The sequence below is a fragment of the Neoarius graeffei genome, chromosome 3 (genome assembly GCF_027579695.1).
Source record: "Neoarius graeffei isolate fNeoGra1 chromosome 3, fNeoGra1.pri, whole genome shotgun sequence".
NCBI lineage: Eukaryota > Metazoa > Chordata > Actinopteri > Siluriformes > Ariidae > Neoarius > Neoarius graeffei.
This window is the reverse complement of record NC_083571.1, coordinates 84780538-84919090: the sequence shown is the minus strand read 5'-3', so window position 1 is coordinate 84919090 and position 138553 is coordinate 84780538. Positions and strand designations below refer to the sequence as shown.

Below are 138553 nucleotides of genomic sequence, written 5' to 3'. Positions count from 1 at the left end.
TTTTTTGGTGGTTGGCAAACCAACTTAAAGGTGCATTACTGCCACCGAGTGGGCTGGAGTGTGGAATAGGCGCTGTAGGGACAAAAAATTATATTCTTTTTAGCTATTTCTGTTTCTTTTAAATACTTGATAATTTTTTTTGGAATTTTGTTTTCGAGTAGTTTTTATTTTGTCCTCAGTTGGTTCAGCAACACGTTCTGCCATTTTGTTTTTCTCTACTTATGGTATATGAGCTGATATCCTAGTCAGAGTGCGCGATTGCTCATATTCAATGAATGTGGATAGAATAACTGTTAAATATAAGCAGTCTTGGAACACTACTCAGTCAAATCAGATAAGTAGACTGGAACTAAATGTTGTTTATTCATTCATTTTCTATACCACTTATCCATCGTGGGCAACCGGTCCACGCTAACATGATGCGAGAGGTGGGCTACACCCTGAACAGGTCACCAATCTATTGCACGATTAACACAGAGAGACAGCGAGCCATTCACATTCACACCTATGGGCAATGGAGAGTAGCCAGTTGACTTAATCTGCATGTCTTTGGACTGTTGGAGGAAACCCACACAGGTACGAGGAGAACATGCAAACTCCACACAAAAAGGCCCCAGTCTACAGGCAGGTTTGAACCCAGAGCCTGTTTGCTGTGAGACGAAAGTGTTAACCACTGCACCACCCACAATGTTGTTTAATAGGAAAAAAAATCAACAATCTCAAACATAAGTGATCGCAATCAAGTTTTGCAGTTAGTTCTGGGGAAAAAAGAGCAAGAGCTTCCCTTCTAACCATTTTCCAGTGATGTTCAATGTCATACTATTGGGAAATCCAAATTTCCAGAATGCAATGCAGCGAAACAATATTAGCAAGAAAGTTTAAGCTTTAGAACCTTATATGATTGCCCCGAATATACAGATGAATGTACAGGTAAGAAGAGAGCTGGATATACTAAAGGCCGAAAGCTCTGCTGCATCAGTCTCTTTAGGTAGAAATGAAGTGAGAACAAATCCCCTCTGGTTGCACTATCAGCAGGTAGTCAAATGGCATTGTGGGTAATGTAGGAAAGCATTAGCTAAAGTGAAAATAGATCAACAAGCTGAGGAAAGAACTTTCAACTTAAAAAATCCAACTCGTAATTTCATTACCAAACGCATTGAATATCACATCTTAGTTATAAGATTAGCATGCAAGTCGTTGAGTGAGAACTTTTCCTTTAAAGATTCTCTAAACCCAGAATATTAGAATTAATGATAAACATTTCATGTCATACGATGTATAAAATCACGCGGATACAAATCAAGAGCTTTAGTTAATGTTCACTTCAGACATCAGAATGGGAAAAATTGTGATCTCAAAGTGTGACTTTCACTGTGGTATGGGTGTTGGTGCCAAATTAGAGTATTTCAAGTCAAGTTTATTTGTATAGCGCTTTTAACAATAAACATTGCTGCAAAGCAGCTTTACAGAATTTGAACGACTTGAAATATGAGCTAATTTTATCCCTAATCTATCCCCAGTGAGCAAGCCTGTGGCGACGGTGGCAAGGAAAAACTCCCTCAGACGACATGAGGAAGAAACCTCGAGAGGAACCAGACTCAAAAGGGAACCCATCCTCATTTGGGCAACAACAGACAACATGACTATAACATTAACAGTCCTAACATAAAGTCAGCTTCATTGATGCTATAAACCCCCCACCGACAGAAACCCGAGCGCAAAACCATCCAGGACAACCGCAGTCCCAAAGTCAGCAAGTCAACTTCAGCCCTAAAGTCATCAGGTCAACTGCAGTCCCCAGCCACAAAAGCACCACTGAGTCCAGAGCGTCCTCCAGGCACGACCCCCAACTGTCCACATGGGGCCGCCCTCCACAGGAGCGATGCGATGAGACTCCAACCAGACACAGGGCACCAGGATGGCTCAGGCAGGTCTGAGGAGCAGAAGAGGTCAGCATCTCGATCCCAGGACCGACATGTAACTCAGAGGGACAGATTTTTTTTTTGGGGGGGGGGAAGAGAGAGAAAACACAGGTTGTTAGGTATGCTCAATGTCACCTCAATAAGTAGGAACAGTATACATATTGCACTGAGTACAAGCAGGGACTCCGGCAACTATATGACAGCATAACTAAAAGGAGAGAGCCAGAAGGTAACACAGGCATGAGGGAGCCCCGGGACATAAAGCAGCAGCCACTACACCGTCAACAAACTCGAGTGAGCAAGCGAGTGGGGACTGACAGCATCCATACATCCCAGTTTACCAAAACACTCTATGTCTGAGGACCCTCCAGATCTACTCCTTTACCTCATAAACACCATTAACACCAGGCTTGACAAAACAGATATGTTTTCAGCCTAGACTTAAACACTGAGACTGCATCTGATTCCCAAACACTACTTGGAAGGCTGTTCCATAACTGTGGGGCTTTGTAAGAAAAGGCTCTGCCCCCTGATGTAGCCTTCACTATACGAGGTACCAGCAGATAGCCTGCACCTTTTGATCTAAGTAGGCGTGGTGGGTCATAGAGGAGCGGAAGTTCGCTCAGGTACTGTGGCACGAGACCATTCAGTGCTTTAAAGGTCAATAGTAGTATTTTATAATCAATACGAAATTTGATTGGGAGCCAATGCAGTGTGGATAAGACAGGGGTGATGTGGTCATATTTTCTAGTTCTAGTAAGGACTAGATCTCCTGCTGATCTCCTGGGGTTTTCACACACAACAGTCTCTAGAGTTTACACAGACAGAATGGTGCAAAAAACATTGAGTGAGCAACAGTGCTGTAGGTGGAAACAAACGCCTTGTTGATAATAGAGGTCAGAAGAAAATGGCCAGATTGGTTCGAGCTGCCAGGAAGGATATAGCAACTCTTTACATCAGTGGTGAGCAGAAAAGCATCTCAGCGTGCAACAGCAGAAGACCACATTGGGTTCCACTCCTGCCAGCCAAGAACAGGAATCTTAGAACCAAGAACAAGTTCCTATTAAAGTGGCCAGTGAGTGTATATTCCTTATAGTACAGTAAATTTAACACAATAATGATGACTAGTAATGACTTTTGAAATAAACATACGATTCACTGCTTTGTATTTTTGCGTTACAAGGATTGAAGACATTAAAATATTACTGTTGCTTCCTCTGTGTCCCTTTCCAAAAATAATCAGGAGCCACCACTGTTTAGAGAATCGGAAAAGTTCAGTAATCTCCAATGTGTTACTGTGGCAGCTGCTGTTTGCTCAGGCGACTCCAGCCGTGCTTGTTATTGCTCTCAGAGCTTTCGCTGCTTGTGCTACTCATTATGGCCACCATTTGGAAACTGTTTTATCACTTCTGTCTCTGACATGCATGCTTTTTCTCCTCTCCATTGCCATCCCTTTCAGGAAACCTCGAGACTTACTGGAGTTAGAAAATTGCACCTACTTTAGAAAGCATGATGGCTCTGTTTCTGTAGAAGTGTATCAAAGATCACAGAATTATTTGCAACGGCTACGTTCACATTACAAGCTTCTTTGCACCATTCCGATTTTGGGCTCAAGTGAGATCCGTCCATCTTGATAGTTTATAGTCGTAATTGCCAGTGGCCCATATCTGTCTTTAACATGACTGCACATGTCCTATAAAAGCTAGCTCCAGTGTTTCACTGTGTACTGAACATTTATATACTCATTCCCATCCTTAGCGCAAAAGCAAAGTACATTCGGTGGTAAATGCACTCACTGGCCACTTTAATCGAAACACCCACACCCGTAGTCATTCATGTAGTTGTTTAATCAGTCAATCATGCGGTAGCAGCGCAATGCAGAATGCCAGTCATGTTGATAAAGGTCAAGGTCTTTCGTTAATGTTCACATCAAAAATCAGAATGGGGGGAAAAGTGATGGTGACTTTAATTGTAGTATGGTTGTTGGTGCCAGATGGACTGGTTTGAGTATTTCAGAAACTGCTGATCTCCTACGGTTTTCACACACAGCATTCTCTAGAGGTTACACGGATTGGTGCGAAAAACAAAAAACATCCAGCGAGCAGCAGGTTTACAGGTGGAAACTCCGTGCTGATGTGAGAGATCAGAGTAGAATGAGCAGCACTGCAAAAAAATGGCCTTTCAAAAATAAGAAATAAAAGATTAAAACAAAGCATATTTGCTTGAATCAGGTGAAAAAAATCTGCCAATGGAATTTGACTTGGTAAGATTTCTTAAAGTAAGATCTCATCTCATTATCTGTAGCCGCTTTATCCTGTTCTACAGGGTCGCAGGCGAGCTGGAGCCTATCCCAGCTGACTACGGGTGAAAGGCGGGGTACACCCTGGACAAGTCGCCAGGTCATCACAGGGCTTAAAGTAAGATCTCATCTCATCTCATTATCTCTAGCCGCTTTATCCTGTTCTACAGGGTTGCAGGCGAGCTGGAGCCTATCCCAGCTGACTACGGGCGAAAGGCGGGGTACACCCTGGACAAGTCGCCAGGTCATCACAGGGCTTAAAGTAAGATGAAAAATCTAACCTGTTTTTAGATGAAATAATTCTAAAATAAGATTGGGGAACTTATTATGCGAGATCTGATTAACTCAAAATAATCAAAATAGTTCTTATAACAAGATCGTACTTCTTACATTTAGCCATTCAAGTCATTTTTTTAAAAGATTTTTTTTGGGGGCCTTTTCCACCTTTATTGGATAGGACAGTGTAGAGACACGAAATGAGCGGGAGAGAGATGGGGAGAGATTGGGAAATGACCTCAGGTCGGAATCAAACCGGGGTCCCCGGATTTATGGTATGGCACCTGAGCCACGACAATGCATTTTGGGGGCACTAGATTCAAAGATTTCAGTAAAGTTCATTTATTCCCAAAACAAGCATACGGTACTTTGTTTTTTTTTTTTTTGTTGAAACAAGATGAACTGCGGTGGCACGGTGGTGTAGTGATTAGCGCTGTTGCCTCACAGCAAGAAGGTCCTGGGTTCGAGCCCCGGGGCTGGCGAGGGCCTTTCTGTGCGGAGTTTGCATGTTCTCCCCGTGTCCGCGTGGGTTTCCTCCGGGTGCTCCGGTTTCCCCCACAGTCCAAAGATATGCAGGTTAGGTTAACTGGTGACTCTAAATTGAGCGTAGGTGTGAATGGGAGTGTGAATGGTTGTCTGTGTCTATGTGTCAGCCCTGTGATGACCTGGCGACTTGTCCAGGGTACCCCGCCTTTCGCCCGTAGTCAGCTGGGATAGGCTCCAGCTTGCCTGCGACCCTGTAGAAGGATAAAGCGGCTAGAGATAATGAGATGAGAAGATGAACCGCATTTGACAAATGTCCAAAATGTACTTACTTGTTTTAAAAAAAACCTTGTTTTATTTTCAAAGGTGCTCCAAATAAGACTTTTTCAAGACTATACAAGATTTTCAAGATGGACTGTCTAAAAACTAGCCTTTCTAGCTAAATGAGGTTTTGCTTGTTGGGCAATTATGTCTTATAATAAGGGTAGCTAGATGTTTTGACTTGAAAATAGACAAATAAACTTCCTAAGATTTTTATTTTTTGCAGTGAGACTGGTTGAAGCTGACAGGAAGGCTCCAGTAACTCAAATAATCACTCTTTACAAATGTGGTGAGCAGAAAAGCATCTCAAAACACACAATACGTCAAACCTTCAGGACAGTTTTAGTGAGCCTGTATTCAGTGTAGCCTCAGATCACAGTGTTGTGCTGTTCTGAGATACTTTTCTGCTCACCACGGTTTTACAGAGTGCATTACTGATATTTAATGTGAAGATTAAATCGAGCTCTTAACCTGTATCTGCAGTTATTTTTTGCATTGCACTGCTGCCATGTGATTGGATGATTTGATAATGATTGCGTACAAATGTGTAGGTGTATGAGTGTTCCTAATAAAGTGGTCAGCGAGCATATAATAAATATTGTAAAGTTTTCCACAAAGATTTATGAACTTAAACACAGAACTATGATGAATCTGTACGCAAAATCATACACGAAACTTCTGTGAAACGCTGAGCTTTAATGATCAGGGTTAAGAGTCTCTGCTCGGCATATCCTGTCCTCATGTTAAAGTGATTCGTAAGTCTGCGCTTCTTGGCTACGGTTTCAGAAACCATATATACAGAAACACCGCTGTGACGCTGCTACAACATTTTATGCAGCCATAAAGGAGATTATACATCTGTGTGCACTAATGTCCTGTTTCATCAGTATTGGACTTTATATTACTGGGCTTCTCATCTCATCTCATCTCATTATCTCTAGCCGCTTTATCCTTTTACAGGGTCGCAGGCAAGCTGGAGCCTATCCCAGCTGACTACGGGCGAAAGGCGGGGTACACCCTGGACAAGTCGCCAGGTCATCACAGGGCTGACACATAGACACAGACAACCATTCACACTCACATTCACACCTACGGTCAATTTAGAGTCACCAGTTAACCTAACCTGCATGTCTTTGGACTGTGGGGGAAACCGGAGCACCTGGAGGAAACCCACACGGACACGGGGAGAACATGCAAACTCCGCACAGAAAGGCCCTCGCCGGCCACGGGGCTCGAACCCGGACCTTCTTGCTGTGAGGCGACAGCGCTAACCACTACACCACCGTGCCGCCCCCTACTGGGCTTCTGAGTGTGTAATTTTGAACAATTAGAAAGTAATATATGTTGAGTAATAAATTGTACGATTTTGCAAGAAATGTAGAAATGACTTAGAAACAGCGTTGCTTTTACGAATAAACTGAAAATTCTCCCTTGTCCTGGTTTTCTCCCTTCACCTGACCTAGATTTTACGCTGTCATACTACATACGGCAGAATACTTTTCTCTGAGTCAGAACAAGAGATAGCTGCTAAGTAAAACTGAGAAGGTGTTGATGTATTACACTCACCGGCCACTATATTAGGCACACCCCATCCACCTGCTATTTTATGCAGTTCTCTAATCAGCCAGTCCCTTGACAGCAGCACAAAGCATAAAATCATGCAAATACAAATCAAGAGCTTCAGTTAATGTTCACTTCAAACATCAGAATGGGAAAAATTGTGATCTCGAAGCGTGACTTTCACCATGGCATGAGTGTTGGCACCAGATGGACTGGTTTGAATATTTCAGAAACTGCTGATCTCCTGGGGTTTTCACACACAACAGTCTCTAGAGTTTATAGACAGAATGGTGCAAAAAACATTGAATGAGCGACAGTTCTATGGGTGGAAACAGACACCTTGTTGAAAAGAGAGGTCAGAGGAAAATGGCCAGATTGGTTCAAGCTGCCAGGAAGGATATAGTAACTCATAGCAACTCTTTACAACCGTGGTGAGCAGAAAAGCATCTCAACATGCAACAGCAGAAGACCACATTGGGTTCCACTCCTGCCAGCCATGAACAGGAATCTTAGAATCGAGAACAAGTTCCTATTAAAGTGGCCAGTGAGTGTATAATATTAATATTAATAACTGAATGCTAAATCTTCCATCAGCTGAAGTTTTTGTTTAGGGTTTCTGGCTCTGTGCAGACAGTCCAGCTAATCCTCTTCCATTTAATTTGTCATAATTAAGTGATTCGTTTTAATTGTCTTATTTAATATAAAATGACTGGTTTTTGCAAACTTTTCTCAAAGGTGGCATGGTGGTGTAGTGGTTAGCATTATCACCTCACAGCAAGAAGGTTTTGGGTTCAAGCCCAGTGGCCAGCAAGGGCCTTTCTGTGTGGAGTTTGTATGTTCTCCCCGTGTCTGCGTGGGTTTCCTCCGGGTGCTCCAGTTTCCCCCACAGTCCAAAGACATGCAGTTAGGTTAACATGGGGCAGCCATGGCTTGAGGTTGGGCTGAAGTGCCCTTGAGCACGGGCACTTAACCCAGAACTGCTCCCCGGGCGCTGTAGCATAGCTGCCCACTGCTCTGGGTATGTGCGTGTGCTCACTGCTCACTTGTGTATGCATGTGTGTGTTCGCTGCATCATATGGGTTAAATGCAGAGATTAAATTTGACTATTTCACAAATAAAGGCTTCTTGGCTTCACTGGTGTTCTTAGTCCCTATCCTGGTGAACTATCATGAGGATGTGTTTTTGAAAGAGATGCCAAAGCTCTTCTATAAGCTGCTCTGGATAAGTGCACCTTCTAAATGTTGTAAACACCATAAAAATAATGATTGTAAACTCACTAGAGTCTAGATTTAATAGTACAGTAATCCGCGCATATTATATGATCTGAAATCGATTAAGTTGAGATTTACATTCGCTAGTCTTTTTATGTGTTTAAAAAAAAAAAAAAAACACCACCACTCAGGAGCCCGAGTAGGATATGAAAGATTTTCTTGTATAAACACTTGTTGGAACAATTTATGAATAAATCCATTCGTATCCAGCTTGATAAACGAGGCCCAGGGTTATTTGAGATTTCTCTGTCTGGAAAGGAATGTGAAAATAACTTCCTCAGGTTTGCATGATGTTTTCTTGGCATGAAATCTGTGGGAATGGCACGCTAACAACAATAATAATCATTAGACAAAGCACAGGAATAAATGCCCAGATAATGCATTCCTGGCATTTAAAAGCTCCAGTAGACTGACCTTATCAGAGCCACATCAAAACATAAGTTGTGTCTCTGTCCCGTTTCCTGCTGGGGTTATGAGCGTGAGCTTATAAAGACTGTTCTTTCCCTTAAGATTCCTCAATTAAATGCAACAACCTTCCTCGCCCTGAAGGGAACACACATAATGTTGCATGTCTGCAGGTTGGCTGTCCAAAACAAAATAATGTTTCCAGACAGCCTTAAAGCATGTACTGTATGTGGATACACAGCATGATGTAGCACTCGCCCGGGTCCTATTTACTGGCTACCTGGCAGTTTTTAACTCTTGTGTAAGGAGCAGAATGCAGTTACATAGTCTGCTATGATTATAATATTTAATCTACCAGTATAATCTAATTTTTTTACAATTACTGGCATTGATTTATTGACATCTTTTTTCATTTCATGTATTTTATCATCTACATAAAGCATGTCATATTCTGACAGACATCTTCACCAGCGGTGGCACAGATAATAAGCTAGTGAATTTAAATTTGAATAACTCAGGTTATAAGTAGGGCAGCACGGTGGTGTAGTGGTTAGCACTGTCGCCTCACAACAAGAAGGTTCTGGGTTCGAGCCTGGTGGTCGACAGGGGCCTTTCTGTGTGGAGTGTGCATGTTCTCCCCGTGTCTGCGTGGGTTTCCTCCGGGTGCTCCAGTTTCCCCCACAGTCCAAAGACATGCAGGTTAGGCTAATTGGTGGCTCTAAATTGACCGTGTGTGTGAATGGTTGTTTGTCTCTATGTGTCAGCCCTGCGATGGCTTGGTGACTTGTCCAGGGTGTACCCCGCCTCTCGCCCATAGTCAGCTGGAATAGGCTCCAGCTTGCCCGCAACCCTGCGCAGGATAAGCAGTAACGGATAATGGATGGATGTTACAAGTGAAAATAGTGACAGTTTGTTCTCACACAGCAAGACAGCTAATACAGACCCAGATCCATCTTTAAAAAGTATAACACTGTTACAGCGTATTTGGAGACATTTCAAGCTTCGCTGGTTCAGTCTATTAATTGCAATATTGACTAGAAAAGAGGGTGGCATGGTGGTGTAGTGGTTAGCGCTGTCGCCTCACAGCAAGAAGGTTCGGGTTCGAGCCCCGTGGCCGACGAGGGCCTTTCTGTGCGGAATTTGCATGTTCTCCCCGTGTCCGCGTGGGTTTCCTCCGGGTGCTCCAGTTTCCCCCACAGTCCAAAGACATGCAGGTTAGGCTAACTGGTGGCTCTAAATTGACCGTAGGTGTGAATGTGAGTGTGAATGGTTGTCTGTGTCTATGTGTCAGCCCTGTGATGACCTGGCGACTTGTCCAGGGTGTACCCCGCCTTTTGCCCGTAGTCAGCTGGGATAGGCTCCAGCTTGCCTGTGACCCTGTAGAACAGGATAAAGCGGCGAGAGATAATGAGATGAGATGAGATCCAACCATTTCCTGTGCCCATGATCTATTATTCGTTATCGTGTCGATTTGCTTTGAAGGCATTCCTCTTTGGTAAGACAGTGTGGGAAATGGTGCATCCTCTTAAACAGCTGGACAACATCTGTCTGGCTGGTTTCCCCCCTCTGTTTCTTATCTCCATAATATGGCTGCTCCTGGTAAAAAAAAAAAAAAATTTCCTGTCCTTTTTATGATGCAAATTGTACGCCAATATCAGTAAATGCAAAGTGACGAACACTCCAGACAATTTGTTGTTGTTCTGGCTCTTTTTTTTTAAGCTTTAACGCAGCCTTTGACCTCCTCCGCTTATCTTGAGGCAGCATAGACAAGTAGTTTTGACCTTTGATCAGTATTGGAAAGAGTACAAAACACAGTGAGGAGTAACTGTTACTGTCGTAATAGTTCAATGGCGTAACAGTAGAAATAGTAATCAAGACAAATATTAAAGTGGCGGCACGGTGGTGTAGTGGTTAGCGCTGTCGCCTCACAGCAAGAAGGTCCTGGGTTCGAGCCCCGGGGCCGGCGAGGGCCCTTCTGTGCGGAGTTTGCATGTTCTCCCCGTGTCCGCGTGGGTTTCCTCCGGGTGCTCCGGTTTCCCCCACAGTCCAAAGACATGCAGGTTAGGTTAACTGGTGACTCTAAATTGACCGTAGGTGTGAATGTGAGTGTGAATGGTTGTCTGTGTCTATGTGTCAGCCCTGTGATGACCTGGCGACTTGTCCAGGGTGTACCCCGCCTTTCGCCCGTAGTCAGCTGGGATAGGCTCCAGCTTGCCTGCGACCCTGTAGAAGGATAAAGCGGCTAGAGATAATGAGATGAGATGAGTAAATAAGTCATGTAATAATTTAAATAATCTGAATAATCATCATCAAATAATCTGTAATCAAATAATCTGAAAAAAAATCTTAATTTTCTTTTTAAATCTGAGGAACACATTTTAGAACAATTATTATATTATTCAGTGAACTAACTATGTGAGCTATGCTGAAGTGAACACCACCTTGATTATCAGCAGTATATTAAGAAAGGTAACAATAGCTGAGGTTTCAGTAGCTTGTTTGGATCATTAGCCAGTTAGCTAGCTCATCTTAATTCATACATGTGTCTAGCTACATACACTCACTGGCCACTTTATTAGGCACACCTGTCCACCTGCTGTTTTATGCAGTTCTCTAATCAGACGATCCCTTGGCAGCAGCACAATGCATCAAATCATGCAGATACAATCAAGAGCTTCAGTTAATGTTCATTTCAAACATCAGAATGAGAAAAATTGTGATCTCAAAGTGTGACTTTCACTGTGGCATGGGTGTTGGTACCAGATGGACTGGTTTGAGTATTTCAGGAACTGCTGATCTCCTGGGGTTTTCACACACAACAATCTCTGGAGTTTACACAGAATGGTGCTGGAAACAAAAAACATTGAATGAACGACCGTTCTATGGGTGAAAATGCCTTGTTGATAAGAGAGGTCAGAGGAAAATGGCCAGATTGGTTCGAGCTACCAGGAAGGATATAGCAACACATAGCAACTCTTTACAACCGTGGTGAGCAGAAAAGCATCTCAACATGCAACAAGCAGAAGACCACATTGGGTTCCACTCCTGCCAGCCAAGAACAGGAATCTTAGAATCAAGAACAAGTTCCTATTAAAGTGGCCGGTGAGTGTAGTTAGCTATCTAACAGACATGCCGTTTATGCACTATCCAGAGAATTACCTATAGCACTTAGTTATATTTATTACAGTATATTTAACACAACAGGTATTCAGAATCAGAATCAGAATCCATTTTTTACCAAGTACGTTCTCAGATACAAGGAATTTGCTTTGGTGACTGATGCTTGAACAGGTAAGATAGAAGAATTTAGCAAAGACAAAAAGTAGCTATATACATAGAATAAGAAACAGAAGAATCTGAAATATACTGTACAAATTTGAAAAGTGGACATATTTAAGGGGTATGTGTATGAGTTGTTGGAGTCCAAGCTGTACAGTATGTCCGGCAGTGTTGCCAGATTGGCGGTTTCCCGCCTAATTGGGAGGTTTTAAGTGCATTTTGGCGGGATTTAAACATATTTTGGGCTGGAAAACGTCAGCAGTATCTGGCAACACTGATGTCCGGAATGTGCAAAAATAGGTCAAATAATGATGATTCGCTACCACATGATTCGCTACCAGAAATCATACTATCATCTTTAATAGTTTAAAACGGGACCTTTATCCTGTAAAACATCAACGGCTCTGGCTAGCTGGTGTAGCTCACCGAGCTAGCTAATGACTTTCATGTACGTTTCCACGTACATGAAATCACTGATAAATTAGGTGACGGATGCCCATGTGTCTCCAGTGCCTCAGACATTGCTGCATGTGTAGACTTTGGGCAGGAAATAGAATAATAGATATAATAGAATTATTGCAAATGTGTACATACTGTCTTTTAATAGCTTTCGATCTTCTTACTTTGTAACAGTGATCAGAATAAATGAAGCAAAGGTGAATATAAGAAACTCACATTTCTATGACTTAATTATACTAAAAAAAAAGTACTCTTAGAACTCAGTTCATGACTTTCCACTCCTGCCTTTGATGAACTCAGGTCACAAGGAACGACCTGTTTACTGAACAAGAACAGCTTCACTATCTTTTTCTGATACGATATCCCTTTTTCCTCTCATCTGTTCACTTTTCTCAACACAGACTCAACATATTTTCAAATACATCATCAACAACAGAACACTGTAACATGACACGTGGAACCTGTACGACGATGAATAAACAACATAAAATAATCAGAGAAGAAATGTCACTATTGCTTGCAACAAAGTAAAACAGCACTTGACAAGTTTTGTTAGTCCAGCTTGATTAGCATAGCGTGACTCAGTTTTTCCATAGCAATCACGAACGATTTTTCACTCAGCATTCCAGGGAAAATGGAATGTCCTCGCTGACTGATTACATTAAATATCAGGTTCAGTTGACAGGTGATTCAATGGCTGAATCTTAACTGGAAAAGGGTGCAAGAAGAGATTAAATCTGACCACAGGTATTCTTTAATATTTTATTAATAGAAAACATCTGTGCTAAAAATACTGTTCGAGAGATTTGAATTCTCACTGTTATAAAAAAAAATGTGTGGATTCATGTGTGGACTACTATTTTGTGTCAGTTACTATTTGGCCAATACTTTTTCCACTAGTTTACCTACATTCAAAATATTGATTTAAAGATGGGGCAGCACGGTGGTGTAGTGGTTAGCACTGTCGCCTTACAGCAAGCAGGTTCTGAGTCCAAGCCCAGTGACTGATGGGGGCCTTTCTGTGTGGAGTTTGCATGTTCTCCCTGTGTCCGCGTGGGTTTCCTCCGGGTGCTCTGGTTTCCCCCTCAGTCCAAAGACATGCAGGTTAGGTTAACTGGTGACTCTAAATTGACTGTAGGTGTGAATGTGAGTGTAAATTGTTGTTTATCTCTGTGTGTCAGCCCTGTGCTGATCTGGCAACTTGTCCAGGGTGTACCCCGCCTCTTGCCCATAGTCAGCTGGGATAGGCTCCAGCTTGCCCATGACCCTGCACAGGATAAGCGGCTACAGATAATGGATGGATTTAAAGTGCTTGTTTTTTTCCAGGCTAATTGCAGTTTTTTACTAATTGAAACACTTTTGTTATTAGTGTGCTTGCCAAAGGCAAGCACACTATTGTTCTTCTTAAGTTTACTTATTCTGCCTTATTCCGACACTTTTTTTGGATCCACTCCTCTTCCTAGGGCATTCGAGATAGAGACACCGTTCCAACTCTGAGACGTTTGGCCCGAAGTGGTGTAGTGTGCTTGTATACAGCTTTTGGATCAACGCGCCCATTCTCTTGTTCTTGTCGTTTTTCTTTTGTTTTTTCCCATAGAGAATGAATAGGGCTCATGAATCGAATCATCCTACTCGGACACGCTTCATCACAGATGCACCAAACCTCATGTGATACTTCAGGCCAACTCCCCCGACACATACATGCAATCGGTTCTGACCCGCACTCATATTTTTCCTTTCTTTTTGCTCATCCCTTTTTCCTCCATAGGCTTGCATTGATTTTTGGCCCCACTGAAAATGAATGGTGTTTCAGGAGAAAAACTTTCCATCAATTTTTTTAACCAAGTGACCAAACTTCAAGAAACTTCACTTGATGCCTTAGGCCAAGTCCCCGCACAGATCCATCCCCTCATCTGAGACTTGCACTCGTCTTTTCCTTGGTTTTCACGTATCTCTTTTTACCTCCATAGGCTTCCATTGATTTTTAGCCCCATTCAAATGAATGGAGTTTTGCTCAGTAACACTTCACCACACATCCACCAAAGTTCATATGGCACCTCAGGCCAAATCACCCATCACACACGATATCGGTTCTGACCCGCACTCGTCTTTGTCTTGCCTTTCATCCGTCCATTTTTTCTCCATTTTGCCGCTAATCAATGGAAGCTTGACTGAGTCATTCCTCCCTTCCCCCATAGGTGATGATGCATTTGGCAAGGATCTGCTCATTTGAGACTTTGACAACAAATCAACTTCAACTCAATGGCCACTTTATTAGGAATACTTACACGCACACACGATAGCAATTAGCATATAAGCATTCACGTGTTACCATGCTAGCCATTAGCATGTTACCCATTACGATATCATGCCTGCTGTTAGCTTGCAAGTTGTTAGCATGTTCACCATTAGCATGTTATCATGAGAGCTGTTATCATGTTAGGATTAGCATGTTAGCATGCAGAGTTCACCTGAGCATGTTAGCATGCTAACTGTTACATTGTTAGCTGTTAGCATGTCACCCTCAGCGTGTTAGCATGCTAAAAGTTAACATACTTAGCATTAGCATGTTAGCTGTTAGCATGATAGCTGTCAGCATATTAGCTTTAAAGTGTCAGAATTGTAACAAATAGCATGTTAATCATTAGCATGTTAGAATGCTAGCTGTTAGCATGTTATCTATTAGCATGTTATCTATTAGCATGTTAGCATTAACATGTTAATGCTTTTAGCATGTTAGTATGCTGTTAGCATGTTAGTATGCTAACTGTTAGCATGCTAGTTGTTAGCATGTTGGCATTAGCATGTTGGCATGCTAGCTTTTAGCATGCTAGCATGATAGCTGTTCTGCTATAGCTCAGCAAGCACACTTTGCATTTTCTCTGCGGAAATGCAGTCTAGTTTCTCATCTCATCTCATTATCTCTAGCCGCTTTATCCTTCTACAGGGTCGCAGGCAAGCTGGAGCCTATCCCAGCTGACTATGGGCGAAAGGCGGGGTACACCCTGGACAAGTCGCCAGGTCATCACAGGGCTGACACATAGACACAGACAACCATTCACACTCACATTCACACCTACGGTCAATTTAGAGTCACCAGTTAACCTAACCTGCATGTCTTTGGACTGTGGGGGAAACCGGAGCACCCGGAGGAAACCCACGCGGACACGGGGAGAACATGCAAACTCCACACAGAAAGGCCCTCGCCGGCCCCGGGGCTCGAACCCAGGACCTTCTTGCTGTGAGGCGACAGCGCTAACCACTACACCACCGTGCCGCCCAGTCTAGTTTCTATTAGTCATATAATAGAAATGGTAATCCTCAGTGGTTCAGCATTCACTGAGGTTTGTGACCCTTATACACTGTTAGACAGGATAAAAATCTCATCTCATCTCATTATCTGTAGCCGCTTTATCCTGTTCTACAGGGTCGCAGGCAAGCTGGGGCCTATCCCAGCTGACTATGGGCGAAAGGCGGGGTACACCCTGGAAAAGTCGCCAGGTCATCACAGGGCTGACACACAGACAACCATTCACATTCACATTCACACCTACGGTCAATTTAGAGTCACCAGTTAACTTAACCTGCATGTCTTTGGACTGTGGGGGAAACCAGAGCACCCAGAGGAAACCCACGCGGACACGGGGAGAACATGCAAACTCCACACAGAAAGGCCCTCGCCGGCCACGGGGCTCGAACCCAGACCTTCTTGCTGTGAGGCGACTAATTGAAATTTAGTTCCCTCTGAAAGTTGGTCATTGTAACTGTCAGTGCACGGTCAAGATAAACCTGTAGATTGAAGTAATGCAACACTGTGGATGCCAGCTGCCATAAAACCCAAAAGAAGAAGATATGTTTATTTCTGTAATATCGAAAAAAAAAACCACAATAAAACCCCAGGTCATTCTGTGGCTGGGAAGTTATTTAATTTGAGGGGATTCCCTTGCAAATAATATGCATGAAATCACTTGCTTTGCACAGTCAAGCAGACAGAGGGAGTCCGTCTGTGCATGCGCAGGTTTACCTTCTTCTTTCGGGTTTTACAGCAGCTGGCATCCACAGTGTTGCATTACTTCCATCTACAGGTTTATCTTGACTGTGCACTGACAATTACATCATTCTGTCACTAAACATACAGTTGATCACCCCGAGGTGCTCGCTGACCGCCGATATTTATTAGTTTGGTCCTGCGTTTCCTTTCCTTCATAACATGTCTTTTCTTCTCGCTTTCTGTTACTGCAGTCAGTCTTTCACGTTTCATTCGCACACTCACGTCCTCCATTTTTCTTTCCTGTTTCAAATTTGTATCCCACAATGCCTTGCGCGAACGGGGAAAGCCCACCATGTGATCCATGGCGTAGTATCTTGAATTGGGTCATGGTGAAGAAGGAAAAAATAGTGGAGAATTTAGGGCCATGTGGCCCTAAATTCATTAATTGTTCTATTTCAAAAAACTAATAAAATTGGAAGTCCGGGATTCGAATTCAGTAGCTTTCGGTCCACTAAACAAAAATAACTGGGTGTCAGGGAAAATTCTTTTTATGACCTACAGTTGAAAAATCTAAAAGGCAGTCTACCTTTAATATACCTTCTGTTGACCTAGTAACATTTACAGAAATATTTTGTTACGGCTCCAGTGGAAATCAGAGCCATCAGATTTACGTGTTGAAATGTGATGCAGTAATGATGATGTAGTGATATTGCAACAGTAGTACTCATACTGCCTCAATGCAATGCAACCAGTGGCCAACTAAAAACAACAAGCAAACATTGGCAGATACAGTGGGAGCGCTGTATCCGTGGGGAATACATTCCATGATCTAACATGGATAGCCAAAACCACGGATAGGAGCAAACCATATATAAAGTTTGTTTCTCGTGTTCATACATACCTATGATGGCGTCATGGTGGTGTAGTGGTTAGCGCTGTCGCCTCACAGCAAGAAGGTCCGGGTTCGAGCCCCGTGGCCGGCGAGGGCCTTTCTGTGCAGAGTTTACATGTTGTCCGCGTGGGTTTCCTCTGGGTGCTCCGGTTTCCCCCAAAGGCATGCAGGTTAGGTTAATTGGTGACTCTAAATTGACCGTAGGTATGAATGTGAGTGTGAATGGTTGTCTGTGTCTATGTGTCAGCCCTGTGATGACCTGGCGACTTGTCCAGGGTGTACCCTGCCTTTCGCCCGTAGTCAGCTGGGATAGGCTCCAGCTTGCCTGCGACCCTGTAGAACAGGATAAAGCGGCTAGAGATAATGAGATGAGATGAGAACTGTAACTAATAATATAATAAAATAGTTATAACAATATACTGTAAGAAAAGTTATGTGAATGTGCTCTCTCTCTGGATTCTGACATTTCCAAATAATATCTTTATCATGGTTGAGGTACAGAGACAAATGCAAGTACCAAAAACTTTTATTTACACAGGACAGTCACAGCAACAAAAAACACCAGGCATGAAAACATGAGAGTAGAAGTGAGGAACACAGTGAGCATCAACATCCATCCTACAGGGTCGCAGGCAAGCTGGAGCCTATCCCAGCTGACTGTGGGTGAGAGCATAGTACACCCTGGACAAGTCGCCAGGTCATCGCAGGGCTAACACATAGACACCAGACAACCATTCACGCTCACATTCACACCTACGGTCAATTTAGAGCCACCAATTAGCCTAACCTGCATGTCTTTGGACTGTGGGAGAAACCGGAGCACCCGGAGGAAACCCACGCAGACACAGGGAGAACATGCAAACTCCACACAGAAAGGCCCTCATCGGCTGCTGGGCTCTAACCCAGGACCTTCTTGCTGTGAGGTGACAGCGCTAACCACTACACCACCGTGCCGCCCTTGAGCATCAACATGGAAAATAAAAGCAAATGCAAGATAAACTAACAGAACCTGGGATTTAAATAAGGCAAGTAATAAGTCAAAAAAAGCTTAAGCAGGTGTGCGTGGTCCAAATCCTTATAGGCTGCTGTCAGTAAAGAACGGGCAACTACATCATGGAGCATTGCATTCTGGGTGTGTAATTCAAGGGGTAAAGCTTGTATTCTTGAGTCAGTCATCGGACAGTTAGGGATATGGCGGTCCCACTGTAGAAGCAAAAATTTTATAAATAGCCTTTGCTTGAACAAAACAAATGTTCAGAAACAGGAAAAGAACATTCAACAGACATGATGCAGCTCGACTCGTGCCATGTTGCTAACTAGATGTCTCAGCTTGGGATTTTCATCACAACAATGGACTTGCTGTCTTGTGAATCATATTTCATGTCCGGTTTCAAGTAATTGGCGCTCTGTAGCTTTCCGTTAAATATAGTCAGGTGGGAATACACGATATCTGTTACTTTTCCATTATGGATGACTGAGTGGGAATCATAATTTGTTATCTATTCCATGGTGTTTTTACCTCATACAATATTGGATTCGTATGTGAAAATCAGAGAAAGAGTCTGTGCCGTTAGGAGATGGGGCATTGTATTTGCCTAATGTCTGATGATCTGCTCATATTTATTATGGATGAATGAATACAATAACCAGATTTAATAATAATTTATCACCTCAAGTGCGAATAATAACCGAAAAACACATCTGTCTGAGTTTACATTTGTTAGCTAAATATCTGATATGAACTCATCATAACATTGGCAAGTCATGTTAGTTAGTCTTAAGTAATGCTAACCAAAGCAAGGTTAATGAATGAGGGGTTAGCTAGCTAATATAATGTCCCTGTATATCACACAATGTAACTGTAGACACAGTATTTATACGGTACATACTATAATTTACATGATTTTTATAATACTACACCTAAGTTGCGTTAATATCCACTTTCATGCTACTTCTCAAGTGGAGTTTGTATTTTCATGTTATATATGTGTGTATGAAGATGTTTCGATTGCTAAACACCTTAATCCTGAAGCAGTAAGGCCAAGTTTACATTAGACCGTATCTGTCTCGTTTTCTTCACGGATGCACTGTCCGTTTACATTAAAACGCCTGGAAACGCCGGGAAACGGGAATCCGCCAGGGTCCACGTATTCAATCTAGATCGTGTCTGGTCCGGTGCTGTGTAAACATTGAGAATACGCGGATATGCGGATACGCTGTGCTGAGCTCTAGCTGGCGTCGTCATTGGACAACGTCACTGTGACATCCACCTTCCTGATTCGCTGGCGCTGGTCATGTGACGCGACTGCTGAAAAATGGCGCGGACTTCCGCCTTGTATCACCTTTCATTAAAGAGTATAAAAGTATGAAAATACTGCAAATACTGATGCAAATACTGCCCATTGTGTAGTTATGATTGTCTTTAGGCTTGCCATCCTTCCACTTGCAAGTGGTAAGTGATATGCGCTGGGATCACACACACAGCGGCTCAGTCCCGAATCACTGCTTGTGCACTTCACTCGCGCGCTCTGTGAGCTGAGCAGGGCCGGAGTGCGCACCCTCCAGAGGGCACTCGCTGTTCAGGGCGGAGTGATTTGGAGCGCAGGATGCCTGCGGAGCCGAGCGTATCCGTGTATTGGTGTTGCTGTGTGCACGCGAATTGTGTATTGGTGTTGCTGTGTGCACACTAATCGTTTTAAAAACGTTAATCTGATGATCCGCTGATACGGTCTAATGTAAACCCCACCTAAATTAGCATTGCTGTTCCACCCAGTGTAGTGGTTAGGTAGCATAGTGGTTAGGTAGCGTATTAGGTGGCTGATGGGGGCCTTTCTGTGTGGAGTTCGCATGTTCTCCCCATGTCTGCATGGGTTTCCTCCGGGTGCTCTGGTTTCCCCCACCATCCAAAGACATGCGGTTAGGTTAACTGGCTACTCTCAATTGCCCATAGGTGTGAATGTGTGTGTGAATGGATGAGAGGAGAAAACCTCTATAATAATCTGGTAGAAAGCAACAGGAAACCATTACTGTAATTCTTCCCTAGAGACTTTGATGGCTGGAGCTGTCAAAGCGGGACCTGCCATCAGGCAGAACACTAAAGAAGAAGAAGAAGAAGAGGATTCCACTCGACTTATCTCATGCAACATTAGGCATGAGATACATGTATACATGCACCATGCATGTATACTGACATGAACATTACATTTACAGTACTGAGGAATCACTAAATCAGCATAAAAACAAAACAAAAAAAACATCCAAACTTTCAAATAATGGAGAAATGTATTATGCACTTCTAGCTATCAATCACGTCATCATCTGTGTATTGATCAATATCATCTAATAACTTCTATATAACATTTATTGTAATGAAAAATCCTAGGAGAGATACTAACTTGTAGGGAACTCTCAGAACTGACAAAGCACAACTGTTGGGAAAAACAACAACCCTGGATATGCCACTCGCACAGGAGTGTGTGGGATTGCACAATGTACAACAGCCAGCCACTAGATCATTTTATTTTCACTGTCGCCTCACAGCAAGAAGGTCCTGGGTTCGAGCCCAGCGGCCGATGAGGGCCTTTCTGTGTGGAGTTTGCATGTTCTCCCCGTGTCTGCGTGGGTTTCCTCCGGGTGCTCCGGTTTCCCCCACAGTCCAAAGACATGCAGGTTAGGCTAATTGGTGGCTCTAAATTGACCGTCGGTGTGAATGTGATTGTGAATGGTTGTTTGTCTCTATATCAGCCCTGCGATAACCTGGCGACTTGTCCAGGGTGTACCCCGCCTCTCGCCCATAATCAGCTGGAATAGGCTCCAGCTTGCCTGCGACCCTGTAGGACAGGATAAGCGGCTACAGATAATGGATGGATAGAATGACCACATCTAGTTGTCAGTCGTGATTTGTACTATCCTCATATCATTCAGTAGTGAATATTATCCATCCATCCATTATGTGTAACCGCTTATGAATGAATGAATGAATTGAATGAATGAATTTATTTTATTTATTTTTGAATGAATGAATTTATTTTTATTTCGAACATGTATAAAAAATGTATGTAACTATTTGTACATACAAAAGAAAGAAAACGAGAAATTAAAAAAATATAAATAAAATAACATAAAGAGCTAAGACATTACAAAACACCGCACATTGTTCGAAAAAGGAGTGGGAAGAAGTACAATACTTTTTTAATTTCCCACCCCTTTTTAACTACCCCGAAATCCAAACTACATTAATACACCTACAAAAAATATATACCATATATACACTTCATGAATATTTATATAAATATATAATTACAAAAATAAATATATACTACATACCATATATACACTTCATAAATATCTATATAAATATATAACTTCAAAAATATATATATACTATATACCATATATACACTTCATAAATATCTATATAAATATATAATTACAAAAATAAATATCTACTACATACCTATCCCTGTAAATATAAATAAATATATAAACTATCTCCATAAATAAATATATACCATATATACCATATACTAAGTTAGTTCTAATATAACAATCAACCCTATTCTATTTATCCCTCATCATCCTCCGTTAACATACTTCCTCTTCTACCGTATATACTTGTTTAAAAATATTTTTGTACCTTTTTTTAAACAGATTTATATTTGTACTTTGTTTTATTTCTGTCTCCAGTCTGTTCCATAAAGTCACACCACAGCTCGATATGCACATGTTTTTCATATTTGTTCGAACCTTTGGTTTTTTAAAATTTAGGTCTCCCCTTAGATTATATCCCCCCTCTCTCTCACTAAACATTCCTTGTATATTTTTTGGCAATAGATTATTTCTCGCTTTGTACATTATTTGTGCTGTTCTGAATTTGACCAGATCCATAAATTTCAACATGTGTGATTTTATGAATAGTGAGTTTGTGTGATCTCTATATCCTCATCTCATCTTATTATCTCAAGCCGCTTTATCCTTCTACAGGGTCGCAGGCAAGCTGGAGCCTATCCCAGCTGACTACGGGCGAAAGGCGGGGTACACCCTGGACAAGTCGCCAGGTCATCACAGGGCTGACACATAGACACAGACAACCATTCACACTCACATTCACACCTACGGTCAATTTAGAGTCACCAGTTAACCTAACCTGCATGTCTTTGGACTGTGGGGGAAACCGGAGCACCCGGAGGAAACCCACGCGGACACGGGGAGAACATGCAAACTCCACACAGAAAGGCCCTCGCCGGCCCCGGGGCTCGAACCCAGGACCTTCTTGCTGTGAGGCGACAGTGCTAACCACTACACCACCGTGCCGCCCATCTCTATATCCTGTTTTGTTTATTGTCCTTATTGCTCTTTTCTGTATTGTACATATCGGCTGCAGAGTGGTTTTGTAGGTGTTTCCCCAGACTTCGACACAGTAAGTCAGATATGGCAAAAATAACGAGTAATATAGAGTACGCAAAGATTTGCAATCAAGAATATGTCTTGTTTTCCACAGAATTGTCGAGCACTTTGCCAGTTTTACTCATATGTCTCCTACATGAGGTTTCCAGCAGACTTTATGATCCAAAATCACACCAAGAAATTTAATTTCCTGTACCATTTCTATCTTAGTATTGTCTATTATCAATTCTACATTACAATCTATTTTGTGTCTCCCAAACAGCATGATCTTTGTTTTGCTTAGATTTAATGATAATTTATTTTTGTCAAACCATAGTTTTAGTTTATTTATTTCAGTTGTGATTGTCTCCAAAGTCTGCTGCAAATTCTCACCGGAACAAAAAATATTGGTGTCGTCTGCAAACAAAACAAATTTCAGTACTCGCGAAACTCTACATATGTCATTGATATATAATATGAATAATTTCGGACCTAATATTGACCCCTGTGGTACCCCGCATGTAATGTTCATGAAATCAGATTTATGGTCACCTATCTGCACAAACTGTTGCCTGTTTCTTAGATAGCTCGACAGCCAGCTCCACCCAACTCCCCTAACACCACACTTTTCTAGTTTACTTAATAATATACTATGATCAATGGTATCGAATGCTTTTTTTAGGTCCACAAATACTCCAATTGCTATTTTTTTATTGTCTATACATTTTGTGATTTCCTCTATTAGTTCCATTAGTGCCATCGATGTTGATCTGTCCGTTCTGAATCCATATTGACTGTCCGTAAGGAGGTTGTGTTTTTCAATGAATTTGTCCAGTCTATCTGAAAAAAGTTTTTCGAGTATTTTGGAGAATTGGGGGAGTAAAGAAACAGGCCTGTAGTTTGTGAAATGGTGTCTATCTCCGGTTTTAAACAATGGTATCACTTTTGCAATTTTCATTTTGTCTGGAAATGTACCTGATTGAAAAGATAAATTGCAGATGTGGGTGAGTGGTTTCACAATTCCCTCAATAACTGTCTTTACTGTTAACATGTCTATATCATTCCAGTCTGCAGAGGTTTTGTTTTTACGTTTTCTTACAATTTGCATAATTTCTTCATCATCAGTTGCAGTTAGAAAAATTGTACTTGGATTTCTGTCCCCCATATCTTCTATGTCCCCACATTGTGTTGTCTCGGGTTCCTTTATCCTGTTCTACGGGCAAGCTGGAGCCTATCCCAGCTGACTATGGGCGAGAGGCGGGGTACAGTACATCCTGGACAAGTTGCCAGGTCATCGCAGGGCTGACACCAGTGACGGCTGGTAGTCTTTCAAACAGGGGAGGCTGGTCGGTTACAATATTTCCAGATTTTAAAAGAAAAAAGAAAAAACATCAATTTTGCCCATACTCTTGCCTCTGATCTGACTGATTGTTGGCAGGGTCACAAACTGTGAAATAACAGGTTCTTTTGGCCCATTAGTCTACTGTCCAATATACATGATGGTGGTGTTGGGGGGTATATTTTAACATTTTATATTTTAAAATTGTGGCATGTTGTTTAAAAATTTATCATTATTGAAAGCAGCTCTTTGTCAGGAACCTCAGCAGTAACAGCAGAGTGTTCTGGAATAGGCACAAGCACTGACCTTAGGGAGCCAAACATAGAGCTGGGTGCCACACATTTCATTCAATGACACTTTCCCTATATTTTACTTATTTTGACTGAGAAATGTTTGATTGACAATTTTGATAACGCTTCACTTTTAATCCAGGTCTGTAGTGTGAAATGTTCTCGGCTGTGTTTTTGTTTAAAAATGTTTTCCAAATTGTAGCTGTGTTTAATTCATATCCAGAAAAATATATATTCCAATATAATATACTCAGCATAAACATTTTAAATAAATTCTATATTTTTGGTCCATCCATGACATATTACTAAAGTAGCCTATTTACTGTTGTTGATGTGGGTCACTTACTGTTAGCCAATTCACTTTCTCATACCAGGAGAGCTGAAAGGAACGAGTATTATTCCCTACCTTTTTCACCAAGTCAATTTGAGGCGTTGGTCTACCCTGCGCTTTAATTTTAATTTTTTCCTCGAAAGGAAGACTAGCAAATGGCTTCGCCAAAATTAAATCAGCAATGCTTGGCATCCGTGCGCAGCTTTCTTGCTAGCTGACTAGCCCCCTCAAGTTCAAGTTCAGTCACTCAAACGAAATTTCTGGAATTAAGATAGCAAACTTGACAACACTATATTTACACTTTATTTACAATGAAAATATATACAAACTACAAAAGCTGGTAGAAACCGTATGTAATGAATGAAATCGAAATGTAAGCTGATCTCTTACAATACACCACAGCACTTGCGAATCCGCATGGGACTGAACTGAGATTCACCACTGCCTGTCTATATTTGAAACGAGCTGTCAATCAAAGAAAATATCCGGCCGCTTTCACCAATCACCAGTCTCCTCGCGGAAAGCTTTGCCATGTCCCTCCCACTGTGAGGCTGGGAGTCCGTAGGTGGGCATTTTCGCAGTATTTGTCCAATAATCATCTTGCATTTTGAGATTGAAAAGCGCATAGCTCCCAAATGCCATTGAAGTCGAGGCTGGGCTGCATCGCGCTGTCACGAGGGGGAAAAACTAACGCGCACATTAGGCGAACTGGGGAAAGTTATAACGGAATGATTTCGCACTGTAGTTGGGTTGAGCACATATATTTCTATGATTCTGGATCTGAAATAGCAATGTTATAAGGTCGGCTATAACATAAGCCTAGTGCAATTCATCCTACACGATGTTCGTTATTTTTAGAGGAGGCTGAGCCTCCCTCGTTGTCTTAGGCCCTGTTTACATTATTTCGAATCAGCGGATCATCAGATTAACGTTTTTAAAAAGATTCGCGTACACACACAAAATTTCTGTGCCCGCAACAAAACCATTCCCCGTGCACACAGCAACGCCAATACACGGATACGCTAATCACATGACTAATTAGACGTCACGTCACATGATCCCAGTGCATATCAGGCATGCGCAAGTCACTCACCACTTGCAAGTGGAAGGATGGCAAGCCTAAAGACCATTTTTTCATGGACGGACGATGAGGTCCAATTGTTACTAAATGTAACATTGGATTATAAAACAACGGTGTCGGCTCAGGGTGTGGACTGGGAAAGTGTCCAAACGAAATATGGGGACATACTGGGCCATTTTTTGGACGCGTCACATGACCAACGTGGCATGACCAACGCCAGCGAATCAGGAAGGTGGATGTCACAGTGACGTTATCCAATGACGACGTCAGCTAGAGCTCAGCACTGCGTATCCTCGTTCCTCAGTGTTTACACAGCACCGGATCAGATACGTACTGGGTTGAATACGTGGGCCCTGGCGGATTCAAACTGTTCCGCCTGTGGAGTCGTTTCCCGGCGTTTTAATGTGCACGGACAGTGCATCCGCAACGAAAACGATACGGATATGGTCTAATGTAAACACCACCCTAGAGCAATCGCCCGTGGCTGACACATAGAGAAAACAACCATTCACACCTACGGTCAATTTAGAGCCACCAATTAGCCTAACCTGCATGTCTTTGGGGGAAACCGGAGCACCCGGAGGAAACCCACGCAGACACGGGGAGAACATGCAAACTCCACACAGAAAGGCTGCTGGGCTCGAACCCAGAACCTTCTTGCTGTGAAGCAACAGCGCTAACCACTACACCACCGTGCCAGAGAGAGAGAGAGAGAGAGAGAGAGAGAGAGAGAGACCACATCTAGTGATTAGTAGTGATCTGTACTATCCTCATATCATTCAGTAGTGAATATTATTCTCCTAATAATACAGCTAAGGAGCCAATTTGGAGAAGCTTGTCTCTAATCTTCTGTGATAAAATGTAAAACAGTGTTCACTCTGTAAAGATATGAGGACCTGCTTCATGCTTTGAGGTCATAGTGTGTTTTTTCATTTCCTGGTCATATGACAGGCGACTGAGTGCACTGCTGCTCCTTCCTGCTTACACCTCGGCAGAAAATCAGCTCTTTCACCGTAGTGTTTCTTTGTAATCGTGCTGTAAACTGAATATTCAACCCAGAAGGACAACAAACTACAGGTAGATACTGATATCACGGCTCTGATGCTGTTTATTCACAGAGGCCTGTGTGTTACTGAGACACACAGACAGATCTGTATTACTATTAGCGGCTTGGCTTTTCATTCACGTGTTTTTTTTTTTTTTTCCATCTGTTTCGGTTTTCTCATATTTTTTCCCTCTGCTTTATTTGTTATGACATGACATTGTTTCTTTGTGGCTGTGAAAGACTGTAACAATAGCCAACCATGTCATTGTAGTGTCAGGCTGTAATACAGAGCAGCATACTCACGCACTAGCGTGCTAAATAGTACAGTATGCTACATTTGGTTCAGTGCTATTTTCATACACTATGTAGTACTCTAGTATGCTGCTTCAGGTACAGCCTGTGTTTTGACATGTAGCTAGCTAGCTAAGTAGCTAACGGCGTCATTTAGCTCGACCAGGATTTGACACAAATCAAAAATTAGTTTGTATGTAGCTCATGTTTCTTCTGAAACCTTTTTTTTTTTGTAAACCATAAACGGTGGTATTATAAAAATATAGCCAGGGTAAGATGGTTAACTCGGCTAACCCACACCGGCTACATTGTTTGTTTGTTTTAGTTCAGGGATAGCTGGTGACTAACTAGCTTTACTGTCCTGATTCACTATTATATCAAGAAGAGGTTGTGTTTTAAAAAGAAGTGATACAACTGGTGAAAGCTCTGGCAGATTTGTACACTTTTTTTTAAAAGTCCTATTAAGTTTAAAAAACAAAACGCACACACACTTCTGTGTCAAAAAGAACATGCTCGTTTGACACATTTTATACCCAAAACCATGTTTATGACTACACCTCTACAGGTGTAGTCAAGACCAGTTGAGAGCGAGTCCAAAGAGATTCAAGACCAGGACTAGTTGAGACCGAGTCCAGAAAGATTCAAGACCAGGACTAGTTGAGACCGAGTCCAGAAAGATTCAAGACCAGGACTAGTTGAGACAGAGTCCAAAGAGATTCAAGACCAGGACTAGTTGAGAGCGAGTCCAAAGAGATTCAAGACCAGGACTAGTTGAGAGCGAGTCCAAAGAGATTCAAGACCAGGACTAGTTGAGACCGAGTCCAGAAAGATTCAAGACCAGGACTAGTTGAGACCGAGTCCAGAAAGATTCAAGACCAGGACTAGTTGAGACAGAGTCCAAAGAGATTCAAGACCAGGACTAGTTGAGAGCGAGTCCAAAGAGATTCAAGACCAGGACTAGTTGAGAGCGAGTCCAAAGAGATTCAAGACCAGGACTAATTGAGAGCGAGTCCAAAGAGATTCAAGACCAGGACTAGTTGAGACCGAGTCCAGAAAGATTCAAGACCAGGACTAGTTGAGACCGAGTCCAGAAAGATTCAAGACCAGGACTAGTTGAGACAGAGTCCAAAGAGATTCAAGACCAGGACTAGTTGAGAGCGAGTCCAAAGAGATTCAAGACCAGGACTAGTTGAGAGCGAGTCCAAAGAGATTCAAGACCAGGACTAGTTGAGAGCGAGTCCAAAGAGATTCAAGACCAGGACTAGTTGAGAGCGAGTCCAAAGAGATTCAAGACCAGGACTAGTTGAGACCGAGTCCAGAAAGATTCAAGACCAGGACTAGTTGAGACAGAGTCCAGAAAGATTCAAGACCAGGACTAGTTGAGAGCGAGTCCAAAGAGATTCAAGACCAGGACTAGTTGAGACAGAGTCCAAAGAGATTCAAGACCAGGACTAGCTGAGACCGAGTCCAAAGAGATTCAAGACCAGGACTAGCTGAGACCGAGTCCAAAGAGATTCAAGACCAGGACTAGCTGAGACCGAGTCCAAAGAGATTCAAGACCAGGACTAGTTGAGACTGAGTCCAGAAAGATTCAAGACCAGGACTAGTTGAGACCAAGTCCAGAAAGATTCAAGACCAGGACTAGTTGAGAGCGAGTCCAAAGAGATTCAAGACCAGGACTAGTTGAGAGCGAGTCCAAAGAGATTCAAGACCAGGACTAGTTGAGACAGAGTCCAAAGAGATTCAAGACCAGGACTAGCTGAGAGCGAGTCCAAAGAGATTCAAGACCAGGACTAGCTGAGAGCGAGTCCAAAGAGATTCAAGACCAGGACTAGTTGAGAGCGAGTCCAAAGAGATTCAAGACCAGGACTAGTTGAGAGCGAGTCCAAAGAGATTCAAGACCAGGACTAGTTGAGAGCGAGTCCAAAGAGATTCAAGACCAGGACTAGTTGAGAGCGAGTCCAAAGAGATTCAAGACCAGGACTAGTTGAGAGCGAGTCCAAAGAGATTCAAGACCAGGACTAGTTGAGAGCGAGTCCAAAGAGATTCAAGACCAGGTCAAGATCAAGTACAAATGAGAGTCAGTACATAGACAGAAAAAAGAAAACTATCTTTGAGATCACTTGCGTCTTAAAAAGCTCTCTTGATAGATCTTTTTTTTTTTTTTGGAAGAATGAGGTACTTAAGAAAAACACGTTTTAAAAGGCAGCCGGACTCGGTCGAGACCAACTAACTAGAATATCTAGTAAGACCAATAGCCAAGTCTGAATGGAAATACCAACGAGTCCAATCCAAAAAACATCTCGACTCCAAGATCGGACTCGAGTACTACAGACCAGCTACACTGTGTTGTAAAGCTTCATCATCATTTTAACTTTTTTTTTTTGTCTTTTTCTCATCGCTGTTTTTCTGGACATCCTCTTCAGAATAAATCACATCAGTCATATCCTGGATCATAACCATGGTCTTTTGATAGTACTGGATTTCTTAAGGTCTTAGAGGGATCTAGAGGAGTCCCCATCGTCATATCTCGTTGTCTCAACTATCAACATGTCCATTTCATGTTTTATTCATTTTTCCATTGAGTCATAGTTTCTTCCCAATCTTTTATTAGTACTATTGGAAATTGATGTATATTACATGTATGCCTATGGTCGTAGTGGATTTCTTCCTGCGTCTTTCTCTTTCATTCGTACTTAAGTGCTCTTCCTGAATTCCTTCTCTCTCTCTCTCTGTCTCTCTCTCTCTCTCTCTCTCTGCTTATTTCCCTACTTTTGATTTTGCATTCCCAGTTTTTCCCTCTTCTCCTGATTTCTGGATCATTCACCCTGCACGTGGGCCAGAAGAGAGTCTATTTTCCGTCCGTTTTTTCCAACGCAACAAGCCGAAAGTAATCTCAAAGAGAAGACAGTGGATTCAATGGTACCAGACCTACATACTGAATCTGGGTTGAAGGGGTGGAAATGCATATAAAATTGGTTTTCACTGGGAAAGATTTTCTGCAAAATGATGTTTGAAAATTTACATCACCTCTACAAGCATGTCTCATTGCCCCAAGTGATATTAAATAGTGAGAAATTCATAGTCTGTATTCGACAGTTTAGTAGAAGAGACAGTGTTGCTGAATCGATGGCAGCGTCTTGGCAGCTTTTAGATGTTTTACAGAAAACAGGCCAGCGGATCTTGAGCTTGGCCATTTCCTTTTGTGTGCCAATAATGATTTGCATTGAAATGATAGTTAACATGGACTAGTAAAAGCAGACAAAGAAACTTCTACAAGTAGGAAAGAATAAATCCCACTTTCCCCAACACTCTGAGTAACGTCTGATCCCATACTGATAGTCTTTTAGATGATTCGTATCCTGTTCATATGTAGGACTTATTGTCAGTCAACATGTCAGGATTGCATTAGTACATCCCTTGTTATAGGTCCCAAATATGGGATTGAACCTGTATAATTTATGGTTCTTCCATTAGGCATGTAACAATTCACCTAATTCATAATTCGATTCGAGTCACAGTATTTATTGGGTTCATGATTTGATTTTCCCATGATATTTTTGAAAAAAAATTAAATGAAGAAAATCTTATTACAAAAAAATTGCAACATTTTATTTTGCTATTCTTTATCAACTTATTAAATATTCCTTTTCTAACATTTAAAAAAAAAAAACTTTTGTTTCATTTTCTTAATAACCAACAAGAATTATTTACAAACATTTTGTAAAGGTTGGAGTAAAATATAAAAGCGTATTACCTAAAATATTCCTTTTTATTACAAATTAAAGCCTTTTTCTTAATAAACATTTGAAGGTTGAAGTCAGGCTTAAACATAAAACAATTACCTCCATCTACTTCTCTTTTCTTTAGCTTTCAGCAGTCTAAAAAGAGAGCTCTGATTTCTTGTTAAATCTATTTGTACAGTCAATCGCACAACAGCTCTTTACCATATCCGATCTCTTTTCTGTGTGTTTTCACAGCATTAGAGCTGCGTTACTTCCGTCGAGGCCGAAGTCTCGCTCATTCCTGCTCTATTCGAATTGTCATAAATTTATATCGCGGTTTTATATATCATTAGATGCTTGTCTTCTGTGAAGGTCTGTGGTGAGATTTAAAGCATTGTGGACATACAGTGTATTGATAAGGCTCTGGCATGCTACTGTGGATCTTTACCTGCAAAAAATGTTTTAAAAAGATCTGAGCAATTATTTTAAATTTCAGGAAATGTAAGCAGTAATTTTAACGACAGGATTACTGTAAAACAAATATAAAATTAATCCTAATTATCATCTGTTTGTTTTTTTTACTCATTTCAAGCTTGAAATTGTTCTTTTAGCAGATATTTTAGCTTTCCTTCAAGCATTTATTTCTAGAAAGGTGACAATTATCTGGTAAAAATAGTTAGGATGTGTAATGAGATTAATATTTTGTTATATAATGTGTTACAATGCTAGTAGGTTTATATACTCATAGGGACAATATGAAGATGCGCTTTAGTGTGTTTATAAGTATTCTCTAATAGCTTACTGTATATTTCAACCCGTTGCCTTTATAATTGCCACCAAGCACATCTTTTGTAAATAACATGTATTTTTGGATCCTCTCATTTAAAACATTCTCCTTGGTACATCAGGCTCTATTTCTAAACCGTTATTCATCTACTCCTCTTAACATATCTGTCATCTCTGCCAGCTTTTATTCACTCTATAGGTTATGTAGGGACATGCTGCATTATGGGGGATGCACTTAGTTGTGTTTATTAAGTGCTTTTTGATGCTGTAGGTTAGAGTGGATGATTGATTTGATGATTATTTTTCTTTTGTGGTCCTGCAAGAGGGAGCCAGAGAGGGAGGAGCAGACTGACGCCAGCATGCCTCCCAAATTCAAGCGGCACCTGAACGACGATGAGGTCACTGGCTCAGTACGCAGTGAGAGGGTAAGACATGTCCCGTTACGGGGTATTGTGGGAATGTTTAATCTAAATATACCTTCCAGTGAAGCATCCCAAATATGGAATGTGCGTTTTGGAGCGTTCTGCATGCACTCGGCATTTTAGCACATCAACTTTTAACTGTTTAACATGCTGTCACTTGATTTAACTGGATGTCATATGTGTGTGTATACACTATAGGAAAAAGTATGAGGATATCTGACCATCACACCCATATGTCCTTGTTGAGTATCCCGTTCCAGATTTATTCCTTCTTTGCTGTTATAATAACCTCCACTCTTCTGGAAAGGCATTACACTAGGTTATGGAGTGTATCTCTGGGGATTTATGATCATTCAGCCATAAGATCATGAGTGAGATCAGGTACTGATATCGGGTGCGGAGGCCTGGGGTGCAGTCGGTGTTGACGTCAGGGCTCCAGCCACTCGAGTTCTACCACTCCAACCTTGTCAAACCATGTCTTCATGGAGCTCGCTTTGTTCTTGAACAGGTCTTGGTTCCAGTGAAGGGAGATTGTAAAGCAACAGTAAATAAAGACATTCAAGACAATTCAGTGCTTCAGACTTTGTGGAAACTGTTTGGGGAAGAACCATATATGGGTGGGATGGTCACATGTCCACAAACTTTTGACCATATAGTGTGAATACATGCATGATTGTATATTAATTGTATGACAAATAAGACATCTAATAGTGTTAAGGCCAATTTATGCTGACAACGCAGTCCTCGCAGATGGCGTCGCAGATGGCGTCTGCGTAGCCCCCCTCCTTCGCAGACGCTCTGCGCGCACCTCCCAAAAATTGTGACCACCGCAGAAGCCTCGTAGACAGCGTCGCAGACAAGAGGGCTCTGATTGGTCCACTCTACATCCGCTGTACACGCACTTCCTCTTCCCTACTTTCCCGGTTTGGTTTGTTTTCACTACCGCCATTTTTAAAAACACGAGCGAAGATGGAGCAGCACGAAGAGCAGTTGATCGAGGAAGTGAGGAAGTACGTACATCTATACGACTCCAGTTCTAGTCATTATAAGTAACCGGAGGATAAACACTCCACTAACCACACCCACCAACTACTCCTAGCGACTTCGCGCCCCCTTGCGTTGTGGCGGTGAATAACATCGCGCACGCCTATTACTCCCCGCTCAACGATAAATTACAACTGTCTGCGAAAAGCTATGTGCGAAAGCCTTGTCGCAAGAGCATGCAAAGGCCCTTACTCTTCAGAAGAGAGAGAAACGAATAATGAAACAATGGGGACCAAATGGGACAAATGTTAAATTGGATTAAACCTCTAACATCACTAGATGTGTAGTTTTCCATTCGATAAACAAAATGTCTGTGTATTGTTGAAGCACCTCATCACTGCATTCTCCTGCCTCCTTGTGTGGAAAGACATTATGAAGATTAATGCCTCTTGTTTATGTTCAAATTTTTTTCTGTTAGACTGTTATAAAACAACCTGACCTCTCACACACACGTGCGCACTCTTTTCCTCCCAGCAGATCACCGGTAACGATTACCAGTCCATGTCTGCATTCTGATTGTTTTTTACCCACGTGACCTCTTCTTCATCCCTTGCTCTTTGTCATGTTTTTGTCCTTGCATTACTTAACTCATTTTCTTGTATTCGTCTCCAAATTACTATTTACTCATCATTACTTCCTTATGGCATTAAATAAAACCACAGAGAGACTGATGTTTGTGTCCAACGTTGGTCTACCACTGAGCATGTCTCCTCATGAGGCGAACAACACAAAAAAGGTTTTAATGTGAAAAAGATGGTAGAAGAGACAGCACGATAATTATCAGTAGGAGGTTTAAAAAAAATGGTTGAAGAAGGAGCAAAATGAAGATGGATATATCATGGGGGTTCGTGGCTCGGGTGGATAAGGCGCCATACCATAAATCCGGGGACCCGGGTTCGATTCCGACCCGAGGTCATTTCCCAATCCCTCCCCATCTCTCTCTCCCACTCATTTCCTGTCTCTACACTGTCCTATCCAATAAAGGTGAAAAAAGCCCAAAAAAATATCTTAAAAAAAAAAGATGGCTATATCATGGACCTCAGATCTCGCAGGGCTTACATATCAGCAAAGATCACTCTCGACCTTTTACGTTGTGACCTTCGTTCAGCACTTTTTCGAGAATGTCTGTCCGTTATGGAACGTCTAGCTTGTGTGGAAAACCTTGATACGACGCTGTTCTCATCACTGTATTTGGGTCTGTCAGAGAACCAGCTTCATAGTGTTGGCTGACAGCGCTGAGCTTTAGTCCATCCAAAGAAAAGTCTTCAAGTTTTCCTCATAAATATTCCCATTCAGACATCTGTGACTTGAGAACGCCTAACTGATATTTGTCTATGTCCCTCAGGTGGTCGTTACACAATCGCTGTTGATTTTTACTCCATTCTAAAAAGAGAGGGATTCATATTTATATTACCAGTTAAGGTTTGTACCATTGGAGAAACTTCAGACCAAACACTCCAGACCTGCACGTGGAGTCTGGGTGCACGTTTGTCAGGAATGTTAAACCTCTCCCACCCTCTCAAACAGCTCTTCATTATCTGAACGATCAGTCGCCTATAATAAAACGTTGTGAAATTATAATGTGGACTGAATGTGAAGCAGATGTTCCTCAGTTCCAAAATGCAGCCAGATTCAGAATAAATAAATGTTCTGTACAAGTTTCTGTCCACTACCCAACTGCTTATACATATGCAAATCATGTTGCAGTAGACACAGCACAAAGTCATTAACATGTAAGGTTGTGTATGTATGTGTATATAATACGTGTATGTAAAATTTTATATAAAATGTATGTTATAGCAGCAAGCGAGCAGTCAGTTCTCAAAGTTGATGTATTGGAAGTAGGAAAAATGGGCAAGTGTAAGGACCTGAGCGACTTTGACAAGGGCCAAATTGGCTAAAACAGAAAGGTGTCAGCTTTAACTTTTCCAGCAGTTTGTGCTACAGTAGCTGTTCTGTGGGATTTGACCATATGGGCTAGCCTTCGTGACCCATGTGAATCAATGAGCCTTTGACACCCATGACCCTGTCACGGCTTCACCAGTTGTCTTTCCTTGGACCACTTTTGGTAGGTACTAACCAATGCGTACTGGGAACACCCCACAAGATGTGCCATTTTGGAGATGCTCAGACCCAGTCATCTAGCCATCACAATTTGGCCCTTGTCAAAGTCGCTCAGATCCTTACACTTGCCTGTTTTTCCTGCTTCCAACACACCAACTTCAAGAACTGACTCTTCTGTTGCTGCCGAATATATCCCACCCACTACCAGGTGCCATTGTAACAACATAATCAATGTAATTCACCTGTGATCATGACTGATCAGTGTATGTGGGGGGGAATATATACATACAACCCCAATTCCAAAAAATGTTGAGACACTGGGTAAAACATAAATAACAACAGAATGCAAAGATTTGCAAATCATGGAAACCCTATATTTCATTGAAAATAATACAAAGACAACATATCGAATGTTGAAACTGAGATTTTATTTGTTTTTGAAAAATATATGCTCATCTTGAATTTGATATCAGCAACACGTTTCAAAAAAGTTGGGACAGGGGCAACAAAAGACTCAGTGGGTGGGAAAAATTGTGTAACGCTAAAAAGATTAATTTGGTTAATTGGCAACAGGTCAGTAACGTGATTGGGTATAAAAATAGCATCCCGGAGAGGCGGAGTCTTTCAGAAGAAGGGAGGGGTTCACCGCTCTATGAAAGACTGCGCGGGTAAACAGTGCAGCAATTTAAGAATACCGTTCCTCAATGTAAAATTGCAACGAATTTGCGGATCGCATCATCTATGGTGCATAATATCATTAAAAGATTCAGAGAATCTGGAGAAATCTCTGTATGCAAGAGACAAGGCTGAACACTGACATTGGATGCCTGTGATCTTCAGGCCCTTGGGTGATGCTGCTTTAAAAGCAGACATGTGTCTATAGTGGAAATCACTGTATGGGCTCAGGAACACTTTGGAAAGCCATCATCTGTGAAAACAGTTCATTACTGCATCCACAAATGCAAGTTAAAAACAGATATAAACAGTATTCATAAACATCACCACCTTCTCTGGGCCCAAGCTCTTACAGTGGATTGAGAAGTGGAAAATTGTCCCGAGGCCTGACGAATCAAAAGTAGAAATTCTTTTTAGAAATCATGGACACCACATTCTCCAGGCTAAAGAGTAGAGGGATCATCCGGCTTGTTATCAGCGCATAGTTAAAAAGCCAGCATCTATGATGGTATGAGGGTGCATTAGTGCACATGACATGAGTAGCTTGTACATCTGGGAAGGCATCATTAATGCTGAATGATATATACACGTTTCAGAGTAATATGCTGCCATCCAGACAAAATCTTTTTCAGGGAAGACCTTCCTTCTTTCAACAAGATGATGCCAAACCACTTTCTGCACATATTAAAACTGCATAGCTCCACAGTAAAAGAGTCCGGGTGCTAAACTGGCCTGCCTGCAGTCCAGACCTGTCTCACATTTAAAACATTTGGCGCATTATGATGCGCAAAATACGACAAAGGAGACCCTGAACTGTTGAGCAACTGAAACTGTATATTAGGCAAGAATGGGACATTTCTCTTTCAAAACTACAGCAGTTGGTCTCCTCAGTTCCCAAAAGTTTACAGAGTGTTGTTAAAAGTAGAGGTGATGCAGCACAGTGGTCAACATGCCCCTGTTCCAACTTTTTTTAAATGTATTGCTGACATCAAATTCAAAATGAGCATGTATTTTTAAAAAATTATAATAATTAATTAAAAAAAATCTGTTTCAACGTTTGATATGTTGTCTCTGTGCTATTTTCAATGAAATTCAATAGGGTTTCCATCATTTGCAAATTATCGCATTCTGATATTATTTACAGTTTATGCAGCGTCCGAACTTTTTTGGAATTGGGGTTGTATATTACATAACATACACACGTTAAAAAAAATGGCACAATTGGAAATAACTTGCACTGATCTGACCTTCTCTTTCAAAAGAGGAACTTGCTGGAAGAAGACTCTGATGAGGAGGAAGACTTCTTTTTGTGAGTAACGCACACATTTGTTATCCTTTTGAGGACCTTCCACTGACATATAATTATTAATGCAGTTAATTAATGTTATGCCTGCACCTAACCCTAACCTAAAAAGGAAACTTTTTTTGGTTCTTTTTGTTTGTTTAAAAAAAAAAAAAGCAGCCACCACCACCGCTTTCCTTGTGGGGGCCATCCAAATGTCCCCCAAGGTCAAAATGATCAGATTTTACTACCCTTGTAGGGACATTTGATCTTCAGTAATATATACAGTATATCAAAACACATGCACACAGTGTTTGTCAGAATATTTCTGCTTAAATGGAGTGGCATTTAACATTTTATTACATGTTGAAATTATTTAAAATAAAACCCTGGTCTCTTTATTTTTTTTGTGTGTGGGCTTACAGAAGAGGACCAACTGGACCCAGGTTTGGCCCGCAGAATGACAAAATCAGACAGTAAGTTTTTTACCAGAGGTATCGGGTTGTTTTCAGTACGATTATTAGTTTCACTGCACATGTATTGTTAAATGGAGTGAATACTAACACATGAATTTCCTAGCGATTGACACAGAGAGGGAGAAGGAGGAAGCATTATTAGTTCAATAGAAATGTACTTTGTCCTGCACGTGGTTTGAAATTTGGTCCTTGTGACCTTACATAACTTCTCATAAATAGATTTCTGAAAACACACTTTTCCAGTGATGGAGACATTTTTCACAGACCAACTCAGCCTGCATTCACAATAATGGTTAGAAGAACAGGGAGGTTTTATTATTATTTGGGCTACCAGGACTGAACAAAATAATTGCATTTGAAAATGTATAATTCAAAGCATTAGACTGAATGAATAAATACAAACCCCTTTTGGTTTTTGCTCTTCACCAAGATGTTGAAGTTGGGAATGTGGTATTGGTATGCACTTTTGTTTTGAGTTTGGAACATGCCGTAAAATTCCACTAATCCTCGGGCCTCTGGTGTGGTTCAGCCCACACATTAATGCCACAAATTATTTATGTAAGCCAATATGCGGTTTCCACAGTTGGCCGCCACCCTTGGCCTGACCAGTGTTTTGGTGTCCCAGACCAACGAAGCGAGCAGTACAACTGTGGGTGGTATGAGATGCACGTTTGCAGCAGGTGGTAGGCTCGGTGGACTGAGACTCCTACACAATTGGCTTTGATGGCTGTTCATTCCAGTAACCACATGTCAGTGACTACAGGAACTGTTGTTTACTTTTCTCATTTTAAATCGAGGTTGGTGCAGCTATAGACTAGTACAGGCCAAAATAGCCTGCCCTATGCACCACTATTGTGTATCACCTGTAAGGGAGCACATCCTCTCCTGATTTCAGTGCAGGCTTCCCATTCAGGTGTAGTAACACTTCTTGTATCCTATGAAGGCTCATGAGAAGTATAAGAACTTTTGCTCAAATTTGTTGCACCTTCTTGAACAATCTTTTAACAACTACTGCACTGCTGTCTTTCGCTTTTGTGCATCAGGGTGCAGTCTCAGGTTGATGAGGTGATTGATGTGATGCAGGAGAACATCTCGAAGGTGATTGAACGTGGAGAGCGTCTAGAAGACCTGCAGGATAAATCTGGTGAGACATACAAATTGTCACCAAAGAGAATGTGATCGATTACGAGGGTTGGGGTGGATAAATCAATTGCCCAGGTGCCTGGAGCAAGACGAATTTATGTCCGGGCAGATAAACAGGCTCAGTAGTCTAGTGGTCGTAAGTGGGTCCCCTCTATGACTTTCACAAATTTTTTTTTTTTTATTTGATATGTGTATTGAAGTCAAATGCACTGTAAAGTAGTGTGACACCCCCCCCCCCCCCTCCCCTCCAGAATCATCAGAAGGCAGGACTGTGCAAACAGTGATAACTGAGCAAAATAAAGTGCAGTGTAAAAGCACAAAGCTCTCCTAGCTAGCAAAACACAGTCATGTTCTTTTTGTCTGTATTAATGCGCTTAACTACCTAACTAGCTCACCATTGTTCATTACATTATATTCGCTTCTGGCCAACCAAAACATAGTATTTATGATGTGTCCACCCTTGGCTTGTCTTAACCAGGCACTGCCAGGCTAATGATGGTGGTTCATATTTATTGGAACAGTTCCTTATTTCGGGGGCGGCACGGTGGTGTAGTGGTTAGCGCTGTCGCCTCACAGCAAGAAGGTCTGGGTTCGAGCCCTGTGGCCGACGAGGGCCTTTCTGTGCGGCGTTTGCATGTTCTCCCCGTGTCCGCGTGGGTTTCCTCCGGGTGCTCCGGTTTCCCCCACAGTCCAAAGACATGCAGGTTAGGTTAACTGGTGACACTAAATTGACCGTGAGTGTGAATGGTTGTCCGTGTCTATGTGTCAGCCCTGTGATGACCTGGCGACTTGTCCAGGGTGTACCCCGCCTTTCGCCCGTAGTCAGCTGGGATAGGCTCCAGCTTGCCTGCGACCCTGTAGAACAGGATAAAGTGGCTAGAGATAATGAGATGAGATGAGTTCCTTATTTCTTCTTTTGGTGTTTAGGATTGTACCAGTGTGAATAGGGAAGGGTTTTGGACAACTTCTCTACAGTGCCACACAATGAATTTGAAACAAACACCCAAGACTTGATTTTCAGAAGGTTAATACACAGTTTAGGTCACACTGGACCTTGAATCTATCCGGGCTTGGGACCAGCACTAAGTATGCACTGTCTTGTATAGTGCACAGTGGCTGGGTATTTTACCTAATCTGCATGTCTTTGGACTGTGGGGGAAACCAGAGCATCCGGAGGAAACCCATACAGACGCGGGGAGAACATGCAGACTCCATACAGAAAGGCCCCTGTCAGCCATGAGGTTCAAACCCGGAATCTTCTTGCTGTAAGGCGACAGTGCTAACCACTACACCACCGTGCCACAATTTATTCACCGTTTTCCTCCTAAGACGCATTTTGTAAATTTTTCAGACACAGCTGGCGTCGGTTAGTATTTTAAGTGATTTGAATCTACTCTTAAATGTGTATCTAGGGAAGAGTTTCTCAATATAGTCCACAGGGGCTCCCTTCCAGCTTCCAACATGCTTGGACCAAACAACACTGAATAGCAGTATAATTATTCTGGGAAAGGGCAAACATTTGTGGCTTAGGAAACACTGATCTAGGTTATATGAGACAGCCATGTGTCACTCCTGGTGCAAACTGATTACATATCCTGCTTCAGTACCCTTGGTTTGCATTTCAATAGATGTTTGCGGTATACCGCTCAAAGGAGTTGTTGTTTCTGTGGAACACAGAGCCAAAGCATTCGGAAAGGATTGAGTATCTCAGGAGCTCTTGATGTAAATAACTTGGAGCAAACCTGCCATCCTTGATGCATTTTGCATAAGAGATCTGCATTTTAAGATCAGAGTGTGCCGGCAAGTTATCTTTTAAAAATGGACCAAAAGCGTTTTCTTTTTTTCCCCCCCAATAAAAAAAGAGCAGATGAGCCAACTAACATGAATCAAAAATGATTCACAGTTGCTTTTGCATCTCAGCTCTTACCCCTAATGTCATGTAATTGTTTGGCCAATGTTCTCGTCTCAATTTTGGGACTTCATTTTGTCAAAGTAAATGAATGTTTTGAGTTCATTAATCTGAAATAAAGTGTATTAATGTACCTTTTGATTAGCTAAAATTTAGACAAGTATTGGTTAAGTCTGTTTATTTGGGATGCCGCTGGAAATAGTGGGGGGAGAAAGGCAATTTTAGGCCAAAAGAGAGGGGGGGAAAAGCTGAAAATTTGACCAAAAAAATTAAATGGTCCTCCAGTGAAGTGCCATATGTATCACTTTACAATTATCATTACCAAAATAATTATTTGTTAAGTGATTTAAAAGTGCTGTTTGCTCTCTTACACCATACAGCACACACTCTTGTCCTGCTATACATAAATAGCTGTGACGGGTGAAGCGATCTCATATGATCATTGCATCACATTCAGAACAGATATCACTATGAAATATTGGCTTAAAGGAACACAGAACAGTCCATACAGCAACCAGAGGGATATAGGTATATAATCTACCTAACAGATGGGTAAAGACCATATGCTTTTCTCATCAAACAATAAGAAGCAGTGTACATACAAAAAGTCATGATGAGCCTATTACCTTCCTGCAGTTCAGACTTCTGTAGTTTGGACAAGAAGTAAAATATGTAAGCATTAGAAAGTCACAGATCATAATCGAAATTCATTCCTTGGACAAATTGGTAAGATTATACTTTCTACAAAGTGGCTTAGGCATCCATCCATCATCCATAACTGCTTATATAGGATAAGCAGTTATGGATGAGGGATGGATGCCTAAGCCGCTTTATCCTGTTCTACAGGGTCGCAGGCAAGCTGGAGCCTACCCCAGCTGACTATGGGCGAAAGGCGGGGTACACCCTGGACAAGTCGCCAGGTCATTGCAGGGCTGACACATAGACACAGACAACCATTCACACTCACATTCACACCTACGGTCAATTTAGAACCACTAAATAGCCTAACCTGCATGTCTTTGGACTGTGAGGGAAACCGGAGCACCTGGAGGAAACCCACGCAGACAACATGCAAACTCCACACAGAAAGGCAGCCGTCGGCCGCTGGGCTCGAACCCAGAATCTTCTTGCTGTGAGACGACAGTGTTAACCACTGTGCCGCTCTGGCTTAGGCGTTCATTTACACTTGAATCATATCAAGTCATTGTTCCAGCTCGTATGTTCATTGTCCAGTAATATTCTTCTGTATCCTACACCTTTACATGATTACTGCAGTGGTATGATTCACGAAGCTATTTTTCAAGTCAAATGCTACCAAACTGTCATAATAATATTATGTTGTTTATATGCAAATAACAATATGGCTTGTAACTCACTCACTCATTGGCACAGTTCATCATGTGCCAAGGTGTGTTGTTACTCACATACATTTATATATGTTGTTTAAAGAACATAAACTGGCATCAACCCACATCTTGTGTAATGCCAGGCCAAAAAGAATGACTTAATATACAACCCCGATTCCAAAAAAGTTGGGACAAAGTACAAATTGTAAATAAAAACGGAATGCAATGATGTGGAAGTTTCAAAATTCCATATTTTATTCAGAATAGAACATAGATGACATATCAAATGTTTAAACTGAGAAAATGTATCATTTAAAGAGAAAAATTAGGTGATTTTTAAATTTCATGATGGCAACACATCTCAAAGTTGGGACAAGGCCATGTTTACCACTGTGAGACATCCCCTTTTCTCTTTACAACAGTCTGTAAACGTCTGGGGACTGAGGAGACAAGTTGCTCAAGTTTAGGGATAGGAATGTTAATCCATTCTTGTCTAATGTAGAATTCTAGTTGCTCAACTGTCTTAGGTCTTTTTTGTTGTATCTTCCGTTTTATGATGCGCCAAATGTTTTCTATGGGTGAAAGATCTGGACTGCAGGCTGGCCAGTTCAGTACCCGGACCCTTCTTCTACGCAGCCATGATGCTGTAATTGATGCAGTATGTGGTTTGGCATTGTCATGTTGGAAAATGCAAGGTCTTCCCTGAAAGAGACATCGTCTGGATGGGAGCATATGTTGCTCTAGAACCTGGATATACCTTTCAGCATTGATGGTGTCTTTCCAGATGTGTAAGCTGCCCATGCCACATGCACTAATGCAACCCCATACAATTAGAGATGCAGGCTTCTGAACTGAGCGCTGATAACAACTTGGGTCGTCCTTCTCCTCTTTAGTCCGAATGACACGGCGTCCCTGATTTCCATAAAGAACTTCAAATTTTGATTCGTCTGACCGCAGAACAGTTTTCTACTTTGCCACAGTCCATTTTAAATGAGCCTTGGCCCAGAGAAGACGTCTGCGCTTCTGGATCATGTTTAGATACGGCTTCTTCTTTGAACTATAGAGTTTTAGCTGGCAACGGTGGATGGCACGGTGAATTGTGCTCACAGATAATGTTCTCTGGAAATATTCCTGAGCCCATTTTGTGATTTCCAATACAGAAGCATGCCTGTATGTGATGCAGTGCCATCTAAGGGCCTGAAGATCACGGGCACCCAGTATGGTTTTCCGGCCTTGACCCTTACGCACAGAGATTCTTCCAGATTCTCTGAATCTTTTGATGATATTATGCACTGTAGATGATATGTTCAAACTCTTTGCAATTTTACACTGTCGAACTCCTTTCTGATATTGCTCCACTATTTGTCGGCGCAGAATTAGGGGGATTGGTGATCCTCTTCCCATCTTTACTTCTGAGAGCCGCTGCCACTCCAAGATGCTCTTTTTATACCCAGTCATGTTAATGACCTATTGCCAATTGACCTAATGAGTTGCAGTTTGGTCCTCCAGCTGTTCCTTTTTTGTACCTTTAACTTTTCCAGCCTCTTATTGCCCCTGTCCCAACTTTTTTGAGATGTGTTGCTGTCATGAAATTTCAAATGAGCCAATATTTGGCATAAAATGTCTCACTTTCGATATTTGACATGTTGTCTATGTTCTATTGTGGGTACAATATCAGTTTTTGAGATTTGTAAATTATTGCATTCCGTTTTTATTTACAATTTGTACTTTGTCCCAACTTTTTTGGAATCAGGGTTGTAATTCCCGCTTTTTTTTTTTTTTTGCGATAACTTGCTGCGTTCATTAACCAAATGCTTATCGCAAGTCTTTATTATTTTTTTTTTTACATCATACACTCACTGGCCACTTTAGTAGGAACTTGTTCTTGATTCTAAGATTCCTGTTCTTGACTGCAGGAGTGGAACCCAATGTGGTCTTCTGCTGTTGCATGCTGAGATGCTTTTCTGCTCACCATGGTTGTAAAGAGTTGCTATGGGTTGCTTTATCCTTCCTAGCAGCTCAAACCAATCTGGCCATTTTCCTCCGAACTGTCTTATCAACAAGACATTTGTTTCCACCCACAGAACTGTCGCTCACTCAATGTTTTTTGTCTTTCACACCATTCATACCAAACTCCTAGAGACTGTTGTGTGTGAAAACCTCAGGAGATCAGCGGTTTCTGAAATACTCAAACCAGTTCATCTGGCACCAACACCTATGCTACAGCGAAAGTTACAGAAATCACAATATTTCCCATTCTGATGTTTTGAAGTGAACATTAACTAAAGCTCTTGATTTGTATCTGTGATTTTATGCGTTGTGCTGCCAAGGGATTGGCTGATTAGAGAACTGCATCAAACAGCAGGTGGATGGGTGTACCTAATAATGTGGCCACAATGTGGTGAGCATATACTCAGATGAGTCAGTCATCTATAAACAAACGTTAATGCTTCCTTTTTCTGAACACCTTCAATGTTTGAACAGGTCTAAGCTTCAATTGTGTATAAATATTTAGTTCTGTCTTTCAACCAGTCACAGACTGAGCAAGAATGCTGCTTTGCCTCAGCAGTGCTGTGTGGACTTGTTCAGATAATCGTACTTGGCCTTCGGTGAAGGAAAAGTTGCCTGTCTGCTGCTTGTTTTGATCTTGTTGTTTATACCTGTACCTGTTAGCCGTCACAGCAGGCACAGTGAATATCAGCAGACATCCCCTGGTGGCAGACTGCTTGGCTTTGCGTCCGTCTTTGGAATTCTCATTTTCTACCGTCATTAAAAAGAGAACGTCAAATGGAATAATGAGTGTGAACTTCAAGAGATGATGTCGGACCATTACTGAGCATGAGAGTGGAGCGAAACATGGCCTGACAACGTGTCTTTAAATTTACTATCATTATTGGGATGCTTGTAAACAGGAATCATTGAGAATTCCAGACAAAAAGACGAAGCCAAGCCTTCTCTGCCCAGTGAATTTGAACAAGCATTCCCTGGAGACAGTCTGGGCCAGTAATCGTGATCTCAGTAGGGCTGTTACATAAGTTAGGGGGGTGTGTGTGTTTGAAAAAGAGAGTCAAGTCTCTCTTAATTCTTTCCACATCAGTCTAGCCTGATGTTCTACAGCTCATCCAGGTGTAGTGGGATGGGCAGGACGGTCATCACTTGCACCAGGTTTTTTTTGGCAGGTTCAACTTGTTCGGAGTCCTGATTTTATTAATAAATACTTAAAAGGGGTGTGTTGCATAACCATGTCCTGTAATTCAGTGGACACATGTCTGAAGAGTTCTTCAGTGGTCTTTTCTTGGTCATGTGACTTCCAGAGAGCCTGTCGGACAATGCATCTGCGTTCAGCAGCCGGGCCAAACAGCTACACCGGAGGATGTGGTGGAGGGACATAAAGGTGTGTCGTCTAATTCCTGGCAGGTTTTTTTTTTTTTAAATAAAGGAAAAAAACCTGGATGTGTTGGAAAAACTCGCACATTCTCAAGTAGAAGTAATAATGAACTTGATAAAATGCTCTGTTTAAAAGTAAAGGCACAGTTATTTATGATAGTTCCAATAAAACTAAATTAAGCACATGATAAATGATAACTAATTTTAATGTATTTAACCTGTATACCTTATAGTTAATGATTGAGAATATGGTAAAGCAGGCATCTGTTTAAAGCCCGAGCCTGTTTTTTTGAAATAAATACCTTTTTATATTTACTAGATTTCTTTGGAAATTCACTTTGCTTTTTATTTTTCTTTTGAATTTAAACGGAACAGCACTAATCTTTTTTTTTTTCCCCCTCCTTTGTCTCCTTAGATGAAGATGATCGTGGCATTAGTGATAGTCGTATTGCTGCTTATTATAATTAGTATGTATACAGTCTCACAGATAAATATACTACTGCTAAAGAAACCACGAACTTATCTTTATTTTCTGTCTCTCTCCTTTTCCTGTCTAGTCCCTGTGATACTGCGGTATCACTAGTTTCCTGCACGGAGGTTGGAGGCTTCATCTGCTCTCCCTCCATCCTCCTCCTCCTCCATCGCCATTCCTGTACAGAAGTATTGGGTGCTGCGAGACCCACTGAATGGTCTCCCTGAAGCTTCAGTAGGATCATCTACAACACTGAGGCAGTGAAGAGTGTGTGCGCACGTGTCTGTGTGGGCTTATGCTCTTTTGAATAGGTCAACACACCATTCCAAGTGGTCCACCCTACATCCACACCCTACTCATGCAGTAAATGTATATACATGGTAGTGTTTCTAAGTCTAGAACCAGTCTTAGTCTTAAGGTTTATATCCAATTTTATTATTATATTGTTACAAAGACCTCAACCATTCCACCCATGCTTACCAGCACACAAACGCACACACTCATATGTGTTTGTCATTTTCCCCTCGCATTAGTGGAATTAGGTCACCATGCATTCGATGAAGCCTTCACTCTGTACTGTTAATATGATCTCGTAAAAGTTTTAAACAAATTATTAGAGTTAATCCAAGATCCACTGGTGGAGAAAGAGACACTTTTAAACATCGGTTTCTGTAGTCATTTTCTCTCCAAGGAAATACTTTTCACTTATTTGGCAGGTGTTTAAAAAAAAAAAAAAAAGAGTTAAACGATCGTGGCTAATTGTGGCGAGTTGTTCTAGTGTTTTGGCTTTCACAGAGCACTTCTTGTATTGATTGGCTAGCTCGTTTTTTTTAATAATTTGGCAAGTTCTACTTTGACGGGCTTACTGCTTTTATAAGCTTCATTAAGATGTAAGGTCATGCAAACCTGAATACTCCTGATCCATTTACAGCAGTGAGGTGCTGAAATGAGCTGAAATTCTAATCTGTAGCGTAATAAATGTAAATTTTTAAAAGTGTGTGTGTGTATATATACCATTCAAATGTAAAGCTGGCAAAAAATTATGATTCAGCTGGCTTGCACTGAATATATCCAATAAACTAGGACCAGAATTAACTGCAGTATTTTTTTTGGACAGGACATACGGAAACGATATGCTTGTTACCAGTGCATAGGAGTTTAAAAGCCTACACTGTTGCTTGCTTTAAAAGGGAGGAATGAGCACAGTGTTTGGATTTAGTAATGCTGAAAGATGGTTCGATGAGTAATCAGATTTGTAAAGCCTGTAGGTGAATTGCTATTGATTTGTTTCGCTGTTTAATGGGAGGCAACATGGAAAATTTACATCTGTAAATTTGTATCAACTTGTATTGCTTTAATGATGTACTATTCTTTTGTATTTAATTTATCTGTAAATATCCATTCCTTGAACAAGGGAATTGCATAACTAGACTGTGAACTACCTTTGCGTTTTGAAATAAATTGGTTTTAAAGCGAGTCTGGCTGGATAAGTTTCAGAAGCAGAAGAGTGAGATGAAAACGTTTCCCACCCTAAACTAAAACTACCCACATTGATGTCTCGCTTCCTTCTCATCATCGCTTTGCTCTCTTCTCTCTACTGTAAATTTCATTATTCAGGTTTTTACTAGATTCTGTGCTGCTCAATACGGTCCCTTGTCACTACTAAAACAGCTTTGATTTTAAAAACTCGTCATTCCAGCTTTTATTTCCTGCCTTTACCTTTTTCCCCTGCTTTAATGCTGCTTCCCTCAATTTTTTTTCCATCTTCCAATTTATATCCCATTCCCTCTGTTCTCATTGCCAGTGTGTGGTTGGTTTCTGCAGGTCCAGAGTAGGCAGCAGCACCAAGCCATGGCAACGAACACAAAGACACATTAAATACTGCAGCAATAGCCAGCCTATTTTTAGGGAGATGCAATAGATGGAACAGTATTCAGTTTCTTTCTCACTGTCTCTTTATATCCCACTTTATTTTTCCATCTCGTGTAATCTCCTCAGCTTTATGCATGTAAAGCTTGTATCGATATGGTGTATCAAGACCTGCTGAAAACTGAGCTAAGAAGTACAGACATGAGCCTGATCACTGTGCTTCTGGTTTGAATCTTACGTAAGTCTCCATACAACCAAATCCCCCTGCATGTCACTTTGAGGTTGAAAATTAGGTTACTAGTGTTTTTTCATCATGATAACGATGAAAATTTCATAGTATGTTTCATATTTTCAGGGAAGCCATGTTCTAAAGGTTAGAGAAGCAGCTTTGGGACCAAAAGGTTGCCGGTTTGATTCCCTGAACCAACAGGAATGGCTGAAGTGCCCTTGAGCAAGGCACGGAACCCCCAACTGTTCCTTGGGCCGCCCACTGTTGTGGGTATGTCAGGGTCTTGTTGTACGTCGCTCTGGATAAGAGCGTCTGCTAAATGCCTGTAATGTATTTAATATATGAAATGTATAATGTATACAACTTGACAAATATAGTTATATTACATTAGTTACAGTCAGAAGTTTACATACCGTAAGTGGCCATGAATATCAGGGCAATATCATGGCACTATTTCTTTGAATTGTTCTTTTTCTGTGGCAGAATGATTGTATACCATACATCTTTAAAAGAAATAAAAATAATTTGGTGCACAAGTTTGAATTTATTTTGGGTTTTCGGAAATCAACACAGAGTCAACAAAGTTACATACAGCATACCTAAGATTTAGTTAAACGTCCCTTAACAAGTCTCACCTTGACCAGACGCTTTTGGTAGCCATCAGTAAGCTTCTGGCAGAATTCTAGTTGGATATTTGACCACTCTTCTTGACAGAAATGGTAGAGTTCAATTAAACTTGTATGTTTCCTGGCACGGACCTGACTTCTAAGCACAGTCCGCATATTTTCGATTGGGTTGAGGCCAGGACTTGTTTTGAACTTGTCTGTTGTTAGTCTGCTTTATCCATTCCACAACCAGCTTTGATGTGTTGTCATTCTGTCATTGACTTTGTGCTATGCACCAGTTCCATTGACAGCAAAACAGCCCTAGAGCATGATGCTACCCCCACCACGCTTAACAACTGGTACAGTGGTACTCTCCTCTGGTCATTGTGGACAAGCACCTCAATCTTCGTCTCAAACTTCCTCCAGAAGACTCTGTCCATGTGGTTAGCTGCAAACTTTAGCTGAGCTTGAGGGTACCAATTTTGGAGCAGGGGCTTCGTTCTTGGATACCAGTCTCATGCCATGGCGATGTGAAACTTGCTTGACTGTAGACACTGATCCAGCAGCTTCCAGTTCATGGCAAGCCTGTGCCTTGGTGGTTCCTGGGTTGTTCCTGACCATCCAAACTAATTTCCACTCATCTGAGGGAGACTTTGGGGGTCTTCTTCCAAGAAAGTGGCTTGGCAAAGTGTCTACACCTCCCAATAACTTGTATTTACACATGTACTTGAGATACATGTCGATTCTGAGACACCAGTAAGATGCTGACCTCTTCTGCTCCTCTGACCTGCCTGATCTATGCTGATGCCCTGTGTCTGGCTGGAGTCTCATCACATTGCTCCTGTGGAGGACGGCCCCATATGGACAGTTGAAAGTTGCACTTGGAAGACGGCTCTGGACATTTATAGTAATACATTTATGAATGAGGACTACAGTTGACTTGCTAACTTTAGGACTGTGGTTGTCAAACAGTTTTGCACTCAAGTTTCCATCAATGAACAGTTTATAACTTCAACAAAAGAGACTTCATGTTAAAACTATTATGATTTTCCTGTTTTCGCAGTTATACTTTGCGACTCTATAGGACAGTTATAGAAGTGGGTTATTTATAATCACACTATCTGTTATCACCCAAATGAGGATGAGTTCCCTTTTGAGTCTGGTTCCTCTCACGGTTTCTTCCTCATGTCGCCTGAGGGAGTTTTTCCTTGCCACTGTCGCTACGGGTTTGCTCATTGTTCAAGTTCAAAATGTTTGTCATATGCACAGTAAGGACATGTCCTCTTGCACAATGAAGTTCTTAGTTTGCTGTCCACCATGAATGCCACTTACAAATAAATAAATAGGTGGAAGTTGGACAGAGGCAACATTTTTCTAATTTTGGTTCTGTACATTACCACAATGAATTGTGAACAAAACAATTCAGATGCAGTTGGAGTTCAGACTTTCAGCTTTAATTCAGTGGGTTGAACAAAATGATTGCATAAAAATGTGAGGAACTGAAGCATTTTTTAAACACAATCCCTTCATTTCAGGGGCTCAAAAGTAATTGGACAAATTAAATAATTGTAAATAAAATGTTCATTTCTAATACTTGGTTGAAAACCCTTTGTTGGCAATGACTGCCTGAAGTCTTGAACTCATGGACATCACCAGACACTGTTTCCCCTCCTTTTTAATGCTCTGCCAGGCCTTTACTGCAGCGGTTTTCAGTTGCTGTTTGTTTGTGGGCCTTTCTGTCTGAAGTTTAGTCTTTAACAAGTGAAATGCATGCTCAATTGGGTTGAGATCAGGTGACTGACTTGGCCATTCAAGAATATTCCACTTCTTTGCTTTCATAAACTCCTGGGTTGCTTTGGCTTTATGTTTTGGGTCATTGTCCATCTGTATTATGAAACGCCGACCAATCAGTTTGGCTGCATTTGGCTGGATTTGAGCACACAGTGTGTCTCTGAATACCTCAGAATTCATCCGGCTGCTTCTGTCCTGTGTCACCACATCAATAAATACTAGTGACCCAGTGCCACTGGCAACCATGCATGCCCAAGCCATCACACTGCCTCCGCCGTGTTTTACAGATGATGTGGTATGCTTTGGATCATGAGCTGTACCACGCCTTTGCCATACTTTTTTCTTTCCATCATTCTGGTAGAGGTTGAGCTTGGTTTCATCTGTCCAAAGAATGTTCTTCCAGAACTGTGCTGGCTTTTTTAGATTTTTTTTTTTTTTTTAGCAAAGTCTAATCTAGCCTTTTTATTCTTGAGGCTTATGAGTGGCTTGCACCGTGCAGTGAACCCTCTGTATTTACTTTCATGCAGTCTTCTCTTGATGGTAGATTTGGATATTGATACGCCTACCTCCTGGAGAGTGTTGTTCACTTGGTTGGCTGTTGTGAAGGGGTTTCTCTTCACCATGGAAATTATTCTGCGATCATCCACTACTGTTGTCTTCTGTGAGTGTCCAGGTCTTTTTGCATTGATGAGTTCACCAGTGCTTTCTTTCTTTCTCAGGATGTACCAAACTGTAGATTTTGCCACTCCTAATATTGTAGCGATTTCTTGGTTTGTTTTTTTCTGTTTTCGCAGCTTAAGGATGGCTTGTTTCACCTGGGCCCTGTACTACGAACGGAGGTTAACCTACCCAGAAGTAACCCAGGGTTCCCCCGCTAAACCGGGGTTGACAAAACCTGGTTATCTTGTTTGGGGTTAAACGGTACTACGACGCCAGTTATGAAGTTGATTTGTTGAACCTGGTTTAACCTAATCAGGGTTAATGCGCGTTCACGTTAAAGGGGAGGTTATCAGCCAAATCACCACTGTTCACAATGGCACGGTCGCCGTGCTTCACGGAGGAAGAATGCGCTGTCATAATGCAAAGCTACGAGGAGTTCAAAACAACATTAAGAGCAAAATCTAACACAGCGGCTGCCAATAAGGAGCGGCAAGCATGTTGGCAACGAATTGCCGATCGGGTAAATGCGCAAGTACATTCTCCCTTCTACATGTTCCAGAACAGAAGTATAGGATGAGAGAAAGCTTCATGATCAATCACAAGTCACAGAAAATGGTCCTTCGATGTGGCCCCAGTCATATATAGCTTGTTTAATGTCCGAAAAATCCTGAATAAAATTTGGTATAGTAAATTCATGGAGTAGCCTACTTAAGCTGATATGTGCACAGAGTCACATGAATTAGGATGACTGACTGTTCAGTCCCTTTGACTAAGTTGTATGTCCTGTGAACATTTCAGAGGCAACAGCAGTGCCAAACGCACCTGGCAACAGGTGAAAATGAAATATAAAAACATCATTCATAATGGTAAGTGTGTGTGTGTCGTTCTTTTTCTGTACTGTGTTTCAGATGAAAAAGCTTTTGCCCAAGGACAAGTAGTAGGCTAAACAGCATTTGCCTTTTATTTATTCAAGTTTTATCTGTTTGCCTAATAATTCAAATTGTTTTGTATATAGTTTATAATGTAGTTGTGTGATATTAATGATAATATTGTGGGAAAACTACTTTGCACGGACGTTCATATAATTTATTCTATCGTCATTTTGTTTGTTCTATTTTTGTGTATTTTATTTATTTATCTGTTTGTCTAGTTGTATCTATTTTCTAATAATATTTTTTGCATTAATTGTTTTTTCCTATTAAAATAATCTTGTGTTCTTGTTATAACTTTATCTATTTATCTGACTGTTTAGTTGTATCTATTTTTGTTAAAATTTCAATATTTTTAATATAAGTTTTTTTCTATTAAAATGTTCTTGTTATATTTATTGTAGTTATCTATTTTATATCTCAGACTTAAATATTTTTGTAAAACAAGTGTTTTTCTATAAAATATTCTTGCGTTCTTGATAACTATGTTCTTGAGTGGGTTCTTTTTTTTTTTTACAGAAAAGCCGTTCTGCATGGACATTCATTGAAGCCCTCATTGTTTTTTAATGGTTATTTATGAGCGTTTAGGGGTTACAATAATGTAAGTCTAGGTTGCTTTATATAAAAGGTATGTCCAGAAATATAAGCCAGAGGGATCTGGCTTCTTTAGACGCTGTCTTCTTAAAACTGAATAAATATTTAAAAAGAGCCAAATGATCCAGTCTTTTGAACGGCTCTTTTCAAAGAACGGATCACGAAGATGCGGATCCCATCAAAGAGCCATAAATCCCATCAGAGGCGTTGCCAGGATGTCATGCTTGGGTGGGCATTTGGTTTATTTGGGGGGGCAACAAATTACATTTCTTATTGTAGTGTATGTATGTGTGTATAAGTCCCCCATTTTCGTGATCAGACGTGTTTCCCATGATTAATAGCGCATTCAGACGGGTATGAGCAAATTAATAGGACAAAGATTTCCTAAATGATAGTTGCTGGTGATTGGTTGAAGCAAAGTGGATAAAATAACATAATGGTGGGAAATCTGCACTGCTTGGAAGAGGTTTTGTTTATTGCTCTTGTGACATTTGCTACTTTTTATCATCATCGTCCTCACCATCATCATCTGCTTGACCCCAGGGAGTTGGGTAGCCCCACTGGGCTCTGAATCTGCTACAAATCCAGTAATGCAATTTGAACTATAAGATGTTTTGATTGAACTAGGTTTTGATTCCAGTAATTATCACCTACTAATGCTTCCAATTTCACAAATGGCCATTTTTAGTTCTTTACAAGAACAAAAATCTTTTGAAACTCTATTTTGCGTAATAATTTGGAACAGTCCATTTGTAGTTTTTTTTTAATTTAAAAAAATACAGTTAACATTGGAAGGTTCGTTCAAAAACAGTTGATTTGTACACTGACGGTTGATGACTTGAAAATTAGGACGATTGTCATTTCTATTGACTCTTCAGGAAAATCAGTGAAAAAAGTCATTTGCATAATAATTTGGAATGTAGTGTAAGTTGAGATCCATACTCACACATAAACATTCAGAGGGTCAAACATGAAAAAAACAGACACATGAAAAAAAGGTTGGGCTTCATTATGCACCATATCTGCATCTAGTGATAAAAGGAAAGGACCTGTCATTACATGGACTTGTGTGATTAATAGAAGCAATGGAACATTTTTATATCAATATTTTTTTCCCTTTTTTATGAATACAAACAGAACTTATAGGCTGCAATATAGGTGTATTAAAGAACTATACCTACTAGAGAACAAGAATAGTGGAAAATTGCTCTCAGTCTAGTTAGATAAGTGATCAGTTTCTAGTGTATAACCTGGAATATCTACAGTATTAGTCTGTGGTTAGATTTGGAAAATTCTAAAACAAATTAATTCATATCCAAATTCTTTGTTATTTGTTTTTCATGTGCCAGAATGACTAAATGTGTCTTCCTTGAATGCAGCATTGTTCTTCAGAGAGGTGTGAGAATGCGAGTCAGAGTAGAAAAAGAGCTTTCACATGCAGCTGATGACACACCAATGATGAGTGCGGTGACATACAGTTTATGCAGCATGGGGAAGGCCTCCTTGTATTGCTGGATGCATTTGCACACTTCAGAGAGGTTAGCATCTGTGCTTAGATTATTGACTAACACTGTTTTTGCCACAGCAATTTCATTTTGTAAGCCCACATCATTAAGTTCCTGGCCTGCAAGCACTTGAAGTGGCTGTAGGAGAGAGGGGTCAAGAAAAGACACAGATTTGGGCAGGAGGAATGATGTCGCCTTCATTAAGTCAACATTTTTTTGACAGAACCTTGTCTCCATTTCCAGCTCACTTCAGCTCGCTTCAGCTCACTTCAGCCCGACACGGCTCGCGTTTCGACTACCAAAAAACAGCACGACTCAGCTCGCTTCAGCCCTGCTTAGCCCCTAAAACTCGCACGGTTTTGGAATGGGGCTGAAGCGAGCCGAGTAAGGCTGGGGGCGTGAGCAGACACTCCCCTGTGCACTGATTGGTGAGGAGGAGTGTCCTCACATGCCCACACACGCCCCGCGAGCACGCTGGGATCTGTAAACACCGCAAACCCGGAAGGAGGAGAATTACGAATTACGAGAATTTCTGAAGCCTTATGCGCCTCGCCTCATCTATACGCTCTTGCCAGTATCTGTTGGCGTTGTCGGTGACAACAAGCCACAGCACCAAGACCAGCAACACTAACGACTCCATGTCCTCCATGTTTATTGTTTACTATCCGGGTTGTGAGACTACCGCTTAAAAGCTCACTGATGTCACTGTTTGCGCTGCTTAACGACATCACCTGACGTCCACCCACTTTCGCTAACTCCACCCAATGTGTCCACCCACTTCCAGCCAGCACGGTTCAGCGCGGTTGTAGTCGAAATGCAACTCCAACAGCCCCACTCAGCTCGACTCAGCCCAACTCAGCACGGCACGGCTCAGCCCGACTCAGCCGCGTTTGTAGTGGAAAAGTGGCAATAGTGTACCCACGTTTGGTGAATATGTTGTCCGAATTTAAACTAAATTTGTGACAGGCAAAGCAAAAGCTGGCATCTTGCAAGACTGAATATTCCAACCATGGCCGTGACTGAAACTAGCCTGCACTAAATGACCGGTAGGTTTGGCCAAAAAGGCGTTTTGGATAAATTTTTAGAATGGGCTGAGATGGGCTATCCGTGTTTAAATCAAGGGGAACGGAAGACTAGATGCCTGTAACGTTTGTGCAGAGCAATGCATCTTTATCGGTAATATCTGTTGTAGCAGAGGTGCTAGCGTCAACGGGAACAGAGACATGTACGATGTTAGCATCCACCAACAAAGATGCAGCGCTTAGCACGGTGTTGAGGCAACTTTGGTTGAGGGCAGAGGTGCTGGGCTGAGAAACGTCCTCAGTATCGGAGGAAGTGCTGGGCATGGGGGGGTGAGGGTGTCTGCTTTTTAATGAGAAACCTATGCATGACTATCAGAAGGGAAAGTCTCATCTCATCTCATTATCTCTAGCCACTTTATCCTTCTACAGGGTCACAGGCAAGCTGGAGCCTATCCCAGCTGACTACGGGCGAAAGGCGGGGTACACCCTGGACAAGTCGCCAGGTCATCACAGGGCTGACACATAGACACAGACAACCATTCACACTCACATTCACACCTACGGTCAATTTAGAGTCACCAGTTAACCTAACCTGCATGTCTTTGGACTGTGGGGGAAACCGGAGCACCCGGAGGAAACCCACGCGGACACGGGGAGAACATGCAAACTCCACACAGAAAGGCCCTCGCCGGCCCCGGGGCTCGAACCCAGGACCTTCTTGCTGTGAGGCGACAGCGCTAACCACTACACCACCGTGCCGCCAGAAGGGAAAGTAAGCAATGTATTACTGTTAACTATTAACTTGGAATCTACAGTACTGCCGTACACACTGACTTTGCTACTACCGCATGTGCGTAGAGCGAGCACGCACGCAGCTTTTTTTATATATAGGGTGGGCAGGGCACCCCCCCTCCCCTTCCCTTTCGAAATGGCCAATGAGAAAGCAGTAGAGTGCACAATGGATTTAAAGGAGAACACAAGACGCCACCTCCGAGCAAAATCACGCATATTGTGATGATATTCACAGGCGTTTTTTATAGGATGGGCAACCAATTTATCAGGGTGGGCAAGGCTTATCTCAGGGTGGGCACTGCCCACCCCTGCCCCCCGTAGACACGCCCCCGAATCCCATCTCTAATCTGCGCTCCGATATCACACGGGTCATCCAGGTACGCTGGGATTGTCTCTAGAGGAAATGTCGGTGGAGAGGTGGTGTTTAAAAAGGGTGTGGTTAATCGGAAACCTCGGGTTAACCAAGAACATAACCTGAGACGAGCAGGTTTGAGATGCAGCGTAAGTTGCCATGGCAGCATACCTCAGTTTGAACATAGCCAACTTTCGTAGTATGGGTTAATCAGGAAGTTACGCTGCACGTGATCAAGTTACTCTCGAAGTTACCCTGGTAAGCCAGAAAACCCGCTTCGTAGTACAGGGCCCTGCATGGAGAGCTCCTTTGACCGCATGTTTTCTTCACAGCAAAATCTTCCAAATGCAAACACTACACCTCAAATCAATTCCAGGCCTTTTATCTGCTTAATTGAGAATGACATAACGAAGGAATTGCCCACACCTGCCCATGAAATAGCCTTTGAGTCAATTGTCCAATTACTTTTGGTCCCTTTAAAAACAAGGTGGCACATGTTAAGGAGCTGAAACTCCTAAACCTTTCATCCATTTTTAATGTGGATACCTTCAAATGAAAGCTGAAAGTCTGGACTTTATGTCCATGTCCATTATATAACTATAACTTGAATATGTTTCAGTAAACAGGTAAAAAAAAAAAATTGTGTCAATGTCTAAATATATATGGACCTAACTGTAGGTAGTGTAATGCAAAAATAAGGCAATGATCGGACGTACCTGTAGCAGCAAAAAGGGCAGTAATGTGCAAACAATGTAACCAGATGTAAACAGTCAAGGAAACAGCAGCAAAAAGGGCAGTAATGTGCATTGGGGATAAATTAGGGATAAAATTAGCTCATGTTTAAAGCCTTGATTTTCTGTAAAGCTGCTTTGCAACAATGTTATTAAAAGCGCTATACAAATAAACTTGACTTACATACAGTTGTTTGAACTGATGATCTTGGAATCTGTAGATGTTTAGAAATGGTTCCAAGAGACATTCCTGAGTGTAAAGCTGTGATTCTCTTTTTCAGATCTGCACTGAGCTCCTTGGACTTTCCCATTGTACTGTATGTTGGTCAATCCAATGAATACCGTTTAAAAAAATTATGTTGGCACAAATGAAGCTACCAGCTGTAGTCAATCATGATCACAGACAGTAAATTAAGAGGCCGTGGCAAGTTCAAAGACATTTTGGAACTTTCAGCTCCACTGACTTAATAATCTATGTGGGTGTGTGTATATTTTTGAGTGTCTATGTATAATTTTGACCCTGTGTTGGTTTCAGAAAACCCAAAATAAATTAAAACTTTTTTTTCCTATTAAAGATGTATGTTGTGCAATCATTCTCATCTCATCTCATTATCTCTAGCCGCTTTATCCTTCTACAGGGTCGCAGGCAAGCTGGAGCCTATCCCAGCTGACTATGGGCGAAAGGCGGACTTGTACACCCTGGACAAGTCGCCAGGTCATCACAGGGCTGACACATAGACACAGACAACCATTCACACTCACATTCACACCTACGGTCAATTTAGAGTCACCAGTTAACCTAACCTGCATGTCTTTGGACTGTGGGGGAAACCGGAGCACCCGGAGGAAACCCACGCGGACACGGGGAGAACATGCAAACTCCGCACAGAAAGGCCCTCGCCGGCCCCGGGGCTCGAACCCAGGACCTTCTTGCTGTGAGGCGACAGCGCTAACCACTACACCACCGTGCCGCCCTGCAATCATTCTGCCACAGAAAAAGAATGGTCATAAGAAATAACTGAAAGCCTAATATTGTCATGACATTCATGTCCATGTATGTAAACTTCTGCCTTCAACTATACACCTACAGACTGGAGTTCAGTTAATTCTGATTAAATGTTAAATTTAGGAACATACTGTAATTTATGCTAGTTTATGGACAATTCTTAGATATGGATGGAATAAACTTGGGTAATGGCAGTACCTTTGGTTAAAATGGAAAAGTCAACATTACTTATGGTTTATTTATGCTGAAATTCATAATTCTTAATGTTAAGTAATCTCATCTCATCTCGTTATCTCTAGCCGCTTTATCCTGTTCTACAGGGTTGCAGGCAAGCTGGAGCCTATCCCAGCTGACTACGGGCGAAAGGCGGGGTACACCCTGGACAAGTCGCCAGGTCATCACAGGGCTGACACATAGACACAGACAACCATTCACACCTACGGTCAATTTAGAGTCACCAGTTAACCTAACCTGCATGTCTTTGGACTGTGGGGGAAACCGGAGCACCCGGAGGAAACCCATGCGGACACGGGGAGAACATGCAAACTCCGCACAGGAAGGCCCTCGCCGACCACGGGGCTCGGACCCGGACCTTCTTGCTGTGAGACGACAGCGCTAACCACTACACCACCGTGCCACCTCAAGTAATCTCAATATAAATAAAAAATGTAAATTAAGGTTAATGTAGGATAAAGTAGTTACTGGGGGGGCAAAATTGAAAGGACTGTTTAAAATTATTTTTTAAAAATCCAGTAAAAGTAAAAAAATATATAACCTTGGACTTATTTAAATATATGAACTCACTTCTATGAAAGCTTATTCAGTTCAAGATGCTTCTGGCTTCTTTTCTTATTCTCAATGCCTGGGATGTTAATATATGTATGTGATGTTCTTAGTTTATGAGCAAGATGACACCTCATGAACAACAGTTGGAGAATTTGTATGCACATTTCCTTTTGAAATAATCCTGCCATTTTGGAATGGGTATGAGAGAAATTATTAAGCAAGTTAAACAGTGCTTGAATATCAGGGGAAGAAATTATTTACTAGTTAAACAACCGGATGATACAGTGATGATGTCTGGCATCTACAGTCTTGCATTTTTATTAATGGAAAACATGCATTTCCTCATCCGAGATCTCTCTGGATCACTGGTGTAGTGCTGTTTCTGGCTCATTAGCCAATATGGACACAGCAGCATTGATTCCAGTCAGTAAATTTCCCTGACAGTGTTGAGTCACACAAGCAGTAAAGCATCTTTGTTTGTTTCTGGGCAGTTGCGTAAGTCAGTGTTTTGCTTTTTATTGCTCTCTAGGCATGAGTGAATGTGTTAAACGCTTCCAACGCAGGTTGTGAACCCTGACAAGCATAAACCACAGGAAACTCACAGACAGAAGCTGGAGTTATGGTCTGTTTTGAGTTTGTAATTCGGGGTGGTAAAATAACGGGAACACATGAACCCCTGAGAGACAAGAGTTGAGATTGTAGTGTTACTCAATAGTTCAATAGAAACATTGATATAACTTTTGGGATGTTGAGTAATGTTATTTCCATGCAACTTAAAGGCCCTAAATAATGCACATTGCACTGTGATCATGTTCTTTGAGTGATCTGCTGCAGCATACTGGTTTGGAAATGAAATGGCTACAAGCAAAAGGTGCAAACTGTCAACCTTAATTCCACACCATAAACACACACTGTGTAAACTGAGTAGAATTTTCATGTCCAAGAGACCTCACTAAAGAGTTTTTGGTTCTGGATGTGGCATCTTAAGTTTGAACACGTTCACTGCAGGAAATGATCAAAGAATGTTTTTCATTGTGGAGGCAAAGGCTGCAAAAGTATGCAAACCACTGATAAAGAGTAAGAATAGGAAGTTGACATTTTAGAACTTGGGCCATTGGAATGGAAGGTGGAAAGTAAGTAAAAAACAACAAGAAGACAGAGTCATCTATATCCCCCACCCTATATACCAAGTTTCAAGATATTATTTGTCACATTTTTCAAGTTCTGCTGCAAGAAACCAACCCTACCTCTTTACACTGATCTCAGCAGGCCATGGCATAAGCCCACCAGACATTACATTACCTTACAGGCATTTAGTAGACACTCTTATCCAGAGCGACATACAACAAGTGCAAAAGTCAGGTACAAGAAGTGCTGTACTTCTAGACGAGAAAATTCTAGTGCCAAATGAACAAGTGACAGAATAACACCTAGTGTAATATTCTGTTGAAGTAACAACAACCTGCATACGGCCAAGCAAGGCAACCATACAAATGAGCTGACAAAGTACAATAGAGAAAAATAAAACTTAAACGGCTAACCCCAGGCTAGACAGTACACAGCCTGGGTTGGTCAAGACTGCTAAGACAGCTACGTGATTACACAGTGGACAGGGAAGCAGGGGAGAAGTGCAGCCTGAAGAGGTGGGTCTTCAGTCTGCGCTTGAAGGTGGTCAGGGAGTCGGGAGTTCTGACCTCATTGGGACAGTTATTCCACCAACAGGGAGCCAGGACAGACAGCAGTCTTGAGCGGGCTAGGCAGGAGCAGAGAGGAGGAGGGACCAGGCAACCAGTAGCAACGGCGCATAGGGATCTGGCTGGCATGTAGGGTCGCATCAGTGTGACATGGGGATGTATAGCTGGTTGGTGGAACCATTTTTGTCGTTTGGATCTAACTAATGTTTCAAAACACAATGCTTCATTTTGCAGCACTCGTGACCTTTATGACCAAGAAATGGAATGTTCAGCAATTCAATTCAGTTATTAGTTTTGCAATTCAAATCAATTAAACTGCAGGCCAATGAGAATGCATTTAATTTATAGGAAAACTTTTCAAATGAACATAAAGACTTCACACAGTCAATTGACTGCAAAGGATTTGTAGCCAGAAACTAAACATCCATCCATTATCCGTAATCACTTATCCTGTGCAGGGTCACGGGCAAGCTGGAGCCTATCCCAGCTGACTATGGGCGAGAAGCGGGGTACACCCTGGACAAGTCACCAGGTCATCACAGGGCTGACACAGAGACAAACAACCATTCACACTCACATTCACACCTACGGTCAATTTAGCGCCACCAATTAGCCTAACCTGCATGACTTTGGACTGTGGGGGGAAACTGGAGCACCCAGAGGAACCCCACGCAGACACGGAGAGAACATGCAAACTCCGCACAGAAAGGCCCCAATCAGCCACTGGGCTAGAACCCAGAGCCTTCTTGCTGTGAGGTGACAGTGTTAACCACTACACCACTGTGCCGCCCAAAACTAAACATGAGCTTTTTAATTAGTTTTATTTATTTTTAAAAATCCAATTAGCTATGGACATCTGAAATGTAGATTCTATCTAAGGGTTCACTGATATTTGTTCCTCTTGGGAAACATTTAAAGTAAAGGTTCTGTATAGAAATCTACAAGATAGGGTTTCCCTATTAAACAAGGAAATCAGATCCCCTTTTGCTCAGTTAAGACCACTAAAATACAATGAACCATTTTATGGAAGAGAGGTGTGATTTCTAAATGGTTCATCCAAAGTAGCCATACATAAATTTTCTCAAACTGAAGCTGACATTTAACAAACATTTTTCACTGTTCCACCTATAATCTAGGCTGAAAATGAAAAAGCATTGTTTTAAGATAATTAGTTTCTTAGAGTGAATGAAATGACACTGTCTCATGATAAACACTATACAGTATGGCCCAAAGTATGTGTATCTGAGAGCCACCACGTAGACATGGTTTGGTCAAAGTTGATCTGTAAGAACTTGAATGTCCTGCACAGACCCCTGACCTCAACCCCACTGAACACCTTTATGATGAACTGGAACACCGACTTCACCCCAGACCTCCTCACCAACATCAGTACCTGATCTCACTAATACTCTTATGGCTGAATGGTCACAAATCCCCACAGTTATGCTCCATAATCTAGTGGAAAGCCTTCCCACAAGAGTGGAGGTTATTATAATTAGTTCTGTAGGGGTACCTTCAGGTCTGATTTTAAGTGGTAGTGGAATCTAAAGAATTTAAGTGGAATTATGAATCTAGGCAGATGTAAGGTTAAGGGTCAGGGGTCCAAAAAGTATTTGATTTATGTAGTGGGGGCTCATAATCAAAGGAGAGAAAAGCTTGTAGATTACTGGTACAAAATGGAAGGAAATGTTACTAACTTTTAAGAAATATACAGGGTGGACCAATAAGTAAGTATACAGTATTTATTCATTATGTATTTTTTGGTATTGAGTAGGTATACAGTACTGAACGGGTCATGTTTAGTTTCTTAGGTGCTCGAAATGTCCTCTGCCAATGTTCCTGGACCCTGTCCCTGATTCTGTGATACACAGTAACACAGAAATTCCGGTTAATATCAATGTCCATAAATGCTCGTAAGATGAACTCCTTCAATTCATCCACTGGGTGGGGCCTCCTCTCAAAAGCCTTCTTTTTTACTATGCCCCCAAAAAAGTTGTTCATAGGTATCAGGTCGGGTGAATGTGGCAGCCGGTCAATGCTGCCACGTCGCCTGATCCAACACTGTGGGAAGGTGTTATCAAGGTAGCTCCATACTGACAAAGCAAAATTTGACAGAGAAATAATGAAACAATAAATAGAAATAATGAAATCATAAAGAGAAATAATGAATACATACCTACATTTGGCCCACCCTGTGTATATATATACTGTATATAAATTTTTTTTATAGAAAATATATACACACTATGGGCAACAGTGGAATCTAGCCTTCCAAGTAGTGTTCGGAAATCAGACACAGTCTCAGTGTTTAAGTCTAGACTGAAAACATATCTAGGCTGAAAGCCTTTTGTTAAAGGTAAAGGAGTAGATCTGGAGGGTCCTCAGGCATAGAGTGTTTTGGTAAACTGGGATGTATGGATGCTGTTAGTCCCCACTCACTTCGTCACTCGAGTTTGTTGATGGTATAGTGGCTGCTGCTTTATGTCCCGGGGCTCCCTCATGCCTGTGTTACCTTCTGGCTCTCCCCTTTTAGTTATGCTGTCATAGTCAGTTGCCGGAGTCCCTGCTTGTACTCAGTGCAATATGTATACTGTTCCTACTTATTCAGGTGACATTGGGCATACCTAACAACCTGTGGTTCCCCCCCCCCCCCAAAAAAAAATCTGTCCCTCTGAGTTACATGTCAGTCCTGGGATCGAGATGCTGACCTCTTCTGCTCCTCGGACCTGCCTGATCCATCCTGGTGCCCTGTGTCTGGTTGGAGTCTCATCGCATCGCTCCTGTGGAGGGCGGCCCCATGTGGACAGTTGGGGGTCGAGCCTGGAGGATGCTCTGGACTCTTGCAGTGGTGCTTTTGTGGCTGGGGGCTGCAGTTGACTTGCTGATTTTAGGGCTGCAGTTGACTTGCTGACTTTGGGACTGCGGTTGTCCTGGACGGTTTTGCGCTCGGGTTTCCGTTGGTGGGGGGTTTATAGCATCAATGAAGCTGACTTTATGTTAGGACTGTTAATGCTATAGCCATGTCTGTTGTTGCCCAAATGAGGATGGGTTCCCTTTTGAGTCTGGTTCCTCTCGAGGTTTCTTCCTCATGTTGTCTGAGGAAGTTTTTCCTTGCCACCGTCGCCACAGGCTTGCTCATTGGGGATAGATTAGGGATACAATTAGCTTATATTTTAAGTCGTTCAAATTCTGTGAAGCTGCTTTGCGACAATGTTTATTGTTAAAAGCGCTATACAAATAAACTTGACTTGGAAGAGAAAGAGATAGCAGGTTTAATCTCTCACATTTTGCTTAAAGGACTAGCATCTTGAGAAAACACAAACATCCACTGACTTGCTAAAAAGACTTGGTGCTTAGTATGTCACCATTAAGTAGTGGATGGTGACAGAAGAGAACACATTCTTTGCCCAGACTCCATGCCTGCAGCAAATTTTTGCCCATAATTTTTCAGTTAAGGGTACAGGGTAACCCTATCTATCTTTCCCCCTCTCATAACAGGGCATCTAAAATGACTTACTGCAATCCCCCCCAACCCCTGAGTGATGGAGCATCAGTAGCAAGCTGATAGGGCCACAAAACCCACACAGCACCAGAATTAGAAAATGGCACATACACTCTCACCTCAATTGACTTACACTGAAACACTTCTACGCAGACGTTGAAAACTGTGGACATGTTCTATATAATATTCCCCTGCTCAGGCAACAGTACCACAGCAGAAACCATTACGTTTTGCATGAGATTCATCTTTTTTAATTTATTACATGCTCCTGAAGCGTGAAGTTCCATCACAAAGTCAAGACATACCTGGCTGTAATATCGAAGTGCTCCTAAACTTTGTAACAGATGTTAGATTAATTTTAGATCTCAACTTTAGCAAGTTTGAACTGGGCAACCAAAATCCCTTCATATTTATACATGTAGACAAAGTATCCTGTGCATGACCAAATAATCTTGTCCTCCCTTACATTTTCACCCATTCACACAGGACAAAAGAAAGCCACCTGAACAACAACAAAAAGGATCACCAGAATAAAAGCACCATTAAAATACACACATCTAAGACAGTCCCCGAGAAGAAAAGGAAAAAAGTTATAAATTCTTGCTGTTTGAGGAAATCCCTCCTTTACCCGTTCCCTCCCACGTCCCCACCTTCTCTCCCTCTTTTAGACTGTATAAATAACCCCTACTGGGGTGCCAAGGCTCAGAGAAATCGCATCCTGAGCATAGAACGCAAACTGAACCAGGATCACAACCAGTCATCCATCACCAATAAACTTCTGACACCAGCTTTAGGAAACTGCAGAAACACAGGGACAGGAGAGAACCAGACACAAAGGTAAAGAGCTGTTTCACTGCATATAAAGTCACTGGCAACAAGGCACAAGCAGAACGACGGATCTAAGAGAATACCGAACACGAGAGTGAAGAAAAGAGTTGTAGAAATAGAAATCGGGGGAGCATCCAAGTGTAACCAAGGCAAAGAAGAAGAAGCAAACAGTTGTGTAGTCTGGCCATTCACAGCCTGCTTCACAATGTGGTTCCTGGCTGTAATGTGGATCTCCAGCCTTCTTGTAGGCACTCAGGCTCAGAGCACTGCCAGCTTCTGGAAAGGGAATGACCGCAACAAGCGCTGTCAGTACACCTTCACAGTGGACAGCCCTACAGAAGCCAGCTGCCCCTCGACAGCATCCAATGCTGAGATGGAAGCCCTGAAATCTCGACTGGGACTGGTAGAGGCATTGATAGCCCGCCTAACTGGAGGTGAAGCATCAGGTACTGAAGCTCAGATGGGACTTCGGACAGCCTACACCCAGGTAACTAGAGAGAGGGACAGGTTGCAGCAGGAGAAAGCCAGGCTGTCTCAGCAGGTGGAGCAGCTCCAGCAGACAGTAGAAGAGCTCCAGCGTGAGGTGGAGAGGCTGAGGAGCAGACCATGCACACAGCCGCCTCCCCAAAGCGTGTCACTGTATGATAGCAGCCTCCAACCAGGGACAGGTGAGTACTCTTCTCTAACTCTGCATTATTTTTCATTTATACCTTTAAAATGGTTATTCGTAGAGTTGTTTGACCTGAATGTTGGTCATTTTGGAATATCTAATAGTAGTACACCATAATGAAGTGCCTTGAATAAGTGGCAGTACATTTTCAAACTGTATCCTACAGCTGCCCTGACTTCATCTGGAGATATTCATGAAAAAATAAAAGTCATACTTGCAGGAGCTTTGTTTTCTGTTGTATGAATGTGATATGAAAGAGCTTATGGTCTAAGTGAGAGGTCTTCAGTCTTATCCACAAAAGGCTGGTGTGGCTGCAGACTTTCATTCCACACTTGATAGTTGATTGATGACCAAGATGAACTGATTAAACAAGTGGAATCAGGTGAAGATAAGACTGAAGACCCCTGGGCTAAGCTGTCCCATGTCTGGGTTGCCAGCTGTAAATCCAGAAATTAGGTGTGTCTGTAAGCACCAGTAATATCACAAAAGTTTAGTTAGCTCATATAAAAATGAACTGATAAAAAAAAAAACTGTTGAAAATGATACTGCCAGTACAGCAACTATTTTATGTATGTTATGAGTTTGTGCTGGTAATAATGAGTCATATGCCTTTTAGATTCCTGCAGCCCTCACCATCATACCTTACTGGTAGAATTAGTCACACACGTGGGTCCAGTGACCAGCACGTGTCCGTCGAAAAAGCAGTATAAATGGAATGAAGTTGTATGAAAAGACGAGTCTGCCATGGTTCATATCAAAGAGACAGAAGAACAATGTATACTTGTTTTATACCATCCAAAAAGGGCATATATGAGTGCTTTGGGAGAAGAAAAAGCCTCCAATTTGGCACAAAAGACTCTACAACATGACAGAGATTGTGGCCTTATCCTACCTTTGTACTGAGTGTTTCTCTTGATCTGGCCTTGGTATGTTATCAAGCTGACACAAATGAAGCCAACAACCCTCTGGACGAAATACTCCCACATTCCCATAAGGAAGTACAGATGTTCCTCCTTCATTTTCTCTGCTCATCTTGTCCATCTTCAACATCTGTTCTGCTCCTCATGTTGACACCTATACACTGGGTGCTGAGGCCTGCCAAGCCTAGTGCCAAAAAGATGAAAAATGCAAATGCTTAAAACAGAGATGCAATGAACTTTGGTGACATTCATTTGTAAAAGCCTGAAGGACTTCTTCAGAGCGCTCTTTAAGAAGAAGAAGAAGAAGAAGACATGTACAGATCATCTCTTCCTATTTTGTCTTTGGTTTTCCAGTGGAGAAATCCAAGACATCCAACATTGCAAAAGAACACTATACTTTGTGGTTTGATCAAAAAGCAAAAATTCACAAATGATTAAACAGCTGCAGCAATATATTTTGGCTACTTTTTTGAGAAATTCAATGCATCAGGAATTATTGACACCTTTCAAAATAATGCACAAAATGATGGATAAAATAAACATTATGCACAATAGCTACAATTACCACTCAGAAACAAGCAAAGAAAAAAAAACTACTTATTTAAATTCTCAAATAGATTTTTAATACTGTTGTCTTTATAGTATTTAATGTCTCATCTCATCTCATTATCTCTAGCCGCTTTATCCTGTTCTACAGGGTCGCAGGCAAGCTGGAGCCTATCCCAGCTGACTACAGGCGAAAGGCGGGGTACACCCTGGACAAGTCGCCAGGTCATCACAGGGCTGACACATAGACACAGACAACCATTCACACTCACACCTACGGTCAATTTAGAGCCACCAGTTAATCTAACCTGCATGTCTTTGGACTGTGGGGGAAACCGGAGCACCCGGAGGAAACCCACGCGGACACGGGGAGAACATGCAAACTCCACACAGAAAGGCCCTCGCCGGCCCCGGGGCTCAAACCCAGGACCTTCTTGCTGTGAGGCGACAGCGCTAACCACTACACCACCGTGCCGCCCAGTATTTAATGTGTATAGTAATATTTATAGTATTTAATAGTATAATAATAGCATTGCCTCCCAAAAATGTGAAAAATGTTTTTGCAAATTTGTTAGACCGATGAAAGATTTAAGACACATCGATCATTATCCTTGACCTCAGCCAACAAAAACTTTCTTTGAACCATGAGGCTCAAAAAAAAGAGGAAAAAAAAGGAAGAAACAGATGCCTGTTGGCCTGCCAAAATATATAAGCAGTTAAAATATATAAATCAGAACCTAATGCATATTATTTACCAAAGGTAACAGCTTCAAAACAGGACAGTTTAGCTGATTCATGGAGTTTAGAATCAATTATTAAACACCACCTGTAAAACAACAAGCTGCTTGGAAACTAGAGCAACCCACAAACGTTGTGCCTGAATTTCACTGGACCGTCTGAAATAAAACTGGAATCATGTGGTCAGATGACAGCAAAATCGAACTTCATGGGTAAAACACAATCAGCATGCAAACTGGATGGATGGATATTCACCTTACAGACATTGTAGTACGCAGTATTTCTTTAAATTATTCATGCTTTGGGGCTGTTTTGTGATTGGTGGTCCAGGGTGGTCAGTATTGTCAACATCAATTACTCCAAGGGCCAGGATATTTTACTAAACTAAACCTGGTTGTCTGTGCCAAGAGGCTACAACTTGGCCACAGATCATGACGGCTCTAAACAGGCTTCCAAATCAACACAGAAATGGTTGCAGGAACAAAATCAATGCGTGTTTTGCAGTGACCATCAAAGTCAGCTAAGTTGAACCCTCTTGAAAATGCGTGGCCTTAATTAAAAGAGGGAAGTCCGCATACACCAACATGAGAATATATAAAGAAGCTTGAAACATTGTGCATAAAGGAGGGTCCAAGATCCATCTTCAGGTGTCATATATCATATTAAACCTTACAGGAAGATAATCAGTTATATATCTAAGCTTAAGATGGGGCGGCACAGTGGTGTAGTGGTTAGCGCTGTCGCCTCACAGCAAGAAGGTCTGGGTTCGAGCCCCATGGCTGGCGAGGGCCTTTCTGTGCGGAGTTTGCATGTTGTCTGCGTGGGTTTCCTCTGGGTGTTCCGGTTTCCCCCACAGTCCAAAGACATGCAGGTTAGGTTAACTGGTGACTCTAAATTGACCGTAGGTGTGAATGTGAGTGTGAATGGTTGTCTGTGTCTATGTGTCAGCCCTGTGATGACCTGGCGACTTGTCCAGGGTGTACCCCGCCTTTCACCCGTAGTCAGCTGGGATAGGCTCCAGCTTGCCTGTGACCCTGTAGAACAGGATAAAGCGGCTAGAGATGATGAGATGATTTATTTTTGGTCATTTAAAAAAAGGGTACTAATAATTCTGCAGTTGACTGGATATTGGATAAACGTAGATCAGATTTAGCCATGCATAATTTTCTCCCTCATATATATCCATTCATTATCCGTAACTGCTTATCCTGTGCAGGGTCGCAGGCAAGCTGGAGCCTATCCCAGCTGACTATGGGCTAGAGGCAGGGTATGCCCTGGACAAGTCGCCAGGTCATCACAGGACTGACACATAAACAACTATTCACACGTACGGTCAACTTAGAGCCACCAATTAGCCTAACCTGCATGTCTTTGGACTGTGGGGGAAACCGGAGCACCCGGAGAAAACCCATGCAGACACGGGGAGAACATGCAAACAGAAAGGCTCCCATCGGCCACTGGGCTCGAACCCAGAACCTTCTTGCTGTGAGGCAGCAGTGCTAACCACTACACCACCATGCCGCCTCCCTCAGATATATGAAGCGTAAAAATGTTAGTCATATGTTAGCCACACTGGATATTTTGTGATAAAGATGTTTGCTAAGGTATGAGCAGATTTACCGTTTGTATGCCTGCGGTGAAATAATTTTCACCCTACAAAAAAGGCAAGAAGCTTAATATACATTTCATCTCGTCAAGGTGAGTGAGGGTAACGTCATTTAAGCAGCAAAGACTCACCACGCCAGCAGTCATAGGCACAGAAATGTTCAGGTGTAAGCAATTATGTTTAGTTAAAATCACTCTGAACGCCACTTGCTGTGAAAGGTTTCTCTTTGTACTACTCCGATTACCATCAAGCAACACGTAGCTCAGGTAGACAAACAGATCTCAGTAACATCATGTCCCTTTGCGCTTAGTCCTGTGTTTATCTGCTAATTTTTCAGTTGAAACTAGCTTTGTTAAATTCACCACTGTGTCACTGACTCAACTCCGTAAAACTAAACCCAGAGATAGCCTCCTGAGATATGAATCCAGATTTGTAGTACTTTTTAAAAAAATACATTAGAGTAAAAAACCAAACCAAACACCTTGAAACCAATAATCATCAGGACGGCTTCCTCATTCCTCTAAAGCTTTCACGCTTTAACGACTAACTGTAATTTCAGGTCTATTAGAAAGACTTGTAAACACTTTGCCACAGTGTGGTTTCTATTGCTCTTAAAGGGAAGCAGCAGTTGTTGCTTCATGTTGTAAACAACTCGGAGGTAGTAGAAAGCTGTGAATGAGTTTCAATTTGAAGCACAAGTGCGTGAGTTCAAGCAGGTTCCATAACAGCTGCTAATCCACTCAGCACTGTTTATTTCCCTCCGTAAGATTCCTGTCTGTCACTGAACTTCACCCAGCTCTCTTGGACACACTCCTTTAAGTGAACAGATAATCAGGTGTCTCACAGATCAGAGATAGTCCCCCTCTGCGTCTGATATTCCAGTGCTGCCTTGCTTTCCAGAATGTTCCAGTGTCTCTGTTGCCTTATTTGTTTTAAATACCAAGAAAACACGTAGTGGTTAGCGCTGTCGCCTCACAGCAAGAAGGTCCGGGTTCGAGCCCCGTGGCCGGCGAGGGCCTTTCTGTGCGGAGTTTGCATGTTCTCCCCGTGTCCGCGTGGGTTTCCTCCGGGTGCTCCGGTTTCCCCCACAGTCCAAAGACATGTAGGTTAGGTTAACTGGTGACTCTAAATTGACCGTAGGTGTGAATGTGAGTGTAAATGGTTGTCTGTGTCTATGTGTCAGCCCTGTGATGACCTGGCGACTTGTCCAGGGTGTACCCCGCCTTTCGCCCGTAGTCAGCTGGGATAGGCTCCAGCTTGCCTGCGACCCTGTAGAACAGGATAAAGCGGCGAGAGATAATGAGATGAGATGAGACCAAGAAAACACAAGTTAGTGTAAAATGTCCTTTTTTTCAATCTGGAAATGTGACTTGCTTTTTGCCCTATAGGCACATCCCACTCTCATCTGGTCTCCAGGCCAGGCAGAACACAAGGAGACACAAGCAATCTGAGAGGTGAATTCAGACTCTTCACAAACAGCTTTTACATAGATTATTAAGAGGTAATGGACTTTTGTGGATCTTCCATCCAAGCTTAAATGAAGTGACAATTATGGATGTCACTTACAGTGCTCAGCGTAAATGAGTACACCCCCTTTGAAAAGTAACATTTTAAACAATATCTCAATGAACACAAACAATTTCCAAAATGTTGAAAAGACAAAGTTTAATATAAGATCTGTTTAACTTAGAACTTAGATTATACATTTTTCAGTTTTACTCAAATTAGGGTGGTGCAAAAATGAGTACACCCCACAACAAAAACTACTACATCTAGTACTTTGTATGGCTTCTATGATTTTTAATGACAGCACCAAGTCTTCTAGGCATGGAATGAACAAGTTGGTGACATTTTGCAACATCAATCTTTTTCCATTCTTCAACAATGACCTCTTTTAGTGACTGGATGCTGGATGGAGAGTGATGCTCAACTTGTCTCTTCAGAATTCCCCAAAGAAAATAATTTCTTTACACCACAAAGGTGAAGGCTACAAGAAGATCAGCAAAGCTTTACTTATCAGTCAGAATACTGTAGCAAAAGTGGTACAAAAATTTAAGAAAGATGGAACTGCAACCATCTCGCAGAGACGTCCAGGTGTCCACGGAAGTTAACACCTCGACAGGAGCGTCTTCTGATGAGAAGGGTTGAAGAAAATCGGCATGCAAGTTCACTGCAGTTATCTAAAGAAGTAGAAAGCCAAACTGGGGTGACTATTTCCCGTGACACAATACGGCGTACACTGCAGAGGAATGGCATGCATGGATGCCGTCCACGAAAGAAGCCTCTCCTAAAGCCCAGGCACAAAAAAGCCTGCCTAGAGTTTGCCAGGGCCCATGCTGACAAAGATGAAGACTACTGGGACTCTATACTCTGGAGTGATTAGACCAAGATAAATGTTTTTGGAACTGATGGCTTCAAAACTGTATGGCGTCGCAAAGGTGAGGAATACAAAGAAAAATGCATGGTGCCTACAGTGAAACATGGTGGTGGCAGTGTCCTTATGTGGGGCTGCATGAGTGCTGCTGGTGTCGGGGAGCTGCATTTCATTGATGGCATCATGAATTCACAGATGTATTGCTCTATACTGAAAGAGAAGATGCTACCCTCACTCCATGCCCTTGGTTGTTGTGCACTTTTCCAACATGACAATAATCCTAAACACACATCTAAGGCCACTGTTGGATTTCTGAAGAAGAACAGGGTGAAAGTGATTCAGTGGCCAAGTATGTCTAATGATCTGAACCCAATCGAACACCTATGGGGAATTCTGAAGAGACAAGTTGAGCATCACTCTCCATCCAGCATCCAGTCACTAAAAGAGGTCATTGTTGAAGAATGGAAAAAGATTGATGTTGCAAAATGTCGCCAACTTGTTCATTCCATGCCTAGAAGACTTGGTGCTGTCATTAAAAATCATGGAGGCCAAAGTACTAGATGTAGTAGTTTTTGTTGTGGGATGTACTCATTTTTGCACCACCCTAATTTGAGTAAAACTGAAAAATGTATAATCTAAGTTTATATTATTAACCTTACTTTCACGTTATAAGTTAAACAGATGTTATATTAAACTTTGTCTTTTCAACATTTTGGAAATTGTGTTCATTGAGATATTGTTTAAAATGTTACTTTTCAAAGGGGGTGTACTCATTTACGCTGAGCACTGTAAGATGGGAGCATCTTCGCTCTTTACTTAGAATGACAAAAAAGTGCAAACAATTCCTTCACATACTAAGTAAATCAGTGTAACACTTGATATGGGATGGAGCAGTTGTGTATGGTCTCCAAGTGCTGTCCCACCTTCTGCCTTATGTTCACTCGCTGCTTTACCTTCACTCACCTAGGTGTTTTACATACTGTTCTATTTCACACTTGGTTGATGCTACCCATTCTTCTACCTTATGTTTTCATTGTTTTGTCTTTTACTTGTTCTCTTACAGATCCCTCTTGGTCCATTGGTAGTCCGTCATACCAGGAGTTGAAGGCTGAAGTCGCTGAATTTCCTGCCCGAAGACCAGAGAACACTGAAGACAGTAGCGGTACAGAAAGGCACTCTTGACTTTAATTACACACCTCCAAGACACAATCCAATTGCCTGAAACCAAATACCAGTACTTCTTGTATGCCACAAATACAGCACACATTAGTCTTGCTGTCTCTGCTGACAAGAACAAATACAGCTATTTTTACCACAGTACTTGGAGCCTAAACTGCCCAGCTTATAAATGGGCTTGCTGTATGTTTAGCAAGGGGCTAAAAAAGGAAAGGGTAAGTATACCCCGATCACTTACCCTCGCAAGAATTCGAGGATGATGTGGCATGTCTTCATTGCATGTGATCTCTTTAAACACACTTTGCTACATTCTAATTTCAATCTTGTCTACATCTGCCAAATAATGTCTTTCACCATTTGTATGCAACTTTCAACCACAGGACTAGTTGTCAGCTTCCATGAAGGTACACTGGACAACTGTCTGAATTCCCCAGTTGTTGTTCTTATTGCAACCTTTCTGTTCTTTTTCAGGCTGTGGTGAGCTGCTGTGGGTGGGAGAACCAGTGACCCACCGTAAGGCAGACAGCATCGCTGGTAGGTATGGCGTGTGGATGCAGGACCCAGAAGCTGTGAGCCCTTATGGCTCCAACATGGTGTGGCGAATCGACACAGTTGGCACAGAGGTGCGCCAACTCTATGGCTATGAAGATATGGATCAGCTCTCTCGTGGCTTTCCAGCCAAAGTGCTGCTCTTGCCCGAGGCGGTAGAGAGTACAGGTGCTGTTATGTACCGGGGCTCACTCTACTACCAGCGGCGGCGTAGCCGTATGCTCATTCGCTACGAGTTAGGATCAGAGAGTGTTGCTGCCCGCCGAGAACTTCCACATGCCGGCTTCCATGGCCAGTTCCCCTACTCATGGGGTGGCTACACAGACATTGACTTTGCTGTAGATGAGAATGGGCTCTGGGTCATCTACAGCACCAACAAGGCTAAAGGTGCCATTGTGATCTCCCAGCTGGATCCTCACAGCCTGGAGGTCAAGAAGAGCTGGGAGACCAACATTCGGAAAACCACAGTGGCCAATGCCTTCATGATCTGTGGCAGGCTGTACACCGTGGGCAGCTATGCCTCACCCAACACAACAGTCAACTACAGCTTTGACACAACCACCAGCCAAAGCAAGGCCATTGCAGTCCCCTTCCAAAATCGGCACCGTTACAACAGCATGATCGACTACAACCCAGCTCAGAGGAAGCTTTTTGCCTGGGATAACTACTATATGGTGTCTTATGACATCCGGCTGGGGAAGCAACAGTGATTGGGGGTGGGGTATGTTGGGAGGGTAGCAGATTGTAGACTGCAAAAATATGGTTATGCTGGCTTTGCAGCTATTCATATGCATACAGTTTGAAATGATCACAAGCATAAGCAAAATCTGTAGCGGTCATCAAACATTTTATAAACCTATGCACAAGTTGAAATGTATTTAAGTAGCTACATACTGCAGAAAAATCACAGGCACATATCAGTCCTTTTCCAGTGCAATCAGGCACCATTTGTGATCCGGTTTCATTTATTATTGAGCCGAGTGCCAGCATTAGTACAGGTAGCCAGTCAAACAAAGCAGCACTAGATCCAGTTTGTTTATCATTTCTGCTTGTAACTCGTTATTTAAAATGTACATATCTAAGAATATTCCAAGAGTAAGAGAGAATTTACCTTTTTGTTTATCTTTAAAAAAAAAAAAGCTAACTACCAAACCATCTTATTTTAAATATGAATAGTTTTATGTTCTGCCTTGCAGGGGCATGGCCCACTTGCTGTATTAGAGAAATTATTTTTCTACAGTTTGTGATTTGTTTGTATACAGCACTGTAAGGAAGTCTGAGGGAGAGGAAAGCACACCCAACTATGCAGATTTACAAAACTAATTCTTGTACATAAAACGTTTGTCAGGTTCTAAAAGTTTTAACTCCCTCACCTTGCTTTAGCTAGTCAGAATATGCATTTTTTAAAAAATCAACACAGCATGATACTGATTTTTATGGATATTCATGAAACTATGTTAGTACAAACTCAGTCTGAATAAAGATCATCATATGAATATGGCTGAGCATTTTTAATTATTCAACTCTTTATTGAAGAATTAACTACACAAGAGGTATGCATGGTGGCTTGATCATTACCTTAAGGTTTTTCCTCTTATTTCAAGCTTTAAATAAATAATAAAAAGCCACATCAAGTCAGACTTTTCATTTTTGACAGCATATTATTTTTATTAGTTTCTGTAACCAAACCAATGTAAATAAGACCTTACATATTTTAATACAGCGATTTAACCCCTGTACAAGTAAAACAAACGAAAAAAAAAAAATCATTCCCCTCTCCATTCCTTCCTCTTGCGTGTGTCATTTGGGAGCCACACTTAAACACCTGTATAACTGCAACCTCCCATTTGTATTAGCAACATGAAAGAAATGGACTTGAGAAGGAAAAGACCCAGGAGATTGAGGCCTGTAGACATTACAACAGAAAAAAAGTCTTTTTTTTTTTTTTTGCATCTGAACTACAGTTCTATCAGTTCCCCCCCCCCATCATTCTGCCCTTTTACACCCATCTAGAGGCTGACTCACATTTTGAAATGTTTTTTTTTTTTTAATATATCAAACACTGGTGAGAAACCAAAGCTCAGTTTTCTGCGACCCCTTTCCATCATGACAGCTGGTCAGAAAGAACAGGGTCCCAACCTCTAGTATCAGCAGCAGCATGGCATGACGGAGCTGTGCCAAAGTGTGTGAATGTCAGAAACTCCTCCACTCACATTCAGCAAACAGTGGAGGGATAAAGCATACAGGACCAACTCTGAAGTAAACTAGTAACCGTTTATTTATTGGGGGAGGAGAAACCATTTTGTATGATAAAAGGGGCTCTCTTATAATGCCTAACCTTTGGCTAAAGATTCTAGACTGGTAGACACGTTTCAGACCCAGCTCACCAGTGGGAATTAATATTCAGAGAAGGTACAAAGTGAAGTCTCCTTGTAGGAACATCAATCAAATTCACCAGCAAAGTATCAAATCTGTTACTCGAACCATGCATTTCTCTCAAAGGAATTAAAAGCATAGACATTTTTTCAGCGTTTTATATAAGCTGTACTGTCTTGTTTTTGACATCAGTCAGGGGAAAATTGCTTCATGATGGTGAGCAGGAAAAAGAAATAAAAAGGTGAGCAGTAGCCATACACGCAGGTGAAAGATGGAGGTGTGCACATTTTCATGTCTTTCTCAATTGCTTAAACCACAAAGCTTGGAAAAAAAAAATCAAAAATAGAAAAATCAAACTTTTTTTTAACCAAAGATTTCTCTCTCTACCTACAATAACAAAAAAGGGGATAGACAAAACTTTTCAATAAACAAAAGGAAATAACTGCCCTCCTAACATGTGATTCTACTTGAGGAAAGGGGAGGGGATTAATTATAAAAATGCACCCAGCAGCAAATTTAACTTTCTTCTCACTTTATACCTTCATTGTACATTAGGGATGTACAGTCATTTATGGTCTACCTTTTCATGTCCACTGGAAAAACAAACTCTCCACCATGGAGAGAACAGGAGATCAGTGGGTGGTGGAGCAGAAGAAAGGCAGGGCAAAGGTGAGTGAGCCACACAGATTATAGTTTAATAACACGCTACAGTTCACCCAGCAATCCCACTCTTCTCTCCACAACTCAAACTACCTCTTCCTCTAACAATTATCTCCATCAAATCACCGCATCCACCCATGTGTCAGGCCTGTTGGGAGGTGATGCTGATTTATTTGCTCTCTTCTGGTTTGATGGCCTGGGGCTTGATGGGACCTGTGCGGATAGGCTTGGTCGCAGCAAGGGGTGTGGGTTTGTCAGGCTCCGTGCGCTCTGGTGGAGCCCCCTGGTGGTTTGGAGCAACACTGTCAATGGGCTTGCCTGCTCCATCCATACGAGCAGACTTGGCAGACTTCATCTGCTGCTGCTGCTCAGAGAAGAACTTGTGTGTGGACTGTAGTACCTCTGCTCTTTGTTTAGCCTAGTAGGAAGGAAAGCAGTGTGCATTCATGAACAAATCACTCTAACTGAACATACATTTCTTCTTATAGGAAAACCTGAATCTTTATACCATGAGTCTATCTGCATTACCTTAAGGTCCTGCTCAGCCTTAAGAGCTGCCTGTGTGCCACGGGGTGCTAGAGGCAGCCCAGAGGGGCCTCGGGGAGGGTGCTGGGGTCTGGGGTGTGGCATCAGGCCCCCGCTAAGGTTGGGGGACATAGGAGGACCCATAGGGGTTCGTTGTACCCCTCCAGGAAAAGTGTTAGCATGAGGGGGACGAACCAGAGGAGACACCATGTTGGGCTGAGACAACATCTATGAAGGACAGAGACAGAAGCGTTGCGTAATGTTATTGTCCAATTGCATGAAGTCTAATTACTCAAGCTAAATTAATTCCCCTCAGTGATCTACCTGTGGGTTAAACTGTCCAGGGAAGTGCTGTGGGATTCGTATGCCTTGTGATCCAGACTGAAACTGTTTGGGATACATCATGCTGTTCATCTTACTGGACTGACTGCTGGGACTTGTGGAGCTCGCCCTGAGGAAGACAGAATTTGTGATTCAGATCAAGCTTTATATTTAAATGTATGCTCAGTGCCTAGGGAAACTCATTGTATGATGAAATCGATGTGCGTGTGTTTAAAATAAATAAAATTAAAAGCAGTTCTGTTTAAAAAAAAAAAAAAAAAAAAAAGTCTTGTACTCTAAAGAAAAGCCTGTGGAAAAGGGTATAAGGTTTTAGCAAAGTACTCACCCCTCAACTACCACTTGTATATACTTAAAAAAAAAAAAAAAACCCCACACACATCTTGAGGCTAGCCCAAATTTTCAGGTGATGGAACATTCAGAAAAATCATCTGGCCATTATAATAAAATACAGCTTAAAGGATTCCACGTGACTAAGCACTCCAAGATAATTATAGCTTTATAGCAAATTCTGACTGCATGTCTATCAAACATTTCTGAAGTAATGTAAATCTTAATATCATTAGATTATCAACTGTTGCCTGAATAAGTGTTTCTTGATTTGGGAAAGACATTGATGTTTTGAAAGACGGTTGGCTTGATAAGTCAGTCACATTAGCCAGAAGAAAGAAAGCAACAGTTCCACAGTGTCTGGGTTAAAGTGCCATTCCACCATTGGATGTATTCTTTGGCATAAAATACAATATATTTTATGACAACATGACTAGACAGAGAAATCTTTTAGCTTCAAAATGATAAACATAATTTGACAACGACAAGTATATTAATTTTGCGACCAAAGTCACCTACCCTTTTAATTTCCGCGCGGTAGTGAAACGTGATGTCATCGGCAGGTTCCCCTTCTTGTGTACCACGTCACGTGTGACGTGGCACAGATTATCAGCAATGGCGGATAGAACGCGATTTCCACTTGTCGATTGCTGTGCCGATATTCACCATCGACCGTCTCCTTTGGGCATCACTTGCTATTTTCCTTCGCTTCTTTTCCGGAGCTGACAATCGCGTTCTATCTGCCATTGCTGATAATCTGCGTCACGTCACACGTGACGTGGTACACAAGAAGGGGAACCTGCCGATGACATCACGTTTCACTACCGCGTGGAAATTAAAAGGGTAGGTGACTGGTCGCAAAATTAATATACTTGTCGTTGTCAAAAAATTGTGTTTGATGCATCATTTTGAAGCTAAAAGATTTCTCTGTCTAGTCATGTCATAAAATATATTGTATTTTATGCCAAAAAAATACATCCAATGGTGGAATGGCACTTTAAAGTGTTGAATACATATGTTTTATGAACATGTTCTTAATAAATTTGTGAATGAAAAATTACTTTCCAGCAGCCCAATTTTTCCAGCATTTATAGTGTTTCTAGAGCATAGTGGTAGGGATAACATTAAAAAAAACCAAACAAACCCACACCTCCAATAAAAATACATGAATATTTTCAGTCTGAAACAACGGCATGAAGTTATGTTGCAGAACATACATAATGCACCATGTGACAAATATGATTGGGTCCACTAACCAATAGAAACCATGTACATGCAATAACCTTTATTATAATAAAATTATGCATTTAAAAATCATGTCAGTATCAGTCATTATACTCGCAATTTAAAGTACTAAAAAGGGTCTTAAAATGTGGATTTTTTTTGTCCTCAATATCCTGATCATGAAAACTTAGCTTTGAAACCATGAAATGTGTTCTTATGTCCAAGACTGTACACACCTGTAAGGACTTGAGGTAGGGGTCGTGCTTCTCGCACTGACTGGGGGAGTTCCAGGCTTTACATCCATCCCAGTGCCAAACAGCTTTAAGTCCATATCACACATCTGTCCTCAATAAATAAATAAATAAATAAATAAATAAATAAAGGGGGTTTTTAATCCTAAATGATCACCCAAAGTGCTCCCTAGCAAATAAACGTGCTTCAAATTGAGACTTTAAAAAAAAAAAAAAAAAAGCATTTGCAGAGGTCTAACTTTATACATCACAAGCTATTTTTAGATGTAGCCTAGAATGAGAAAAAAGTGCATGCACCTTGTTGGAAGGCTGCATCATGTTGTGTGCACTCTGGCCAATGAGGCCACGGTATGGCTGGCTGCTTGGGGGCTGGCGGTTCAGGTTGGGTGGCTGAGCCTGGGGTGGGGTAGGAGGCAGAGACTGGGGCAGGGCCAACAGAGGCTGACCCCCTCCAGAGCCAAAGTTAGGCAACGACAGCTGAGAGCCAGGCATGGGGACAGTCACCTAGTATGAATAAATGGTGTCAATATATGAACATCAAATTGCATCATAGAGGACTAACTTATCTGCCACATGCACACAAGAATACAACATGCTATGTGGATACCTGTTGTAGTGCAGAGCTGGGGCTTTGTGTCGAGCTGTAGTAACTGTTCTGCGTATGCTGTTGTACTTGTCCAGAGTATAGATTTGAATGCTGACTCATTCCCTGACGCTGCAATAATCATAGTGCAAGTTAAAGCAAAAGGCTGCGACACATGAAAAAGCAGCATTCCACACTTGACTTTCTTAATCTTGAATTAGAAATATTATTCAACATCTCAATCTATGATTTAATCCACACCTGCAGTAGATGTGTATCGATTAGCTGGGAGCCACCCATTCCAGAAGGCTGGTTGAGCTGTGGTTCAAACAGTATGGGGATGTGCTGTGTGTTGGAGGTTTGCTGGAAAGCCAGGCTGGACTGGGGCTTAGCTAGCTCAGGGGGCTGCACTCCAGGGTAGCTGTGCAGCGTTGTCCCCGATAGCATCATGGGAGATGGCTGGGACAAGCTGTTCTGCATGAATGCCTGTTGGGACCTGGAAAAGACCAAACATAAGGAGTGATTAACATGTAAAATACAAATCAGGCTGGTTACTCAATCTTAAAATCCAGTTCAAATAAAGCAAAAAATATATTTGGGTTACCTGTAGGGCTGCATGGAGGAGCTGAAGAGATCTTGGGGCTGAGAGACAGGAGGGCCAGTGCTGAGGCCGAGCTGAGCCTGGTGCTGTGGCTGACCCTGGAGAGGGGCGTAGATTGGGATAGGAATCTGCTGCACTGCTGTAGGCTACAGGAACACACACGCAACAGTCAGAACGCAATCTTGTAAATGCAGACAATGGATATGCAAAGAAATATTTGCACTTTAAATTATTATGTACATACAACTTTAAAGATCTGATGACACGAACATGACTCTATGCAATTTCTTAAATAAACTATACAACATGGCAAACATGTTAGATTTCTGTTATAATTACGTGAAAAGAAGCTGTTACGCAAATATCCAACTTTTAATTGCACAGCGCAAGAAAACTGGGTCCGTGGCTCGCGGCCATGCTGTGACGTCAGCGGAAGAACACGCTGCGGTTCACTGGCTGTTCTACTCAATGGAAATGGCGCATGAAAACGCCGGTGAACTCTCTAGTGCTAGCTCTTCCTCTTCTGGGAGTCTAGAATTGTGTTGTGAGTGGGATAGATCGGAAGAATCTAGTGATGACGAACACGGGTGCATCCAACCGGACAGGTTTGAACCTGTTACTGTGCACCAATCTGACAGCGACTCCGACTCAGAGATGGGCAGCGGACAGGCAGACAGCCCAGCATTGACGAACACCACAAGGTTGGATAACAAGGATTGGTAGGTCAACCCGTATTTGTTCAAAATGTTATGGAATCAATATTTTAATATTGTGTATTGTTGTCTTGCATGTGTAAACACTGCTTATATCATGTAAGCCGTATGCTACACTGAATACATAGTTCCTAATGGAGCATGCAAACGGCTAACATAATAAGCTTACGACTATGCCTAATCCGTGATACATTTAGGATAATATTGGCAGGCACGTCTTCTAGTTTATGGCTTCTTAGTTTTATCCTTGAATGAAGCAAAATATCCAGGCGACTGCTGGATCCGGCATAGCTACTAGTAGACCCCCTCCGGAATACTGTAGGCACTGCTGATGGTAGTAACACACGTTTGTGCTGAACTGCACACCCAAGAGATTCTGTTAAGCTGGGAAGGGTGTCAAAACAACCCAAATCGAAGTGTTCAGAGCACAGGACGGATGTTGGTGAGGGCTCCCACTTGTCACGAGTGCGCCTGACTTGCTTCACCCACTTCGCATGCAGCTCGGGATCTCTGGGAAACTTGAATAAACTTACCCCATCCTTGTGGGTTTTGGAGCAAAAGCCGGCAACACAATGCGAAGGCATAATAACTAATTATATATAAGTATAATAATAATAATAATAAATGACAAACTGAACACCTGTCGCATCAACAACAAACTGGTAAGTGAGGAGGAAGATTCTTTCGATGACGTCATATAGCCCCTCCTCCTCATTCGTCTCCTGGGTGCTGCAGCCCCGTCAAATTTGCCCAAATAGCCGCGTTTTATCATCATAACTTGTAAAATAGGCGCCTTTGTGAATTACTTATGTTATAAAACATCGCCAAAGATGTCAAAAACGTGTCATCAGATCTTTAAGAGAATAATAAACCCCAAGGATAAATACACTAGCTGTCACCAATTAGAAACCTAATGTGTGTGTATATATCTATAAAATGAACAAGCTTGTAAGGCTTTGGAGAAAGAAAAAAAAATGGTAACACTGCAAAGCAATCCCACTTTTCTTTTACATTTATTAATAACTGAACACATGCAGTTACAAGAGGGACTCGGATGTACAAATACTAAAATAAGTGGGCAAGATGTACCTGTGAGAGGCCAGGCTGAAAGCCTTGCTGCTGGGCTATAGAGGGAGGAGGCAGGCGAGGATGGGGTGTGCTAAACAGATGGCTGGTGTCCATATAGAAGGCTGGGATTTGTGCAGCAGAACCTGCACATGCATATGCGCGCACACATCAGCAAAAACACTACTGTAAAGTCTGAGAAACTGAAAGAATAAAGAACTACCACAAGGACCAGTATTTTGCTGCTGCTGCAACCAAATAAGAGGACTTACATTTTGAACAATGGAGAACAAGACATGAGTTTGAAGGCAAAACCATACCAAATGAACAGTTTACCTGCTGCAGACTGGGAGACGAAGACCTGTGGGGTCTGTTGCTGCTGTTGCTGTGGTAACAGAGAAGGTACACAGCCAAGCTGGGAGAAGTTGTTGTTGGACATTCCTGAACTCTGCAGTTGCTGTGGTTTCACCTTACAGATATTGGGAGGGTCTGATGCAGATGTGGTCTTGGTACTCAAAGATGACGTGGTGTAAGTGGATGAACCTGTAGAAGACTTACTGTTATCATTTGAATCTAGATTAAATGATGGCTTAATGAGCAGTGGGTCAGAATTCATGATTTTAACCAGAATATGGATTTTAATTACTGGGTTTCTGAGGCCAAGGGGCACTTTCAGAGCATACCTGACAATGAGGTGCTAGGAGTCACTGATGCAACAGGTATCTGAGGCATGGAGGCACTGGAGAAGGAGCTGAACGAGGCACTGCCTGCACCTCCTCCACTAGTAATGGGGGAAGCAGAAGAAGTGACAGGAGAGCTCTTTTCTACCAGGCTCGGGGAATTCTCCCACGCCTTACGAGCTGACTCCATCTGTTGAGGGGCAAAAACAGGTAAAAGCTTAACAGATGCTTCAGGATGTAGAAAATGGACAATAAATATACACTGCACAGCCCTTAAAGGAACAGTCCACCGTACTTCCATAATGAAATATGCTCTTATCTGAATTGAGACGAGCTGCTCCGTACCTGTCCGAGCTTTGCGCGACCTCCCAGTCAGTCAGACGCGCTGTCACTCCTGTTAGCAATGTAGCTAGGCTCAGTATGGCCAATGGTATTTTTTGGGGCTGTAGTTAGATGCGACCAAACTCTTCCGCGTTTTTCCTGTTTACATAGGTTTATATGACCAGTGATATGAAACAAGTTCAGTTACACAAAATGAAATGTAGCGATTTTCTATGCTATGGAAAGTCCGCACTATAATGACAGGCGTACTAACACCTTCTGCGCGCTTCGGCAGCGCATTGATACGGAGCTCAGATATCAATGCGCTGCCGAAGCGCGCAGAAGGTGTTAGTACGCCTGTCATTATAGTGCGGACTTTCCATAGCATAGAAAATCGCCACGTTTCAATTTGTGTAACTGAGCTTGTTTCATATCACTGGTCATATGAACCTATGTAAACAGGAAAAACGCGGAAGAGTTTGGTCGCATCTAACTACAGCCCCAAAAAATACCATTGGCCATACTAAGCCTAGCTACATTGCTAACAGGAGTGACAGAGCGTCTGACTGCCTGGGAGGTCGCGCAAAGCTCGGAGAGGTACGGAGCAGCTCGTCTCAATTCAGATAAGAGCATTTCATTATGGAAGTACGGTGGACTGTTCCTTTAACACAGGGTTTCGACTCCAAGTCAAATGTCAAGTTCCTTGACTTTCATTGACTAAAAAGCTGAATTTACATGACCTATAATCGAACAGAAAAACAAGCCGCCTTTATGCTGGCGGGGGAGACGGGACCCAAAAAAACCCCTCCGTCACAGTATTTTAAACTCAATTTGCAAGCTTTTTATTAATTCAGATGTTTTCTGTACAAAAATTAGTTTATTGCTTAAACTTAGTGAAATGCTGCATGGAAAATATTCCCATTTTGCCAAAATGACAACTGAAATTTAAACATGCTACAAACAAAATTCCATGACATGACAAAATACGATCAAATCCCCTGACTTTCCATATATGGAATAGACTTTTTAAAATTCTATGATATTCCAGAAATTCCAAGACCCACGGGAACCCTGTTAACAGTATCTCAAAAACAGGAAATGAGAGCGAGCAAGAACAATACTCCTCAAACACTGACATCCAACACTGTCCCAAATATTATGTCTTCAAAAGCAAAGCAAGCCACATTTAAATTAAGATCCCAAAACAAGTATTTGGCCAAATGATACTTGTTTGAAATGTACAAGTAGGTAATTTCCAATATAAAAGCACCAAACATCACCTTCAGTGTGAGGTCCACTGTCGCAGGAGACACTGTGCTCAGACTAGAGCTCTGCTGTAGGGTTTCTCTACGGGGCAGAGGAAGTGAGGGAGGCAGTGACACCTGAATATACAAAGAGAGAAAAGATCATGTCATATGCAAAAAGCTGTAAGGATACTTACAGAACAAGATCAATCAAAGAGGAGAAAAAAATGGGCAGAGGAAAGGTTAGTGAAGAATTAGGACAAAGACGACACAGCATGCACATCTTGGTGGGGACTGTTCTTCGCTACCGTATGGTATTGCACAAGGTTCCTGTCTGGGACCACTCCTATTTACAATACATGTAAGTGAGCTGTTTGAGGTGCTTCGAGGACATCTTCCAGACGTGTACACACATGTGGATGATATGCAACTGTACCTGTCATTTAAACCTAACTCTGATATGGAACAGCAGGATGCTCTTTCTGCTATGGAACTGTGTGTTAAGACCATTCATAATTGGATGCGCTCAGAAAAACTTAAAATTGATGATAAAACTGAATTCTTAATAACCAGAACTAAACAAACAGCAACTGGTGAAAGTCAAAGTTGACAACTTGTCCACTGGAAATTTCATAGCAATTCCAACAGATGTTGCAAAGAACTTCGGAACATTGATACGAACATGAGTCTTACTACCCATATTTCAAAAACGTGTAGTACTACATTCTATTATTTACATAATTTGACGTGTATTAGAAAGTCTCAAAGATTCAGCAGAAATTTTAGTTCATGCACTGATTATGGGCAGAATAGATTGTAACAGCCTTCTTTATGGGCTGCCTGAAGCTTATTTAAATTAACAGAGTTCAGAATGCAGCAGTCAGGCCAATTTGTATGGCTCCTAGATTCTCATATTACACCAACTTTACATTCCTTGCACTGGCTGCCAGTTAGATTAAGGATTAATTTTAAAATTTTAGTCATTACTTTCAAGGCTATTAAGGGCTGTGCCCCTAATTATATATCTAGTTTAACTTGAGATCAAAGAGGTGCCCGAGTATAATTTAAGATCCAATAATGAGCTTTTATTGAAACTATTACTATTCATAACTAAAAATACTTTAGGCAATAGGGCAGTCACATTTGCAGCGCCAAAGCTTTGGAATATGCTGCCAAAGCTAGAGATGCTGATAATTTATCTAGTTTTAAATCTTTACTGAAAGCTATACGGCCTTTCAAGTTCCTAAAATCAGTGGAATTTAGTTCCATCTGAATATTTGGTCATTGTGATGTTTATTTCTGCAATACCTTTATATACAAAAAAAAACAAAAAAAACACCACACAGGCCATTCTGTGGCTGGAGAGTTATTTAATTTGAGGGGATTCCCTAGCAAATAATGTGCATGAAATCACTTGCTTCACACAGTCAAGCAGACAGAGGAAATCCAGTGTGCACATGTGCAGATTTACCTGCTGCGTCTTCTTTTGGGTTTTATGGCAGCTGGCATCTTGTGTTGCATTACTGCCATCTACAGGTTTATCTTTGACCGTGCACTGACAGTTACATCATTCTGTTGCTAAACGAACAGCTGATTGCCAATATTTATTAGTTTCGTCCTGCGTTTCCTTTCATTAGCAACATAACATTTTCTTCTTGCTTTCCGTTACTGTAGTCGGTCTTTCACATTTCACTCTCATCCCTCATTTTCCTCTCCTGTTTCAAATTTGTATCCCACAATGCCTTGCACGAACAAGGAAAGCCCACCACGTGATGCATGACGTAGTATCTTGAACTGGATAATGGTTAAGCAAGGGGGGGGGGAAGAGCGTAGAATTTAGGCCACGTGGCCCTAAATTCATTAATTGTTCAATTAAAAAAAAAAACAAAAAATACCCTGAATAAAATTGGAAGCCTGTGATTCAAATTCAGTAGCTTTCGGTCCACTAAACAAAAATAACTGGGTGTTAAGGAAAACTATGACCTAAACTTGAAAAATCTGAAAGGCAGATTTTAAAAAAAACACATTTAACTTTTAATAATTGATTTTTTTTTTTAAAAACAGGTGTGCACATGTATGCATATTTCATTTATAATTTCTTAATAGAACTTTTTTGGTAATCTTTATGTTCTTACAAGTAAGGTGAGGGAGAAATGGGATTTTGATTCTCCTGTATGTCCTGGATATATAGTGAATTGACCAAAAAAAAAAAAAAATCTTTGAATCTCAAAGAACAATTTTTTTTTTTATATGAGTGATTCCACGCTTATGGGTACTGAAATGGGGACATGAACTTATTTTTAAAAATTCACCTAAAACCATATCTTTTTTTTACCATCAGGTCACAAAACATGTAATCTTTAATGAATGATATGTTAAAAGATAACTTTAATTTTCTGAGATGTAATAAAAACATTTATATGCCAAAGTCAGAACGCAACAGAAGTGTTGCGGACATATATATTCTCAATTTTAACAATGTAGAATTACTTTTTGAAACATAGAAAGGTGATGTTTTAGCAAATATAATTAATAAACATGTGTAGTAGAATAAACATACACATTCTTTCAATAAGATTAACATGGTATATAGCTAGATTGTAATTAAATTGTAACAGACGCGAGATGGACAATCGTAACAGAAGTAATGTAACAGACATCATTTTGGAACTCATAGGCTTGACTTTGGCATATAAATATGTTTTTATTACATCTCAGAAAATTAAAGTTATATCTTTTAACATATCATTCATTAAAGATTACATGTTTTGTGACCTGATTTTAAAAAAAGAAATGGTTTTAGGTGAATAAGTTAATGTCCCCATTTCAGTACCCATAAGCGTGGAATCACTCATATAGTGTAAAATTTTCTGGAGTTTAGTAACATTTTAAGGTTTTCATATCTTTAGGATATCATTTAATTTATATTCCTTTATTTATGTTTGATATTTTAAGTGCATTGATCATATGCATGTAACATGCAATATACAAGTAATAAACTTGAGTGAATTAGATATGTTAACTGCAACTGTGGCTTACATTAGCAACCAGGCTCTCCTCCATCTTGCTTCCTCCAGTAGAGACAGTGTCAGCCAGTGAGGAGGATGGGGTAGTGTAGTCAGTCACAGATTCCTATAACACAGCACCATTACAACAACTCATCATGCATGACTACACTTGCTTCAAAGTGTTCAAACTGTGACTGCAAGAGTTTTAAATGTCTAACATGCAGTTAGTGCAATGTTCCATGTGGTGAATACTATTGAAAAAGACTAAGAAATAACCAAATGCTATACTGTACTTCTGAGATTTCCATTAGCCCCATACCTTGGAACTGTTTGAATATTCAGCTGAAGGGACTGTGATCATGCCTTCAATATCTCCTCCAAGTTCAGGAACTTTGTCTTGAGCAGGAGAGCTGGAGTCTCTGTCCCTGCTGCCACCAGGACCACCCTTCTCCAATCCATCTCCTTCTGACTGTCGGCTATCTTTGGCCTTGCGGTTCTTCAATGAGCGTTCCTTACCGATTGGGCCAGGCTTGTACTCCTTCTGTTCAGGAGCAGCAATGTCAGGCAGCTGAAGGGAAAAAATGAGCAGAGTTTAACTTTATGCATTTGAGAAGCAAAGCATTTTGACCACTACCAAATGACACAAAGAAACATAAGGGGATGCTTTAGGTGCCAATTTTTTCCTCAGGTGTGAAACTACCTAAAATTTTGGTTCCAATCAGATATTTGCTCCCAACAAAGCAGAGAACAAGACTGTCATGATTAATTGCTTCAAAAATACTGGGACAAAATTAAAGGGATTGAGGCTAAGCATCTTGGGACAGTTTGCCTGGAGCAATAATAGACTGCAATGAACTATCAAGTCAGTTTAACGTTGTGTACATGCCAAAACAGCTTATTTGCAAACAGAACATTTTATTTTTATTGTAAATAATACATAGCAATTTGGTTGTCATGGAGTAAAGGGGGAAAACAATTATTGCCAACTTCAAAGCAGAGTAAGGCCCGGATCCTGTAACAGCAAAACTTACCTTTTGAGGTTTGATGGGTCCAGCACGGGGTTGTTTCTGTCTCTGTTCTTTGGGTTCAGGTAATTTATTATCTGATGTTTTTTCCAGCATAGCTGGGACTCCATCGCTGTCTGTACTACCTCCTGAAGAGGGAGCACCAAACTGGATACGTTCCATGCCAAGTTCAACTCCGCTGTCTGTTGCTCCCTTCACACCCTAAAAATATAAAACACTTACATAGACTGCTTGTCGATGTCATCTAAAATCAGAACTAAATGCCTGCATTTCTTGTAAACAACAAACAAAGCAGTGAAACCCAAAGTACTGTAATACAAATCTGATAAATCACACTCACTTCAGAGGTTACGGTCCCAGCAAAAGAGGTAAGAGGTTTATTCCAGGCACTGACTGAAGGTGGCTGAGGAGGGCTGATAGGCCCAACTGAAAGTAATGTACACAAAATCAGCATGATACTTTGAAAATGATATTAAAAGATCATAGGCAACAGTTTTCAATTTATGCACATTTGAAACTTTATATATTAAAAAAAAAAAAAAACTCCTCTGTAATTTTCTTCCGGTCCCAAGAAGTATTGTTAATAAGTAATAATTAACATAAGTTACTGAGGATCACGGCGAATTTCTGTTCAGCGATTTTCATGACCACTCGGCGTGTGACGTCATTCAAGACAAACAAACCGCTTGAGTTGAGTCCACTTCCGTTTACTTGCATTGCCGTTCGGCTTGAGTGCAGACGTGCGTTCGGGAATTTCCAAAGAAAAACCATGCCTCGTTGTTGTGCAGTGAACTGTAACAACGGGACTGGTTCAGGAAGTAGTTTTTAAGCTTTTCCTGAGAGAGGAGACGAGGCGGAGCGAGCGGGTTGGCTTTTTCCGAAACAGGAAACGAGGCGGAGAGAGTGGATTGTGCGCGTGAAACAAAATCAAGCAGTCAAAGAAGAAATGGAGCAGCAATGCTCAGGCAAAAAGGAGAAGATTGGAGGTAAACATTTTTACCTTTGCTTGCAATTGACAAGTCAAGAATCCTGAGGGATCCTGTGCGATCATTGTGGACATGAGACAAAGGGATATTTTCTTACTTGGAGTAGGCTATAAATAGTATAATGCTGCAGATGGCAGGCTAATGTGGCCTACTGGTGCACTGTCAAGTAATCGTTACCTATATCCACTAGGGAGGGCAGTTTAATTATTCTTCAAAAGGGTTCTTATTTAGTATTACGATGAAAGTAGGAATTTAATCGTAACTACCAGGATAAATTGTTTGGGTGCAAGTCTTGTTGAGGTCCGGGGTCACCGCGATCAGAGTCGGCCGAGTCGCTGTCCGATTCCGAGGCTGCACGGTTCAACCAGTGAGTCACATTCACCGACTGCTTCGCAACGGCCATAGGTTCATACATATATGGTTTCACCTCTCGATATTCAATTTGGAGAGTTCCTACTTCAAAATCGCTATCAGACATTTTACACAACCTCTCACAACCAAAGTCCGTACACGTGTGCTCGGTTCGCAAATAAAACACAGAACTGCTCCCAGTCTGTTTGCCTTGAATGACGTCACGACGACGGCCCCCTGGCGGTGAAAGTGCGCAGAAGTGAAATGTAAACAAACCTTCGGAACTTGCGCAAACCAGTATATTTTAACCGTTTTATTCAATTTTAGGGTGCAAATTAGACACCAGGAAGATTGAATTCGCTTTTTGGGTTGTTATTCTAGAAAATAAAGTTGATATTCTACGTTCCACCTCCGACCCTTGCCTATGACCTTTAAGGTGCATTGGTTTCAAAACATTTACCAATACAGTCTAATGTTTTGATATTTAAAAATATTTTTAAACAGGCATGGTAAGATTCAGCAATTCACACCTGTGCACGGCGTAAAAGTTCACGATGCGACTGTCCCATTTGGGAAAAAAAAAATAAATTTTTTTTTTTTTAAATGGGGCAGTCGCATCAAACTTTTACACCATGCACAGGTGTGAATTGCTGAATGTTACCATTCCTGTTATAAATTTTATAACATTTTTTAAAATTCATTTTTATATTATATATATAAAAAAATAAAAGTGCTGTCAAGCGATTAAAACATTTAATCGCGATTAATGTCGCGACTATCATAGTTAACTCGCGATTAATCGCAATTTAATCGCACATTTTTGTCACACGAAAAACCATTGTAATTCTCTTACCAGCATAAAAAAGTGAATGGGCTTGTTTTGTACCAATGTTTTTCTTATTGCAAAGCATAACACGTATTGACACAGCCACTGCAAACTGAAACCTCAGCTGAGCACCAGGGCTCTTCGTTCCGAGACTAACAAGAGAACCATGAGTGAAGTAATCTACTGCTTGAGTTAGTCTATCAGAGAGACAGGTTACACAGTGACGATAGGCTTGACATGCTTGATTATAATATAAAGTACACTATTATATTAACTAAGTTGTTCGTTGATAAATATTGCATTGAATCTGATCTTTACTGTTTCAGCTCACTTAACACATTTTGTACTTTTACACTTTCTGCCTGTTGATGCGTCGCGCTGTCCAATCAGAGGCGGCCAAATTTGCATATTACAGGAAGGATTTCTGGGATAGCATTGAGTTTACAGTTCAGAGGGATCTGGCTTCTTTAGACGCTGTCTTCTTAAAACTGAATAAATATTTAAAAAGAGCCAAATGAGCCAGTCTTTTGAACGGCTCTTTTCAAAGAACGGATCACAAAGATGCGGATCCCATCAAAGAGCCATAAATCCCATCTCTACTAGCGCACCCTGCCCGCGCTGGTTCTTTGAGGGAGGAGAGCAGAGGACTCTGGCTGTGTGGGGCGTGGCTAGCTGCTATCGTTTTTCTAAGCAAAGTCTCTGTTCCAAGTTCCTGGCAGTTTCAAAAGCTTATGAAAAACCTACATCATGTCACAGAGCATTAATCTCGTGATAAAAAAAATTATCGCCGTTAAAATTGAGTCAAGTTAACGTGTTAATAACGCGACATTTTTGACAGCACTAATATTTTTATTTATATATATATATATATATATATATATATATATATATATATATATATATATATATATATTATATATAAAATAAAAGCCCAATGCCTTTATTTAGGATGCAACCAATAATTTTTGGCCAACAATTTGAGTCCTCTCTGAACGGTTTCTCAAGCACCCTCATCACTGCTTCAGTGGCCAGTTCTTGTAAAGTCTCTCAGCCAAGTTTCATGCAAGTTGGAGGCGTATCCAGACAAGTCACAGATTATAATGGAGGTGGAAGAGATATCATATTGAATTGAACAGAATCATTCTTTTGCATCATGTCAACTCGCACATCACAACTGGGCGATTTATATTGTGTTGCATTAATAGCTGCTTCAAATAAATAACGTCAGATAGTTTGCAATGTGTTAAGATGTGCATTTCATCAGCCTACATGATCAGAGACATGTGTGAAGCCTTACGTTTCTTGACATCAGTGAGGACAGTGGAGCCAGCCACTTTATTCTCCCACAGTTCAGTTCCCAGAGTGCTGTGTGCCTGGGTTTTAGTAGAGAAGTCCACAGTTGCAGGGGGCAGAGGGGCCACAGCACCCTCTTGAGGCTGGGAGGTGGCAGTAGTCTGGGGCTGGGCAGAAAGACTGTGCTGCGAGACAGAGATTGATGATTGCGGTTGGGACTGATGAGGTGGCTGGGAGGAGGTCTGAGTCTGATGGGTGGAGGATGCAACCTGCTGCTGGGATGCTGTTGATGCCTGCTGCTGTTTTCTGGCAAACCGTGGAGGCAGCTTGGATCCACCTCCACCCCTGCCCTTTTCCCCTGAGCTCTTTTTACCCCAGTTCTAGAGAGGGGAAAGAAAGGAGGGGAAAAAAGTTTTATGACTTTAGCTCAATGGTTCCCAGTGTTGTAGTCGAGTCACTAAACCTCAAGTCTGAGTCCAGTCTCAAGTCTGAGTCAAGTCCGAGTCAAAGAAAATTTCAAGTTGAGTCCACTATTGATCAGAGTCGAGTCCGAGAACAGGACTCCAACCGCACCATTTGACAGTGGCTGCCGCTGCCTTTATGTGAAATTGTCTTTGCTACTGTGTTGGACTAACGTTACTGCTTGACTGCCCCATTTTAGTTAATAGGCTCCAGATAAAAAGCTTGTTCATTGCTCAGCAAGCCCTGCCCACCATCAACAAAGTAAACATGAGAGGGTTAATACTGGCTAGTTCATCAGTCAGCAAGCAAGCCCTGCTATCAACAGAGCAATGAACATGTTTCTTACTTCTCCGGGTGGAGTCCTACCAAATGACGATTGAAGTTCGAGGTTGTCCCCGTCATTTCCTTGATAATTATTCTACATATGGAACATACCGCAGTGCATTTTTTCCCACTGCACGAAAAGTCTGTATAAGCAAAGCAGACAATCCTAGGCGCTTCTCTCCAGACATTTTAGCGCCATTAATGTTAGTTTGTTCCTGAACATGACATATGAACAGGTGAATGTGCATTTTCTTTGTCAAGGGGTGCAAAGTATTCGGTCAGAGATTGTTGGGAGACTGATACAAGTGCAGAAGGTGTGTTTATTAATACAAGTGAAGACAGGTAAACAATCCAGAACGGCAGGCAAAATCGTAAAACAGGCAACAGGTCGAGCGAGGCACAAACAGGCTATTGTAGACTAGGCAGAATCAAAGACAAGAAACCAGGAAAACAAACAAGGAAATAAGGCTTGGTAATGTGTCAACACCACAACTCAATACTTTGCCAAGTAAATGTGTTTTCAGCCCTTACACACAGATTGCATCTTAAATCCTGTGCAAGTTGCTTACATCACACGTGAGAGTCCGCTTGGCATGCACACTGTCCGGAGCGCGCCAGAGAGTCTATCTGATGCACGTGCCAAGGAGCGCAGGTCTGACACACTTGCACGAAATTGGTATAAAAATGAATGAAGATATAAATTTCTTCTGCCAAATTATTATGGCACATTGCTGCCCCCCCCCCAAAAAAATCCTCGTCTCCAATTTAGGAGTCTGAATGCAGTTAATGCGCGAGCCCGAGTCCAAGTAATCAGTGCTCAAGTCCAAGTCAAGTCACAAGTCATTAAAATTAGGGCACGAGTCGGATTCAAGTGCTACAAGCCTGGTTCCTATTAAACCTTTCCAACTGACAATTTTTGGGCAAGAGTGCATGAATAATGACAATCAAGTGGTGTCATTCTTTACTTGGTTGCATAAACTGCAACACACAGTGGTGCTTGAAAGCTTTTGAACCCTTTAGAGTTTTCTATATTTCTGCATAAATATGGCCTAAAACATCATCAGATTTTCACACAAATCCTAAAAGTAGATAAAGAGAACCCAGTTAAACAAATAAGACAAAAATATTATACTTGGTCATTTATTTATTGAAGAAAATGATCCAATATTACATACCCGAGTGGCAAAAGTATGTGAACCTCTCGGATTAGCAGTCAATTTGAAGGTGAAAACACCTGACTTTAATTTCAATCAATGGGATGGCAGTCAGGTGTGAATGGGCACCCTGTTTTATTTAGAGAACAGGGATCTATCAAAGTCTGATCTTCACAACAGGTTTGTGGAAGTGTATCACAGCACAAACAAAGGAGATTTCTGAGGACCTCAGAAAAAGCGTTGTTGATGCTCATCAGGCTAGAAAAGGCTACAAAACCATCTCTTAAGGTCATTTAGACAGACTGTGTACAAATGGAGGAAATTCAAGACCACTGTTACCCTGCCCAGGAGTGGTCGACCAACAAAGATCACTCCAAGAGCAAAGCGTGTAATAATCGGCAAGGTCACAAAGGACCCCAGGGTAACTTCTAAACAACTACTGGCTAAATGTTAATGTTCATGAGTCCACCATCAGGAGAACACTGAACAACAATGGTGTGCATGGCAGGGTTGCAAGGAGAAAGCCACTGCTCTCCAAAAAGAACATTGCTGCTCGTCTGCAGTTTGCTGAAGATTACGTGGACAAGCCAGGAGGCTATTGGAAAAATGGTTTGTGGACAGATGAGACCAAAATAAAACTTTTTGGTTTAAATGAGAAGCGTTATGTTTGGAGAAAGGAAAACACTGCATTCCAGCACAAGAACCTTATCCCATCTGTGAAACATGGTGGTGGTAGTATCGTGGTTTGGGCCTGTTTTGCTGCTTCTGGGCCAGGACGGCTTGCCATCATTGATGGAACAATGAATTCTGAATTAAACCAGCAAATACTAAAGGAAAATGTCAGGACATTTGTCCATGAACTGAATCTCAAGAGAAGGTGGCTCATGCAGCAAGACAATGATCCTAAGCACACAAGCCATTCTACCAAAGAACGGTTAAAGAAGAATAAAAAAGTTAAATGTTTTGGAATGGCCAAGTCAAAGTCCTGACCTGAATCCAATCGAAATGTTGCGGAAGCGAGCAGTTCATGGTGGGTTTCCTCACAACATCCCAGAGCTGAAGCTGTTCTGTACGGAGGAATGGGCTACAATTCTTCCAAGCCAGTGTGCAGGACTGATCAACAGTTACCGGAAATATTTAGCTGCAGTTATTGCTGCACAAGGGGGTCACACCAGATACTAAAAGCAAAGGTTCACATACTTTTGCCACTCACATATGTAATATTGGAACATTTTCCTCAATAAATAAATGACCAAGTATCATATTTTTGTCTCATTTGTTTAACTGGGTTCTCTTTATCTACTTTTAGGACTTGTGTGAAAATCTGATGTTTTAGGTCATTTATGCAGAAATATAGAAAATTCTAAACTGCTCAAACTTTCAAGCACCACTGTAGATTCAGAAATTTGATAAAATGTAACCATTCATCCCATCAATGCAGACCTGTACAGTCTGCTCCTCCTTCTTTCTCCTTTCCTCATCCTGCAGACGTTTCTGCTGCTTTCGAGAGACAACCTCCGTAAAGCCATCATCGTTAGTGCTGGACTGTGGGTCTTCCAAGGTCGTCACCTCTGGATGATCATCAATGATGACCACACCTTTAAAGAATAAAAGTCACCAAAACAAGGTGGAATTAGCTACTGTGCAGCATCTTCAACTGCAAAGTTTAAAGGTAGAGCAGATGTGCCATCAAGCAGGATTTTGGGGACTCACTGGCATAGTTATTAAGGTCAAACTGGGATAATGCGTTCTCCTTCTCCTTAGGCTTCTTAACAATTTGCTTGGATTCCTCTTTCCGCCGGCCAGGTGCTGGCTCTTTACCGGACTTCTGACCTGCTCCAGTCTGGGCAGCATCGGCACTCTGAGCTGCAGCACTACAGAGAAAGTGTGAACATCAGTATGAAAACATTTAGAAGGAAATTCAAAGAAGTGTGCAACATGGTTAAGGTAAGGTCCTGAAGAGATGGTGTGCGCGTGGAGTAACTTTAGACTCTAGATTTTAAATGCAACAACTTTAAATTTCTTTTGAAATAGTCTAATGTTCCAGTAACATACTGAGATAGGCCTAGACATTCACTTCAAAAGCATGTAGGACAGCAACTCGACTATTTCAAACCTTCTCATACAGAGACAGAGGGTCAGACAGAGAGCAGTCTAAAAATATGAAGCACCATATTGGACACATACATAAATTACCTAATTGCCGGCATGCTACTGTCAAAGCTGGAGGTCAAATGAAGGTTTGTTATAAAGGCAGAATCCTACAGCTATTTCTATAACAGTGCCACTGTTTTTCCCCGTTCACAGAACATTTTGGGGAGATCACTGTTGTGAAATTTCTGGCCCCCTTGTATTTACAAATTCATTGTCCAATTTTTTGCATAATTGTAAAATAGTAACACTTCTACTGCTTTTTGAATGCTCCTTGGACTTACCCTTTAAAACCAGCCAGCCTTTTACGGTAGGCCGATTGCATATGCATCAGAATCAAATGTTCATTTTCCTATTGGATCACTTTCACCAGTCATTAAATGTATTCTATTGTCTGGCTAAATAACTGGCTCCAAAACATACCAACAAACTAGTCTAGCATTACATTGCTTTATTTGTTACCCCAGGTTTATTTGCGTTTACAAAATTGTAGTGAGCTATAAAATGATACTGTTGTTCAAAAATGTCAGGTTTAAGCAGCTATAAACCTTAGCTTTAACTAGACAAAGGGTATATGGATCGTCACACCCATACATCAAATGTATAGTTCTGGTAGGTACTGCCACAGATCAGTTTCTCCCAAGGGAAAAACTCTACTCATAAAACCACACTATACAAATGCATAACCTAGACAACTATATGAATAGATTAAATATCTAACTGTCTAGCCAATAAGGCACTCACCCTCTGCGTCCAGATTTGGCTCCCGAACCTCCTCTGCGCTCACCCTTGCCCCCTGCGTATCCTCTGCCAGACTTCGCGCCAGTGTTACCCCTGCGGTTTTGTCTGTCTCCTGGCCTTTGACTGGAGAAGCTCCTCTTGGCTACAGGAACTGCCTCCCGTTTTGGAGTTAGTCCTGCCTCAGCAGGAGACTTGTTCTGGCCTCCTGTAGATTGGGACAGGGCAGTTGAAGAGGAGGCTGTAACAGCAACTACAGCATCAAGCGCACCCTTTCGCTCTTCTCTTTCCCTTCTCTCATTAAAGTCACTACTTTCAGAAGCAGTTTCCCACTCCTCATTGGCCTGGTCTGAAGAGTTCTGATTAGACAAGTCCGGTGATTTGCTGCCAGCAGCAACCACTGTGGTAGTTCCTGTCTCAGGAAGTACCGCCTCTGATGCGTAAACCTCAGCGGAAGTGGTGGCAGTGGTAATAGATGCTGCAGTTGCAATAGCAGGACTTTCAGGGAGTGCAACATGCATTCCTGGGGCTTTGGACACCACTGCAGACACAGATTCAGACACTGGGGCAGGTGATTGTGTTGCCGCAACAGTTGCTGCTTCACCTGCTATGATAGCTGCTTCACGTTCTTTAAGTCTTCTAAAGCGTGGTGGTTTGTCTTGCCTAGGGGGCCTTGCTGGCCTTGGTCTCCGAGGTCTCTCTCTAGTGCTTTGGCCAGATTCTCTTATTTTCTTGCCTTCATGCTTAGGCAAGCGCTGCTCAGAGGCTGTACCATCCATGCGAGATACCTCTGCTTCTTCTGGCCTGAATGTCTCCATGGGTTTAGAGGGCCAGGGCAGGTTCTCTCTTGCCCCAGTCCGACGCATAGGAGCAGACCTGTTGGCAGCCCGGTCTCTCCCTCCACCTCTCCGGTTGTATAGCCCTCCTCTACCACGCCGTGTTGGTTCTCCCTTGGGAAGAAATCCTGGTTTAGGTCGACCCTCCTCTTCCCGAGGGCCAGATTTATCTGGTAGATGCCCAGGTCCGAACCCAGAGGCAGCTTTTGTGGGGGGACGAGATTCAGGTAGGTCACGGCGCAGAGGTCTACTAGGCTTAGCAGTGGGCTCACGATCAGAAGGTCCAGTGTCACTGGCAGACTCTCGGCCTTCGCTCTCAGAGTCTGTATCTGACCCTCTCCTGCGCCTGCGTTTGGGAAGCACTTCAAAATCTGAACTTTCGCTGCGAGTCTCGCTCTCCTCACGGCAGCGAAAACCTGTAGTCCCAGAGGTGCTCAGCAGATCAGGACGGGAGCGTGGCTCTCGGTACAGGTACTCCACACGCTCCACACGACTACGCCCACGGGTACCTCGTCCTCTTCCACTGTAGCTGCCTCGATAACTACGTCCACGCGAGTAGTATTCGCCCCGACCCCTCCCTTTGAAGTTTGCATCAGCAGGCCAGTCATGCTCCCTCTCCACTTCCCTGTCCCTTTCCCGTTCTCTCTCCCTCTCCCGCTCTTCTCTGCGGTTGGCTCTTGACAGGTTGGATTCTTTTCGAGAGGGTAGTTTGGGTTCAAGGCGTTTATCACTGGGTGGGGGTTTGCTTGGCTTTTCCTCCTGGGTGGTGGCAGCTGTTGTACCAATGGGTGCCTGAGGCTCTCTTGTTTTGAGACCAGGGACTGCTCCTTCTTCTGGTACAGACATGATCTCTTTTGTGCCCTCACTGGAAAACTTCTGGGAATCTGACATGGTGGATGAAGTGGTTGAGGGGTTTTTTAGAACTGCACCTTCTTTTTTAGATCGCTCTCCTCGCTCATGACGCTCTTCTTTCTCTCGCCTTTGCTCCCGCTCTTCCTTCATGTCTCGCAGTATGGGCTTCTTTATTGGCCCTGACCTCCTAACTGGCCTCTCGCCTCCAGCTTCTCTTCTCCCTCCGCGAGGCCCCCAGCGCAGCTCACCCTTCTGTTTACCAGGTGCTTGTAGAGGCAGCTTGTCTGCTTTGTGCATACCATCAGTAGCAGTAGGTGGAGTGGCACGGTTGTTTGTCACAGCCCCCTGGCCAAAGGGCTCCTTTCTAGAACTGTCCTCTAGTCGTTCTGCAGCTTCAGGGAGATCCACTACCTTCTGCACTATAGAAACTCCTTCAAACCTGGGCTCTTCCAATTTGAGAGAATGGCTTGACCCTTGAGAGATGGCCCTGTTCAGTACAGCCTGCCCAATGGCCTCAACCTCATCACCAGAGCGAGGGGCTACCTCAGGTTCAAAGGAAGAGATGACCGGGGGCCTGTCTGTATGCAGGAGACCTGGCACCTCTTCTGAAACATGGCTAAAGGTGGAGAGAGGCTCAGGGGAGTCTCTGAAAAAGTCACTCTTTCCCCTCATTTCCAGCGTGTTGTGCTCCTGAGGATACACAGATGATAGTCCTCTATCCAGGTCCAGATCAGCATCCAGCCTTACCATAGAGAGAGATAGTGTATATGAAACAGGAAGCTCATATTTGAAAACAAGTTTAATAGGTTTCCTTTTATACCTAGAGTGACTAACCAATTATCTATCCATCCATCCATCGAGAGCTTTAATGCAAATTCTATTTTGAAGATATCAAAACTAACCAGTATGACAAATTAAAGCTTTTCTTTCAAATCACCTTGGCTCCTTGCAGTTCTCCTGAACTTTAGATGGTGTTGCAGAAGTTAAAGTTTCAGTTTGAGGGTAAGGGTCAGAACCCCATACCATTCGAGGCTCACTGGTCATCCCATGCTCCCTTATTGGTCTGTGATCAAATGAATCTGAACCAGAACTACTATTATCAGTGGGCTCTCTGCGGACCAGCTGTTTCGGAGGCATCCTCCCTGTTAAGAAAAAGTTGAAATAATTGCTTAAGCACAATTACGTCAAAGAAACAGTCAATGGCTGTATCTGAAATCACTCATTCACTACTCCCCATCTAGGAAATTCTATATAGAGGACTATATAGTGGTAAAATGTGGGGGGGGGCACCCTTCGGACACTACTCCGCCGCACCGTTATTTACGTCGTCATTACTGTCGCATGATTAACATGCCAGATCAGTCGACTGGTAGGTTTTCAAAATAAATACATTATACCGTGTATATTTCCCACATTAATAAATACAAAGTACTTTGCATCTGCTGCATCTTAGTTCTTTTAAATTAAGGCTGAATACTTCTTTGCCACTGCCTTTTATTAAATCAAATTTGAGGCTTTTGATTAACTCCTCGCTCTGCACTGTAACTTTTATTCTTGTATTTTATTTGTCTTATTCTACGTTGGTTCATTTTCTATTCTCTTACTATTTTTAATTGTACTTCAATGTCTGTTTATAATGTGTTTCTTCCTCTGTCCATTCACCCCAACACACTTCCTTTCAGCGCGACCGCACTGCACGATGGTATACAGTATACTGCTTGATTAGTGATTGGTTGTACGCTACTTTTCACAGTGCATTGTAGGATACTAGGAGTCCACTATATATGGTGTAATAATGCACACTATACATTCAGACAGCACTACAAAATGGCACACTCACTATATAGAGGTTTTCGACGTGACGCCCCAGTGTCCACCATTTTGAAGGTCAAGCTAGCTAATGTCAACAACAGTAGCTAGTATGTTACTGTAGCAATGTTTACGTTCAGTCATTTGGATGACTGTTAAAACCTTTCAGTCTCAAGTTTTTCCTTTACTGTATTTACTAGTTTACTGAGCGAGCGCGCTAGCTCAGTAAACTAGTAAATACAGTAAAGGAAAAACTTGAGACTGAAAGGTTTTAAAAGTCATCCAAATGACTGAACGTAAACATTGCTACAGTAACATACCAGCTATGATGTTGTTGACATTAGCTAGTGCTAACAACTAGCTGCTAGTAAACTGCTACAACACAGACACCGACCCTAATAATACAGTTCTTGGTCATTGCCTGGTAACAGCAAATTTATAACGGGCCATGTCTCAACAGACTAAGAAGTTATTTCAATGACATTTAATAACATTTTGTTTATCCTGAGGACCGAAAGTAAATGAAAATGTGAACAAACCTTAGCTGTAATAAGATGGCGACCACCGGCTCCAGGGACGACCCACTGATGTAGGCATGTTACCCAGCCTGGTTTTTAACGACATAGGTATACAGATCATGTGGGCCGAAGTCAGGTAAAGACGAGGGCTTCGTGTACTTCCGTACGTCAGTGAACAATCCTGGTGGAAGCAGGTAAACGTCGTTCTCTAAGCCTGCTAACCTCAATTTTTGCAAATACCTCTCCCTCTGCTCGCCCTGTAAATGCCCTATGTCGCTGGATAGTGAAGGTGTTTTCTGCATCTCGCTCCTTTTTCTTTTATGTTTTTTCCCTGGTATTTCCCCACACGCCTGACTGCAGGTCAGGAAGATCACCCGCGCTGCAAAGCCAGAAAAAGATAGCCTGGTAACGTGTACGGATCACGTACACCAGCATCATTGATTTTCTGGTGAGATCGCTTCTTACTTGCGTCATCTAGGCCGGATAAAATACTCGACAATGAGACTTCGTCATGATCAACAGTGTATCGCTACCGGTAGTCACCATATTTGTGACCGTCAAAATGGCGCCGGCTACTTGTTGACATGGCAACGGTCACGTGGGTCGAAAACCTCTATAGTGAGTTATTTCAGACACGGAATGCATGCGAGTTTAATCCCAGCTCACCCCTGAAGGAATACCAAATATGTTTGTGTTTAAAAATAAAGTAGTGAAGTGGATAGGACATTAAAATTATGCATATTTAAGGAAACAAAAAAAGGAAAAAAAATCTCTTAGTGGGGAAAGAAAAATTTTTTTTTTTAGTAGGAAACTCAAGGTCGAATAATCTACCTGGATGCATGGGAGGCATATCCATAGGTGGGCGTCCAGACATTATACGTGGGTCCATATATGACTGCATCATCAGCCAGCGTGGGTCAAAACCCATGGAGGCCAGGTGTTGATGATGCGGACCCAAAGGCTGATAGAGAGAGCGATGCTGTGGGGGCACTGATCCCCCTGAGGGGGACACTGAGCCTCCACTGGTCTGTTGCTGCTGTTGCTGCCACTGCTGTTGCTTTAACTGCTCCTGAGACAAGAACATAACGCGCATCAAGAGACAGCCAAAGTTTTCCTTTGTGTGCACTATGTCCATTATCCTAGGTGGTTTCAGAGAAATCAAACACCCCTCCAGAGACACACTATACATAGATCATTAATTAACCCCTACAGATGTGACTTCCTTTTCAAGCATGCTTTACACAGTAATGTGAAATAATGGGGAAGCCATGGTTATGAAACAGATGATCATCTGCATGAGGAAAATACCTGCTGTCTTAGGAAGCGGGGTGGCAGAGATTTTTGGAACTGTTTGGAGTAACCAGAAGGGAGTGAAGGGCGAATTGTGGCCCCTACCTCACCCTCATTCTCCAGCTGCGGATGGGGCATATCCTCACCGACAGAATGATCAAGCCGAGGCATCTGAGGCTCCTCTACTGCAAAATAGTATACAGGAATGACTGTTAAAGAAATCTCACCAATTCATCCAACAATTATTCCTTTGGGTGGGGATTGATGTTTGATCACAAAGCTTGTGAACTGTGAAGTTTTTAAAACTATAATTTTCTAAAAGTTGTAGGTTATGTTCTGTTCTCAACGTATTAGCATTTGTATTACAACAAATGAGGTGACATTAAAGTGACAGAAACTAACCTACCCCTGAGGGATATAAATTCTTGAGCCCATTCTTACCTCTGCACTCTTCTGGGCTAAAGTAGTCTCTAATTGGTTGTCTTTCCACCTGTACCTCCTCAACTACTGCACCATCCAACTCAGATTCCTGCGATTCAGTAACAGTCCTGCGGGCAGGAGGGCTGGGTTGCCTGGTAACAAACTGTGGCTCCTCCTCCACACTTGGCTCTGGCCTGTCATGGGAAGGTATGGGCACAGATGGGAGGGGTTGTTGTGCAGGAGCAGCCTGAGTGGGTGAGGTTTCAGCAGGCAAACTAGGCACCATTTCAGCTTCTGGTTCATTGCTCTGGACAGGCGTAGTAGATTTTGCAACCTCTGGAGTAGCAGCAGGCCGTAATTTTTCATTGAGGCGTTTGAGTTTCTCAGCACAGGCGGCCAGCCTCTGCTCCTCCATGCGCCTTTCCTCTTCCTCACGCCGCCTCCGAGCGCGCTCCACAGCCTCGGAAAGTTCAGACTGTTTCTTACGTTTCTGTCGCCATGCCTCCGAGTCATCCTCAACAGTAGCATAGGCTGTGGAAGGTTTTGATAGACGAGCAGCACCACTGCCTGCAGATCGTCCAGCCTGTGTGAATAAAGAGCCTGCCATCAGCCTGGAAGTTACAATCTAATATTTCCAACAGCACAAATCTTGGTGTAATGCAACCGAGATGCTGTATGCCATATACAAGCCACAGAGGCATAACCAACATTTCTGAAAATTACCAAAAAAACGAAGTTGTTTGCCTTACCTGGTAGTCTTGGGATGGTCCCGTTTTGTTATATTGCGTTACACTGCCTGGAGAGGAAGCTCTAGGCTCTCCGCTGTCTGCCCATGAGTTTTTACCCTCACTTCTTTCATCTCCTTCTTTCCAACTCTCTGGGGCATCATTGTTGCGTGATCGTACACGTTCCACCTTATTTACCCACTCCCTGTATGCAAATAAGATTTAGAATTTAAGAACAGAATTTAAGTTTAATTTTTCCTGTCAAATACCATAAAATATGCTTGATATTTTCAGCTACGGGGCCTTTTAACATGACCTCATCGTAACTGCGGATTTGTTTACGCGGCCATTTTGCCTGGCAAGCTGTGTTTGACAACGACCAGCACAAGCTTATGCGAGTGACTAAGCCCAATTCCGCAAACATCTACAGATAAACTTGTAGACGCTACATCTAAAAGAACAACGCCAGAGACCTGTAGTGCTTTTGGATGTAATAGCAGATGTGGAGATGAGACTGTTTTAACTTTTCACCGCTTCCTGGAAAACCCGGAAAGATGAGAAAAACGGTGGAGCTGCAGTTAAATGGGAAGACTGAATGCCAACAAAGCATTCCCGTGTGTGTGGAGAACATATCAAGTTAGTATTAAAAAATACTTTATAGCTCAAGGCCATTCAGTTATTCACCAGAGCATTAGCAACGCAGTAGCTCTCACAGCCATACCATGAGAAACCAGACTCATTCATAATTAGCCAAGTTGTTCTTCATGAGAACATTTACATCTTCCAAACAAAACCCACTGAAAACTCAGGGAGGAGTGGCGAGTTTCCTCAAAGTTCGTTAACCAGTGAGTTATCATCATACAAGCATGCTAAACATATTGACAAACTTTATACTTTACACTTTCCCATGTGCCCACAGCCAAATATCATCGTTTTTAAATTACCTAAATTAGATTACTTGTCACCCTCCTCAGGTCACACCGGACTAGATGCTCTGAGAGCCCACTTCTGCATTCATTTAATTTAAAAAAAAAAAAAACCTGTTCACATGGTAACTGCATGATAACCACTTTCACTCATTCAGTTTCGATTGGTTTCTCTTTCGCCAAGATTTACATCATCTTAAATAGTACTTTCATAAACTACCATTATTGAATTTGTATTGTTTACAGTATTTACATTTCAAGTAACTACAGGAAAATTAATTTGTAACTTAATTTCACTTATTTAACTCCTGTTTATTGCACTTAACAGAATCAAAATGATTCCTAATAGGGATGAGTACAGCATTATCTGTAAACCATATGAATTATCTGTATCCGTACTTGGAGTGGGCGGGGCCTAACCCGGAAGTGGGTCTGGTTGTCTTGAAACGGGCGGGGCTTTAACCAGTATGTTATTTTAAGCATGCAATTGATATGGGTTGATCAGAAATTGTTATATTTATTGCTGATTAGAAAACCATTTACAGGACAGCATCAGCATTGAGCTTCAGATAAATGGTTTTGATCACGATAGCAAACGAACTATTTACAGAACAAGTTTTGCAACAATGAATACAACACGTGCGGTTGCAATTATGAAATGAAATGTAATGAACAAGAGTTTTCATACTCAACATAACTTTTTTTTAACTTTTAATTTTTTTTTTATGATCAGTGTGATTTTTTTTTGGGTTCTTTTTAATTTTTTTTATTTCCACACCAGGTGTGTGTGTGTGTGTGTGTGTGTGTGTGTGTGTGTGTGTAGCTTAATTTGTAATATTTATACCACTACAACCTAGAAAGTGTCAGACACTCAGTGCGTGAAGTAAAGAGTGACTGAGGTAGAGACAGAGAGCTGTTCTCTGTGTGAGTGAGCAGAGCGGTGTGTGTAGGGGAGGGGCGCTGTGACGCTGTGTGAGGATTTTCATTCAGTCCGAGCACAGATATTGACTCGTATTACCCGTATAATACTCGTACTCGGCAGAAGTGCTTTATCCGTACCGGATACTCGTTTCAGCCGAGTATCCGGCTCAACTCTAATTCCTAACATTGTGATGTAACATTTGCATTATGTAGATTTCATAAAATCAAAACTTGTTAAAAAGTATCCATTTTTTTCAGTTGTACATTTCATAATATTAATCTTCAGATTTGGCTGAATCTCATTTATCTTTGCTGTATATAGTAAAGATGTAGTCTGTGTAATAGGATTTGATTGCAGCAATCTATTTTGTTTTTGTCTTAAGTGCAATAGAAATTATAATTTACGGTTTCTGCTTTTATGACAGTAATTTGTAGATTTTATTGATAATTATAGCGATTTGTAAAGTTCTGATTAATGAATAAGCAAATTAAAAAAATGTTATAAAGTTTAAAAAAAAAAAAGTTAGTAAATGTGTTAAATGCCTAATAAAATATAATTCACACTTAAAGTTAATGCTTTCTTTCATTTCTTTTTAAGGCTCAACTACAGCTCCAGAAGTCACTAGACTGCACAAAAAAAAAAAATCAAAAAGTCGTATCTGGATTTGGGCTTTGGACATGATACATCTTATTAGACCAAATACTTGGCTAGACGAGCAGCACGTTTGTTATATATGCAAATGTAGACGAGCCTAAACAGCATAAAATAAGCTAGCTCTAGGCCCTAGCTTATTTATTACTATTAGAAATCCACGTTTGAGCTTACCTGCATCATAATGTGGTATTTCTCTTTATCAGGAATTTCCCATAACATTCCAGCATGTATGAAACCTGCCTCAAAATATTGGTAGGCATCTGTACCTTTAGCATCTACAGTGCATTCAGAATTTCCAAAAATACTAATAGTTCAGGATGTCAGTGTCCCAAATCTGGTAGCCGGTTTGCCGTACACTTTTCAAGTGGAATAAATACATTTGCGGGTAAATTAAAAAGCAGATTTGTCACATGTACACTAAAGCACAGCAAAACTCCTCCTCTGCATTTAATCCATCTGAAGACTGTCACATGCATACTCAAGCACAGTGAAATTCGTCCTCTGCATTTAACCCATCTGAAGCAGTGAACATGCATATGCGCGCGCGCACACAGAGCAGTGGGCAGCTATGCTACAATGCCCAGGGAGCAGTTGGGTGCAAGGTGCCTTGCTCAAGGGTACTTCAGCCCAAGGCCACCCCATGTTAACCAAACTGCATGTCTTTGAACAGAGAACACATGCATGTACACACATACCCAGAGCAGTGTGCAGAATAAATAATAAATACATTTGTGGGTAAATTATATGGCTTTGTGACGCCTGCATGTTTCAGCTTTTGGACGCAACACAATCTACTGGCATAATTTTTTTTAATCGTTTCAGAGGGATTGCACTGACTGCAGTCATCTCAATTTTCATTATTAATGGTCACAGCTATGTTTATTTGCTTGCCTGGCAACATGGCGGACACTGCGCGATCAAAAATCTGACGTCAGTGACAGGCCCCTATAGGATGAACGCACATAAAACTTAGTTACTTGCCTGCTACTATACTGGGGTGTAAGCAAATGTCAGTCTCTAACCGTATCAGTTTTGCGCTCAATATTTGTTGCCCGATTTTATATTTAGATTTCAACCTCAAGTGGGCAGTATCTATACCAGAAGTATTTTACCTGAACCCTGGAAAGTCACCCTGTTTTTTAATTCACAAAATTATACCACAAAACAATTGCATTCAACTCCTGAGCTAGATGCTCTGTAGCACTTTCTGGCAAGCTTTCTCTCAGGTGTTGAAGGTTGTTCAGCTTGTAGCAACTTGCCCGTTTCATCAGGTGTGCGTCAGGTAGCACGAAATTTACTTCTACTGTGTGTGAAACCAGTCACTGTACAACATGAACTCTAGATGGATAGCTCTTACTGCCTAGAAAGTATAGTCAATTTCTCTTATATTCCATTTCAGGACGACATCACTATTGAGGCTACGTTTTCCTATGTTGTATAAATTTCTCAGATTGTGTGCGTGGGGGCAGGCGCTAGCCAGAGGTTAAACATCCTGGTCATTCAACTATAGTCAGCAATATCTACATTCATTTTGGGCATAAAAGGTAATTCACAATTTATTTAAAAAAAAAAAAAGTTTATTAAACTAGCTCCTTGATAGAAATTAATTAATGCAACTATTACATGTTTAGCTAAATATATCAGCTCTCACCAGTTGTCTCCTTTCTCCTTGGCTGTATGATTATCCTCATCATCACTGAAGTTCAATTTCTCTGTGTAGTCAACTTCCATCTGGGCACCTGGGCGGGAGGGGAAGAACCAAGTGTTCAGCAAAGCATTGTGGACTTATAGTAAGGACAGATTACATAATTATTTTGACCATTTAATAGGATAGATTTGGCTTGAAGTGCTCCAACTTACCAGCCCAACCCTCATCAGCATCTGTGTCTAGATTGTCAAGCTCTTTCAGTTCAGAAGCACTAACAATTGAGGGTCGGTCTGGATCCTGTAGCCAGGACTGTGGAGGAGGCTGGGAAGGCCTTCCACTAGGCCTTGGACCTCTAGAGAAGAGAGGGGGGGAGGAAGAAGGAAAGGAAAAAAAAAAAAAAAAAAAGTATGCACAAGGAAGAAAGAACTCTCAGAAAGCTTTGGAGCAATTTCAAATGCAGTCTTATCTTCTGATAAATGAATGAGCAAAGAAAGTATTATTTATTTACTGCGGGAAAATGCTGAGGAACACAGGCAAAAGGTAGAGGCATTTTACCTCCTATTAACATTTTACCAACACTTGAGAAATTTAACTACAAATCAGTCCCATTTTGTTAAAAAGATATGGTCTGTTGCTTCGGTATTAAAACAAATCTACAATATTTAAGGCCTGGGTGGATTACTCACTTTGAGCCATCTTGCTGCCCAGGGTATCTGAAGTTTCCTTGTACAGGTGCATAAGACATACGAGAGTAGGCATGGAACATCTACACAACAGCAAGAATTATGAAGTTCATATTGACCACAATACAATGCAAGTCACTGCACATAAATTAGTAAAAAGGAATTGCCAGTTATTCTGTGTAGTTCATTATACAGTTTAATGTTTAAATAAATAAATGAACATTGATGATAAAATATAACCATTTAAGGTGATGTTTATGTAGTATGACGCTAGTTAAGAGCATACATTAGTACAGGCCAGCCAGACCAGAACTGTTCAAATATCAATGATGCTTTCATGTGTTCTGGCTCCACTTGGAACTCTACCAAGGTTCGACTGTACTGAGAAAGCAATCCAATCCTGAACTGAACCAAACATGCCATGTATTTTTGGTTGTGGACAGCTTTCTTCTTCTGCATATGTGAACTACAAAACTGAGCCACAAAATGAGAAAGCGCAGAGCCAAGTGCTACAGAAATACAATCTGTTCTAGAGCTTTGGACTAAACCCCAAAATAAATAAGTAAATGAATAAATAAATCTCTCTTTCATTTTTATTTTATATCATATACACTTTTTTTTGCTGTAAATAATATACAAAATGATTTACACTATGTGTAGTAATACATTATACAAGTCTCCATGGAATCTGTGCTCAAGTGACTTGTGATTTCCAAATGCACTTGGCAAAGGCATGTTTACTCTTTGTTGTGGTGTATTTCTAACCAATTTCATCCCCATGTACCAATCAGCAGCTTTTAAGCCCCAACAAACCAAAAGTATGCATTTCAGTCTGATTTGGACTCAGGAACCAGACTACTAGGTGTGAAAGCACCACAAGTTACTTTAGGTTAAGATACCTACAGCACCAATACACAACACCCACACAAATGGCCCTTTTCCACTACCCTTTTTCAGCTCACTTCAGCTCGCTTCAGCTCACTTCAGCCCGACACGGCTCGCGTTTCGACTACCAAAAACCAGCACGACTCAGCTCGCTTCAGCCCTGCTTAGCCCCTAAAACTCGCACCGTTTTGGAGTGGGGCTGAAGCGAGCCAAACCGTGCCGAGTGAGTCTGGGGGTGTGAGCAGACACTCCCCTGTGCACTGATTGGTGAGGAGGCGTGTCCTCACATGCCCACACACGCCCCGCGAGCACGCTGGGATCTGTAAACACCGCAAACCCGGAAGAATAATAATTACGAATTACGAGAATTTCTGAAGCCTTATGCGCCTCGCCTCATCTATACGCTCTTGCCAGTATCTGTTGGCGTTGTCGGTGACAACAAGCCACAGCACCAAGACCAGCAACACTAACGACTCCATGTCCTCCATGTTTATTGTTTACTATCCGGGTCGTGAGACTACCGCTTAAAAGCTCACTGAATCAGTGACATACAGAGCATCGTGGACGAGTTCGCGGAGCGCAAGGCTCGTCGTATGCCCTTCAAATAATGCGCGCAGTAGGCTATTGATGTTTTATTATGAGCCATGTACAGTATGTCGCCGAATGTTTTTTTGTTTGAGTTACATGTTCGTTTGAAGGACTTAATGTACAAAATAACATAGTTGCACCCCGTAGTGTTGAAATTGGTAAACAGAGTGCATTCAGTGAGGTTTGCACCGCCCTCCTTTTATTTCTGACTCTTCCTGTCACCGTTGCAACCTCTGAGCGCTCATTCGTATGCCCTTCAAATAATGTGCGCAGTATAGGCTATTGATGTTTTATTATGAGCCATGTACAGTATCCTAATGTTTTTTGTTTCTGAGTTTCATGTTCGTTTGAAGGACTTGATGTACTAAATAACATAGTTGCACCCGGTAGTGTTGAAATTGGTAAACACCGCAGTTGCGGACATTTTGTAGCCTAAAATGATGTTATGATAAGCTTTAATAAAGGGCCCGGTCATTTGCCCCGCCCCCGGCCCGGCTCTGACTTGTTCCGCCACTGTCACTGATGTCACTGTTTGCGCTGCTTAACGACATCACGTGACGTCCACCCACTTTCGCTAACTCCACCCAATGTGTCCACCCACTTCCAGCCAGCACGGTTCAGCGCGGTTGTAGTCGAAATGCAACTCCAACAGCCCCGCTCAGCTCGACTCGGCACGGCACGGCTCAGCCGCGTTTGTAGTGGAAAAGCGGCAAAAGATACAAATCCATCATACATTTCTTCTTTCAAATGCTACTGCTGGGTTCAGTAACTAACATTTAATATTAATGCAAACCAGGGTACTCAATCTGATGGTCAATTTGGGGGGGGGGGGGGGGGGGGAGAGATTGCTACAATTAACGAGTGGCCATTTGTAATGTCGGAGTTAAACTATAAAAAGGGATGTTCTGATGCTCAAAGCAACTTATGGTGCTTCCTTCTTTTATTTTACTAGAATATTGAATGACTTACATAAGGTGGCATCATGCCTCTAAACTGAGCATGGAACTGAGAGGGGTCTCCTCCAGGTGCCTGCTGTCCACCATTGAGTTTGTGCTGGGGGGCTGGAGCGGGAAGCTTGTCTTTGGTGTCTCTCTTCTCCCTGCTTTCCCCAGTGGAGGATTTTCCTGCCACATCCGTATCCCCTGTTGGGGAAGGAGTGCCACGACCCTGTCCTACCTCCTCAGGAGCCTTACTATCCATCTCAGAAGGGCTGGGAGCCACAATCAGGTTTCTACCCCCACCTTCCCGCCAGCTCCCGACATCTGCACAGAGAGGAAAACGGAGGAAGAGAGAAATACCAATTAAGGGAAAAGAAATGGAAGGCACTGTGTTTTAACATTCATGTTTAAACATACAACAAAACTTTCATCACAATCAGGAAGGACTTTTTCTTACTTTGAGGTCTGAGACTGGGGCCCGGTCCATAAGGCTCTTCCTCCTGCTCACCTGATTTCTCTGCCTCACCTGCTGCTTGCAGACTGGGGAACTCTTGATGGAATTGGCTGCTTACCCTTGGAGCTCCTAAATGGACAGAGAACACCACTTCCATTTAATTCACAGGGTCAAATCACATCTGTGGTCAGAAAGAGTATACATAATCATTTTTACACGTCTTCAGCAAGAAATACAAAGAACCATTTGACAGGTTTCTGTGCACTGAATAGGAAAAATATTAATCAGCATTCTATAGATGCAGTGTGTTGTGCCTAACCATCAACTGGTCCAGACTGCTGCTTGTTGGCCCACGAACGACTGCCCAGAGGATTGTCAGACACCTGAGGGACAGGAGGCTTTGGCTGTGGTGATGGAGTCTCCTGCTGCCTACAAACACAAACCATGAGAGGTTATAGAACAGTATGGATGGAGGAAGGTGCCTTGAATAAGAGAGACAAATGACTATTAGCAGAGATTCAAGGATTTATTTTGGAGGCAAATTTTAAGCATCTTAAAACTATTCAAATTAATTGTAAAATTAGAGATTGCGGATTATTTAGAAGTAATTACAAGAGTTATGTATAGAATATCCATGAGCAAGCGTGCGATTTTGCAAATCCACACCCACGGCAGGGCGGCAGTGATGTAGTGGTTAGCACTGTCACCTCACAGCAAGAAGGTTATGGGTTCAAACCCAGCAGCCGACGAGCCTTTCTGTATGGAGTTTGCATGTTCTCCCCGTGTCTGCGTGGGTTTCCTCCCACAGTCCAAAGATATGCAGGTTAGGTTAACTGGTGGCTCTAAATTGACCGTGAGTGTGAATGGTTGTTTGTGTCTCTGTGTGTGTGTCAGCCTTGTGATGAGCTGGTGACTTGTCCAGGGTGTACCCTGCCTCTCACCCATGGCCAGCTGGGATAGGCTCTGGCTTGCCCCCACCGCATTGGATAAGTGGTTACAGATGAAACAACACACCCACAGCTTGTCCAAAAAAAAAAAAAAAGGCATAATCAAGTATGACGTACCGTTCGTCTCCAGCCTGGTCCTGTTTGGAGGCCCAGCCACTGCCGTCCTTGGGAACGATGCTGACATTGGGGTCATTGCCTTTGTTCTCAGCTTTCAGGCTGGGCAGGTTGGCTGGAGGGGGCATACGCCGACTGACCGCAACTTTGCCCAAACTCTGGAGCCCATGTCTGGCAGCAACTAAAAGGGAATAAATGTGAAACAGACCAAGGGAAACAGGAAAGAAAAGAGGTGGGGGGGGTGTTGATTTAAGTCAAGCTCCACATACAGTTTATATATTTAAAAAAAAAAAAAAAAAAAAAGGTGAAGTTCATCTAAACAAAGACGTGCCCAGGGGAAGCAATTATGATGAACACGAACAATTGTACTCAATTGCTCCCTCACTTAAAGCTCATAGGAATGTATGGTGGTGACTCAAAAGGACAAAGGCAGATTATTTCACCTGAATATGCAAATATGCTCTGGAGGAAATGTGTGGGGACAAATGAACCGGGGGGGAAGAGACACTCCTAGCCAGCACTTTACCGTCTGCTCAGATCAACAGTGTTAAGGCCTCTGCGTGCTCTTGCGACAAGGCTTTTGCAGATAGCTTTTCGCAGACAGTTGTAATTTATCGTTGAGCGGGGAGTAATAGGCGTGCGCGATGTTATTCGCTGCCACAACGCAAGGGGGCGCGAAGTCGCGAAATCGCTAGGAGTAGTTGGTGGGTGTGGTTAGTGGAGTGTTTATCCTTCGGTTACTTATAATGACTAGAACTGGAGTCGTATAGATGTACGTACTTCCTCGATCAACCGCTCTTCGTGCTGCTCCATCTTCGCTCGTGTTTTTAAAAATGGCGGTCGTGAAAACAAACCAAACCGGGAAAGTAGAGAAGCGGAAGTGCGTGTACAGCGGATGTAGAGTGGACCAATCAGAGCCCTCGTCTGCGACGCTGTCTGCGAGGCTTCTGCGGTGGTCACAATTTTTGGGAGGTGCGCGCAGAGCGTCTGCGAAGGTGGGGGGGCTATGCAGACACTGTCTGTGATGCCATCTGCGAGGACTGGGTTGTCAGCATAAATTGGCCTTTAACTGCAACAATGAGTGTCTTTTTAAGCAAATGAACTTGACCTTGATGCAAGCATCTTGTAAACCTTTGTCTCAATCTTAAACTTGGCACAACATTTTAACTATAAAAGAAATTATACAACACAGAACAAATATGGTGGGTTTTTTAAGAAATGGTTCATTTCTGGGCGCTGCCATACCTGCAGTTTTCTGGGTCTCCAGAGACTTGCCCTTGTAAGTGTTGAAGAGGCTAAGGGTTGCATACTTGGTCTTGCCATCCTTTGCCTTGGTGCTCTGCCCTGACTTCTCTGACATTTCGCTGGAAACTCATTGAGTCTGGTCCTCCGGTCTCACCCCTCAGAACCAGGCTCCTGTTCAGACAAGGGAGGGGGTCAAAAAAAAAAAAGTCCAGTTGATGTTCCTCTACCATGGAGTAAAGCTGAGTCAGAGGGTTAGAAGTGATGTGTTTTCTCTAATCATAGGGGTACAAGACAAAACCTGAGCAAGTTGGAGCCTGCATAAACCCGAAGAAATTGAAAACCTAAGCAGTCATGTTAAAATCTCTCAGTAGCGAATTACTACGCTAAAAGCTGCCAAAACTGGACGTCCACGCTTTTATTCTTCCGGGAATAGTTAACTAGGCCCAAGTCATTTCCAAACTCCAAAAACCTCCTTGCTGCTGAGCGAAATCTAAAGAATAAGCCGAATGGATATCAAACATCCAGCTATGAAGAGTTACCGCTTTACTCTATAAAATCAGTGAACCATTTCATGTTGGAGTGACAGCATGACCAGTTTGTAAGATCATAAGGGTTTCCGTTCAAAATGGAGGTCATCAGGAACACAGAGGAACCAAAGACAAGATGGAGCAACAAAATCACATAATACTTGAAAGTTTATCCACCACCAGAAGACAATACACACAGAGGCGTACACCTGACAAAGATGTAAACACCAAACATGCTCATTTTTAAAAACATTAAAAGCATGAAAAAAGGAACAAAAGCACAGGCACACTTCATATCCAGGCTATTAGTTTTTTCATGGTTTTCCCCAAAGCGTTTTAGCGTGTCAGGTCCGATACGCTTGCTCTGCCTGCCGATACGCTTAGTCGCTTTAGTTAAAATCCAATACGCTTAGATTTATACCGATACGTTAAATTTCCTACCCACAAGTAACTAGATACATAGGAGAGCAAATAACAGATCCATTTACATATTGATTGATATTTGTGTTAAACAAGCGGCCTTTTTTCCCCAATGTTTGTGTTGATTCTGTCAAAGTAATATGTCCGCATGGTATGATGTAAACAAACTAATCTGTTGGCTACGTCAAGATCACGTGTTCAAACCGTCCAATAAAAATATCAAAAGAAAATGTCAAACATCCCGGAAGTTTCCGATTCATTATAAGCGATCTCACTGGCTGCCGATGTTGTCCCCCACCAGACGGACAAAGCCGACTGATTTTAATAAGCTAGGAGAAGACTCACTGGACAATTTGATCCACATCAGCATGGATGACAGCGAGATGGACTATGAGAGGGTCGCCCAACATTGGGACAAGCAAAAGCCAAGGAGAATTAATCTGCTTTAAAAGGAGTAGAAAACTTAATTCATTAGTTTGGGTTTGCAGAAAGATTATGCACTTATAAACACACTCACGAAGTGAAGTTATCCAAATGTGTCAAATATAGCATAATTTCAAATAATCATCATAAGCATTTTTGGCAGTGTGATGTCACTGGGATCCATTTAACAAAAGAAGGCTCCGGATTATTCTTTTGTTAAAGGCTCACAGTGACATCACACTGCCAAATATGCTTATCATTATTATTCGAAATTATGCTACATTTGACATAGGGGTGGCACGGTTCACAAAAGTCGCGGTTCGGTACGTATTGCGGTTTGAGGTCTGCGGTTCGGTACGTATTGCGTTTTTTTTTTAAATCTTAAGTACTCTGTATTTGGGCATATAGCCTACTATTTACCTTAAGTAAACATAGTTTAGGATACAGCATTTAAGAGAGGTTAAAATTATAATTACAATGAAATAATCATGCACAAACTGAGTTTGAGTTGACATAAGCACATTTTATGAACAATCTCTGATGAAAAGCCAGGTAGTATTTTGAAACAGCAAGAGGGAAGACATGGATGATTTCAACAGCTTTTTTATTTACTACAGTATTTATACAAAGTGTCAGGAGTGTTTGCTGCCATGTTGTGGCATCTAGAGGAACCAGGTGTCTTTTGTCACATACAGAGTTTTCATAATTGGAAGAAATAAAAATGAGTTCTTAAAGCTTACTTTTGAACAGATGTGTGTGTTAAAACTTAGATGTGCAGACATATTTGAAGTATTCCCACGAGTGTACGGCATTCGTACTTTACAAAGCTTGCATATTGTGACGTTTTTGTCAATTGATTTTTTGCCGGCGTCATTGCATGTAATGGGAAAACCAAAATGTTCCCACACACCTGATTTGAATGCCGCGGGGGCATCCTCTATGTACGACGACCTGCCTTCTCCACTCCCACTTGCCATTTTTGCACTTGCCATCCACACTCCGCTGTCACTTCAATTCTTTCGCGCAGGGGTGATAGCGTTCCGGCGCCGCGCCGGATTTCCAGCGTACCGCGGCGCCGGGGGGGGAAAAAAAAAAAAAAATCTAGTTCGCCCATTATCCTGTCATTCTGAGATGCGCAGATAGACAGTAAAGGGAATTCCGAATTCCCTTTACTGTCTATCTGCGCATCTCAGAATGACACAGGATAATGGGCGAACTAGATTTTTTTTTCCCGGCGCGGCGGTATGCCGGAAATCTGGCGCGGCGCCGGAACGCTATCACCCCTGTTCGCGCGAAAGAGAACCACGTGGTTTCATACGGGCATTCGGCTTTTTTTTTTTGGCGAACGTCTTAAATAGGGGTACCGCGGTTTATACGCGTATTGCACCGCAACAGGCGTATCGTACGGTTCGGTTTTTTTCCCATAACCGTGCCAAGCCTAATTTGACACTTAACACAATCTCTTCATGAATGTTTTTATAAATCCATAATCTTTCTGCAAACTTAAATGTATGAATTAAGTTTTCTTTTCCTTTCAATATGTTTTAATCTTAATCTAGTCCATTTAATAAAGTGCCAAAATTTAAACTTTATAATATGCAGTTGCCTTACTTTTCTTTTCAGTGCATCTTAGTTCTACATATATTATGGTAATTGCATCAGAAACATTCTAAATCATTACAGTTATAGTAATACAGCAACTTATTTTACGGTGGCAGTTCTGAGGTTCAGATCCCTTTGTGATCAACAGGAGGTCATGATGATCGATTCTCTTCATTGGATTGCATAAGATGGAGCAAACCACTGGTCATATTTTCATGCACATTTTTGTTACAACACTACTTGATCATAGATAATTAAGTGCAAGGGATCCCCGTAGATTTTCAAATCTATCGTATACCTAAGTAATCTATAACAAAACAGTTTAACTTGCATGTTGAACTTTAAGGTGAAATTTCAAATGTGTACACATTAATACTATTTAGGTCAGAAAATCATTGAAGCACTGTTAAAATCTATCCTATAATCATGTATCTAAAACCTCTCAGAGACCCTGAAAATGCACCTGAGAGCATCTATTTTCAAAAAATTTTCCGGGGAGGGGCATGCCCCCGGACCCCCCTAGTTTCACTTCACGCCGTTGGCGCTCAATTGTCTGTTTTATCATGCCAGAATTTAGGGCGTTAATTTTTTTCTGGGGAAAACACTTTTTTTGTTTATTTATTAGTTGTCTGACAGACAATTTAACAACTAGATAACTCCTGACTGCCTTTCACAAAACCAACAATTTTTCATTTGGTGTACATGTTTAAAGCAGATGCGCAGAGCCATGGCCTCACTGTCCATAACGTCACAGCAGGAAGTCTATCGGTCTCCTCACCATTTCCGCTATACTAAAACACGGAGCTGACTGCAACTCCGATCCTCCATTTTGAGCCAATTTATTGCCATGCCACGTAGATGTGTTTTTGGCCGGTGCAGTAACACGACAGAAGATGGATTTACGTTGCATTCATGGCCCAAGAATGTTCAAACTGCAAAGATTTGGACGCGTTTTACGAGAAGTTCACGGGCACATTCGGCGGCTATGAAGTGGTCTCTCCTCTGCTCTGCACATTTTACTGAAGACTTGTACGAGACCTCCGATCTGTTGAGGAGCGTTGGCTATAAGCCCATATTGAAAGAGGGTGCAGTATCAATTAAAGAAAAAGAAAAACAAGAAAAATAATTTTATTTATTTTTTTAAAAGGAAAGTGAGTTCAGTTGCACCAGTTCTCCCAGAGTGTGAGCCAAGGGTTGTTGCTAAAACCCCGGGACGGAACAGGACGGGACATATATTATCGCTCGGGCAGTGACCTCCCTGCAGTTGTTGCTAAAACCGGTGACATCCCGCTCCGTCCCAGGTTTTAGTAATTGCCTGAGCCCAGCAGTAATGGCGGAGTACTTAGTATGAAGAAAAGTGAATGAGTGGAGCAGCGTCTGATTTCTAAACTGGATATTGCTGCCATCTCGCCCTTACATGGAAGAAGCGAATGAATGGAGACCTGAACAAACAAATGAAAGTCAGATTGTTTCCAAAACAATCAGCCTTCAAGAAGCGAGAACACAGACGGGTAAGCTCTGACTCTCATTTGGATAAAAACAAACAAAACAAAAACAAAAAAACCCCACATTGTTTACCTGCATTTAGATTAATACATGTAACTTGTATTGTGTTTAAGTTATCAGTATAAGATTATTTAATTTGCTTCAGAATGTGATTGTCTCAGTTCATCTGATTATTTAATTAGCCTTTTATGTTTTATCAGTGAAAATGCACGCATGTACAGGTATGTTGCACAAGTTATAACACCTATCCTGTTTTAATGAGAATCAACCCACAATCAGTGAAGTCAAATCAGTCTTAGTTGAGCAAGGCGGTAACGGTATTTCTTACTTCCACCATAAATTTATTTATATGACTTTGGTCTATAGCTGTAAAAGGCCTCGGCCTTAAAACCAGTTCCTGCCGTAACATCACACACTCAGGGCTTGCTGGCTGGCTCAGTGGGGCAGCTCAAATGCCAACTTTGCGGTCAAGTTTAACTCTCAAATTTTTTTTTTTAATTCCCATTTATGCAGCATACAAGAGTCAAGGATGAAGATACTATCTGCTCAGAAATTTATTTAAAAATAAAGGCTCTGCGTATATCATTTAAACTCCATGCCCTTCACAGTGGTGCAAATGCTGCCCAGTGCTGTGACCGTAAATACTTCAAGCTAGTGTTTCCACATCCTACCACCTTCTGAAGACCACACATTGACCAAGGTGCCATCTGGTGGAAGGGCTTTTACTAAGCAAATTTAATAAGTAGCAGGGCTCGACATTAACGGTTGTCCGCTTGTCCGGGACAAGTGATCCTTTATGTCGGACAAGTTCATCATCTCAGTTACTTGTCCGATTGGACAAGTGCCAAAATACGCCGATATTCGAGTTACATATCAAATTTATCAGTTTATTCACATGATTTCCGAAGCATCTCACTCGACATATTGTTTTGATGAATCGCCAGATGTTTCTCTTCGGAAAGAGCGATGTGCGCATGCGCAATATTCCGCTTGTGAAACCGGCCAATACCGCTTCGTGTATTTGAGCTGAAAAGTAAACGGTCGTTTATCAGACCCTCCAGGATTTCGCAATGTTGCGATTTGCAACATCAACGCAAATTCAACCAATCCCCGTGAATTCAGGGCGGTGTTGCAATTATATCCAATCACCGCAACTTTGACCAATCGTTGGCGTCGTCTTGAGGTGACGTCGACAAACTACCTTCCGCCTTACTTCCGTGCATACGTTCAAGAGAAGCAGCATGTGTGAGTCAGTGTTTATATAGGCTTAAATTCTGTTACTGAAAGTGTGTCATGTTTACAGTGAAGGACTGTGCGCACTTTATTTTTTACTTAATACAAGAAATTAATGGCTGCCAACATTTTTGCCAAAATGGTATTTTATTTTCCATTGTTTAGGCAGCTTCAGCATCATACTGTGAGATTCTGTTCAAATTGTTTTCTTCTTCTTCTATGAAGCCTGAGCCATTTATTTTATTAGTTTATAATTGTTTAATTTAGTCTTCAGGAGAGACTGCCTGCACACAGTACTAGTATTAATAGTTTTTTTCTTACATGAAAGCTGAGGCATTTATATTATATTTGAAGGTAACTTCATGTTGTGCTGTGAGGTTCTATGCACTTTAACTTTTGAACCAACAGGTGCATTTGGATAAGTAAAGCCTATTTTTCTGCATGTTTGTAGTCCTGGTAATCTTTTATATTGGTAAAGTTGTTTATAGGACCATTTCTCAGTGTCTGTTTTTTTTAATCAATAGTTTTTCAGTAATAACTTAATATTTAACATACTCAATTTTAATCACAAAAAGAGAAAATCGCAACAATTTCTCGCAACTTTCACTTCCTCCCGCAATGTAATCGCAACAAAAACCTAAAAAACACCGCAACTTTCATCGCAACCATTAAATACCATACAGGAGCCACAATGAAATCATTAGACAACAATTAATCAGTGGAGGATATATATTCAAAGTTAATAATTTAAAAATGAAAGTATATATAATTTAATTTTCTGGTTTTCAATTTCTCATAAATAAATTAATGATTGATGGAGTCCAATTTTTTCTGCAGTGAATAGATTTTTGTGTTAAAGTAATTCTGGTGAAATTAGTTTATTACAAATAGTTTATCTGTGGTTTTTTCCTCAAATTTTTCTTTGGACAAGTCAACTTCACATTCGGACAAGTAAATTTCCTTTCAACTTGCCCGACAGGACAAGTGGTTTCAAAAGTTAATGTCGAGCCCTGAGTAGACATAGATGGATGACAGATGTTTTCAGGATCAGTACAGAGTGACAAGAGAAGGAAAGAAAGAAGGAAAAAAAAAAAAAAACAGACAACCCACTGCACTTTCCTGGTCTTACTCACTACACAAAGTTAAACATGTCAAGAAAAAAAAAATGCTAGTCAGACTTTTTTTTTTTTTAAATGTAAGATGCAAGCACAAAATTCCACATAGCTGACCTTTCTCAAGATCACAAATGCATTAGTGCTACATTAGAAGCTTTCAAGAGTTGGGAGTTTCCCCCCCACCCTCATAGTTTACATCAATGCACTTAACCATCAAACTAGCTCATTGTACAGTATGTTATTGCATTACATTTGCTACCAGATTTCGGCAGCAAATTAGATTTCCAGACAACCGAATCCTGGGATTGGGCAGCACGCTGGAGCCTTCACTTGGCCAGTGGGCTAGATATTGAATTTATGATTTACACTGCATACAGACACACTGTACATTTATACACAGACAATTTTGCTGTCAATACACAAACAATACAGCAACAATTTTAAAACTAACTTTGTTTTAGCAGTTACACAACAATGTTGAACTGCAAAGCACTGCACTGTACAGCAATAAAGCACCACAACAAGGTACACAAATATTCATATGCCCATGCTGAGTGTGACACTGCGCAAAAAAATGCTGAGCTTTCCTGTGAAGTGTTGAACAAGAAACTACACAAGCTTCTTGGTTAAGAACTGAAAGCGAAAGTTCTCGTCCTTATACCAGAGTCCAGACATTAACTGCTAAGAAAAACCAACCAAAAGTTATTACTCAAAGCAAGGAGACTTATATTTGTCAAAGAAAATTATACACCATTCTTCTCCCAATTCAAAACTACATATTAACCAAAGGGGTTTAAAGTGAGGATCTGTTGGGAAAATGAGACAGAAGGTTGACTGAGGCCATACAAATGTATAGCTGTTAGACAAAAACTGCAAGATTCTGCTGGTTAATGTAAACCAGCAGACAGCAAGGCAGCAGGTTTAATGTGCATCCCTTGTACAAGATGCATCATGCCACTCATCCCACATGCTCACTGCATAAAGTGACAGGGGAAAAAAGGTTCGTCAAAGACAACATCCAGTTTGATACTGATTGAGCAACTTAGGACAGTAACTGTCTCGATACTGATCAGTATCAGATCAGGACAAGGGACTGTGTGCGCGTGGACACAACTGTGTATTCGACCAAGACTGTTATTTACTTCCAAACAACTGCATTAGTAACATTCACTAAACATTAATCCTAGATTAGTAGTCCTTCTTTGAAGTACCATACTTCTCCACGGGGCCACAACCTCTCTCCGAATCCATTCTGTCATTTTAGGAGTCGTCTCCAGGGTCAGTGCTTTGCAACAGTCGGAAGTAAAGTTGTACCCAAGTCTTCTGACAAGTGGAAAGTCTTCAGGATAGAGAACTTTAGGGATTCTCAGGAACTCAACAAGAGAAAGAAAATGAGACGTGAGAAGGAATATCATCGCTCATTTTCCGCACAAGGTTTTATTTTTAAAATGACAGGTCATAGTAAAGAGAGCATAAGGATCAGACGTGCAACTGTCCATGGAAGAACAGTGTTTTGAGATACTACTTGACAGAAACTTTACAAGATGAATGAGGCCAAGCAGCTCATTTCACCTTCAGAACACCAGATACAATTAAATTTGAATTCAAGCCACAAACAAGGCAGTTCCAGATAACCTTTAGTTTCAGGCTAGAATGGATGGGATGAAGCATGAGGTCCGAAGGGCTCTTAAGTAAATGCGAGCAGTTTCAGGGTTCCAGCGAAACAAGATGGCACACGATATGGCCAGCAGTACATGGACACCTTTACCATCAAACCTGTGTGCACGCTTGTTGAACATCCCATTCCAGATTTAGTCCTCATTTACTGTTATAATAACCTCCACTCTTCTAGAAAGGCTTTCCACTAGATTACGGAGCATAGCTGCAGGGATTTGTGATCTTTCAGCCACAAGAGCATTAGTGAGGTCAGGAACTGATGTTGGTGAGGAGGTCTGGGGTAGTCAGTCAGTGTTCCAGTTCATCATAAGGGTGTTCAGCGGGGTCGAGTTCAGTCAGGGCTTTGTTCAGGACACAAGTTCTTCCACTCAAACCTTAGCACATTGTGCCTGGACCTCGCTTTGTGTACAGGGGCACTGTCATGCCAGAACTGGTTTGGGCCTCTTAGTTGCAGTGAAGGGAAATTGTAATGCAACAACATAAAGACACCCTATACAACTGTGCGCTTCTGACTTTGGCAAAGAACCACTTAAGCCTAGGTCACAACCGGCCGTACGTGCTCCTACGGCCGGTCTACGTGCAAAAAACGCAAGAAACGCACAAAGGGCACGCGTGTGACGTGCTGATTTTCGAGCCATAGACTGGCTGCAGAGGTTCTTTGTCATGTTAAACAAACTCTATGGGCACTTAGGTTTTTTTCAGGTTGCAAGACAAACTTGCAGCCAACGTGCGTCTTTCTTCACGAACAAAAAAAAAAAAAAAGCAGCGATTTGGGAAATGCCAAAAAAAAAAAAAATCGTACATCCGGTTGTTACCTAGGCTTTATGGGTGTCATGCTCAGGTACAAGACAACAGAAGGTTTTTAAATCTGTATATGATGCCATCTATACTACAATCATCTCAGGAGAGTGTTGAAGGGTTTATGACTTGATGTTCATCCATTATTCCATCTCTTTAAAAAAAAAAAAAAAAGCCCATTTTTCTGTCACACCTGCCTCACAAATCAATCACGATACCAACGTAATCCCAATCAGCATTCAAGCAATCACCAGTACTGAGCTAGTTCCCCTAGGGGACAAGCCAAAGTCAATAGCTCTTGACTAAGGGCCTCTGCATGCTCTTGCAACAAGGCTTTCGCAGACACTTGTAATTTATCGTTGAGCGGGGAGTAATAGGCGTGCGCGATGTTATTCACCGCCACAACGCAAGGGGGCGTGAAGTCGTGAAATCGCTAGGAGTAGTTGGTGGGTGTGGTTAGTGGAGTGTTTATCCTCCGGTTACTTATAATGACTAGAACTGGAGTCGTATAGATGTACGTACTTCCTCACTTCCTCGATCAACCGCTCTTCGTGCTGCTCCATCTTCGCTCGTGTTTTTAAAAATGGCGGTAGTGAAAACAAACCAAACCGGGAAAGTAGGGAAGCGGAAGTGCGTGTACAGCGGATGTAGAGTGGACCAATCAGAGCCCTCTTGTCTGCGGCGCTGTCTGTGAGGCTTCTGCGGTGGTCACAATTTTTGGGAGGTGCGCGCAGAGCGTCTGCGAAGGGTGGGGGGGCTACGCAGAGGCCATCTGCGAGGACTGCGTTGTAAGCATAAATTGGCCTTAAGGCTGGCCAGTGTAGTCTTATAACAACTACTCTATAATACACCTATCAGGTAAATTAACACTGCACCAGAAAAGCATGCTATGTCTTGTTTGCCTCTTGGTCAAATATACTTTCACCTACTTCCCTGTTAACAGTCCCCCCTCCCCGACTCTCTTCTGAACAAACCTTTACTTAGACAAGGAAGTAATGATATGATATATCATGATGATGATACAGATGCCTACTGACTGCTCACTTCAGCGTGTCCCTTATTGCAGGCGAAGGAGAAGATTATTCACATTTGATCTTTCCCTGCTTGTGGTGACTGATGCCGGAATGCCCCTGACTCTAGCTGCTAGTGTACAGGAGGTGTAAAGGCCTCGTACACCTAAAGGCCTTGTGCTTCTTGTACACCATACAGTAGATGTACACCACTGTAGTTTTCTGCATCTCGCTCATTTATTTGACTGTAAATGGCGCGATAAACGTGATCAGCTCATCTTCCTGCCTGACTATCTGAGGAAAATACAATTCAGTGTGTGAGTGGGAAAAGCCCAGAAGCTCAGTTTGCAGGAAAACCTCCTTTTCGTTTTATTGAGAAAAGGCTTGAGCTGCCACAGCGCTTTTAGTAAAGCAGTGTGAACATGAACTGTAACCTCAGATGCTAGCATGCGGCTATGAAGTTATTTTCCAGTGCTGTCCGTTACGAAGATCCTGAAAGGCAAAAAAAAAAAAAAAAAAGACAGAACACACACACAGCTAGCATGTCTTTAGTGAAGGGTGGGTTAATTTGAAAGCGGCCCGGTGAGTTGGCCTCCGGTTCACGGTCTCGTTTTCGAAACTTAACCCTGACCCTCAACACTAAAAGGAAGATAAACTCAACTTAATCGGAACAAAACTTATCAGCATAAGAACTTAGTAGGTTTTTGCTTTGTTCAGCCCCAGTCTCTGAACTGTACCACACTGTATCCTGGTGCTGCTAGCTCCACTTAGCCAGGCTAACTAGCTAACACAAGCCCGCATGCTCACAGCCAGTGTAGGCGCTTTTAATCTTCCAGCAAATGAGTGGTGTAAAACAAAATGTCGAGGATTTTAACAAACCTGTTTCCGCCGGTCCCGTCGCTGACTTTGAGAAGGCCGCTTCGCTCGTCTGAGTGCACGCGTGTACGTATGTGCTGGATTACAAAAGCTATGCTAAGCTAAGCTATATGCTACACACTGGGTAGCTAGAGCGCTCCAGCTCACAACCTCTTCCAGAAACGAAACCCTTATCGCGCTCTGTCCGGTGTCTCTTCTCTCGTTTAACGTGACCGGAGGGGGGACAGAACCAAACCCAGATGGACCGGTGGCGTTTCTTGGTATAGTTTCTTCTTCTTTATCCCCCCGTTGTCTTGTCTGAGACAGGTCTACTCCAGTCGAGCGAGGCCCCCTCTCGCGCCGCCGCGGCCTGTCGCGCAATCAAAGATGGCAGAACGCCAATCCACGAGTCCCTGACGTCATTACGTAGCGGCGGGACGTAATTTTAGAAGCGGCGCGCGAGCGCGATATTGCACCGAAGGTATATTGGCCAAAAGGTTAAAACGTGTTTTAAATAGTATAATAGATGAATATCAGTCGGGTTTTTTTAAAGAAAGGTTAATCTCAAACAATATTAGACTAGTTCTAGACCTCATTGACTACGCCCACCTCACCTCTGACAATGGTTTTCTTTTTTTTCTGGATTTTTACAAGCCATTCGACACAGTCGAACATCCTTTTATTTTTAAAGCTTTGCAAGTGTTTGGCTTTGGGGCAATTCCATGTAAATGATAACCTCATCTCATCTCATCTCATTATCTCTAGCCGCTTTATCCTGTTCTACAGGGTCGCAGGCAAGCTGGAGCCTATCCCAGCTGACTACGGGCGAAAGGCGGGGTACACCCTGGACAAGTCGCCAGGTCATCACAGGGCTGACACATAGACACAGACAACCATTCACACTCACATTCACACCTACGGTCAATTTAGAGTCACCAGTTAACCTAACCTGCATGTCTTTGGACTGTGGGGGAAACCGGAGCACCCGGAGGAAACCCACGCGGACACGGGGAGAACATGCAAACTCCACACAGAAAGGCCCTCGCCAGCCCCGGGGCTCGAACCCAGGACCTTCTTGCTGTGAGGCGACAGCGCTAACCACTACACCACCGTGCCGCCCTAAATGTCAACCTCACCATGCAAAAATAAAGCAACATGTAATACATCAAAACCACTCCCAGAGATCTCACCTAGGCCTGTATTTTACAGATGTGAATAAGTTGAACCAATTTGTGACCAACCTAATATGTCACTGTCAGTCTTTGGCCGAATCCCATTTCACCCCTTGGACCAACCCCTTGGCCCTTCCCCTCCATTTTGCGCGTTCACGTGAAGGGGTAGGGGTATCCCAATCCCAGTTAACGCGGAGGGGTAGGGGAAGGGGGAGGGCTTCTGTACCCCTCCAAACGGAGATTTTCCTGGAGCTGACTCCGAACGAAGGGGTTTGAGTGATTTCCCACAATGCCATGCGGATTTCAGCGAGATTTCATGCGGATTTCAGAAAGATGGCGGTTCCCGCGGCGAAAGATTGTCATAAATGTATTTTCTCCATTATTTACGTGTTTTAAGTTGTTATCCAGAGGAAACACGCCGCTTGATTCGCTTTCGAGCTGAGAATGAGCAGCGATTTCTGAAATCCAAGCTGCTGCTAAAAAGCTTTGGGAGTGAGTATTGTTTTCGGTTGCTTGACTGCGTACGTTTTGTTCTGTTATTCTCGCTTTTATTGTTTACATGAGTGTTCTGACACCTCATTCTGTCGGATGTGGTGCACGAAGCGCCAAAGATATCCCATTCAGTGGTGTTAGTTAACAAATCACACCCTGCCAGCAGAGATTTCTGTTCTGGCTCTGACTGTAGTGGCTGGTCGCAGCCAATGACGCATTTGGTCGCGTTTTGCTAACGTAAACGCTGACGGAGGTACGCGATGACGTATGCGATCGTTGAAGGGCTATCCCAATACGTAAGGGTTGAATTTCAAGCCCTATCCCTTGTAGCTCAGTTTCAAGGGATAGGGCCAAGGGGAAGGCGGAGGGGAAGGGGGAGGGGGAGGGGTAGAAATTAGAATTGGGATTGGGCCTTTCTTTCTTATAATGTAAAACCCAAGCTAAAATCAACTTTGATCATGTACAATTCTATATTATTGCCACAAGCCACAGAAATGTATGCTAAAATCCACAAAACAGCAAAACAATAGCCATTCTAAATATTATTTAAGAACTTTGATAGTTTTAGCTGATATTTAGAGAGTTTTTCAAAGGGTTATGGTGGTTAAATTGCTGATTTTCTAAACATATGCCATGTCTATTTCAGACGCGTCACATCCATAATGGAATTTCGTCACATCCATAACGCTGACTTTTCCTTCCGAAACTCTGCATGAAATACAAAATATTTTAAACAAAGATTTTTTAATATTCACCTTGGACCCCTCTATCAAACGGATATCTCCATTTCGACATTAGGTTTACGATTTCACAGAGTTTGATAAAAATGTACAGTCACCCAAGAAAAGTGATACTTTTTCTGTCACATCCATAACGCATCTTTTATTGGCATTTTCTGGCATGCCCTAGATGTACTATGGGAATTGTTCTTGTTCTATCACTTCTCCAGTATGGTACAGCCTTAAAATATGCAACACCTGTTTAAATACTGGGAGACAATAAAACATGCACTGGGTCATTTGTTGCCATTTTGAGTTCAAGTGTCACGTCCATAACGCTGGAATTGCTCTTTGGCAGAAAATTCATTAATGCTATAGAAACTCTTTATAAAAACAGTAATGCCTCTATCAAATTAATAAATGGCACAACGCCGAGGTTCGACATAAAACGGGGAATCCGACAGGGTTGTCCTTTGTCCCCTTTCCTGTTCCTCTTGCCTATGCAGATCTTAGCCACTCACATCAAATGTAGTAAGATAGAAGGAATCTCTATCACTGATCATCTCATCATCTCATCATCATCTCTAGCCGCTTTATCCTTCTACAGGGTCGCAGGCAAGCTGGAGCCTATCCCAGCTGACTACGGGCGAAAGGCGGGGTACACCCTGGACAAGTCGCCAGGTCATCACAGGGCTGACACATAGACACAGACAACCATTCACACTCACATTCACACCTACGGTCAATTTAGAGTCACCAGTTAACCTAACCTGCATGTCTTTGGACTGTGGGGGAAACCGGAGCACCCGGAGGAAACCCACGCGGACACGGGGAGAACATGCAAACTCCACACAGAAAGGCCCTCGCCGGCCCCGGGGCTCGAACCCGGACCTTCTTGCTGTGAGGTGACAGCGCTAACCACTACACCACCGTGCCGCCCTATCGCTGATCAATAGTTATTAATTAGTCAATTAGCAGACGACACCACCCTATTCCTAAAAAACGGAGATCAAGTTTCCCTATCTTTAACAACTATAAAACCTTTTTCAGAAGCCTCAGGTTTGACCCTTAACCTTTCTAAATGTGAGCTCTTCACCTTGAAACCCTCAACAATTGATACCATTTACAATATAGAGTAGAGTGGGGTAATACGCCCCCGGCCTGTTTTACCCAAAATAACCACCAGATGGCACAAAGTTACATTTCTATTGTTGCTATGGACTGGCTTGACAATGGGGATATACAAATATCCACTGTGGATCGCATATCAGCAACGCAGCGGAGAAAAATCAAATTTCATGGTAAGTGATATAATTTTCAGATATCAGTAAAACTGTATTTAGATAGCTGCTATTTTGTCAGATATCACAGCTGTGTATGTGGTATGAGTAGACAAGTCAGTACGTTAAAAAAATACATTAGGTATAAAAAGTTGAATCACATTTTGAAAGTAAGACCCTTTTTTGTAAAAAAGTGTAGTCTGTGGGGTAAAACGCCCCCTTAATGGCAGGGTAAATGGCCCCCAGGGGGCATTGTTTCCTTTTATCATAATTACTGTATTTATAATATGTTAATGTAATGAATTCATTGATTCAATTAGCATTATTTATTGATGCACTTGTTCTTTGTTAATTCATGTTCAATCCACACAAAATTATATTGAAATTAAAATGCAAAATATAATAAAATAATGCATCTATTCATTAATTCAGGGATATTTTCTTGTTTCTTTCACATTATAGGCTTAAGTAAACACTTTTGCTATCCAAACAGCTTTTTTTGAGTGAGGGGGCCTATTGCCCCACCTCAGGGGGCCTTTTACCCCACTGGGGGGGTAAAAGGCCCCCTTGGCACAATGTTTGTTTTTGTTAAAAAAAAAAAAAGTATTAACTTTAGGCAAAATTTAGGTGGCATTATTGTTCATGTCACTGTTGTCAAAAACTATGATTAAAACTAAACACATGGTTCATTTCAACTTGGAGAAAAACTGAATTTTCCTTAAGGGGGGCTTTTTCCCCCACTCTACTCTACCGGTGAAATCTGAATTAAAATATTTGGGCATAATGATATGTAGGGATCAAAAAAGAAGATCTTTATTAAATTTTGACCCTCTCATTCCAGTAATCCAAAATAAGTTAAACTCGTGGTTACAGTGGGATCTATCCATCGCTGGAAGAGTCTTACTTGCGAAAACCGAAGCCTTATCTCGTGTGATTTATCCAGCTATGGTTCTAGATGTTCCACAAGACTTTTGCAGAAAGGTAGACAGGTTAATTTTAGATTTTGTGTGGAAGTCTAGAGCTCACTTAATAAAGAAAAATATCATGGTGGCTGATCACTCTACAGGTGGTTTCGATCTCATAGACTTTTCATTGCTGAATAACTCTTTTAAGGTAAAATGGGTAAAGCTATTTCTTAAATACCCCTCTTCCATTTGGAATTGTATCCCTAACCATCTTTTTAAATCTTTGGGAGGTTTTTGTTTTCTTACTCATTGTAATTACAGTATATCTAAGCTTCCTTTGGCCCTAGCAAACTTCCACAAGAAAATGCTTTCATGCTGGTCTCTCATGTACAATCACAATTTCTCTCCACACTCATATTTTATATGGAATAATAAGGATATCACTTATAAGAATAAAACGTCATTTTATCATACTTGGTTCGAAAAGAATATCATTTTAGTTTCACAACTATTTGATGAAAATGGTGAATTATTTACATATAGAGACTTTATGGGGAAGTTTTCTTTCCCTGTGCCACCTAAGGAATATGCTATAATCTTTGATGCTATCCCATCTGGTGTCAGGTTTCTACTTGATTCCTGTCCTAAAGGTCCTTCTCAGTCTCCTCCAGACCTGAATGCCTCTTTTCTTTGTATAGATGGTAATCTTTTTATTAGCAGTGAGTTTACTAACAAGAAAATTAGATCTATCCTGCTTAAACCTAGTATCTCCACCCCTGCGTGTGTTAGTTATTGGAATAATCGTTTTGAAAATATTGATTGGTCAAGATTTTGGTCACTTAGAAAACAATTTATGATCACAAACAAAGTTGCTGAAATTTCACTTAAGATTGTACATAAATGTTACCCTTGTAACTATAGGATGTCTAAGTTTTCCCCTAACATCTCTCCTGACTGCTCTTTCTGTTCCTCTCATCCTGAAACAATTGATCATTTATTTTGGAATTGTAATTACACGAAGGTCTTCTGGATTTTTTTTTGCAGTCTTTATTAAACAACACATTGACAAGGACTTTACTTTAACCATTGATATCATGTATTTTGGTGCTCCACAGGACCCCAACACTGTAACAAACTGGGACTTTATCAACTTGTTTCTTTTCTTGGCTAAATTCTTCATTCACAAATGTAAATTTCTAAAAAGAAAACCTTTATTTTTTATTTTTAAAAAAGATGTAAAACATTACTTATCATCAATTGATCACTCACTTTGCCCTAAAGCTATTAATACTCGTTTAAAATGTGCTATATTTGGTGTAAGTAACCTCTGTTCATGTTCAATATGTATCTGTATGTCTTTGTTCACTTGTTGTATGTGCAGATTTACGCTGCATATTTCGTACTGTATGTTTGGATTTTTTCTTTAATAAAGGAAAAGAAAAAAATTATATATTGCACCGAAGCATTAAGGTTATGCTGTGGTGCTGTTAAATCTACTCCAGTACCAGCTATCCAGGTGGAGATGGGAGAAATGCCTCTTCATCTTAGAATAGAACAGTTAGCCATTGTGTATTGGGCAAATTTAAAGGGTCATAATGAAAATCATAGGAGTCAACCAGTCCTGAGGCAATGTCAAGAGCGTGGAAATGCCCAAGTCAGAAGTTTTGGTTGGGTGATTAATGATAAAGTTAATGAGATAGGGTTTAGTGAATTAAAGATAAGTCCTACTGTGCCTATCCCAGCTGTCCCACCATGGGTCTTTAAAGAGATATCCATTGACCTGGGGTTATTAGAGGAGATGCAAAAGAGTAACATGGACAAATTAAGGGTTCAGAGCTATCTTATGGAGACGTATAGAGAGGATATAATTCTATATACAGATGCCTCTAAAATGGCTGGTAAAAGAGTTGGGGTTGCTTTTGTTATCCCAAAGTTAAAAGTCAAAGTAGGAAAAAGAATCAATGATGATCTAGCAGTTTATACAGCGGAGTTGGTTGCTGTGTGGCTAGCCCTGCTATGGGTGGAAGTTAACAGGCCAAGGAAGGCAGTAATTGCTTCAGACTCCAGCTCAGCTTTGATTAGCATTAGAACGTCCCAGTCAAAATCAAGGCAGGACATTTTGTATGAAATATTACAAGTTGCAAATAATCTGTTAAAGACAGGAGTTAAGATAACTCTTGTATGGGTACCAGCTCATATAGGAGTTGTAGAGAATGAGATGGCAGATAAGTGCACTAAACAAGCAGCTGGAAATCCCAGCATAGATATTGAAGTTGCTTACAGCAAGGCAGAAATTAAAAGTATGATTAAAAACATAGTTAAGGGAAAATGGCAAACATTATGGGACAATGGCCAGACTGGGAGACAGTTTTATAATATCCAGAACAAAGTGGGAAAGAGTAGAAACACCAACAGAAGTAAGGAAGAGGAGGATGCTTTTTCGAGAATGAGATTTGGACACACAAGATTAAATAGTGGTGGCACGGTGGTGTAGTGGTTAGTGCTGTCGCCTCACAGCAAGAAGGTCCTGGGTTCGAGCCCCGGGGCCGGCGAGGGCCTTTCTGTGTGGAGTTTGCATGTTCTCCCCGTGTCCGCGTGGGTTTCCTCCGGGTGCTCCGGTTTCCCCCACAGTCCAAAGACATGCAGGTTAGGTTAACTGGTGACTCTAAATTGACCGTAGGTGTGAGTGTGAATGGTTGTCTGTGTCTATGTGTCAGCCCTGTGATGACCTGGCGACTTGTCCAGGGTGTACCCCGCCTTTCACCCGTAGTCAGCTGGGATAGGCTCCAGCTTGCCTGCGACCCTGTAGAAGGATAAAGTGGCTAGAGATAATGAGATGAGATGAAGGTTAAATAGTTCTTTGGTGATAATAAAAAAGCATGCAGATGGAAAATGTGATTTCTGTGGCAGCCCGGAGTCTACAGAGTATGTTATTTTACAGTGTCCTAAATACCAGGAAGAAAGACAAAGATTAATTTTACAGTTGCAAGGGAAACAATTAGTGTTAAACTTGGAGGACATTCTGCAAAGAAGTACAGGTGAAATCTGCTTCAAATATGTATTTAGTTTCTTAAGGAACACAGGTCTAATTAAAAGAACTTAGTTTTTTTTTTTCCAAACTCAAGTATCACACCCCAGTCCAGCTGGTGGCGGTAATGCACCATTGAAGCTAGTTGCCAACCGCCATAAAACCGAAAGAAGAAGAAGAAGAAGAAGATATTGCACCGGCAGAGGGGGACCGTGAGCTTAACTGAGTAATACCAAAACAGCATACTCACTGTTCAATACTACACTAAATGTAGTGTTCCAGGTGTTCCAGTTGGTTACAACTTACTGGTACCCATTTATCTCATTATCTCTAGCCGCTTTATCCTGTTCTACAGGGTCGCAGGCAAGCTGGAGCCTATCCCAGCTGACTACGGGTGAAAGGCGGGGTACACCCTGGACAAGTCGCCAGGTCATCACAGGGCTGACACATTGACACAGACAACCATTCACACTCACATTCACACCTACGGTCAATTTAGAGCCACCAGTTAGCCTAACCTGCATGTCTTTGGACTGTGGGGGATACCGGAGCACCCGGAGGAAACCCACGCAGACATGGACAGAGCATGCAAACTCCACACCGAAAGTCCCTCACCAGCTGCTGGGCTCAAACCCAGAATCTTCTTGCTGTGAGGCGACAGTGCTAACCACGACACCACCGTGCCACCCCATGTTTCATCTTATTTAGGCAATTAAAAACATTTGGTAGTGGGCGCATAGGAAAGTGTAAAGTTTAAAGTTTCTGTTAATATGTTTATCATGCTTGTATGATTAAAAACTTGAAGATCCATCCATCCATTATCTATAGCCGCTTATCCTGTTCTACAGGATCGCAGGCAAGCTGGAGCCTATCCCAGCTGACTACGGGTGAAAGGTGGGGTACACCCTGGACAAGTCGCCAGGTCATCACAGGGCTGAGACATAAACACAGACAACCATTTACACTCACATTCACACCTACGGTCAATTTAGAGTCACCAGTTAACCTAACCTGCATGTCTTTGGACTGTGGGGGAAACCGGAGCACCCAGAGGAAACCCACGCGGACACGGGGAGAACATGCAAAGTCCGCACAGAAAGGCCCTCGCTGGCCGCTGGGCTCAAACCCTGGACCTTCTTGCTGTGAGGAGACAGTGCTAACCACTGTGCCATCCCATGTTTAATCTAATTTAGGCAATTAAAAAATAATAATATTATTTGGTAGTGGGCACATAGGAAAGTGTAAAGTTTAAAGTTTCTGTTAATATTTTTTATCATGCTTTATGATTAAAAACTCGAAGGTATTTATCTAAATCCATGACCTACTCATTCTAAACCTGACAAGCTTCGCCGGCGAAGCTCTACGATGAAAAAAATGCTTTGTCAGGGTCCGAAACCTGTAGTACTCTATTTTCTTTTAACGTTAGTGGTAAACCTATCCAGCTGATAACAGTATTGCATGGTGTTATGCCAGAATGCACTCTTACTCGCTGATGAGAGGTGACTATTTCATCGAGAGCGTCCACAATCTGCCAATCACAGGCCGAGTTACGACATAATGTATTGCCCAGTGTAACATTTGGAAGAAAATTAAAAGTATGTTAATCCCATTAACATTTTTCATGGGCCATCCAGTCCGATGCTTTTGAAATATGGACAGACAAATGCGAAAATTACCAGTCAATGTCCGCCGGTCCGGCCTTCTTTCCCACACTGTAGGTTATGTCGATGCACGATGAACATATCAACATATCTCGGTATCTGCAATACTAAAACTATTTTTTGGATGCCCCCATATCCGTGCTAGTGTATTACAGAGTACCCTTAAATCAAAATGTATGCAAAAAACTTCTAGATTGTTGTGTTTTTTGTTTCTTCCAAAGTATGTACATGTATTTGACCAGCAGATGGGGCCAGTATCAACATCTCTACTGTACCGAAACTCATTGGTGATTGGTCCAGTACAGGATAGATCAGTTCTGTTTTGTCAAGATTGATTGGCAGATGATGAATCAAAACTTGATGGCTTAATGTCACTGATAAATAGTATGGTCTTGCTGCTTTATGAAGGAATAAATTTCATTTTATACACATTTTCATGTTTTGAACCATCTCATCTCATTATCTCTAGCCGCTTTATCCTGTTCTACAGGGTTGCAGGCAAGCTGGAGCCTATCCCAGCTGATTATGGGCGAGAGGCGGGGTTATTGCAGGGCTGACACAGAGACAAACAACCATTCACACTCACTTTTGAGCCACCAATTAGCCTAACCTGCATGTCTTTGGACTGTGGGGGAAACCGGAGCACCCGGAGGAAACCCATGCAGACACGGGGAGAACATGCAAACTCCACACAGAAAGGGCCTTGCCGGCCGCTGGGCTCGAACCCAGGACCTTCTTGCTGTGAGCCAATAGTGCTAACCATTACACCACCGTGCCGCCCCTTTTCAGACACATAATATTAAGTGGTTGAGAGAAGAAAGTAGCAAGTTTTAAAAATAAATAAACAAACAAACAAACAAACAAACAATAATGTATGGGAATAGGTACAATATGAAACCAATGTGTACATATCCATCCATCCATCCATCCATTATCTGTAGCCGCTTTATCCTGTTCTACAGGGTCGCAGGCAAGCTGGAGCCTATCTCAGCTGACTACGGGCGAAAGGCGGGGTACACCCTGGACAAGTCGCCAGGTCATCACAGGGCTGACACATAGACACAGACAACCATTCACACTCACATTCACACCTACGGTCAATTTAGAGTCACCAGTTAACCTAACCTGCATGTCTTTGAACTGTGGGGGAAACCGGAGCACCCAGAGGAAACCCACGCGGACATGGGGAGAACATGCAAACTCCTGTGTACATTTCCATTACTTTAAAACAAAGGGTGCTATATGAATCTCTGATTTGTTCTGTTAGGGACAATTCATTCGAATATTGCTTTGAAAGCTCGTTGTAGTCTTAGTAAATGCGCAGTATGTCCATCTTTGGAATTAGACTTAGTAATGTTGTGTATTATAATATTTAAATAAAGTGTGTGAAGATATTTACTGTTTACATCATGAAATGCAAAAAGTTCCATTCCTAAATTCTCAACCAGTAATTAGCTCAGGATATTGTATATAGAATTCTAATTTAGGTGAGCACAAGTTTTTGGAAAGTTTTCTGAACATGTATAACTGCACTCGTTAAGCTACAATGGGCCTTAAATAATTATTCAATCATTTAACATCGAGAATTGAGGATGGGTATTGAGAAAGTCAGAACTCACCATGTAATAAACAGAAACTGGTAAAAATCAGACTGAATAACTGAGGAAATTCCACTAATTAACTTTTGACAAGGCAGTTTTTGGGTGATAAGATTAATTTCTCTAATATGTCCTCGTATGGCGGCACGGTGGTGTAGTGGTTAGCGCTGTCGCCTCACAGCAAGAAGGTCCTGGGTTCGAGCCCCGGGGCCGGTGAGGGCCTTTCTGTGTGGAGTTTGCATGTTCTCCCCGTGTCCGCGTGGGTTTCCTCCGGGTGCTCCGGTTTCCCCCACAGTCCAAAGACATGCAGGTTAGGTTAACTGGCGACTCTAAATTGACCGTAGGTGTGAATGTGAGTGTGAATGGTTGTCTGTGTCTATGTGTCAGCCCTGTGATGACCTGGCGACTTGTCCAGGGTGTACCCCGCCTTTCGCCCGTAGTCAGCTGGGATAGGCTCCAGCTTGCCTGCGACCCTGTAGAAGGATAAAGCGGCTAGAGATAATGAGATGAGATGAGATGTCCTCGTATATCGCTCTATTCATGTTTCCTTCAGTGACATATAATACCCTAGTCATTTGCAGAGAAGCAGTCCTATATCATGATGCTCCTACCTCTGTACTTCACTGTGGGTATGGTGTCCTCTGGATCGTACACACAGAAGGTTTTTCATGTTTTCCAAACATCATGAACTGAATTATTACCAAAGAAACATCTAAAGGAAGCTCCTCTGTCCTTTATTTGCAGAGGAGTTTTGCATGGGGTGTAGGAATGGAGATCATTGTTCTGTTTGTGTAATTGTTCCTGCTGCCTTCATGTCATCCTACAACTCCTTTCAAGTGATGGCTGGTTTCTCTGTTACCTTCAATCTCAGACTAATGATACAATTAGTCTGATTGCATGTTGTGAAATCCTGCATGGCTCACCTGTCTGGGGATGATTAGTTGTGGTTCCATGAACCTTCCATCTGCACTTTATCAAATGAATTGTACTGACCCGGGTGTTTAAGGTCTTTCATATGGCTCTGTAGCTTCTTCCATTCAAGTGTTGTTTAATAATGTTGTCCCTGAATACTTTAGGAAACTCCTTCTCATTCACTATAATTGCTACCTTGTTGTATAAAAACTTCCTACTCGATGGCAAATGTCTTTGATAATTACCATTGATAATTCCTTATTTATTTATTTATTTATTTTTTAAACAAAATAATAATGACCTAGTGATTAGCTCTGTCGCCTCACAGCAAGAAGGTCCGAGTTCGAGCCCAGTGGCCGGCAAGGGCCTTTCTTTGCTGAGTTTGCATGTTCTCCTCGTGTCCGCGTGGGTTTCCTCCAGGTACTCCGGTTTCCCCCACAGTCCAAAGACATGCAGGTTAGGTGAACTGGTGACTGTAAATTGACCGTAGGTGTGAATGTGAATGGTTGTCTGTGTCTATGTGTCAGTCCTGTGATGACCTGGCGACTTGTCCAGGGTGTACCCCGCTGTTTGTGTGTAATGCTTGACACACAGAGTCAGGGAAACCGCTTTACCCAAGCACAGGTTTAATGGCCTGTTGCAAATACAACTGTACAACGAGAGAACATGTTGTCATGCTGTGTACTAGGTTTTTCATCGGTTACCCGAGCCACCAACAGGTGGCGCAGCTTACCTCATAACATCTCCCCTTTTTTTTTTTTTTTTAACAGTTTCTTTGAAACCTTACTGTCCTGAAATAAACATTTCAAACATAACTGTACTATGGCAATCTCTAATTCCATTGCTAACCACTAAACTGAATAATTACCTTAACTGGCCATCCTAACAACATCTGAGCATTTTCATGAGACATTAACAAGGCACCGGTGTACATACTTTTTTTTTTTACCCATAGTACATAGTGTGAGTTCATAAATTGAGTCTCAGTGGGGGTCTTGTGACTCTGCCACTCCTTGTATGGGGCACAGGCTGCACAGGCGCCTGTGCAGGGCTCAGACTTGCACGGTCCAGGGTCTGCTGAGTGGGTGGCCGAGGTGTTGGGGGGCTGGCTGGCATGCAGGGAGGCTCCCGTTGATCCTCCTGGGGATGAATGCTGCTCTCATTGGGCATTCTATCGGTGGTGGTGTGTTCTGGCTGCACACCGGTCTCAGGGGGAGCTTGCTCAGCTGGCCGCAGGTCTACCCGGTTACGGCGATATGTGGCACCTTCCACTTCCACAAGATATGAACGTGGTGCTACCTGCTGAAGGCATACGCCTGGGCGCCATCTCCCAGTCCTATCACCAGGAAGAGGCTTCATCCTGACACCCTGTCCAACCTGCAGCTTCGGAAGGTCCTTAGCAGATCTGTCATAGTAACGTTTAGCAGCCTGTCTTTTGCTCTGTATTTTCTCAGGTACACTTGGCACAACAGATGGCTCGAGTAATGAGTCCGACACTGGAAGAGGTGTCTTAAGTCTGCGTGCCATGAGCCGCTGTGCTGGGCTGCTATCCATGCCTGCTGTGGGCGTATTTCTCCAAAGGAGGATAGCCCTCCATGGGTCCTCTCCTGCTCGTGAGGCACGTTTACAGATGTTCTTTGCAATCTTCACCGCCGATTCGGCCTTGCCATTGGCCTTTGGGTGGCGTGGGGATGAGGTGATATGCTGAAAGCCCCAGTCTAGGGAAAACTGACGAAAGAGGCCACAGTCAAACTGTGGGCCACAGTCGGTGATAACACGATCAGGTTGTCCATATCTGGCAAACTGGGCCTTGCATCTTCTGATTGCAGTCTCTGCTGACAGGTCAGGAAGGTTTTCTATTTCCCAGAAGTCTGAGTAGTGATCCACAATCAACAGGAAATCCTTCCCCACATGGTTAAATAGATCCATGCTCACGATCTGCCAGGGCCGCTTTGGGAGGGGGTGCGACATCATTGTTTCCTTTTGCTGGTCGTGTGCATACTCATTGCATACGCCACATTGGCCCACAAAGTCTTTAATCTCTCCTTGCATGTTGGGCCAGAAGAGTGTTTGACGAGCCTGTCGGTAGCAAGCCTCTGCTCCTGTGTGACTCCAGTGGATGCGGCGCAGCATTTCAGGACGCAGCTTCTTGGGGACAATGACTCTGTCGCTTTTGAAGAGGACCCCATTCTGCACGCTTATTTCGTCCCTGAAGGCCCAGTATTCTCTGATGGCAATTGGTGTCTGTCCTCTCAGGTCTGGCCAGCCCTCCAGTACTGTTGACTTCAGGGCCTGAAGGTGGTCGTCAGTCTCTATGTACTGTATGATCTGAGCTAGGCACTGACTTGTGATATTGAGGTAATCAGTTTGGTCAACTTGTTCAGCTTCCATCCATTCCTGCTGTGCCACTGTGCATACTGAATGTTGTATGTAAGGCTGGTCCGAACTGTGGGGGGGTGTTGTGGCTCTGCTCAGTGTGTCACTTAAAAACATCTCTGGTCCTGGTTTGTACACCACATTCAGGCAGTAGCCCTGAAGGGTGAGCAGCATGCTTTGAAGTCGCTTTGGAGCGCTGAGGAGTGGTTTGTTAAAGATGGCAATAAGTGGTTTGTGGTCAGTCTCTGCCGTCACATCACCTCTCCCATAGAGGTAGTAATGAAAGCGCTGGCAGGCAAAGACTATACTCAGGCACTCCTTTTCAATTTGTGCATAGTTCTGCTCTCGCCCGTGAAGCGAATGCCACTGGCTGTCCATCTTGCAAGAGGCAGCATCCTAAGCCATTCTGACTCGCATCACTCTGCACTGTGACCG

General features: G+C 42.0%; 3 protein-coding genes across 4 annotated transcripts; 2 read left to right on the top strand and 1 right to left on the bottom strand.

Moving 5' to 3' along the window:
- The first annotated feature begins 26509 nt into the window (after nt 1–26509).
- Nucleotides 26510–48269, top strand: vamp4 (vesicle-associated membrane protein 4). 2 transcript variants are annotated; one of them, XM_060917555.1, is made up of 9 exons: nt 26510–26661; nt 29713–29842; nt 31755–31856; nt 36899–36945; nt 37344–37394; nt 38438–38538; nt 45107–45186; nt 45595–45646; nt 45737–48269. In XM_060917555.1, exons 2-9 carry the CDS (start codon nt 29840–29842, stop codon nt 45760–45762), a joined length of 462 nt encoding a protein of 153 aa, XP_060773538.1. In that variant the 5' UTR covers nt 26510–26661; nt 29713–29839; the 3' UTR covers nt 45763–48269. The 2 variants fall into 2 exon arrangements, with proteins under 2 accessions (XP_060773538.1, XP_060773539.1); XM_060917556.1 differs by lacking the exon at nt 29713–29842 and having other exon boundaries at nt 26511–26661; nt 45737–48268.
- A 16156-nt stretch (nt 48270–64425) lies between these two features.
- myoc (myocilin) lies at nt 64426–74621 on the top strand. The gene is made up of 4 exons (XM_060917554.1): nt 64426–65214; nt 70415–70480; nt 72464–72562; nt 73048–74621. Exons 1-4 carry the CDS (start codon nt 64752–64754, stop codon nt 73833–73835), a joined length of 1416 nt encoding a protein of 471 aa, XP_060773537.1. The 5' UTR covers nt 64426–64751; the 3' UTR covers nt 73836–74621.
- A 145-nt stretch (nt 74622–74766) lies between these two features.
- Nucleotides 74767–124366, bottom strand: prrc2c (proline-rich coiled-coil 2C). The gene is made up of 34 exons (XM_060917551.1): nt 124000–124366; nt 112810–112980; nt 111568–111745; nt 110823–110932; nt 110507–110632; nt 110081–110373; nt 107642–107721; nt 107168–107307; nt 106959–107046; nt 102830–103010; nt 102102–102663; nt 101679–101845; nt 101202–101439; nt 98981–99185; nt 96362–98785; nt 95180–95340; nt 94910–95064; nt 91531–91906; nt 88411–88496; nt 88077–88271; nt 87365–87613; nt 87077–87169; nt 84074–84175; nt 82476–82662; nt 82129–82335; nt 81817–81938; nt 80018–80160; nt 79675–79909; nt 79438–79545; nt 79128–79334; nt 78816–78919; nt 77011–77137; nt 76690–76914; nt 74767–76579 (listed from the first exon to the last, which is right to left on the bottom strand). Exons 2-34 carry the CDS (start codon nt 112922–112924, stop codon nt 76331–76333), a joined length of 8238 nt encoding a protein of 2745 aa, XP_060773534.1. The 5' UTR covers nt 112925–112980; nt 124000–124366; the 3' UTR covers nt 74767–76330.
- Between the last annotated feature and the right edge of the window lie 14187 nt (nt 124367–138553).

Coding starts and splice junctions, on each gene's coding strand:
- vamp4 (XM_060917555.1), top strand. Junction 37,395..38,437: donor CAGAATGACAAAATCAGACA/GTAAGTTTTTTA, acceptor TTTGTGCATCAG/GGTGCAGTCTCAGGTTGATG. Junction 45,647..45,736: donor ATTGCTGCTTATTATAATTA/GTATGTATACAG, acceptor TTTCCTGTCTAG/TCCCTGTGATACTGCGGTAT.
- myoc (XM_060917554.1), top strand. CDS start 64,752: ATGTGGTTCCTGGCTGTAATGTGGATCTCCAGCCTTCTTGTAGGCACT. Junction 65,215..70,414: donor CAGCCTCCAACCAGGGACAG/GTGAGTACTCTT, acceptor TTTGCCCTATAG/GCACATCCCACTCTCATCTG. Junction 72,563..73,047: donor GAACACTGAAGACAGTAGCG/GTACAGAAAGGC, acceptor GTTCTTTTTCAG/GCTGTGGTGAGCTGCTGTGG.
- prrc2c (XM_060917551.1), bottom strand. CDS start 112,924: ATGTCAGAGAAGTCAGGGCAGAGCACCAAGGCAAAGGATGGCAAGACC. Junction 110,633..110,822: donor GCAGTCTGGACCAGTTGATG/GTTAGGCACAAC, acceptor CTGTCCATTTAG/GAGCTCCAAGGGTAAGCAGC. Junction 84,176..87,076: donor AGGAGAGCCTGGTTGCTAAT/GTAAGCCACAGT, acceptor TTGTATATTCAG/GTGTCACTGCCTCCCTCACT.